General features: G+C 38.1%; 4 protein-coding genes across 14 annotated transcripts in view; 2 read left to right on the top strand and 2 right to left on the bottom strand.

Moving 5' to 3' along the window:
- Window positions 1-5,547: 5,547 nt before the first annotated feature.
- Window positions 5,548-12,235, bottom strand: JCHAIN (joining chain of multimeric IgA and IgM). Its single transcript, XM_045789222.2, has 4 exons — window positions 12,079-12,235; window positions 8,388-8,514; window positions 7,118-7,198; window positions 5,548-6,454 (listed from the first exon to the last, which is right to left on the bottom strand). The coding sequence occupies exons 1-4, from the start codon at window positions 12,140-12,142 to the stop codon at window positions 6,250-6,252; spliced, it is 477 nt and encodes a 158-aa protein (XP_045645178.1). The 5' UTR covers window positions 12,143-12,235; the 3' UTR covers window positions 5,548-6,249.
- Window positions 12,236-36,092: 23,857 nt separating this feature from the next.
- On the top strand, window positions 36,093-37,776 carry UTP3 (UTP3 small subunit processome component). The gene has a single exon (XM_045789215.2). It carries the CDS (start codon window positions 36,291-36,293, stop codon window positions 37,710-37,712), a length of 1,422 nt encoding a protein of 473 aa, XP_045645171.1. The 5' UTR covers window positions 36,093-36,290; the 3' UTR covers window positions 37,713-37,776.
- Window positions 37,777-47,539: 9,763 nt separating this feature from the next.
- RUFY3 (RUN and FYVE domain containing 3) lies at window positions 47,540-122,783 on the top strand. 11 transcript variants are annotated; one of them, XM_087864099.1, is made up of 21 exons: window positions 47,540-48,027; window positions 77,881-77,934; window positions 93,695-93,868; window positions 94,605-94,722; window positions 95,576-95,677; window positions 97,148-97,271; window positions 98,535-98,596; window positions 99,813-99,878; window positions 101,138-101,207; window positions 103,916-104,008; window positions 105,398-105,481; window positions 107,519-107,686; window positions 108,578-108,675; window positions 113,133-113,252; window positions 114,536-114,635; window positions 116,350-116,414; window positions 118,723-118,750; window positions 119,527-119,595; window positions 120,305-120,329; window positions 121,122-121,167; window positions 121,342-121,480. In XM_087864099.1, coding segments are annotated over exons 1-20 (1,971 nt in total). In that variant the 5' UTR covers window positions 47,540-47,678; the 3' UTR covers window positions 121,124-121,167; window positions 121,342-121,480. The 11 variants fall into 11 exon arrangements, 10 of the variants coding, with proteins under 10 accessions (XP_087720225.1, XP_087720224.1, XP_045645120.1 ...); XR_015725449.1 differs by having other exon boundaries at window positions 120,305-121,167; XM_087864098.1 differs by lacking the exons at window positions 120,305-120,329; window positions 121,122-121,167 and having other exon boundaries at window positions 121,342-122,783.
- Window positions 122,784-128,294: 5,511 nt separating this feature from the next.
- Window positions 128,295-144,179, bottom strand: part of GRSF1 (G-rich RNA sequence binding factor 1) — a 17,444-nt gene continuing 1,559 nt past the window's right edge. The window contains exons 2-10 of the mRNA XM_045789235.2: window positions 142,674-142,830; window positions 141,083-141,238; window positions 140,538-140,681; window positions 139,737-139,872; window positions 137,276-137,460; window positions 136,149-136,270; window positions 134,895-135,030; window positions 134,470-134,545; window positions 128,295-133,123 (exon numbers count right to left, since the gene is read on the bottom strand). Of these exons, the coding sequence (XP_045645191.1) occupies window positions 134,496-134,545; window positions 134,895-135,030; window positions 136,149-136,270; window positions 137,276-137,460; window positions 139,737-139,872; window positions 140,538-140,681; window positions 141,083-141,238; window positions 142,674-142,830 (1,086 nt within the window). The 3' untranslated portion in view covers window positions 128,295-133,123; window positions 134,470-134,495. The remainder of the gene's footprint in view (window positions 133,124-134,469; window positions 134,546-134,894; window positions 135,031-136,148; window positions 136,271-137,275; window positions 137,461-139,736; window positions 139,873-140,537; window positions 140,682-141,082; window positions 141,239-142,673; window positions 142,831-144,179) is intronic.

The raw sequence follows: 144,179 nt of genomic DNA, 5'->3' as shown, positions 1-144,179 counted from the left end.
TGCCTGGGCAGAAAGAAGAGCCAAAAAACAATTAACACACAAAAACCACTGCAGTTTACAGGTTAGTGAATGCTACCCCAGCTGACCTAAGTGATATACATACATTATGTATATTGGGGTTTCGTATTAAAAAAGCTGTAAGATGGATATTTTTACTCCCATTTTTCAATCTTAGCTTCAACAAACTTGCCATTAGTGACCTGTCATTCAGTCACTAAGTATAGCCTGCATTTCAACCCGGGCCATGGATTTACCTACTATACTACACTGCCACCCCAAAGCCAAGACCTGGGAAATATATCAAAGGTTAATTCTCCTATCCCACTGCTTCTAGGTTAGGGAGTCCATGCACGTCTGACTATGAATGTGTATACATTGGTGTATGTATGATGCAGTACTGTAATTATGATTCATTTTGAATATCAAGTTATATAAAACAATTAGAAATGACAATAGCCTTAAAGTGAAAACTGAACACTTGGCTTGGGTCTACTGGTTTCTAAGGGCTTGGTACAAAAAGGCATTACTCTCACTGTTAATTAACATAATTTTTCTCTACTGGTGCTGAGTGTGCTCACTTAGGTAAATGGCCAACTTGTCAAGAACTCTACAGAAAGAAAACATTCTCACCAACAATACCCACTTATGCCTGTCTTGTAAAAATATCCATTTAATTCAAACTAAAAAGAAAGGACAAAGAGTACAAACATAATTGACTTTTTTGACAGGTCGACGAATTGGTCACATTAACCTCAAAATGCTTCATGAGTTGTGAGAAATGTTATAGAAGGAATAAATGATCACCAAAGAGCTTCTATTAATATTTGTTAGGACTATAGCAGTGATTCAGTTTTCATTGCCATTTACTAGACTAATGAACTGATCAAATTGTTAATTACCCACGGCGTTGGTTTTCTCATTTACAATATAAAAGTAACACCCACAGTGTTATTGTGAGGATTAAATGAGATGGCATAGATGAACTGCCTGGCGTGTGAAGAATGCTCAATATCACCATCGTTAAATCAGATACCTCATAATTGGCTTTATTAATTTAATTTAGGCCCTGCAGAAGCAGAATCCAAGAAGAGATTAAAGGTGCAAGAGATTTATTAGGGAAAACACCTGTAAGAGGATATGGGTGGGAGCCCAAGTAGACTGGGAGAACTATCAGACCCTGATGCAGGCGTGACCTATGTGGAGGAAAGAGGACAGGAAGGAAGGTTGGGTAGGTAATGGCTAATGGTGGTGCAGTACCAAGAAATCTTTAGTGAAGCTGACTGGGGAGCCAAGTCAGTCACCCAACAGGGGAGTCCTGTGTCTCCCAGAAATGAGCCTGTCTTGGTATTCTTGCCACACTCGATCACTATTGGCTGGGAGCAGGAGCTCCTGGACCTCTCACACAAACACAGCGATTCATACTAGGGCCATCAGTCAAATGAGCTTCCCACAAAGAGCCAAGAGTCTTCTTTTCCGAGCGGCCTCTCCTACGCCGATTCCTTAGTGTTCCCCTGCTAAATTGTCCACTGATACAAGCAAACGTATGAAAGGATTTCAATCTTTCTTCAACAACTCTCATTTAAGAGCCAGCAGCTGCTCTGGATTTATATTGAATGAGTTAATGCTCAATAAAGCAATTAGATTGGTGTCTTAGCACATGGTAAGTGGCCAAAATGTTATTAATACGCTGGGTCTTACAGCTACATACAAAAGAATGAAACTTCACCACTCTCTCACACCATACACAAAGATAAACTCCAAATGGATGAAAGACCTCGATGTGAGACAGGAATCCATCAAAATCCTAGAGGAGAACATAGGCAGCAACCTCTACGACATTGGCCAAAGCAACATTTTTCATGACACATCTCCAAAGGCAAGAGAAGCAAAAGATAAAATGAACTTCTGGGACTTCATCAAGATTAAAAGCTTCTGTACAACCAAGAAAACAGTCAAAAAAACTAAGTGGCAGCCCACGGAATGGGAGAATATATTTGCAAATGATACTACAGATAAAAGACTGGTATCCAAGATCTACAAAGAACTTCTCAAACTCAATACATGAGAAACAAATAAACAAATCATAAAATGGGCAGAAGATATGAACAGACACTTTTCCAATGATGACATACAAATGGCTAACAGACACATGAAAAAATGTTCAAAATCATTAGCCATCAGAGAAATTCAAATCAAAACCACACTAAGATACCACCTTACACCAGTTAGAATGGCAAAAATTGACAAGGCAAGAAACAACAATTGCTGGAGAGGATGTGGAGAAAGGGGATCCCTCCTACATTGTTGGTGGGAATGCAAGTTGGTACAGCCACTCTGGAAAACAGTGTGGAGGTCCCTTAAAAAGTTAAAAATTGAGCTACCCTATGATCCAGCCATTGCACTACTGGGTATTTACCCCAAAGATACAGATGTAGTGAAGAGAAGGGCCAAATGCACCCCAATGTTCATAGCAGCATTGTCCACAATAGCTAAATCGTGGAAGGAGCTGAGATGCCCTTCAACAGATGACTGGATTAAGAAGTTGTGGTCCATATATACAATGGAATATTACTCAGCTATCAGAAAGAACGAGTTCTCGACATTTGCTGCAACATGGACGGCACTGGAGGAGATAATGCTAAGTGAAATAAGTCAAGCAGAGAAAGACAACTATCATATGATTTCTCTCATCTATGGAACATAAGAACTAGGAAGATCGGTAGGGGAAGAAAGGAATAAAGAAAGGGGGGTAATCAGAAGGGGGAATGAAGCATGAGAGACTATGGACTCTGAGAAACAAACTGAGGGCTTCAGAGGGGAGGAGGGTGAGGGAATGGGATAGACTGGTGATGGGTAGTAAGGAGGGCACGTATTACATGGTGCACTGGGTGTTATATGCAACTAATGAATCATCGAACTACATCAAAAACCAGGGATGTACTGTATGGTGACTAACATAGTATAATAAAAAAACATTTAAAAAAATATGCTGGGTCTTAGAGTTTAACTGAACTGCTGGAAGAATGAAAACCTACAGAACTGTAAGTTTGCAGTTCTCTTTCAGCTGTCATTTAATGAGGCTAACACTGGAATAAGGGTCTTAAAAGAATCTGCAACATAACAAAAATGTTTTCTTTTTACTTAAATTCAATTAATTAACATATAGACATATAGTCTATCATTAGTTTCAGAGGTAGAGTTCAGCCATTCATCAGTCTTACATAACACCCAGTACTTATTACATCATGTGCCCTTCTTAACACCCATCACCCAGTTTCCCCATCCCCCACCTCCCCTCCCCTCCAGCAACCCTCAGTTTGTTTCCTTTGGTTAAGAGTCTCTTATGGCAGCAATGTCCACAATAGCCAAAAATGCTTGCTTTTTTTTTTTAAGATTGTATATGTTTATTTGTCAGAAAGAAAGAGAGAGAGCACAAGCAGGGGGAGCGGCAGGCAGAGGGAGAAGCAGGCTCCCCGCTGAGGAAGGAGCCCATTGCAGGACTCGATCCCAAGACCCTGGGATCATGACCTGAGCATAAGACAGACGCTTAACTGACTGAGCCACCCCGGTGTCCCCCAAAAATGTTCTCTATTGGGTATGCAGAAAAACTAAAGCAAGGATGCGGAAAGAGCAGAGGACCCTCTACAGAGTCTTCCCTAAAAATCCTCATCACAGAGGAAAAAAAATTTCTGTGACTGCATGAGGTGACGGATGTTAACTAAACTTATCGTAGTAATCTTTTCACAATAGATACGTATACAAAGTCATTACACTGTACATCTTAACTTATACAGTGTTATATGTCAATTATATCTCGATAGAACTGGGGGCGGGGGAGGGCAGAAATGTAGTTTCACAGGCCTCTTAGGAACTTCCCTGGTATAATCTGAAACTAGCCCCTTGACACAGAGGTCAGGGAGAGACCAAAAAAGCAGGCCACTCCATGGTGGTAGGTGGCAATTTTTATAATAACGAAGGGAACTTACATACGAGGCTTGTCTTGGGCGGCAACAGGATGAATGGATCCCCACACCTGCCTACCAAATCTTAAAATCTTATAAAGAGGCCTTAACTGGGCTCAGGCATGTATACCATGCAGGTGTTTTCAACACCACATCACTATCTCAAGGAGATGTCCTTACAGCAGCCTCCAGGAGCGAGAAAGGCTAGCAGAACCCACATTCCAAAGACAGGGGAGGGGGAGAGAAACCTCTAAGTGCCTGAGTCCAGCTCATGGGTCAATCAGTGGTCACATCTTTTTTGATCACGTTCCCCAACAGGAAGTCCCCCATAAATTCTCGTAACACTTTGGACCCTATTTGTTTGCTTTTATGAGATTCTGTCAAATGATTGTCATTATTTATGCATATGTCTTGTCTCCTCAAGTAAGCTGGATTCATGTTCATGCATTCAACAAATATGTATTGAGCACCTCAATGTGCCAGGGACTGTTCTGGGTGCTGGGGATACATCACTGGGCAAAATAAAAATGCCTGCCCTTGTAGACTTTATACTCTAGTGGGGGAGAGAAACCATAGAATGATAAATAAGTAAATTATATAGTCCACTAGAGGGTGATAAGTACACGGGGAGAAATGAACCAGGATAAGGAAATACAGTTTGCAGGGTTTTTTTTAATTTTAATTTATTTATTTGCAAAGAGAGAGAGCACAAGCAGGGGGAGTGACAGAGGCAGAGGGAGAAGAAGGCTCCCCACTGAGCAAGGAGCCTGACATGGGGCTTGATCCAGCATGACCTGAGCCAAAGGCAGACACTTAACCAACTGAGCCACCCAGGCGTCCCTAGAGTTTGCAATTTTTAAAAACAGGGTGAGCTTCATGAGAAGATGACAACTGACCAGATGTCTAGGGAGTGAGTGGTGTTGACTGTTTAGAGGGCACTTATCACAGCTGAATCACCAACAAATGTAGCACAGTTCCTCGCATGTGATAAATATTTAATAAATGTTTACTGATTAGATAAAATTCAAAAACTTGGCTAAAACCACTCACTAGATTAGTCAAGAATAATGTGTCTTTAGTGCATCAAAATTGATTCTTACTGAAGCATGAGCATGTCCCAGCTTTATCCCCCTGCCAAAAAACAACAACAAACCAACACTGAATAATCAGTTATATGGAAGTTATGAAAAATTACTGTTACCATTAAAAAAAACAACAACAACAGAAAAATGCCTCTTCAGGAAACTGACTTTTACTAATCAGCCTCCCGTTGTTTTAAATCCAGAGTCAGCATGTACTTTCCACAGAACCCTTGGATATGTATGTCAGTTGGCCTTGGCTTTCCGCCATAAGAAGTTTTATGCGCCATGATAAACATTATGTTTGTCAAGAGGGACCTTGCCTCTTAATTTAATTTTAGCTTTAAATGACAAAGCTACTTCAAATATGTACATGTATGAATTCAGCGATTAATGCATAATTATACCATACTTATAAACTACTCATCAGTAATAAATTATATTTTACCTTACATGCAGCAAAGTTAACACGGGTAAACTTTTCAATAAATTATCTCACACGGGTATATGCTTATGAATCTATTTAATTGTACAAGCTGTGCTAGAGAATACATATTTTGGATACATATTTCATTAGATTCAGTTACAACACAGATGATTTCCAATGGGAATTTCTTACACTATCTTGATTATCAAAAAAAAAGTCTGTATCATCTGCCACCAAATCTGTACTATGTCAAAATATATTTTTCAATTATGCATTTAATTATGTCACTTTCGGCTCATTGGTCTCATAAATGGAGGTCCCATTTTAAATTATTTTTGCAAATATTTCCAAAACATGTTTTCCAATTTTCTAGTGAAGACATGTAACTGACCTATGTTTACATATAAATTTTCTCTGCACAGTAATACTTTTTAAAAAGAGAATAGTGCAGAAGGTGCAAAAGCTCTGGCTCTTCAAGGCAAGACCAAAAAAAAAAAAAAAGTGAAATTTTCTCCTCTTGTCTATTTTTAAATGCTAGGAATTGTATTCTTAAGGTAGTATACCCCTTCGGGCAAGGATTAGGAGAGATTTCAATACTTTGAGAACATAGAGTTGAAAAATAATTTCAATAAAAATAATGTTACTATTTCTATTTGTGGGTAGTTTTATATTAACAAAAAAAATCACTATTTCAAATTCATTGGTAGTAAATATATTAACTTTCTGGATCAAAATGAAGAGCCTTTCAAGAAAAGGAGCTGTGCAGTCAGCAATGACTTAACTAATCAGGGTAGCAGGAATCCGGGGTCAAGGCTGTTTCCACCATTCTGGTCTGACCGCCATATGTAAATGGCACCCGATTTGTATAGCACTTGTTTCTGTCGTAAGTGTAGCAGGTCTCACTGTCTTCATCACAGAGATTGCTCTGGGAGGCAATAACTATTTGATTACCCAGCTCCACTTCTACAGGATCACATTTTTTACAGCTGAAAAATAAATATATTCATTAGACAATCCCCATCAAATGTTGTCTCAGAATCTGAGTAACTATTAGTTTCTGTCCAAAATTAGCTAGCTCTTGCTTGTAACTCCTTTCAGACCTCAGCTACTCTACAATACGGAATAGTTAATGGGATTTTTCAACCTTTAATATATAAAAATTAGTTGAAAGTGAACAATACAATTAACGATATGATAATATGATTGTTTCGTCTATACCATACAGCAACTTCTACTCTCTTAGGTTTGTTCCCACCTCTATACTGGGATTAAACAAGTTCTTTATAGTGACAAGGAAGGCAGAATATTTTTAAGAAAAAGAAATTGTTTGATGTTGGATTCCATAGCTTCCAAAGAAACACCTCCATGTTAGTATGTCTGAAATCCAATTATTTAACCATTAAGACAAATTGGCCCTTCTGTACTAATGGCAGTAATTTCTTATTTAAAATGAATTCATAGCTAACTTTTACCTGTGATAAAGTTTTATAAATTTATGATATCCAATAACTAACATAGAAATTAATGTATTCAAAAGCTCAAATTATATTGGTAAATGTTTATACCCCATATTTTCAGAAACATTCCTACTAACAAGTTTAAAGTTATTAACTTCCATATCTATATTAGCATGAAAGAAAATCTCTTACAGGTCAGACAAATGGTACACAAATTTGGTTCTCACTGGTGAGGTGGGATCAGAGATATTCTCCCGGTTGTTCAGAGGAACACTAAAAAAAAAAAAAGAAAATAAATCAAAATAATGACACTAGCAGATATTGCTATTTTTGGTAATAGGTATTTTGCTGGGATGGTACTTACTATTTCATCAGGAATTTAGTACATTTAGCACTCTATAACACTCTAAAATCACTCTACAGTAATACTCTTTACTCAGATTTCACAGTAATTTGCTATATTTTAAACATTTCCCATCTTGGGGTGCCTGGGTGGCTCAGTCGTTAAGCGTCTGCCTTCGGAAGCTCAGGGCATGATCCCAGGGTTCTGGGATCGAGCCCCACATCAGGCTCCTCCGCTGGGAGCCTGCTTCTTCCTCTCCCACTCCCCCTGCTTGTGTTCCCTCTCTCGCTGGCTGTCTCTCTCTGTCAAATAAATAAATAAAAATTGTAAAAAAAAACAAAAAAAACAAAAAACCATTTCCCATCTTGTGCTTATTCCTGTCATAGCATTTACAATACTGTATTGTAATTGCTTTTTAAATAGTTTAAAGTTCCCTACTAGACTGTAAATTATTTGACAGCATGGACTGTGTTTTATATAAATTGTTGTATCACCAGCTCCAATCCTCAATGGCATTCAGTAGCCCTCAATAAATGTTTGCCAAATGAATGAATCTATTCTTTATTAGATTGTGAAGGCTCTAGTAATATCAGAAAAAGCTTTAAATAATGAGAAAGATAAGATAATAAACATGTATGAGTATCTACTGTGGGTTTTCAAACACTATCTTAGATGCTTTTGTCCATTAGCATACTTAATTTTGTCCACTTAGCATATTTAATCCTCACATAAAGTCTATGTGTATATATACATACATACATACATAATTATCTATGGAAACAGATTCATGTAAGTGCTACACATCGAAAAGAGGGGTTGGGGGGCGCCTGTGTGGCTCCATTGGTTAAGTGACCAACTCTTGATTTCCGCTCAGGTCATGATTTTAGGTTTGTGAGATAGAACCCTGCATCAGGCTCCATGCCCAGCATGGAGATTCTCTCTCTCCCTCTCCCTCTGCCCTTCTCTGCGCCCTGCTCTCTCTCTCTCTTAAAAAAAAAAAAAAAAAAAAAGGGAGTAGAGACATAGGTACTACAGTCAATACATTCAAACAATGGCTAATATCAGAAAGTATCTTTGCTTACAACACACAAAAAAAAAGAAATTGAAAGTGCCACATACATAATTCTGATGTTTCTCTCCACAATGTCTTCATTAGGATCTTCGGGAGAAGGGATGATCCTGGAAGTAATCCGGGCACACTGACATTTGTTGTCAACAAGAACAGTCCTTCCATCTTCATCTTGGGCTTGAAAGATAAAACATATTAAGAAGAAAAAGGGGAAAGTTCTGTTTCTATACTTTTATGGAGTTAATTTATCTTTTCTCCAGTAGAAAAACTAAGTTTTACGGTTGATCAGTTTCAGCTTTCTCCATTTTTGTCCTCTTTCCTAGTCTAAAATGCTAAGCGGAATCTCACAGCATTGTGAAGGAAATCCAAAATCCAAATGCACTCCAAACAAACTGTTTTCTTTTCCCTTTGGCCCAGTCTGTGGGAGCCTGGGCTAAAGAATTCTAGTTTTCATTGAAAACGAATAGAGGCACAGCTCTCTGAATAATGTAGCCTCGTAAAAATCAGTGCCAAATGACTACATGATACAGAAATCAAAAATCTAGACTAGATTTCTCTCAGACCAAAGTCATTATTCAAAAGTGAACAAAAAATAACATTGGCCTTTATAAGTCCTGGTTTGAAGTGTCACATCCTTCCTGAACACCTATTTATATATATATTTTTTTTCTCCTTTAGATTGGATTAGAGTTAAGAACAGGCACATTTTCCCCAAGATAACCCTACTTTGTGAGACTTTTGAATATTCTCTACTATAATTTTCAAAAACTTAATTATATTCTTCTTTTTATAGCAATCAGGTTATCATGGCATATGATTCAATCAAATAAAATGTTATATTTATTAAAATTTCTTATAAGAATTATTTTAAAAGATATGGCATATATAGATGTAAAGTGCTATGAATTTGCAAAAACAATTTAGAAAATATTGTGAGATGTAAGTTGTATTTAATATAATATGCCGTTTATAGAAAAAATAGTAAGTGAATGGATACACAGATGACCATTAAAGCCTTAACTCTGAGTATCAACATTTATTGTCTAATCTGAATATTGGACAAAGAGGTCTGGTAACTGTTGCAAGAAATAAACAAAGAAAATTTCTTATTATCTGGACTTAGATCAGTTAACAGGCATTTGAAGAATCAATAACAACTTAATTTAATAGTGCTAATTAAATAATAATGATGTTTGATATGTTTTTGTTTTGTCTTGTTTTTAAATTAAATATTTTTAGATCATTATAAATTCACATACAGTCATAATAAATACTAGAGATAGAATCCATGTACATTTTACCCAGTTTGTCCCAGTGGTAACATCCTGCAAAACTATAGTACAATTTCCCTACCAGAACACCGAATTTGATAGAATTTACCGGTGTTAGCTTTTACTCAATGTAGGGTACTTAAAACAAACAAACTTATAACCCACTACCATAAAATTAACCCATTAAATATGGTTTTTATTTCTATAATTTTAACTAAATGACCTTTAAAATTTCCTCCCAGCAAGCCTCAACTTGAAAAAAATATTTAGCACATTAATTCAAGTTACAAAGGTTAAATGATTAGGATAGATATAATTGTAACTGGAAGCCTAATTATTTCAGAGGTGTCCCAAAGCACAGAGGACATAATTGTATTTTAGTCTTGATGATAACAGTCATTACAAAAACATTTAAGACCATTGTTTTGTACTTCTAATTGTTAGAAGTACTTTACAATGCATTATTATGGCATTACTCATAACTTCTTAATACATCTTCTGATAAAAGTCTGTAGAGCATTGGAGAAGAAACATTATGAATTCAAGATAATAACTCTTTTTAACATTTTGAAAAGAATAAGATGACTTAAATGTGTCCTCTCCCCTGCTCCTATATTCATGACTTTTAAATCTTTCCTTTTTCTTTTTTAATTTAAATTCGATTAATTAACATATAGTGAATTATTAGTTTCAGAGATAGAATTTAGTGATTCATCAGTTGCGTATAACACCCAGCGTTCATTACTTCAAGTGCCCTCCTTAATGCCCATCACTCAGTTACCCCATCCTCCTACCCACCACCCCTTCAGCAACCTTCAGTTTGTTTCCTATAGTAAGAGTCTCTTATGGTTTGTTTCCCTCTCTGATTTTGTCTTATTTTATTAAATGTTTTTCTCAATAAAATGCAAATGAATGTGTAATGCTTGATCAAAAATACAGATTGAGTTGAGTGATTTGACTATTAAAGTCTTAAATAGAAAATTTCTATATTTTATTTATAGTATATAATTTATTTTCTTACCAGAAACCTAGGAAAAAACTATTAATTTTTATTACCCTTTACTGTTATTATATAAAAATATTAGGCAGTCTAATATATCTACCAGGAAATGTACAAACACAGGCAATTCACCAAGACTTAAAAGCTTCTAACATTCTCACTTACAGGTAATATTTTTCCAAATAAACCTGTGTTATAGATTGTGCCTTGCTTTATTCCAAGAATACCTGAGACATAGCAGGTGCTTAATAAATATTTGTTAAATTTAATTCAGTTCAAACAAATAAGAAAATATACTTAACAACACATACAAGATATGAACATAGTGAGTATACTAAAAGGTGATTCTCTAATACTGGCAGAATACGAGAGAAGTGAGGAGTGTGGGCTATAGGGTCAGATGGCCTGGGTTCTACAGGTTTGCTGTGTGACTGTAGGTAAGTTATTTCGCCTCTCTAAATCTCAGTGGACTCAACTATATGTTAGAAGTATTAATAGTATCTATCCTCAAGTGGTTACTGTGAGAATTAAATGGAATAGTATGTGTAAAGCAGTCAGCATAATGCCTGGAAAATAGTATGTACTCAGTGATAGATCTTTTATACATGTTTTCATATATGTTTACAGGTATATAAACATGTTCATAAATATCTATTTATATATAGAGAGATACATAAACTGTACATGTTTTAATATTACTATCTTTGTGTTTAAATATTATTAGAAATGCATTATTTCTAATGCTAAATTAGTATAAAAGTATATGTAAAATGACTACTCTTAATTACAACATACCCTGTTCTGAAATAAGAAGCTCAGTAAGTGTTAGAAACAATCAGGCCAAATTCTATCACTTCTAACTCATTACCCTTCCAGATGAAAATTATTACATCTATATTCAGAGCGTATTCCATTTTCTACAGTAGTTTGAAAGGTTAGTAAACAAAATAACCAAAGTTACGCCATCAAGTCATAGGCAACCTGTATAACATCAAACATCGTTAAAGTGTCATACTAAATCTGTAGGCTCAGATCCAGGAACGTTGTTAGAACTAACATCAGTCTCTCTGGGGAAGTAAAATCCCAATGCATCCCATATTGTAGTTAGAGTAATTATTACTTCATTTCTCCAGATTATTCATTTAAGATACTCAAGGAGAGGATTACTGATTTTCAAGATTCAAAATGAGTGTTTATATAAGTATAGCTATCAATACTTATCCAGAAATTATATTTTCTTATTCTCTAAGTTATAGAATGCAAACAACTGAGAGGAAAAAAAAGAATAAAAAGAATTACAATGAGTTTTCTCTGCATAAAGATCACTGCCCATATAAAGACTAAGGCATGTTAGAAAATGTGGCCAGCTAGCTAGCTAACCAAAGCACAAACATAAACGTATACATCTGAAGAGCAGATCTGTATTACATTTTTCCTTCTACGTGGGTTAATTTTCAGAATACCACATACCTGTCACAAGAACAGCTTTAACAAAAATGGCTAGGACTCCCCAGAAAAGCAAATGGTTCTTCATCTTGACTTCACGTCTTTTGAGAAACTGAAGCTAAAAAGTCAGGGTTAAGGTGTGTGATCTGTAAGGAGTGTGCAAATGATGGTGCTTCTGCTTTCTTAAAATAACACTCCAGGCAGCTAACAAACTAAAAACAATCACAACTGCGGTTGGAGTCAGAAATTTAAATGCTGCACTGGACAGAGATGTATGTCTCCGATTTCTGTATTTTCCTCCAAAGTATCCCCCCAAAAGCCATGCTTTGATGCAGTAACTCTTTATTTTACATTTACTCTATAAAATTAAACATGAAGATTAATAATAACTTCAAGTCAGGAGTACGTTAAGAATGTTTAAATAGGGGTTCTCAACTTCATTTCCTAGATAATAAAGTTTTCAAATCAAATACGTGACATTTGTTGTACCTAGAACAGTAAATGAAGGGAAGAGAAGGAAGAGAAATTAATTTAAGCCTTTTAAGGTCCCAACTGTACCTTAAGTCAATTTTTTCTCCTAGTCCTTAATTAACCAAGTTACCAGATTTAAATATACATATTATACATGACATACATAAAATATACATAATCCAATTGCTTTCAGTTATTTTATAAACTCAAACATAAAATTGGAATTTGAAACAGAGACTAGATGTATAAGTTACCATGGTTTAATTTGATAGCATTAAGGCAGACCTTGTGTTTGATAATCTAGTAACAGCTTTCGGAATTATAAACCCATGAAATGATTTTCATTTGAGATGCCTCAACAGAAAACTGGATCACTGCAGTATTTCTGTAAGTTTTTGTCATTAATTAGTGTCAAAAAGCAAGCAAGCAAACAAACAAACAAGTAAACAAAGCCCTGAGCTTTTGGACAGGGCATCCCCCTACCCTCTGCCACAACATGTTAGAATTTCCTGTCTCTTAGGCAGGGTTGGTTCCAAGAACATATATATATATACATATACATATATATATATATATACATATATATATATATATATAACATCAAATATGTTACTTTTGGTTCTCAGTTCTCTAATTTTTTAAGGGTCTCCTAGAATTTTGAGAGGTACTAAAGAAATGCTTCAGGATCATAAGTAGGCAAGCAGATTTCATAGCTAACAGCAAAAGGGGGCAGAATGAAAACTAATTATTAAAGGCTGGCACATAACTGAATGTCTAACATGAACAAAGTGCCAGACACTAGAACATATAATATTACTGTACTATCAAATTTTACTCTCATTTTAATTTCTACTATCATAGGACTTAGAAACTACTTGGGGTTAAGAAAAACATTCTAGATGGGGTGACTGGGTGGCTCAGTCGTTAAGCGTCTGCCTTGGGCTCAGGGCGTGATCCCGGGGTCCTGGGATAGAGCCTGGCATCGGGCTCCATGCTCCGCTGGGAGCCTGCTTCTTCCTCTCCCACTCCCCCTGCTGTGTTCCCTCTCTCGCTGGCTGTCTCTCTCTCTGTGTCAAATAAATAAATAAAATCTAAAAAAAAAGAAAAAGAAAAACATACTAGATTCACATGAACAATTGTATCTATTGGGGGAAAGAAAACAAATCTGAAAACACATTATTTTAGTGTATGGGCAGGATGTCAAAACAAGTATCAACACTTAAGAGCTCCTCACCTCTAACTGTAGTTTCTAAATAACTGATTTATTCATTCACTCCAAAACAGTAATTAGAAGTTAGCTGGATACTTTTTTTTTTTTAAGATTTTATTTATTTATTTGACAGACAGAAAGACAGCCAGCGAGGAGGGAACACAGCAGGGGGAGTGGGAGAGGAAGAGGCAGGCTCCCAGCGAAGGAGCCCCATGTGGGGCTCAATCCCAGGACTGGGGGATCACGCCCTGAGCCCCAGGCGGACGCTTAACAACTGAGCCACCCAGGCACCTCTGGATACTTTTTTTAAAAGTCATTATTTCCTTGAAAATAAACTCAAGTCTAGATTTCCTCCCCAAAGCAAGTTGGATAAATCCTTGGGGACAAGAAGTTTCCCCCAAAGCTTAATTTTTATAAAAGCAAATATTAAGTTGATTCGTAATTACTAAGCTAAAGAAAATCTCTATATTTGATGTTTCTATCCTTTCAATCTTACAGTTTTGTATTTCTATGATGTAAACTATGCATCTAAAAGAGAAAAAAATAAATAAAATAAAATAGATTACTCAATAAAAATAAGGGTAGAGACCCAAGTGGCACATTTGCCACCAGAAGAGAGTTACCTATACCTGCAATATAGGATCAGGACCAGTGTATTGCCCAGTGTGGTCCAGGGATTATTTTCCCTAGAACCATCTGGAGTACGACTCAAAATATGGATTTCCTGGCTACACCCAATCAGAATTTCTGCAGATGTGACCTTGGAACGTGTATTTATAGAAAGCCTTCCAGTTGAGTCTAATGTACAGTAAAGTTCGAAAATTCATAGACTAGAAGCATGGCGGGGGGAGGGTGATAACTAGCAGTATTATCTATTTACAGAAGAGCAAGAGGTTAATAAAGGTAATTTTTAAAAAATAAATAGGCTTACATTGAAAACAACTTAGCTGAAGCTTCTATTTTTATAATTCTGTGCTATAGGTGAATTGTTTCATTATCTTTTTAGCACTAATCAATTATATATAAATAACAGGTCCTGGTTTAACCTTTAAACCCATTTCATCTCGAGTTTTAGTTATGTTCTTCCCACCAAAAAATGTAAAATGTGAATAGTAGAACACTTTCTACTATGCAAGTTAGTTAAGTTACTGGGAGCTTAGCCACATTGTTCTAAATTCTTCCCCAAAATGGTTTATTTTTCTACATTCATATATAATAAGATTCTTACAGTAAAAGTTTCAGTGATAGACTCATCCGGATGAAAGAGATCCTAAGGTAATTTAGTCTCACCTTCTTTACTCCCACTCAAGTTTTGTTTCAATTTCCTATACAGCAGACAGTCTGAGTTCAGCATTTGCTTAAAAACCAACAGGTCGATGCTTCACTTCCTCTGGACACAGCTTATTATATACTTGGGATATTCAAATAATGACAAAGACTTTATTCTCTTGGGACACAAAAAATGCTCTCCTTGTTTTGCTCCTACCTCATTGGTGACTCCTTCTCAGTCTCTTGCTGAATTTTCCCGTGAATATTGAGGTTTGATCCTCAGCCTTCTCTTTTCTCTCGTCCTCACCTTAATTAACTTTATCTGATCCCATGGCTTTGACTACAGGACATGCTGTAACTTTCAAAGTCTAATTCTAGACTTTACCTTGACTGGTGAGCTCCAAATTCCTACATCCAACTTTCTATTTCATATCTCCACTTGTCTGTTTAACAGGTTTCCAAAACTTAACCAGGCAAAACAGTACTCTTGACAATCAAGCCACCCTCACACTTCCAATCTGATCTTTTCCTATTTCTAGTCTTCCTTATCTCAGTATATCCACTTAGTTGTTCAAACCAAATCCTCTTCTTTGATTCCTTTGTTTTCTTCTCCCCCATATTCAGTTTACCACCATATCCTGTTGGTTTTATTTCAAGAATATATCCCAAATTTATCTGATTTTCTCCATTTTCACTGCCACCTGGTCCAAGTCTCTATCCTCTAGCCTAGGTTACTACAATAGCCTCAGTCATAAAGTTATTTTTCTTTTGCCCCAGAACTGGCTAGTAGGGCTCACAACTAACAAACAAGAATGGCTAAGTACCCCAAATTCTAAAGAGAGTCAGACATTTCCTCCAAGGCTTATCAGGAGGAAGAACAGAACTCAACTTATGGCCATCAACCACTCCCTGCCCCCATTCCTGAGCTTTTTCCTCTAGTCTTTAGAGAACTTTGGAGGGAAAGGGGAAATGACATCCCTGGAGCTCTTGGCTTTGTGGAAATAGTAGTGTTTATGGCAAGAGACTTTCCCCCTTTACTCTTGGGGAGGGAAGGACAGGTTGCTTTTTTCTCTACAAATTCAAGTGAGGGAGAGATTCAAGAAAATAATTCGAAGAAATCAGGGACCCTGAAAAAAAGGGAAATTGAGAAGCAATAGAGCGTAATAGTTAAGAGAAAGGATTCTGAGTCTGACTGCTTGAGCTTATTTTCCAATTCATCATTTACTAGCTCTGTGAAATGGGCAAACCTTGAACACTCATTTAACCTCTGTCTGTAAAATGGGGACAATAACAATACATATTTCTTAGGATTGTTGTGGAGCTTCACATGTATTATGACATATAAAGAAGTTAGAAAAGATCTTGGCATATGGTAAGCACTCCATTAGTAGTGATTATTATCATCAGAACCATCATCATTATGTTGGTCACTCCCTGTTGAGTTGCAGAAAAGGCAACCCAACCTGGAGCTGTCTACTTTGAGGAAAGCATTCATGGGAGAACTGGACGTTTCTCCTTGGGTTTTGGGCATGTAGGAACATAGCAACTGATATGTGTTCATGCTATATGACCCTTATAAGGTATGAATGAAAACGTCTAAAAAAAAGCTATAATAACCAAAACAGTACGGTACTGGCATAAAAACAGACACATATAAAATAAAAAACAAACAAACAAACAAAAATACACAGACCAATGGAACAGAATCTAGAGCTGAGAAATAAATTCGCACACACAGGGTTAATTATTATTTGACAAGGGAGACGAGAATATTCAATGGCAAAAGGAGAGTCTTTTCAATAAATGGCTTTGAAAAAACTGAATATTCACATGCAAAAGAATGAAACTGGACCCCTACCTTCCACCATTCACAAAAATTAAACTGAAATAGATTAAGGACATAAACATAAGACCGGAAACCATAAAACTCCTAGACAAAAGCAGAGTGGAAAAAGCTCCTTGACATTAGCCTTGGCAATGAGATTTTGGATATGACGCCAAAAGCATAAACAACAAAAGCAAAAATCAACAACTAGAACTACATCAAGCTAAAATCTTCTGCACAGCAAAAGGAATAATGAACAAAATTAAAATGCAATTTACAGAATGGGAGAAAATATTTGCAAACCATATATCTGATAAGAAATTAACATTATAGAAGATACAAGGAATTCATACAACCACATAGCAAAAAACCCGAACAATCCAATTTAAAAATAGGCAGAGGACTTGAACAGACATTTCTCCAAAGAAGACATTCAAATGGTTAACATGTACATGAAAGGTGCTCAACATCACTAATCATCAGGGAAATGCAAATCAAAACCACAATAAGATATTACCTCACACCTGTTGGAATAGCTATTACCAAAAAGACAAGAGATAACAAAAGTTGGTGAGGATGTGGAGTAAAGGGAGCCCTTGTGCACTGCTGGCAGGAATGTTAATTGGTATAGCCACTATGGAAAACAGTATGAATGTTCTTCAAAAAGTTTAAAATATAACTACAATATGATCCAGCAACCCCACTTCTGGGTAATATCCAAAAGAATACCAAAGGAAATTAAACCACTATCTCAAAAAGATATCTGCACACCAAGTTCATTGCAGCATTATTCATGATAGCCAAGACAAGAAAATAACCCAAGTGCCCATAAACACAGGAATGAACAAAGAAAATGTGATATATATGATGGGATATTTTTCAGCTATAAAAAAAGAGGGAAATCCTGCCATTTATGACAACACATATGGACCTTAAGGGCATTGTGCTAAGTGAAATAAGTTAGACAGACAAAAACATTTACTGATTTCACTTATATGTGGAATTTAAAAACATTGATCTCATAGAAACAGAGAGTAGAATTACTGGTTTCCAGGGGCTGCGGGGTGGAAAAATGGGAAGATATTGGGCAAAGTGTACAAACTTCCAGTTATTTATAGATCTTGGATACCAGCCCTTTATCTGATATGTCATTTGCAAATTTCTTCTCCCATTCCATAGGTTGCCTTTTAGTTTTGTTGACTGTTTCTTTTGTTGTACAAAAGTTTTTTATTGTGATGAAGTCCCACAGAGCTACCCCTTGCACTACTAGGTATTTACCGCAAAGATATAAATGTAGTGATCCAAAGGGGCACCTGCTCCCCAATGTTTATAGCAGCAATGTCCACAATAGTCAAACTATGGAAACAGCCCAGATGTCCATCAGTGGAAGAATGGATAAAGAAGCTATGGTATACACACACACACACACACACACACACACACACAATGGACTATTACTCAGCCATCAGAAAGGATGAAATCTTACCATTTATAAATTGAACTGGATGGAACTGGAGGGTATTATGCTGATTGAAATAAGTCAATCAGAGAAAGACAATTATCATATAGTTTCACTCATGTGAGGAATATAAGAAATAGCCCGGAGGATCATGGGGAAGGGAGGGAAAAATGGAATGGGAAGAAATCAGAGGGAGACAAACCATGAGAGACTATGGGAAAGAAACTGAGGGTTGCTGGAGGGGAGATAGGTGGGGGGATGGGGTAACTGGATGATGGGCATTAAGGAGGGGACACGATGTGATGAGCACTGGGTGTTATACGCAGCTGATGAATTACTGAACTCTACATCTGAAACTAATAATGTTCTATATGTTGGCTAGTTGAATTTAAATTAAAAACAAAAACAAACTTCCAGTTATAAGATGAATAAGCTCTGGAGCTGTAAGGTATAGCATGGTGACCATAGTTAATAATACGGTATTATATACTTAAAAGCAGCTATTAGAGAACTTTAATGTTCTTACCATAACAACAACAACAACAACGATAATTATGTGAGGTGAAGGATATGTTAACTAACCTTCCTGTGGTAACCATTTCACAATATATTTGTATCAAATTATCACATTTTACACCTTAAACAGTTACATGCCAATTATTTCTTAATAAAGCTGGAAAAGAAAAATACAACCAGAGTTTTACTAACTTAGGGAAGGAAGACTAAACTTGGAAGAACTGTTAGCTTTATTTGTAATAGCCTAAAACTGGAAGCAACCTAAATATCCATACTGCATGATTCTATATATTATATATATGTATATATAGAGAGAGAGAAAGAGAGAGAGGGAGAGAGAGAGTTTGAATATAGGGACTTCATCAAGATAAAAAGCTTCTGCACAGCAAAGGAAACAATCAGCAAAACTAAAAGCCAGCCAGGGCACCTGGGTGACTCGGTTGGGCATCTGACTCTTGGTTTCCGCTCGGGTCCTGATCTCAGGGTTGTGGAATCTGTGCTCCTGCCTGAGCACAGAGCCTGCTTGTCCCTCTCCCTCTGCTCCTCCCTCTGCTCACGAGGCTCTCTAAATTAATTAATTAATTAAGTCTTTTTAAAAAATCCTAAAAAGCAGCCTACAGAATGGGAGAAGATATTTGCAAATGACATATTGGATAAAGAGTTAGTACCCAAAATCTATAAAGAACTTAGCAAACTCAACACCCAAAAAATAAAAAATCCAGTTAAGAAATGGGCAGAAAAGCATGAATAAACATTTCTCCAAAGAAGACATACAAATGGCTAACTGACACATGAAAAAATGTGCAACATCACTCGGCATCAGGGAAATACAAATCAAAACCACAATGAGATACCACCTCACACCAGTCAGAATGGCTTCAATTAACAACTCAGGAAACAATAGATGTTGGTGAGGATGCAGAGAAAGGGGAACCCTCTTAAACTGTTGGTGGGAATGCAAGCTGGTGCAGCCACTCTGGAAAACAGTACGGAGGTTCCTCAAAATTTAAAAATAGAACTACCCTATGACCCAGCAATTGCACTACTAGTTATTTATCCAAAAGATACAAAAATAGTGATTTGAGGGGGGACATGCACCCCAACGTTTATAGCAGCACTATCCACAGTAGCCAAATTATGGAAAGAGCCCAAATGTCCATTGACAGATGAATGGATAAAGAAGATGTATATATACAATAGAATATTACTCGGCCATCAAAAAGTATGAAATCTTGCCATTTGCAATGACGTGGATGGAGCGAGAGAGTATTATGACAAGCAAAATAAGTCAGTCAGAGAAAGACAAATACCATATGATTTCACTCATATGTGATATTTAAGAAGCAAAACAGATGAACATAGGGGAAGGGAAGGAAAAATAAAATAAGACAAAAAACAGAGAAGGAGGCAAACCATAAGAGACTCTTAATTATAGGGAAAAATCTGAGGATTGCTGGAGGAGAGATGGGGGAGTATGGAGTAAATAGGTGATGGGGATTAAGGCGAGCACTTGTAATAAGCAGTGGGTGTTATATGCATGTAGAGAATCACAAAATTCTACCCCTGAAACAAATACTGCACTATGTTAACTAACCTGAACTTAAATAAAATCTTGAAAGAAAAAAAGCTTGAATATATATTATAAAAATATATAGTAGCACATTTTAAATATTATTTTAAATTATATCTTAATATATTTATATTAAATTTTGTGTTATATTAAATAATATAGTACATCATTTAATTTAAATAATTATAATAAAATTATAATTTAATAAAAATGATTGTTTTAATACAAATAATTCTAGAAAATGAAAACAAACCTACAGTGACAGAAAGCAGATCAGTGATTGCCTGGGAAAGTAGGGACAGGGAGAGAGGAGAGGAAAAGAAGGATTACAAGGGTGCCTAAGGAAACTTTTGGGGAGGATATATATGTTCATTATCTTGATGGTGGTTACAAATTTCTGACTGTACATACATGTCAAAATTTATCGTACAGTTTAAATGTGTGCATTTCATTGTGTATCTATTACATCTCAATAAAGCTATTAAAAGTTCACATCTTCAGGATTCAGTTTTTAAGTATGATGTTAGGTTTTCTTTGAATGTTCTTTATCAAGTTCAGGAAGTTCCCTCCTATTCCTAGTTTGCTGAGTTTTTTTTTTTCCAGAAATGGATAATGAACTTTTTAAAATGGCTTTTCTCTGATTATTGAAATGACCACATGATTTTCATTTTGTAGTTTGTTAATACAGTGAATTATAATGATTTTAAATGTTAAATTTACCTGGCCTTTCTGGGGTAACCCCACTTACTCATGATATAATATTCTTCTTATAAATTGATGGATTCAATTTGTTAAAATTTTGCTTTGAATTTCTGCGTTTATGCTCATAAAGGATATTGGTCTGAAATTGTTCTTATAATGTCTTTGCCTGGTTTTGTTATCAGGATAATCCTGACTCAATAGAGTAAGTTTAGCAGTATCTTCTCCTCTCCAGTTTGCTGGAGGAGTTTGTGTAGATTAGTATTATTTTTTTCTTTAAATGTGTGGCAGATTTCAGCAGTGAAGCCAGGGCCTGGAAACTCTCTCAAGGCAAGAACCTGGGGAAATTGCAGAGATCTTCACATTTGTTTTCTGTTTCTCAGAGATTACACCCTTTGTTACACCTAATGTCCAATCTCTTAAAAATCATTGTTTCATAAGATTGTCAGGTTCTTTTAGTTGTTTCTGGTGGGAGGGTAAATCTGGTCTCTATTACTCCATCTTGTTTCAAATTGAATATTGGAGATTTGAAATTAAAAGTGAATTTGGGATATAAGGTTTTACACTGAACTAGACTTTTTTTTAATAGATTACTCTTTAGACCTGTTTTAGGTTCAAAAAATAAATTAGACATTTAATGATAGAAAATTTCAAAAATTATTGAATCCTCTTCAGACATTGTCAAGGAAAGGCAAAGACAAATTTAATCATGGTAATTTGGAAGCAATAATTTGGAGAAAAAATGATTTCATGTTTATAACTCATTAAACTATTCACTGCTTCAAACTCTTCTCTACATCCAGTCTTACGCCCAGTATTCATCGTCTACCCAGCAGATGGTGATCTTTTCAAAATATAAATTAGATTATATCTGATTCAAAACCTCTACTGGTTTCTCATTACACTTAGAATAAATTCAAACTCATTATCTTGCCTGATTTCCCATAACTCTCTTCCTCACTTACCACTCTCCAGCTACTTACTTAGGGCCTTTGGACTTTTTGGTCCCTCTGAATGAAACACTTTTCATATCTTTGCATGGCTGGTCCCTCATAATCATTCAAGTCTCAAGTTAAGGGTCATTGCCTCAGAGAGAATTTCCCTGGTTGCAAATCATCCTAACCAATCACCAGTCACTGTCATATTACCCTATTTTATTTTCTTCATACTATTTATCATAGTTTGAATTTCTTATTTAGTTTTAGTATCTTTGTCCTCATTAGAATAAAAGCTCCTTGAGAACGGCATTGTCTTGTTGCTCACTTCTGTTTTCCAAGATCAAAGCACAAGAATACCTAACATATATTGATTGAATAAAGGATGAATGGAGAACATTTTCATAAGGAGTTGAAAACTGTCTCTAATTTTAACTGTCCCTAGCAATGTTAGTCTCTTTTCTGAACAGGCTTTATATTGCTTTTTTAAGTGTTGTTTCCAGATAGGCATACCGTAGTCCAAGTGTTATCTGACCAGGTATAAAACAGCAGAACAGTAATATTTTTCAATAAATGCCACTTAAGATAACAGTATCTCACTTTTGGCAGCTATGTTACAGTATTGGCTTCTAACAACTTTATAGTCAACTAAATTCCCCTTTTAAAAAATAAGCGCTTCTATAAAGTAATAACTTCCCCAAATTTAATACTTAAACAGTTGGGATTTGGGTATGAGATTTAGCATTGGTCCTTAAGTTTTATCTTACTAATCTCAGACCAACATTACAACTTATTAGATTATTTTTAAGTCCAGATTCTGAAACCTAGCACATTAGTTAATTCTCTCAGCTTCACAGCATCTACAAACTTGATACACATGCCATCACAATCCTTATTTAAGTTGTTCAGAAAAACTTTAAATGGGCTAGTGCTGAAGACAGACTTCTTTTTTTTAAATAATTTTTATTTTGTTATATTAGTCACCATACAGTACATCCCCAGTTTTTGATGCAATGTTCCATGATTCATTATTTGCGTATAACTCCCAGTGCACCATGCAATATGTGCCCTCCTTAATACCCATCACCGGCCTATCCCAATCCCCCCCACCCTCTAAACAGAAGGGGGAATGAACCATGAGAGACTGTGGACTCTGGGAAACAAACTGAGGGCTTCTGAAGACAGACTTCTTTGGCATACATCAGAAGTCTCACCTCTAAGCTAACACCAGTCCATTAATAAGCACATTTTGGGTATAGCACTTCATTTCAAGCTAATTCATATAATACTATACTATCACACAGACTATAATTCTCCATGTCATCCATAAGGATAGTAAGAATACTTATCTTAAGTAATCAATCTCTCCTTAGCCTCTATCGTTAATATCATGTGATTTCTCCCCTTGAAAGTTTTTCATAATATAAAAAGATCCTTGATATCCTGGCATCTTGCCATTTAAACACTTAAAAGGGATGATGATATTTTTTAATAGCCTTCTTGGTTTTAAATCCAAGATGTAGCTGGACTCTCTTTATTTTCCTTTTAATGGATTAAATTCTACATTCAGTGTAACAAATCATTGTTCCCATTTGTCCTTGAACTTTATATATGAAAAACAAGTTTTGGTAATGAATAGTATTGTCCAATTCAGCTCCAAAAACACAGCATTTCAAGCACATCACAGGGTCATCAGGAACACAGCCTTCATACCTTATCTATATGTACCGTATCTCTACTTTCTAGACCTTTGGCACACTAGACAATACAAAAGTAACTTTTGAATCACCCAGAAACATAAAGAAGATCATATTAGCACCAGAGGAAGGGCCTTCAGCCAAGACAAGCTGACAAAAAATGATCTTCAAGAGAAGTGAAGCATGATAAAGCATTCAAAAGTAGAAAACTCTTTATGTGTATATATACACAATGTAATGAACATATAATTGCAACCAGTCTAGTTTTAAACATCCTGAAAGTCCCAAAATATCCTATATTCACTCAGAGTTCCACAAATCTGTTGTACATAAAGTTATTCACAAAGATTAAAGAGGGAGTTTTCTAAAGTGAGCTAAATAAAGCCTTTTATCTGACTAGCAATCTATTCTTGCCTACAAGATGGTCCTGGCTGGATTGCTCCTGTGGAGCACACTCTTCCCAATTCCACAAGAACAGACTGACTTATCAGGAACCATTATCAGCTCTTTTTCATGGTGCACTGGAAGTGGTAGGCGACTTTAGGTTGAAGCTGAACATCTCTTTCCCAGCCACTGGCTGTCAGAAACTTATTGAAGTGGACAGTGAACGCAAACTTTGTACCCACTATGAGGTGATATGGCCACAGAAGTTGCTGCTAACACTCTGGATGAAGAATGGAAGGATTACATGGTCTGAGTGGGTGGTGGTAATGACAAACAAGGCTTCCCCATGAAGCAGGGTGTCCTGACCCATGGCTGTATCCACCTGCAGCTGAGTTAGGGGAATTCCTGCTACAAACCAAGGACTAGAGAAAGAAAGGGCAAATCTGTTTGGGTTGCATTGTGGATGCCAGTCTCAGTGCTCTCAACTTCATCATTGTAAAAAAGGGGGAGAAGGGTATTTCTAGACTCACTGATATGACTGTGCCTCATTGCCTGGAGCCCGAAATAGCTAGAAGAACCCACAAACTTTTCAATCTCTTAAAAAGATGATGTCCGCCAGTAGGTTGTGATAAAGCCCCTAAACAAAGAAGATGAGAAACCTAGAATTAAAGTGCCCAAAATTCAGGGTCTTGTTACTACACGTGCCCTCCAACACAAACATCGGCATATTGCTCTGAAGAAACAGCGTACTAAGAAAAGTAAGGACGGGCCTGCAGAATATGCTAAACTTTTGGCCAAGACAATGAAGGAGACCAAAGAAAAACGCTAGGAACAGATTGCCAAGAGAGAGAGCCTGACTCTTATCTTGAGGTTCTGGCAGAGAATCTACTTCTAAGCTCATTCAGGTTTTTGGCAGAAATTCAGTCCCTTAAGCTTTAGAGGTGATGTCCCCATTCCCATTCCCTGGCTAGTGGCCTCCTTGATCTTTAAAGGTAGCAATAGTGGGTCAAGTCCTGCTTTGATCTCTGCTTTTACCTCATCTCTCCTGCTTCCAGCTAGGGAAAGTTCTCTGCTTTTAGGATCTCATGTGATTACATTGGGCCCATTCAGTTAATTGAGGATAAACTCCCCCACTTTAAGGCCCACACCCTTAGCCACAACTGCAAAATCTCTTTTGCTATGTAACAGTTAACATATTCACAGGTTCTAGGGATTAGGGCACGCACTTGCAGGGGTGTTTGCAGGGGACATTATTCTGCCTACCACAGAAGCAGACAAACACTGCTCCAAAAAGAAAGGAAACAGCAAGTAAAAGGCCCAAGAAGGGAAAGAGCTTGGACAGGTTAAGTAGCAGGGAGGAAATACCTAGAACTGTAGCAGAGTGAAGGGGAGGACTACAGTAGATGATACCATGCACTTCTTTATAGGAGTAACATATTTTCCCATTGAATTGTATAAATTTAGACTCTATTTTGAATCTTAGAATTAAGTCATCCTAAAGCTAAAGGTGGATTGTAGGCCTCCTAACTTCCAGTCCAACTCACCTTCCACAAAACTACAAGTCATTGATATTTTTTTCATATCCATATGGAGAAATTTCTTCTAATTGACATTTTTTAATCCTAAACATTTTTGCTTCCTGCATACAGAATTTCTTAATATTGACCTATATCTAATCACGTATATGTAAAATTTATATTTAGATATCAGGAGGCAAAAACTAAGTTTAAAAAGAACACAAAATATGAGGAAGAAACTTCATCCCAAATTCTTTTTAAAAATAAAAATTAAGACAAAAAACTGAACTGTCTTTTTTCCAACGGCTTTCCACAGAGACTTTAGGGTAATCTTTGTGGTTAAATGTTTATAAGGAGAATTGCACCTGTGTTGTGGTCTGTTTTTAAATAAACTTGCACCTGCAGTGGCTTTTCATAGAACTGCTATTTGGGATATTACATGTCAGTCGTTTTGACTATTATGCAGAGCTCTTTCCTCTTACCACACTACTTTCTGGCAGGTCCTAGTTTATAAACAGCCTATTTCCAAAAATCCATTTAAAAAAAAGCCAACAGTTTAGATTTCATGGTAATTTCCAGGAAACTCCTCAAACAATAATATGCTCCTTTCAATTCATGAGTTCCAGTGGTCTGGTCCCTTGCTGCTTTTAGGAAATTCTAATCTATTTGCAGAGGAGGCCTCTGCTCTATTCAAATATGTCTGCTTTCCTTTTCCTATATATGATTTGCTAATTCCTGTTTCAGAATCTTTTTTACTCTGTCATTTTCCTCACCATAAATTTCTTCTTCCTTTCTGCCGGTTCTTTTCAAAAATCCTAAAATCTTCAAAATTAATTCTCATAAGTCTTCCCCCATAATGTCATCCCATTCTGTTCACTCCACTACTCTCTGTACTTCATTGCTCATCTTAAATCTCTTTATATCATTTTACATGAGTTAGTACATTACTTTACATTTTTATCACTTCATTTGTGTATAATTTACCTCTTATACTAAATTAATGCTTTCTAGATGCAGGGGGGTTCATAAAGAACAGTAGCAATTGGCACCAAAGAACAGGATATGAGGAAACACCAAAAAAGAATTATAAAGAATCAGTTAGAAAAATGGATGAGAAAATAAGTTTTTACATCATATATAAGTTCCACACTACTTCTGTTTTCCTTAATAATAAGAAAGCATAAATTCATGATGGAGAATATTAAGTCAACTATTTTTAAAATACCTAATGCATTCTTTCAAGACAATCATAGTAATATTTTGTATCTCTCAGAGTTTCAAATAAGCTGCTTTGGCCCAAAAGGTATGCAATAACTGATTATTTCCCAACCAATTTTGCAATATTATAAATGTTTCAATTTTAATGATTTATATAATACCTAAAACAACATAATATTTTACACTGTAAACATATGTTTTAAGAGACACACTACTCTATCTACCGTCTTCCTACTGAACAAAGCAAAGGCTCTGGAGTCAGACTGCCTGGGTTCAAATGGGACTTCAGTAAGTTATTTAACCTCGATTTTCCTCCACTTAATCTAAAAAATGAGCATAGCTGTAGTACATACTTCATGGGATTGACAGAATCAACGGTTGTAAAACACCTAGAACATGCCTGCAACATATAAACACTCAATTATTTTAGCAACTGTTTTTATTATTCTTTTATATTGAGAAAAGACAGCATCTTCTTTCAGAATTACATAAATACTAAGGTATAATGGTTGGCAGAATAGTGGCCCATCTAAGATATGTCCATGTCTTAATTCTCAGAACCTATGAATATGTTACATTACATGGCAAGGAGGAATATAAGTTGCAGGTGGAATTTTGGCTGCTAATCAGCTAACCTTCAGATGAGGAGACTAGCCTAGATTATCCAGGTGGGTCCAATGTAATCACATGGGTCCTTATAAGGGAAAGAGGAAGGTAGGACAGTCAGAGAAAGAGTGAAAAAGGGGCTTGAAGATTCTGCACTGCTGGCTTTGAAGTTAAAGGAAAAAGCCATGTGCCAGGGAATGCAGGTAGCATCTAGAAGCTGGAAAAGGCAAGGAAAGTTTCTCCCCAGAGCCTCCAGAAGGAACACAGCCCTGCTGACACCTTGATTTTGGCCCAAGGAAACCATGTCAGAATTCTAACCTACAGAACCATAAGGATAATAAATGTGTATTGTTACAAGCCACTAAGTTTGTGGTAATTTACTATAGCACCAACCAGAAATTAATATAGGTATCACTTTGGCTCATAATATCCTAGTATAATTGAGGCAACCATGTATTTTTATTTTCAAAAAAACTTCTCTTTAGGGGCACCTGGCTGGCTCCATCAATGGAGCATGTGACTTTTGATCTTGGGGTTGTGAATTTGAGCCCCATATTGGATGGAGAGATTACTTAAAAATAAAAATCTTTTTAAAAAAATTATCTTTAAGGCACTGAAATAATGTTGCCATTATAGCGAATATGTATAGGTGGTCTATGAGGCTAATGCTGCTTCCCTAGCCCTTAATTCAAATGGTCATTCATTCATTTATTCTTTCTTTCAACAAATATCTCTTGACATCTACTCTACATGGCAGGGATACAAGGGAACAAGTAAAGTTTGACCTTTGATCAGATGGGTAAACAGTCTATTGGGTAATGATAACATATATTTACATGATGACAAAGTACAACGTGCCAAAGGAGCACAGATGTTGTGGGAGAGGGTAGGCAGTGTCAAGAAAAGCTTCCGAGAGGAAGTCATATCTAGGTGAGATTGAAAGATGACTAGAAGTCAGGCAAAAAAGGGATGAATATGGTTTAGGATAAAATATAACACCGACAATTTGAAGTTGAGAGAAAACGTGGCTATTCAAGGAAATGAACGTTCAATATGGCAACAGAAATTCAAGGAAATGAACGTTCAATATGGCAACAGAAATCCAGAGACTATGTGTTTTATATGTTTCAACATATCTTCCCTTAAGTATCTAGTACAATGTTGTATGCTGTGCAAAATTAAAATATTTTACGTGGATGTAAATTTAGCATTATCGTATGATTTGGTTATAGTGATTTTGTATAGACAATTATATTATACTTGATTATTAAATATCTTCAGTTCCTTAACAACATGAAACGAGTTTTCAAATATAATCAGAATATTATCAGTTGTTTACATTTATACAAAAGGAAATATTTATGTGAACACTAATGTGTTCACTATTATTTTAAATATTGTATAGTAGAACATTAATTGTAGTAGCTAGAAGTCACAGTGTGAAGTAAAGCTCCGATATGGCAATCAGTGTAGAGACAGAAAGAAGATGAAGGAAAATAATTTACAGCAAATAAGCAATCTTACCAAAATCACAGAAGAAAAAAAAGAATAAATCTGCCCAAAATTAATCAATGAGGAAACAGCAGACAAATCCCTGAATAACTTCTATTTATGTTGTTTGAATATTTGCCTAGACTCTGAACACATCTACTATATTTATGCCAAAACAAAACTGGAGGGATGAAATATGGATGATGCCTCCTCATTCTCATATTTTTTGCCATTTGATACTATATCTCTGAGCAATCTCAGTCTATAAATCTGAGGGACCAAGTTTTTCATTACACATTGAAGCAGAAATGCGTAGGTCTCTGGGTTCTACAAGTTTTTCATTAGTGATAAAATATAGATTAGGGACCAGTACAATAAAATTATTTTAAAAAACCAGCTTCAGTGTGAGACAAGACTTGAGTTTAACTATCAGTTATATAACCTTGGGCAAATTACTTCACATTTCTGAGCCTCATCCGTGAAAAGAGGATAATAATGGTACCCTTCTCGTTGATAAACTGTAGTAAGATAATGTACTTAAAATACCTAATGCAGTGCCTGATACATAATTAGTATCTCCCAAAATATTCAATGTTATTGATAATAGCTAGTGGAAAAAGCCCAGACCAGTATTAAAACAGTTGGACAGGATAAAAATGCAAGTTGAGCACACATGGAGGTTTATTCAGATGTATTTTCTTGGTGGTGGTGGTGGTGGTGGTGGTGGTGGTGGTGGTGGTGGTGGTATGTTTCAGAGGGTACATGTAGAGGTCTTAAACTTTAATGGGTTTAAATTATATGTTTAACTGCCTATAGCTCATTTATTAACCTAAACCTTTTAAGTTTGACACTTGATGAGAGATAGATAGACAGTCCTGTAACTGTAGTGGCAAGCAAGTAGCATATTCCTTCTGGTCTAGTTCATGCGTGCTAGCTACTTAGGTAAAAACAATCAAACCTTATTTTGCCTGTTTTCAATTAAATATCAAATATAGTTCCATGTTTCAATTGAATGTTGAAGACATCCAAATGTCTTTTCTAGTTTAAATATTTCTCCTAGGCTTCAGTCTCATATATTCTGCCGTCAATAGACATTAAACACTTGAACTTCTTCACAGACACCTCAAATGCAGCAGTTTTGAAGTCCAAAGTTTATTTTCCCCTGTTTCCTTCACCCTGCTACCTCTTTCCTCCTGAGTTTTCTATCTTAGTGGGGGGTACTATCATCTACTCATTTGCCCAAGAAAACCTGGGAGTCACTGTAACTCCTTGCCCCTGACATTTAATCATACAGTAAATCCCCTAATACCATCTCCCATATAGCTCTTAATCTGCCCACTGTTTATATCCTTATTGCCAGGGCCCTAGTTTAGACATTAAAATTCATCACTTAAATGACTAACAACCTTGGCACAGACATCCTACCTATAACCTTAACCTCTTCCCATCAATTCTGCCCTATTTAAAACCCTCCAATGGTTTCCCTTTGCTCTTCGCATAGAGTCTAAGTTACCTCTTAATACCACAAATAGATATAGATCAATGTCCCATTTGCAGAAGCTTATTAAATTCTTAGGTTGTTTTTAATAACTTCTAACACCTTACTGAAATTTAACAGAGCTCAATTTAACTCTCATTATTTGATTAGCTATTTATCAGTACTTACTATGTACAGTAACAGTAATTGTATTAGATATTGTAAGGGTTAGAGATTAACAATGATATATCTGGGAGGAAAGATGAGACAAGTACATAAATATTCTTAACACAATGGAGAAAATGTTTTAAAATCCCAACATAGGAGGAGTTAAAGGGCTATCAGATGCTAATGGAAGGAAACATATCAGAGAATACAGCCTGGAAAAAATATGATTTTAGGTAGGACTTGAAGGCCATCTAAGAATTGAGATAGAGGGCAGCATAAGCAAAGGCCAAGAGAAAGAAATCTCAAAAAGAGAAAAAGAACAATGAGTATTTTAGTTTGGCTGGACTGTAGAATTCTTCAAGAAAAATAGTAGGAAAGTAGCTGGAAAAACAAGTTTGGGCCAGATAAAGGCAAACCCTGAATATTAGGCTAAGAGCTAAGGCCTTTATTCTACAGAGAAACAGGAATGGCTTACAGAAAAATATTTTATCTGAGCCATGTTTCAGATACCTTCACCATCAAAGAAAGCTATAATTTTCATTGAATCAATAGCTAATATATAAATAATTGTATCTACAAAGATCCTCATGATAAAGAAAAATAAAAAAGGACTAAAATAATGTTTGGAAAACAATTATGCTGTATTTAGTTATATTAGAGTTCGGAAGGGGAAGTGGTGTTGCAATGTCATTAAATTCTTCATTTCATAATTGAGGCCTCCAAACCAAGTCATCGTCAGTTAAAAGCTTAGACATGTTCATATGTTTATCCCATATTTCAGTACAAGTTCTATATTTTACTTCCGGATCACTTTTAGGATTTGTGTGTCTTTAAATAGATACAGACCTTAGCTGTAAGAGGAATCTACAACCTACTGGTTTCAGGGTAAGTGGTTTCTAAGAGAAATGAAAGCAGATGGCAACTGTATTTCATCTCTTCCATTTTCTTTTTTACAGTTAAAAATAATCCTTCTTTCTTTTCTGCACCCAAAAATAGCTCAAGGAGTTTCTGTGATTATATCAAACTATCTAAAGAAGTTGGTAGCATTAACATCAAGGATGCGTTTTCCCAGTATTACTAACATATAAAAATTATTTTCACCATTACTACTTTGAGCATTAAAAACAAACAAACAAACAAACAAACAAGCTACTTCTTTTGACAACTTCAGTCATCACAACCTAGTCTGTGACACTGGCATTAAAAGTAAAAACACAGTTAACTATTAGCTGAAGTACACAAAGCCATATCATAAATATTTCATATTTCAAATGTTACTTTTAAATTAAAAAAAAAACTGATGACTAGAGAAACATGAAAGACATTGCAATTCATTGTTAAAGGCTACCATTTTGATATGCAGGCACTGAGTATAGAAACATATTTACTCAAGTACTGACCTGGATTCTGGGGAATTAAAAAATGACTACATGGATTGAGACTTAATAGGGTCATAGATTTAGTGGTGGGAAATAGAGTAGCAGAGCACGTAAGTCAGAATAAAACATTTTAGTAGGGCAGTGATCAAAGGTATGGCTGGAAATGTTACTTTTTGGCAAAACTGAGGGAGGGTCCCATATGCTATGAACTTTATCTTGATAGTAACTGAGAGTCATTGGAAGTTTTTATTTTATTTTATTTTATTTTTAAAGATTTTATTTATTCGACAGAGAGAGAGACAGCCAGCGAGAGAGGGAACACAAGCAGGGGGAGTGGGAGAGGAAGAAGCAGGCTCATAGTGGAGGAGCCTGACGTGGGGCTCGATCCCGTAACGCTGGGATCACGCCCTGAGCCGAAGGCAGACGCTTAACCGCTGTGCCCCCCAGGCGCCCCCATTGGAAGTTTTTAAACAAGGATGTAGGATGATAGAAATGATAATCTAGGAGGAAATATCTGATGATTCTGAATCAAATATATAGCAGAGACTGGAAATGAGATTTATAAAGGGAATATTTGAAAGCCAGTACTAGTTAAATAGTTAGCTATAGTACAGTGTGGATTCTGAAGCCAGACTATCTGGGTTCAAATCTAGTTCTAGTACTTGCTAGCCTTATGACCTCATTGAAGTTCTATGTATCTCAGTTTCTTCCACTAGAGATTATTATAGTACCTTCCACATATAGTTGAATGTCAAGAGCTTATAACAGTCTTCGCACATAATAACTGCTCTCAATGTTAGCTATTATTGTTGCTACTATTATTGCTATTGCTGCATAGTCCATAATTGAGATCAATTTAAGCAAATTTGGTGGTAGAATACCTTCAACACCCAGAATTCATGCTCGGAATAAAGTATCCTAATATCATCTAGTCTGTCATTCACAAACCCCTACCTTCCACATTAAGAAAATCCCCCAAAGGTCCTATAATAGGGCAAAAGGGTGTTCTAAAAAAAAACAAACAAACAAAAACCTGTTGGCCCTCATTACGTGTAGTTTGCTAATACCTAAGCCAGGCATCAAAATAATGTAATAAATATTCAAGTCGATGATAAATTATAGTTGCCACAAATATAACGGTTAAATGTCAAATGTTATTCAGTATTTGTTCATTTTCTCTGGGGGCTGTTTTTCACTTTATTTTTTTTTTAAGATTTTTAAAATTTATTTATTTGAGAGAGAGAGAGTGTGGGGGGGGAGAAGCAGAGGGAGAGGGACAAGCAGAGGGAGAGGGACAAGCAGACACCACACTGAGCACAAGCCCCACGTGAGACTCTATCTCATGACCCTGAGATCATGACCTGAGCTGAAACGGAGTCAGATGCATAAATGACTGAGCCACCCAGGAACCCTGTTTTTCACTTTAATTGGCATAGGTTCATAACAAAACTATTAAGCTGTCTTTTCAGAAATACAGATTTTTGAGAAAAAAAAATTTCCTCACCTAAAAGGTAAATAATTCTAAGATTAAGCCATGGAAGATCAGACTATGGGAGTTGCTGGAATTGAAAAACTGGCTTCCGAATGGTTATCAAAAAGACCTGAGAATGTTGGACTACAGCACTCTCTCAACACATATTGGATATTGCAACTCTTTTCTAAATACTTAGGAAATTTAATCTTTAGCATAAATAGTATTAGAGCAACGTGATCATTCCCATTAGAAATATCAAAAATATTTTTCTAACTTCTCTATAAAAATATACGCATTCTGGTCCTGAAGTATAGCCATTAATTCTCAAATAATTTTCAATAAAATTAAGCAGAAAAATTGGGATTTGTGGGCCTAAATAAAACTTAATTTTTATGTATAATGAAAATTTAATATATTTAAAGCAAGGATATAATTACAGTCCTACTTAGATGCAACATACTTGAAGCAATACTTCAGAATAACAATCTAGAGGCAATCTCTCACTCCTCTGATTTCTCACGGCATGGGTTTACATCACACACTGCTTTGTATTTTAGTAATCTGTAGGCATGTCTTCTTTTATATCCGATTATAAACTCTTTGAGGGAAGAGACTCTGGCTAATTCACCTTTGGATCTACTACAGCATGTAGTATGGTGCTACAGTTAGTAAGCAGTTAATATTTGTTTAATAATAAAATTAAAATTTACATTCAAATATTAATTCTGTGATTACCATCAGAACATAGGACTTTTACCCACACCTTTTTAATTCATTAAATTGTATTTTCTAAAGTCTTATAAAGGTTTTAAAATGCTTAAGATAACTTCTAGCATTTTAAAGATATTTAGTTCAAAATATGACTTTTCTAAAAATTTGTATGATTTTTCTAAATGACATTATTTGTTCTGCAAATAAATTGTATGTCACCCTTAATTTTAGCATCATATTGAAAGTTCAGAGTCTAACCCCCTACATTTGAAGGTGTCATTGATACTCTGAATCTATCATATGTAATGTCTGAAAACTTAAACCTTGAACTATTATTCTAAGATTATAGGGCAGTACTTTCATACTTCTAGCCTTAATAATACTTCTAAAGACAAGTTTGATGAATTCTTCCCTATTACCACTCTCTCCTTCAAATATTTTAATTTATGCTCTTGATTTCTGGCATCCATCCAGCAAAACCTACCCTCTGGAAAAGGTCTGAAACTAATTTACACTGAAGAGGCAAAGGACAGATTAACAGCTCAGTGTGAAAGCCTGGTGTGGGAGCCCTGTCCCTGGTTTCTGTGCCAGGTATGTTACTGTAATCTCCCTCCCCAAGTCTCTGTTTCCACATGTATAAAATGAAAGTAGTTAGAATTATTGATTCCTAAAATCCATTCCAGCCCAGATTATCGCCCTTAGGAATGTTTGCAGCCTTACGCATCATTCATTCAGTTTTATGAAGCATCTGAGATAGCTAATCAAATACTGTAATTTCAATACTTATTAATTAAATAAATATTGTTTGAACACTTACTCTGTGCCAGACACTGTACTGGGTGCTTCCAATATCTGTGTTTGCAGAGATCTGCTAGGTAATATAGAAGAACCGAGTAAAGAGATCAGAGAAGCAATGCTTAAGCTCTCTTCAATACAGCAAAAATTTCCCAAGTTTGGGTAGGAGTACTAAGCCCTTAAGAGGGATGGTGTGTACAAAAGCAGCGATGTAAAAGGCACGTCGAGTGTTTTCTGCAGCCGAAGGCTGGGTTACATGGGAGAAATGTTCACAGTACTTATCCCAATTAGAATTTGGCACGTTTTGTGTGATTTGATTAACGCCTGTCCCTCGCTAGACAAGTTCCTTAATTGAGGAACGGCGTGTGCTTTTGCCCACCATTGTTCTCCCAGAGTATAACGCACTGTCTCTAGCTTAATAAATGTTGAATAATTAATTTTAAAGAGGGGGGGTCCTCCCGTGAGAGTGTCATGTCCAAACATCTTGAAGATTGAACTGTCCACTAAAAAGTCGCGGTGCCTTTTGCAGCCAACTTGAGCTCCTGGAAGAGTCAACTCCTGGAGCCGGGCTCTGCTTGCACACCGACACCCCTCGGGGGTCCCCTCAGGGTCACAAACCACCGCAGAGTCACCGAGCCCTGGGGGCACAGAGCTGGAGATGGGTTAACAGCCGCCCCGAGGACCGGCCAGAATTCTCGATACCAGCGACCGCCTTGCGGGCCTCACGTTATGGTGCACAGAAATGCAGTATTTGGACGCTGCGGACAGAAAACCCGTTTAACTTCCAGACAGATGGGAAGAGAAGATATATAACAACTGCAGTAACTAGAGAGTTCCTATAGACCTACACTTGGCTCCCGGTCGGAAACGCCCGGTACAGCTCACTGGGTAGCCCTCGTGCCGTTCCTGGGCGTAGAGATACAGCCCCCTCTACCGGCCCCGGCGACCTCGCCTCGCGATTCCCTCACGATTAAGTGTCCCAGCCACGCCCAGACTCGCGAGAGAACAGAGGTCTCAAAGGGCTCTACGGAACGGAACTTCCTATATCTAGTGTTCCTACACGGAAGGATTTTAATTCACCGGAATCGATTCGCGTTAAAGGGCAAAAGCGAAGAGGGAGGTGCTCTTAACGTGACAAAGCCTACGGGACGGAGCGGAAGTCCTGGTTCACACGCCACACGGAGAGGATTCTGGGGGCCGGAAGGAGGTGGAAACTCCTGCGGCGGAACAATTCGCCTGCAAGCTTTCCTGGGAGGAGAGCGCGTGGCTGTTTAAAGACGCGTGTTGCTGGACCGCGTGGCTGGTTCGCAGTGGTCGGAGGTGGCCGAAAGCCTGACATCGGTGTAGAACTTGAGACCGTGAGTTATGGTGGGGAGATCCCGGCGGCGCGGAGCGGCCAAGTGGGCAGCTGTGCGAGCCAAGGCAGGTCCCGGCCCAGAGCACGAAAATGAAGACGACTTAGAATTGCCACCCTCGCCGGGGGACTCCAGCTACTACCAAGATAAGGTAGATGATTTCCATGAGGCCCGATCCCGTGCTGCCTTGGCTAAAGGCTGGAGCGAGGTGGAGAGTGAGGACGAGGAGGAGGATGGCGATGAGGAGGAAGAGGTTCTAGCCCTAGATATTGCTGATGAGGACGATAAAGATGGAGAGAGTGCGGAGGATGACGATGATGATGGTGGGAGCTCTGTGCAGAGTGAGGCCGAGGTATCTGTGGATCCCAGTTTGTCGTGGGGTCAGAGGAAAAAACTTTACTATGACACAGACTACGGTTCCAAGTCCCGAAGCCGGCAAAGTCAACAAGAAGTAGAGGAGGAGGAAAGGGAGGAGGAAGAGGAAGCGCAGCTAATTCAGCGACGCCTCGCCCAAGCCCTGGAAGAGGATGATTTTGGGGTGACCTGGGTAGAGGCCTTTGCAAAACCAGTACCTCAAGTAGATGAAGCTGAGACCCGGGTCGTGAAGGATCTGGCGAAAGTTTCAGTGAAAGAGAAGCTGAAGATGCTGCGGAAAGAATCACCAGAACTCTTGGAACTGATAGAAGACCTGAAAGTTAAGCTGACAGAGGTGAAGGATGAGCTGGAGCCATTGCTACAGTTGGTGGAGCAAGGGATCATTCCACCCGGAAAAGGAAGCCAATACCTGAGAACCAAGTACAACCTCTATCTGAACTACTGCTCCAATATCAGCTTTTATTTGATCCTGAAAGCCAGGAGAGCCCCTGCACATGGACATCCTGTCATAGAAAGGCTTGTTACCTACCGAAATTTGATCAACAAGCTGTCAGTTGTAGATCAGAAGCTGTCTTGTGAAATTCGTCATCTACTCACACTTAAAGATGATGCTGGAAAGAAAGAACTGAATTCAAAAGTGAAATCCACCAAGGCCAAGCCAAAATCTGTTTCAGAGACTGCTGCTGCTGCCTCTGCTGTTACAGGTATTTCTGATGATTCTGATCTTGATGAAGAAGCTGCACTGAAATACTATAAAGAGATAGAAGACAAGCAAAAGTTGAAAAGAAAGAAAGAAGAAAATAGTATTGAAGAACAGGCTCTTGAAGATCAAAATGCAAAGAGAGCCATTACCTACCAGATTGCTAAAAATAGAGGACTTACACCTAGAAGAAAGAAGATTGATCGCAATCCTAGAGTGAAACACCGGGAGAAGTTCAGAAGAGCCAAAATTCGCAGAAGAGGCCAAGTTCGTGAGGTTCGTAGAGAAGAGCAACGTTACACTGGTGAACTCTCTGGCATTCGTGCAGGAGTTAAAAAGAGCATTAAGCTTAAATAAAGTTTTCACTTAGCTTTTTTGGCAATAATATTAGATCAATAAATTTTTATTTTTAACTCTTGAAGTGATTGTATTGATATATAATACCTGACCTTAAATTTTAAAAATTCTTGTCAACAGGGAAATTTGGGTTATTGCTCAGTTTTGTTGTTGTTGTTCTTTATATTAAGGTCATACTAGGAATTTTGGGAGCAATGCAAAAGTGCTTGGTAAAAGAGATGGTGTTGAAAAAAGTTCTCCAATGTTCTGTCAGGTAGTAGCCTAGGAAAGTTTCACAGCTGGTTGTGGAGCAACTCTCAAACTTAGAACGGTTTTATAATTTTTCTTGTGAAGAGAGCACCTTTGGAATAATTTTATTTGTAAGATGGCCTATAAAATAGTTCTGACATTATTTTCATTTACCTAAGTGTTATTCTTGAGCAGGATACTTGTAATTAATTGGTTTAATGTCAACTTAAAGATTTAGTACATGGTGTGGTAAAAGGTTAGGAATGAAGAGGAATTTTGGTTAAAAGTAGAAAAAGATATGCCTTAATTACATTAATTGTGAACATTTTCTAATAGTTCTTAATGTGGTAAGTAAGGTAAAAATTCCATTTTTAGTACTGTACTGGTGACCTGCAGCAGTTGCTGTTTGTACACTCCATTTGCTGAAAATTTGGTAGGATGACTACGAGGTAAGTGACAAGTTCAAGTGGTAAAAAAAAGTTACATGTTTCTTTAGTTATTCTGGTCTTTAAAGTAGGAGAGAGATGCTTAGATGGTGAACTTGAAAATATTTGGGATGATGCCAGGGAAGAAAATGACCAGACTTCTGAAGGAAAGCACAAAAGGTGTTGTACTATGTCACTGTTCATTAGCTATTGTTCATTAAATATCTCCAGCTGCTAGATATACAGAGACGATCAGTGGTTAATATTTATTAAACAATTGCCTTGTACCAGTTGTGCATCACCTCATTTAATCTTTATAATAACTTTGTGAGGTGTGGTACTGTTCTCTGTGTATCTCTTATGAGGATGCTTAAATTCCAGGTCGTTAACTTTATAAAGGACACAGGCTTGGGATTTGGACCTACACCAGCTTGATTTGAGCCATATCTTGATCTCTGGCTTAAAGCTTTTTCCTCAGCACACATGTCAAATTATTTTATCTTTTGTTTTCTGATAAAGAGGTAGGTTGGAAATAAAAGTAATAGTAAGTGCTAAGGTTCTTTTGTAAGCACTTTATGTATACTTAACATCTTTACTCCTCACAACTTTGGTGCAGTAAATTCTATTAGCCATATTTTTTCTTTAAGATTTTATTTATTTATTTGACAGAGACAGCCAGCAAGAGAGGGAACACAAGCAGGGGGAGTGGGAGAGGAAGAAGCAGGCTCCCAGCGGAAGAGCCCTATGTGGGGCTCAATCCCAGAACTCCAGGATCACGCCCTGAGCCGAAGGCAGACACGTAACGACTGAGCCACTCAGGCGCCCCCTATTAGCCATATTTTAAAGATGAGGAAACTGACACAAAAATAACTTTCAGGGTCATGTAGCTATTAAGTAGCAGAGTCAGGATTTAATCCAGCCTTTCTGGCTTCCCTTTTCTGATACGGTAGGAAAAGTACAGGTTTGGCAGTTAACTTCCTAGGGTGCTTTTGAGTTAATTACTTGGTTTCCAACTCATTGTTTTCTTCTGTATGGTACAACTATACCTGCCTTGGAGAAGTGATGTAACAATGGTTAAGAGCTCTGAGATAATAGGAAATATGTGCTTTGGCTCTGCTCCCAATTCTTGGCACAGAACTCCTAAACCCTCGTTAATTCCTAAGTGATTAGAGCACTAGGAACATTTTTTTTTTCTAATGAGGTGACTGTGGGTGGGCTCCTGCTTTGCTCTGGGATGGGGGCTAGTCCCCAGAAAGATCAAGCCATAATTAAAAGCTTCAAATTTTCAGCCCCACCCCCCATTCAACAGAGGGGAGAGAGGCTGGAAATGGAATTAATGATTGATTACACTTATGTGAGAAAGCCTTCATAAAATCCCAATAGTATGAGGTGCAGGGATCTTCCAGATTAGTGATTGCATCCACACTGACAGGGTGATGCATTCCAACTCCATGGGGACAGTACCCTCTGTGCTTGGCACCCTCCCACACCTCACCCTATGCATCTCTTCATCTGACTGTTCATCTGTATACTCATATCCTTTAATAAGGTGATAAACGTTAAGTAAGTGTTTGCATGAGTTCTGTGAGTCACTCTAGCAAATTAATTGGACCCAGGGAGGGGGTTGTGAGGAGGTAACGGGGTCAGAAGCACAGGTAACAACCTGAACTATCCAGATAGAGGATATCAGAATTGAGTTAAATTGTGTAATACCCAACAGGTGTCACAGAATTGCTTTGGGGTGGGGGGTGCTCACATCTGGTATTAGAAGTATGGTGAGTGTAGTAGTAGTGTAAAGGGAACAGGTGTAAAACAGTTTTCCCAATTTGAGGGCAGACTAGACTACCCAGGTTTGTAACCCATTTCCATCCCTTAGTCTATGACTTTGGGTACATCTGACTGTTCCTTACTTTTTTCATCTAAACTGGGAGTATTACTAGCAGTACCTGCTTCATAGAGTTTTTACGAGGATTAATATTAAATTAATAAAGCAAAGCGCTTAGAACAATACCTATTACACAGTAATCACCTAGTAAGTGTTGGCTCTTACTACAGGGTTGTGATAATGCATCTCAGCACACAGGTGCCCCAAAATTGTAGCTAATATAGGAACATAGAGAATAAAGTGTAGTCATATGTAAAAATGATTGAGAAATCAATATCCTAAGTTTGAAAGGAGAGGGGAGCATTGGGTGAGCACAGGAAGGAATACAGAAAACCTGGCACAAGACAAAAAGCAAGGAAATGAAGTTACAGGTTAAAAATATTTGATGTTCTATGTCAAATCCCTGCCAGATGTATAAAGTCATGGTGAGGGAAAAATGTTTTAAAGGAAGAGCCTTCCGTTTAGGAAAGTGGAAAAAATTATGCCTGTTAAATAGTCCTCCAAATATACCAAATATTCCTCCAGAGACCTTACAACACATTGTAAACATAAATTCATTCTGGAATAGCTAGGATATAGATGGTGCTATCCTAATTACAAATGTAAAAATTGGCCTTGCTTGATGTGAATTGATAGTTAATGAAGTAACAAAGAAACTGGTGGATATGATAGTTACATCCTCCAAATTTTCTATATACTTAACATTTAAAGGGCACTGATAGGTGCTGGGTACCATCCTAACATGGGAATAATTACTCAATGGGATCGCTTACCGTAGTGACTCACTTTGTGAACTCGGGAGTGTCATGGGTTAACAGTTACAATAAAATAGATTACTGGTTTCCAGCATCAATACAAATCAACAACCTGTTAGTTTTATGTCAGCATGTTAAGCTATGGGTAACTATTGAAAATAAAAATATTAAAAATTAAAGTACAGGAAAATACCAAATTAGTGATCCAGTGATTTACTCTACCACTAGCCGGCTGACTAGCTTTGAGTAGTCAGGTTCTCTAAGCCACAGTTTCTTACCTATATTCTTATGAAGGAATTAAATAAATTAATGTATCCCTTTGTGTGTGTGTGTGTAGAAATAAATTTATTTGCTTATCCGAGCTCTAAAACTACCTTAATGGTCAAAGCTTTTGGCACCTGGGAAATTACTTTTTGTGGTCTTAAAAATAGCTTAGATAACTTGAATAATTCTATTCACATATCCGACACAAAAGAAATTAAATCTCTGAAGAATGCTAGAATTGCTTATTCCTTGCTTGTCTGAAGTAAAAGAATTTTAAGTTAATATGTTACAGTAATATAAGTTAACATTACCAAAATAATTCCAGAAAAGTGAAGGTCAGTATAATTTACATCTCAGATCACAATGAAGAACATGTAACACTGTCCGAATATTAAATGATCCCAAAAAAATCATGTAGGATTCAACTAGAGTTCCAAATCATTCAAACTAAATCTTACTTCAGGTAATAAATCAGAGTTTAAAAATTCTTTTAGATAGTGACTCTTTTTAACACATTTGCATTATGCCATTAAACATTTAAACACAGAAACGGGATAATAAATTTAACACCACCCAAATCAACAAATGTTAACATGTATGTTTTAAATTTTGCTTGAAGTATATTTTCTCAGTATCAAATTTTCAATTTAATGTAGTTACTTCAGCTACGCATTCCAGATGTTTTCTGGATTCCTTCAGCAATACATTTTTGAAGAAGAAAAAATGATTTTACATTTGCTTCAAAGTGAAGCTTTAAATGATAGTAAATATTAAGAATCCACATTTTTAAAACTATAAACAAAACAACAATAACAAAAAAAAAAAAACCCGGAGGAAATGAATAAAATGGTCTGCCTTATGAGAAAAATATAGGGCAGCAATTAAGTGTTTGACCTCTAGAGCCAGTTTAAATCCAGTGTCACCACTTACAGTGTGTCTTTGACCTACCTAATCTGTGTCCCAACTTCCTCACATTGAATAATGTATGATGTTATAGCCATTTAAATAGTTAAACCATATAATATCCATTTAGAACAGCACCCGGCAGGTAAGTGCTTAGTGTTAGTTAATATTAATTTTTTTATTTTTTTACTATTAATCCATTTAAAAAAAATAACTCTACTTGCAAGAGTTAAATTTCTCCTTGGTTCTCTTATAGTGCTTTACAAACCAGAGTGCCTAAGGATGAGGTGGTAAATTTAAAAAGCAGATTTCTGTGCCCTACCATCCCAGATTCAGATTTAGCTGGCCTGGTGTTAATTCAGGGACCTGTATTTTTAACAGGTACCTCAGATGATGCTGATCCAGATAATCTATAGAATACACTTTGGGAAACACTGCCCTGGGCACACTGGCTTTAGGTTTCTCTTAGCCAATAACAGAGACATGAATGAAATTAATTACAAGAATGAAATATGATGTGGTATTAACATGGGACTACAAAACCTCAAAGGTAATCCCATGAGAATCTGTTGAAAGCAATGAACCTTCCCCCCAGAACAGTAACCTAGGCTTAATCACATTTTACATACCACGAGTGAGTTTCTGGACTCTGACGCCAGGAGTCCTTGGGCCCCAGGAAACTTTACACTAGAGGACTGTTCCTTTTATTTACCCTTAAGCATTGCTTTATATGGCCTATCCTAATACATATACTAGAAGATCATCTTACGATGGGTGAGAGAGGGGATTATCCAAAATAAGATGACTAAACAGAACTTTATTAGCACTCATAATTCTTTTATACTTATTAAATGAGCTCTTTTAGACATACAGTTGACACTTGAACAATATGGGGATTAAGGACGCCAATACCCCCCCCCCGCAGGTGAAAATCCCGTATCATTTTTGACTCCCCAAAAACTTAATAGCCTACTCTTGACCAGAGGCTTTACTGATAATATAAACAAATTAACACGTATTTTTATGTTATATGCATTATATACTGTATTCTTACAATAAAGTAAGCTAGAGAAAAAATGTTATTAAGAAAATCATATGGAAAACACATTTACCAAGCTGGACTGTATTTATTGGAAAAAATCCACATAGAAGAGTACCCGCGCAGTTCAAACCCATATTGTCAAGGGTCAACTGAACTTACATTTCTAATTTACACCACATTCAAACCTACACATAAAGGGAAATTAAGGCCAAATAAATAAGTTTATTCCTTAAACTTCACCTCAGTCCAACTTTTCTCAATCACCTTTATTCAGGGTCCCAATGGCACAGATTTTTGATAGATTTTAGAAAGAGGAAAAGGATTTCTGAGAACTACTAGAGGAGTAAATCTGTTGTGTATTGTAAAAAGCAGAAACTCAAAGATGTCAACTTTGGGAGTAGACACACTGGTGAAAGAGATAGACATGTTGCAGATGGAGCGATTAACTGCTTAGTTAGGATGCTATGGGAACTCAAAAGAGGCATGTATCTCTTACATAAGGAAGGCAGAGGAGTTCTATTTGAGTAGAAACTTGGAGGAAGAGTGAGTGTGGCAATATGGGAAATGCCAAACATTTTAAAGTTTATCAAGGGACGCCTGGGTGGCTCAGTCAATTAAGTGGTTAAGGGTCTGCCTTTGGCTCTGGTCACGATTCCAGGGTCCTGGGATCCCTGCTGCGGGCTCCCTGCTCAGTGGGAAGTCTGCTTTTCCCTCTGCCTCTGCCCCTCCCCCTGCTCGTGTTCTCTCTCTCTCAAATAACTAAACAAAATCATAAAAAAAAAAAAAAGTTTATCCAAAGGCAACAAGGGTGAAACAAGGTTGGAAGATAATATTGGAAAGGTAGGGAGGGGTTAGATCATGAAAGACGTTAGATTGTATCCCAGATATGGAGAAGACAGGTAAGGTTTTTTAAGAATCTATGCAACATAATTAGATCAACCTTGAAATAAGTTAATTACTCATTCTAACTGCTGTAGAGCAATGGAATCGGAATAGATTAAAAATAGAGGCAGAAAAACCAGCTAGAAGTCATTTGCAATAATACAGGCAAGAAAAGATTTCAATTAAAGCAGAGAAAACAAATTAAGCAACAGATTTGACAGAAATTTAAAAGAGAATTTGATGAATGCATAAGAAGTGGAACAAACAGTGAATAAAGTCACAGAAGGTCAGAAAACCCAACAACCAAATAGTTTCAGCAACACTACAGAGATATGAAAATTCCAAGCTGACAAAAAACATTATAAGCTTCTCTAGCATAAGCCTGTCGAACTCAACTTCTCCACAGGAAACACAAGGAACACCACTTTACTCTTTGCTGTTAGTATAACTTCATAAAAAAGATATAATTATCAAACTACTAATCAAAATCATCCCTCAACATGTTTTATTTTCTATTATAAAGGTAATGCCTTCATCATAGACTATTTGCAAATACAGGAAAGTGGAAAAATGGAAAAGTACATCTATATTTCTTCTACCCAAAGAAAACTGCCATTGTTTGACCTCTGTTAAATATATTGCTGAAGGGGTGCCTGGGTGGCTCAGTCGTTAAGTGCCTGCCTTCGGCTCAGGTCATGATCCTGGCACCCTTATTTATTTAAGTTTTATTTGTTTAAGTAATCTCTACATTCAATATAGGGCTTGAACTCATGACCCTGAGATCATGAGTTGCCCGCTCTTCGGACTGAGCCAGTCAGGGGCATAGAAAACCATTATCTTAGAATCATAATAAGCCTATACACTACACTGAAAAAGAAAAAAAACCCAACAACCATTCCAACCATTCCCAAGCAGTATTTTTTCGCTCACCACAGCTCTAAAAGGCTTATGCTAAAAGGACATCTATGACCTTGATCTCCAAAAAGTTTTGTCATGGGTCTATTCTTGAGATCACCAAAGGATCTCAAAAAACCGAAGATGGACAACTAAAAACAAAATGAAGATAAGTTGAAAAGCATCTCTTGCTTATTTCATAAGAAAATTAATAAAGCTTGATTCTTACAGTTGCTTGGATTTTGTCACTTTAAAACAGTATGGTAAGATGTTCTGTGAATTTTCAAGAAGCAACATGTTTAGGCTTGTTTTTATAATCTTGGCTTACTTAAATGTGTGTAGCAGTTGAATCAACCCTTATTGCACTGAAGCTTATGCAGAGCTGTGATCATATTATTGATCCAAAAGCTAAAAGCATAAGCAACTAGGAACTTGGAGTACCGCCTTTAAGAAAAGGCTCATAAATAGCCTTACCTATAAATTTTAAAGAACTAATATTTCAGCTGGTTTTCTATATTCATTACACTGCCACTTAATTAATGGCATAAAACATAAGTATAACTGCTTTTAAACGCAGAAAGGCACACACACAAAAACAATTACACTGCAAGATTCCACAGCATGTTGACGTTTCTAATACCTATAGGGATCTTGGCTAACGAGAGTGGAGAAAGCTGGCAATTTGGACTAGATAACATTTTGTACTTTAATTCCGTGACTTCCTTGGCTGATTGTGATTTGTGAGAACTCTGCTCTTTTCTTCTACCTTCAGTGGAGTTTTCTTGTCAAATTCTTTACTGAAACATTGCAAAACACCTCTGTGAAGGAGCTATAATGACACCTAAAATTTTCTGCATGCAAAAAACAAGGTAAAAGATCCAGTTAAGGATGGACCTTAAAACCATTTAATACACCTGGAATCTTAGTATTTCTCTTCAAGGTATTTTACAGTTTGTATTTCCTAAAAGGGAAACATGTTTTCAGTCAAGATTCTCACCCTCACCAAGACTGAAATGAAAAGACCCAACAATCTCCCCAAATACTAAAGATAACGATGAAAAAGGTTTTTCCCCCTCAGTTTTTTATTACCGTAAGTTATATGTTTTGCCACAGTGATAAAATATAGCTAATAATAGTTTATCCTATGCCAGATCTTGTCTTAAAGGCTTCACCCGTATTTCTTATTTAATCCCCACAACATCTCTATGAGTAAGTATTATAATAATAATTTTTACAAAAGAGGAATCCTGGCTCAGAGGACAAATAACTTACTCAAGTAGGCAGCAGTGCTGGAATCAACAGGTTCCAGAAATGCCAGAAACGGAAAAGCTACTGAGAAACTGTCAGGCTCCTTGAAGTTAGCTTCTCCTAAACATTTTTAAAAAGTACTTTTTGTTTAAAAGTTTTGGTGAAAGATAGTATTCGAATTTCATGTTCATTCCTTGTAATTTCAAGAGTGATTTTCAGAGAATAATAACAATGAAAAGGTTTATTTTCCTAGAGAAGTATAACTTCCTCTACGGAAGGAGAGACGAGAGAAAGGGAAAAGCAGGTAGGCAAAAATGTTACGCAACAGTGATTTTTAATTATAAGTCAACAGGGATTCTATGCCAGCATTTTGCAAACTGAACGCAAAGCTAATCTGCTAGGAAATACGGGGACACGTTCACAGAATCCAGCGTCAGAAATAATGATAATAACTGGAAAGTGTCCTTATTAGAGAAAGCAGCGTTTATGGGAATTACTGGATCAGTAATCATTGATTCAAACATTCAAAATAAAGCAACAGCGGCCAATTACTAGCAAGACGCAAGCACAATGAAAGTGAAAACTGTCGACCTATAATAGACGCTTGCCGTAGAAATTCTAATCTGTTTAGCTTAAAATGCACTCATGCGCACCCAGAACACCAGAAAAACCAGGGGGTTGAAGTCAAAGCAAATCCAAGATTTCTATACGGCGCACATGACAGGGAACAAAAGAGGTGGTAGAAGGAAGACACCCACCTTTAGTTTCTCACATAAAAAGCTCGGGAATCAAAACCGTGAATCAATGGTTGAAGTTCTCGTGTGTGAAAGGAAAATGGTACAGTTTAATACCCCGGGAGAGGGAAGTTCCTTTTTAAAATTAGCTGTCGCCTCTTCTCCCACCCAGATCTTTGTGCCTCGGTGCTACCGCTGAAGTTAGGCGGCAACACAGAAAAACGCTAGCTATCTCGCCAGGTCTCCCACCTTCCAAGCCCTGGGGGGGGCAAGCACACCTGACGGCTTAAGAGGGCCCGGCCGGGGGCGGGTAAGGACGCGGCCCGGGCGCCGTCTCCTCCCCTAGGGTCGGGAGGGAGGTCAACGCCGGCGGGGGGAAGCGGAAGGTGGGAAGTGGGAAGAGGAGGACGCCGCCCCCTAGGGGAGCCGCGCCGCCGGCTGGGGGCCGGGGCGGGAGGAGCCGACGAGTGGAGGCGGCCGGTAGGGAGACCGCGCCGTCGGGCGGGGCCGTCGCTCCAGCTGGCTCGGACCCCGGCGGGGCGGGCTGTAGACGGCGCGGCGGAGCCCAGACGCCGGCCCGCGGCCAAGGAGAAAGGTGGCGGCGGCGTCGCGGACGCGACGAGGCGGCGGCTTGCCGCCTCGATCCTCTGCTTCCCTGCCGGGGCCCGGGAGCGAGTCGGAGGTGGCGACGAAGGAAGGAGCGAGCATGGCAGAGACCTCGCCGCCGCCCACCGCCGGCGCGGAAAGTTGCAGCGAGGAGCCGGCGAGGGGCGGGGAGCAGCTGCCGGAGGAGCCGCGCCGCACTCCAGCCGGGGGCGCGGACCGAGAGGGCGAGGCGGGGCCGCCGCTGGCCTCCCCCGCCGGGCAATCGGAGCCCGGCTCGCCGGTGGCCGCCCCCTTCTTCCTGCTCTACCCGGGCGATGGAGGCGCCGGCTTCGCAGCGCGCCCGCCGCCGCAGCAACAGCGCTCCTGGAGGACCCCGCCGTCGCCGGGCTCCCCGCTGCCCTTCCTGCTGCTGAGCTACCCGAGCGGCGGCGGCGGCGGCGGCAAGCACCGTGAGTGGCGACGGGAAGAGGGGACTCGGCCGAGAAGGGTGCGGGGGGGTGAGGGGGAACTGCCGCGGTCCGGGCGCCGGACTGTTTACCTCCGAGTCTCCCCAGGCCGCGGGCTCCCGCCCGGCCTCCCCTCCCGGGCCGGGCGCTCGTCCTCGCCAGCCTCCCACGTGCTTGCCGGGTCCCAGCCCCCGGTCCCAGGTTGGGAGCCTTCCCCGGAGGAGCCGAGGAGGGGGCGGCGCCCAGAGACCCGGCAGCCCGGTTGGCCCGCTTTCTGCGGGCTCCCGGCGCCGCGGCCGCGGAGTAGGTGTGGCTGCTGCGTCGCCGCCGCCCGCGCGGCCTCAGTTGTACCACTAAAATTTTTACGAGCGTTCACGCCACATCCGTAGATATCATAGATGCGTTCCCCGGATTGAGAGGAGAAATCAGGAACAGTGCCCGAGATGACGAGAAGGGAATGTGTGGCTTTGGAAGGGCCCCTCCCGAGATGGTAGCGTTTGGCAGGAAGAGGCCTCCACCTTTTAATAGCAGTGATGCGGGAGCCGCGTGATTGCAGCGGACCGCACTTTGTGCGGTATCAGTCAACAGATGTTTATTGCTGCTTGCCATGAGCGGGGCCCTGGAGTAGGCAGTGTGTATAAAAAGACTGGGAGAAGTGTTAAATCTGGTTTAACAAGACAGGGTCTTACAGTATGAAAATGTGGCTGAAGATACAAGGCGAGCTATAAATGGCAAATACTTTGCTGTATGAGTTCTGAAAAGGGGGAGAAACTTGCTTGAGGGGATGAGGGAATCTCTCTTTCCTAGATATAGAGCTAGAGATTTCTTTATCACCGCAGCAAACCTTTTAGCTGCTCTACACAACCAAGAAATACTGACTTTGCCTTTTCTAGCCCCGTGATCCATCCCCTGTGAGAAGATTAACATTAGTTGAATATTTTGTGTGCATGTGCTGTGATTATCAGAGTTAATCCTCACATCTCTGAGACATATGATGCCACGTTTTCAGATAAAGCTAAGGATCAGTATTATTGAATGATCTGTCCCAAGTAAGAGCCTTAGAGAAGGAATGAAGTTGACCCAGATTCCTTGCCTACCAAGCCCGTGCTCTTTAAGTAAACCCCAGACTTTGGAAACTGGTGGATGGTTCTAGCTTAGGGGCCGTTGGATTCAGGGGAAGGTAGTAGTCCAGTGTCTCCTTTTCTGTATTATCTAGAAAGAGGGCCAACACTGACCACTAACAGTCTTAGTGAATCCGTAGTTTGTGTGTTGGAGTGGTCTGTGCTAATTTCCAGATGGGAGTTTCTAATCAAGGTAGAAATTAATCCTTTAATAAGCAGAGGAGGTAGAGATAAGAATATTCACAACAGTACTTTATCCATTTTCTAAGGAACCTGCTTTCTAGTTTGTTCTTAAAACATAGCCTCTTTTTTCTCATTAAAATTTTATTTCTGTGTAATCTACCTATTAACCACATTATTATAGAGTGAAGACACTCCTATCAATTCTTTGTAACTCTTAACAGTTGTGGTACGAAGTTTGACAGAAGAAAATTTCAACTGTTGGCCAGTGTCATTTGGGGCGATTATCTGAATTTAGATTAATTTATTTGATTCTTCCTCCTATTAAGGGTTGGCTTTATGTTTTTAAAGTATTGTTAGAAAATATGGCCTCAGCATAATCAAGATCAGGAATGGAAGACTTAGGGGCGCCTGGGTGGCTCAGTCGTTAAGCGTCTGCCTTCGGCTCAGGGCGTGGTCCCAGCGTTCTGGGATCAAGCCCCACATCAGGCTCCTCTGCTGGGAACCTGCTTCTTCCTCTCCCACTCCCCCTGCTTGTCTCTCTGTCACTGGCTGTCTCTGTGTCAAATAAATAAATAAAATCTTTAAAAAAAAAAAAAAAAGGAATGGAAGACTTAAAGCTGAGGTTTCATACCTGTGATCTCTTAGTCTCTACCTTACAATAATAGTAGATGTATTAAAGTAGTTCTTGTTCTGAGTTTTTATTTTTACCTTGTTATTTTATATGTACTTCCGAATACATGCATACTTGGAAAAGGGAATACTCTGTATATTAATTACAACATTTCTTTGTGGTCAGTGCAGTATTACTCTCTGTGATGCACTTGGGTGTCAGAACTCTGGGTCTCCTGGCTGTTGACTTGAGCAAGCTTAGACAAAACAGTTTTAAAAAGATTTCTCATTTCAGTTACCAGGACAGGACTTGCATTCAGTGTCAACAGCCAGTGAATATTTTTTGCCTCCTCAACACCAAGTTTTTAACTCTTGCTAATGTATTTGCCAAAAGTACATAATACATAATAACTTTGAGGTATTGTATATTAAGTCAGTGTCATCTTTTTATTTTAGAAATCTTTATTCAGAGATTTTAAAAATTAACCTTTACATTTGAATTCAGAAGCTTTGTTTTGAATGGCACTAATAAGAGTAGCAAAGAATAGCAAAGATATGTACAGGAGAAGTAGCCTAAACTTTTCAGGGTGCATGATGTGTACTGTTGCGGTGTAAAATCCTGCTGGATATAATGGCCATAAAATATTCAGCATGCTTAAACCAATATGAAAGAAGGCTTCTGATGTGGCTTGTTGGATCATGTCCCTTTCTGAGTCTTGGAATGCTAATCTGCTAAATTTTTATGCTTCTAGCTTTTAAATCTCCATGCTTTTTAAAAAGTACTTGATTTATAAAAATTACAAGTAACACATAGATTTTCTCATTGCTTAAATGTTTGCCATACAAGAATACATTGAATAAAAAGTGCACGTTCCTCTTGGGGGGGGGCAACATGTATGTATTCATATTTTATGAGGCCATTTCTCCCTTGTGTGGGACCTTCCACACCAATTTTTCATAAACCGTATATGAAGGAGCTTCTTTCGTTGCCATGGTGCAATACTTTTAATGCCTTCCTTTTCCATCCTAAGTTTTGAAGTCTTCTTGTGGATGGACAGGATGAGTCAGAGATGGCTCCTTGGTGTTGGAGGGAAGAGGCACTCCTGCTGTGTACATAGTTATAAGCAGTTTCTATTGACAGCTACCCATTTCTTCTTCCAACTCCCAGAGCTATAGGAAACATTGATGTGACACGTGACAGTGACAGTGACATACAAATAACTTACATCTCTGCCCTTGTCTTTTTTAATTACAGCAGTGTACCCCAAAAAAAGGTCCCACTCAACAAAGAAGCAGCTTTCTTTCAATATTTGTATGTGCTGTTTTGCGATGGTGGAAGGGGCTAGGAGAAGAATAGAAAGAAGAAAAAAAAAGTGGGAAGGCCTGACAGCATTACTCTGACCACTCACTTTGAAGTTGAGTATACCTATCAGTGAATACCTTGGTTGGGCCCAGGAAAGTGCAGAGAATGCGGCTTCTGGAAACATTCACAGATGCACTTTCTCACACATGTACTTTAAGAATCCATGATTTGGGGAAGGAACTTTCTCATTTATGTGTAAATGCAGGAATGAGTAAGGGAAGAAAAATAGTTTTATGTCTGGTTTATACACATACACACAATATAAAAATACAGATGTACGTGTGCATGTATATATAATATTGTGTGTGTGTGTATATATATGTATTCATTGATCTTAATTTATCCTCCATGGACATTTCTGTTTTTTGTATCTTTCTTTTTTTTTCATCAATTAGTAGTATTCCAGAAAGCATTATGCCTGATCAGCTGTTGAGTACACATTAATCAGTTCATCTGCTGCAAGTTTTTTTTTTTAATTTAGAAAAGACAAAAATACTTGATTCTATTTTGTAAATGTAGAGGCATCTGCTCAAACTGAGGGGTAGGACCGAATCATCAGAACCCCAACATTTTGAGCATTCGTCTTTATGCTAGATTTTAGAATGATAGATTGAGTTGTGGCTTTTTTAAAGACAACTTTTTGGTATAATTAACATAGAGCAGTGTCTCAGTTTACAATGCTGTGATTCACAAACCTTCAGCTCTTTTCCAGCTGTGTTAAGAAAGCTTTAACCTGCGTTAAGAATTACTGTCTGATCCACTTAATGCTATTTTGTTAAATACTCATATAAACACCCATTAAAAAAAAATACCTTCAGAAATGTAGCATCTTTGGACAGTATTTAATTGTAGGTTAGTGACTACCAGACAACTGGAGTTTAGAACTCAGGAGTATCTAAATACCTAAATGCAGGTGGGTCCTTCCACACAGTGACCTGAGCTGAGGTGGGGAGAGCTGGGTCATGCCCCCATTTCCGCTGTCCTGTGGCTACAATAACCTGTCTGCTGCTTCCCCTTCCGAGTCTGGCTTTTATCACCACTGCTGCCTGAACTATCACAGCTTGTCTTCCCAGCCAGTTTCTCCCCTTCTCTCCTGTCTCCTTTCTTTTGTTTGCTCTTCTGGCCTGGCATTATCAAAAAGTCAGAGCACACTCTGACAAAGCAACGATATCAGAATATTAGAGGTTATCTTTGAGACTTTGTTTTGACTGTTCCCCTCTTGATAATCAGAGGTTGATTCTTTATAGACAGAATTTTCTTTTTTCTTATTTCTGACCTTAGCTTCATTCTGGATACTAGAGGATCCTAAAAGTCTCTCCATTAGATGAAAGAAGTTTTACTAAAGTTCTATAACCCAAACAATTCTAAATAAAGAGTATGTGTAGTAAGATAATAGTAGTACTTAGTGGCTGCCATTTGTGGAATCTTTTTATGTGCCATGCAGAGAGCTAAAAAGTTCACATGTATCAATAATAACCGATTTTTTTGTTTCTTAAAATTTCCAATAGCTAGAAGTGCCAATACATAAAACTAGTCTCTTAACAATGAAAACTGAAAAGAAAAAAATGGGAAGGTGGAGTAGTCCATATAGAATTCATATAAGTAGGTGGATACAATGTGTTTTTCATCAGAATATTTGATTCAGTATCTCTTAAGTAACTTACCTAATTATTGTAAAATACAAAAATTACGATAGGGTAACCTTGGATTTAGAAGTTTACATTCCGGAAACACAGATCCTGTGGTTTTAGGATAGTTCTTATCTCAAATTTTAGCACCTATCAGAATCACCTGGGTGTCTTATTAGCACAGATTTCTGGCCTTCTCTCCGGAGGTGTTTTGTTTATTTTTTGTGAGGCGTAATTGACATAAAACATTATATTAGTTCTGTATGTACTACGTAATGATTCAATATTTGTATATAATGCAGTTTTTTAAGTGAAATACAGAGAATGGATTCATATTCCTGCGTAGTGTGAAACTACAGTTCATGTTCTTAATCCCTGTATGCTCCCTCAAATCAGTTTAGGTAGAAGGCAGTAAAATTTGCTGAGAGAGCAGAGGAAAGTTGGCAAAGAAAGCAACTTTTTGGGCTAAAAGACTAGTATTGTCCTCAAAATACACTCACCTGATTTATTGTCTTGTATCTTTTTCCTTTTTGTTTGGTTTTTAACAGAAATCTGTGTTAAAGAGGTAGAAGCTTACAAAGAAGCTAAGAGAACATGTTTTTCTAGTGTAGGTTATAGATAGTAAAAAGTCTGGGAGGGTGATGATGAGGGTGTAGCAGAATTAACTGGATGAAATAATGATATTTCCTTGTTGTCTGATATTTTTGGAAATTTCTTAAATGATTAAGAAAGTTGCCTAAAAGATATACTGCCTCTTTATCATTGTAGAAAAGGTAACATGTAGCCATCAAAAATAAAAGAATCCCATTTTATTTATTTATTATTTATTTATTTATTTATTTATTTATTTTAAGTAAGCCCTACGCCCAACATGGGGCTTGAACTCACAACCCCAAGGTCAAGAATCACATGTGTTACCGACTGAGCCAGCTAGGTGCCCCAAGGAATCCCATTTTAATGAATTTTGCAGGATATCACAACTGTTCTATTTCCACCTAAACCTTATTAACATGGAAAGTTCTTCCTATAGTGTAAGGTGGCTCAACTATGAGGTTTAACTTTTATTTTGGGAAGTCAGGAGCGTATCATAAACATGGCTTAAAACTATGAGAAAGGAAATGCTTTTAGAGTTTTAAAAGCAGTCATACTTGAGAGAATATCAGTATGGTCCGTCGCCCCCCCCCCGCCCCCCCGCCGCTATAGCTACATCTGAATAATTGTGAAAGGTTCATGGTCTTCCTAAAACATCAGTTGAGGGCTGCTGGCCAAGGTGTTATCCCTGTTTGCAGGGCCTTCTTCGCGACTGACTGGTTGGGTCTATAGTTGCTCCATACCAAATAGACTTGAAGTGTCGGAGGGAGAGGCATGGAGGGTGGGGCAGAGGTGGGAAAGTTCGAAACCCTGTAAAACAGAGGAGAAGAGAGACTGTCAGACTTGACAGCAAGAGGCATGTAGAAAGCAGAAGTTGTTTGAGCATGTTAACTTTTAGAATGTGGTTCCTCTAACTTTAAATCTGTTTAGGGACTCTCCAGAGACATACACATCTGTTTCCTCTGCCTTTTCTATGAACTTAAGAGATCTGGTCATCTGATATGAATGCTTGGTAAAACTCTGACCCAGCTCTTCTTCCCTCCTCAAGGCCTGAGAGATGCCCTAGAGTACCCTTTGCTCACATTTCCTTTTTACTTTCCTCTGCGTCAGTCCCGTGAGCTTTCATCCTTCCTGACTTAAATTTCATGTGGTGATAGCGTGGGTTGTTTTCTTTTTTTTCCTCCAAGAATTCTCAGGCACTTACAGTGATGATAATGGCTGGTATTTACTGACTGCTTACCTTGTATAAAGTGCCATGCTGAGCATTTTATTTGCATAACTTCCTTTAACTCTGAAGTAGTTAATATTACATCCCTATTTGTCATTGAAGAAGCAGGCACAGAAACAAGTAATTTGCCAAGGTGACCCATCTTCTAAGTGGTGGATCTAGGATTCGCTGTGGGCGTTCTGGCTCTAGAGTCCACGTGCTCTCAGCTTCCTTCATCACCTGCACTACTGGAATCCCATCCTAAATGGAAGGCTTCTTTTCAGACAGCAGCAACCCTCTAGTTTCTCATTCTACTCCGCAAACCCTACTTGATAAATGAAGAAATGAATGTAAAATTCACAAGTTACCAGTTTGATAGAGAAAATAGTTATGGATGTAAACAACACTGATTAGCCATCTGTGTGACACATAGTAGGTGCCCTGTCCATATTAAATTAATGAATCTGTTATGTACAAATGAATAAAGCGTGTGTTAGAATAACTTGTTTGTTGGAGCATAAATACGGCTTGATTTTGTAGAAGTTGGGGGGTTTTCATGGTTAAGGTGAAATAGGGTGAAAATACACCATTGCAAGAATATAGAGTGCTTTGGAGTTACGTATCTATACCAAGTATATTGAGACTCTGATACTGGGTAGATACTATTTTAAGCAGGTGTATAAAAGTGTGCAAAACAGGCAACATTCTCAAGGAGCCCATGACCTTTGTGAAGCCAGTTATTTAGTTTTATTTTATAGCTGAGTAAATTAGGATGAGAGGAGGATAAATTTCCCAAGACCATCTAAGTTGCTGGCAGTTTTACTTCTGTAAATCATTGCCTGTGGCACTTGACCATGAAATCAGTTTTCGTTATTAAGGCAGGAGTTAGTTCCAGTCTTATTAATTTTCACAAGTGAGAAAATTATGCATTATAATACTGGCGGTGTTTGTTTCTAACAAAATAATGATAACTCAACTTCCCAGGTAGAATCATTTTATAGTACTAATTATCATCCTCAGTTAATATTTGCAAAGTAGTACTGAGTCTTTCAAATGCTATAAACCTAAAATTCTAGAAATCTCAGCATAAGAGGTGGACATATAGATTTTTGTCTGAGAGAGCGAAGGAAGTAAGAGGAAGGGAAGTGGGAGGGAGGCCTGGAGCATGTGAAAAAATCATGATCGTTCAACTGAATAATCTTATAATTTAGGGGCGCCTGTGTGGCTCAGTTGGTTAAGCCTCAGGGTCATTAGATGGAGCCCCGTGTCCTCAGGCTCACTCTGGGCGAGGAGTCTGATTAAGACTCTCTCTCTCTCTTCCCCTCTCCCCCCCCCCCCCGCCGTGCGCACTCTGTCTCAGGAAAAAAAAAATCGTATAATTTAGCAAAAACACCTGGCCCTTTCCCCAATGTCATCATGATGATAATTTATCAAAGAAACCCTTCTGTGCTAATAGCAACTAGTAAAATGTTGGGGGTGTGGGGGTGAGATTTTTCTTCTAAAATTGTAAAACTGTGATCCAGGAATCCTTGGGAAGTAGAACTTGGGAGCTTTACAAACTGATTTAGCTGCACAAGTTGATAAATTTTTAAAAACATCATTATGTGCAGAATAGAAACTAGGTAATAGCAGGAGACAACTACCTCTAAAAGAAATAAGTAAAATGGTCTCTAACCTTCAAACCTGTTAAGAATTGGCATATCTGGGGCGCCTAGATGACCCAATCGGTTAAGCGGCTGCCTTCCGCTCCGGTCATGATCTCAAGGGTCCTTGGCAGTTCACTGCTCAGTGGGGGAGCCTGCTTCTCCCTCTGCCCCTCCCCCCATTGGTGTTCTGTCTCTCTCTCTCTAAAATAATAAATAAAATCTAAAAAAAAAAAAAAGGAATTGGCATACAGACAAGAAATCCATTTCTGAAAAGTATCTAAAAAATATCATTTGAAACATAAAAAAATTAGAAATAAGCCATAAATGCTCACCAGCATGAAAATGGATCAGAAAATTCTTTACACATACAATGGAATATTACCTCATAATACAGCAGCCAAAAGGATAAACTAGCTGCCCACGACAATGTGGATGAATCTTTAAAAATGCGGTGTTGAGTAAAAGGCTTTCATACAGCATGAAACCCTTTCTATAAAGTTAAAAGAAGATGAAGCTAAATATATTGCTTAGGTATCAATATATTCATAATAATATTTTTAAAGTAAGGTAATGATTTGCACAAAATTCAGAAGTAATTGCCTCAAAAGTAGAGGCAGGAATTCAGAAGAGAGAGGGAGCACAAAATTTAAGTTGTTGGTGCATTTCATTGGTTGGGCGATGGTTTCATGGATATTGGTTATATTTTTTAAGAATTAAAATTATACTTTGAAGTTAGGTAATTGAAGAAGTTCAGGAATAAGTCATTTTAGAAAATAATTCCCCCCTTCATTTATCTTTTCTCACTACTGAATGTATCAAATGTTCTTAATATGTCCAACTAAGTTAGTGGATGAGGAGGGAAGTTGATAAGATGGTTATTTCCAGCTCTTTCCTCAGAGGGAAGGTACAGTAAATAGCTTACCATGATCTTCACCATGATCCGGAAGAATTTGGTTTTAGCACCCAGCAGGAGAGATCCATGTTGGGTTCTCAGTTTCTCAGAAAATACTTATTATAAACCTGACCAGAATGTATAAGAGTAAGTGGAATATATGGTTTGCAAAGTGTGAAAGCTAATAAAAATTTCCTCTTCCTCAAATCTTAAATTCGTTGAAATTCTTATTTGGGAAATTTTATGGGGATGTTGCCTGTGTTGTGTTGGTTTTGGTTTTGGTTTTGGTTTTATTTTCCCTAATTAAAATTTAATCCTTGGGTTGGTGTGCTGACATTTCAAGGTATGAAAGAAAGCATGGACTTTGGTTTTGGGAACATTAAGACATATCTTGGGGAGCGCCTGGGGGGCACAGTTGGGTAAGAATCTGACTCTTGATTTCAGCTGAGGTCATGATCTTGCGGTTGTGAGACTGAGCCCGACATGACGGGCTCAGCCCAGAGCATACACCCTGCTTGGGATTCTCTCCTTCCCCCTCTCTCTGCCCCCCCCCCCCCCAAAAAAAGGGCAGATCTTAAAATCCCAGATAGGCCGCTTGCTGCTTGCTAGTTGTGTGATCTTGGGCCAGTGACTTGGCTCAACTTTGGTTTCTTTGTAGGTGAAGAGGAGTTACCAATATCTGCTTTGCAGGATTCTTGTGAGGATTTGATATAGTATTTATAAAGCACCTAAAGGAAAATAGTGATTCAATAAATGAGAGCTACCTAAAGTAATAATTTTCCACATTGTATGACAGGGACACTGAGCTTGACAAATCAATCTTTGTCTTATAATAGTAGCTGAGTAAATAGTCTTTAAAAGGAATGTGACTGCTGACTTTGACATGTGAATCTCCTTTGCTTTGAATCAATTATAATGTGGAAAATTTGAGCTGTGTAAGCCGCTAGAGCATAGTATTATTCAGATCATCACCTTGGATTTCGATTTCACGTAAGCCTGTTAGTTCTGTTTTAGGGCCGCAGACTATACCTCAGTCCTCCTCACAGCTACCTTACAAATTTGTACCTTTATTTACAAGTAGAATCAAATGAGAAAAATTTCCAAGGTTTGTCTCACCGATGACTTAATGTTACCTTTACAATTCTAAGCTAATTATTTTTACCTAGTAAAGACCCAAACGTAAAAACAGTACTAAACAATGTTTGGAATTATTGTCTTTAGTTTACAAATAGTGTCTGATTTCATAGTAAATTCATTGCTTGTGAACAATGAGTAACTGTTCATGCGGAGTGGGTATGCCTTAAGAGTGGAAATACAGGTTTTCCTACTCACCCAGGTTCTTTCTGAAATGACTGCTAATACCTCCTCAAACTGGCAGATTAGGGAAACTAAAAGCTAGCTCATGCAAGAAGGTTTTTCTCTCCCTTTAGGCTTCCCTCCTAGTGTCTTCTACCTGGAGAGAAGGACCTTTGGAAGGAATATTAACCAAGTTTCTCTGCTTATTGACCTAGGTTCTTGTTATGCTGGTGTGTTGTAATCAATCCCTATCAGTTCAGGGTTAGTAAATGCTTCTTGGTTGATTGGTAAAAAGATTGTCATGGTTGTGACAGGCTCAGTTCAGGTATTGGTGGACCCAGGAAATCTCAACACATTCAGATTTCTTTTTTGTTTTCACCATTCTATATTTTAAGAATGTATCAGTGACCTACAGTCTTGGTGTCATATGTACAGATAGGTGGGGCTCTTTGGCATTGTGATGCCAGAAACTATTCAATGTAAATTTAATTTAAAGGTTTTAATGACTCCTTACGAGGTTTTGAAGTATTGTATAGCTTAAAGTAAAACTATAAACTATTCCCCTTTAAGTTTTAATGTGTAAGATGGAAATGTGTTTGGCTAGAATGGAATCAACCTGTGATTAAATGTGATGTGTTAAATGAAGGCTTGTGTTCAGTATTTGGATACATAAACTCTGCCTCTTTGAAGAGGTGATCTTGTCTTCCTGCTGCATGCCCAGTGCCTGGATTGCTGCCTGGCATGTGGAATACTCTCAGTGAATATTTACTGAATGAGTAAATGAGTGAGTAACTCTGGGTTCAGATGTAGGATAATGGTGGAAGAGATTTAAATAGAAATGAATAAACCTGGGATATTTTGTTTTCCTTAGTAACTTGCTAATTTTCTTCTTAATTGTAAATAATCATATGCATATATGCATTTTGACATTGTACCAGTTTGCTTTCCCTCTACCAGTATGGGAAATGCCTGTTTATCTACAGAGTCTGGTTCTTAGCATTTTTTCTTTGTGCTGAATCTCAAACTAGAATGAATCATTTATGAAATTTCAATATTATATTTAAATGTAATATATCATGCATATATATTGTGTATAAAATACAGTTATAATACTGTTCAAGGAGAATTTTTTTTTTTAGTTCTCAGAAATCAAGTTATCCTTCTGATAAGAAATCCCTAGAATATAATAAACCACCTTAGGATATATTTCTTGGAGATATAAGTTTCTCCTTAAAACCAGATCCTTAAATAGAACACTTGTTTTCAATTGTCCAAAACATTATCAAAGAAAATCTTTATCATGCCTTATCTCCTTGTTATTTATGTGGCTCAGAAAGCAAACACCTAGCTTTTAGCTACCAAGGGATAAATGCCTCATTGGATAATATACTAAGTAGATAGGTGTGTGGGTGGGTGAGTTGGCTGGTTGGTTTAAGAGAATACGATATTATGCCCTTAGGATAGTCCAGGATGAGAGACTTTTAAAAATATAACATATGTTTCTGTTTAGAAACATAATACATACTTTATGCAGAAAGTTGGTAAATACAGCAACATCAAAAGCGGGGGGGGGGTTTGCCATTAATTAGAAGGGATTTTGCTTTTTTTTTTTTTTAAAGATTTTATTTATTTATTCGACAGAGATAGAGACAGCCAGCGAGAGAGGGAATACAAGCAGGGGGAGTGGGAGAGGAAGAAGCAGGCTCATAGCGGAGGAGCCTGATGTGGGGCTCGATCCCATCACGCCTGGATCACGCCCTGAGCCGAAAGCAGACGCTTAACCGCTGTGCCACCCAGGCGCCCCGGGATTTTGCTTTTTTAACATCAAGTTTTTTTCTTGCACTTCTGTCCAGTCTAGAAAGTCAGGTTATTGTACCTTGGGGAAGGAAATTATAAATGCTTAAGAGTATGATTTTAACTTGAAAATCTGCTTTAGCTTTTCTTAAAACACCACCTTTAGCAGAGTAAAGAATTTTAATAGCTAGGTATATGAGAATAAAAGATTAGAGGTGAATTATGTACTTATTAAATTAATCTGCCTCTTTTATCATCTTTGCTATGGAGCATTACCCAGTGTTAATTGTCTTCCTATTATCCAGCCTTTTTATCCCCAAGTGAGGGAATTGATGAGGATATGTGCATTGTGTTATGTCTGATCACAGTTTGACTAGCACAGTCTGGAAGTGGGTTGTGCAGGATGAGAGCAGCAGCCTAATTGCTCTCCCTGCATCAGCAGCATCTATAAAGCATCCTGGGAATTGCTCGCCCTACGTTCAGAGCAGCTGGTCACATGAGCCTGGATTTTCAGTTCAGTTCATTAGTCAGCCATTTTGGTCAACACCCTGCTTACTGCGCACAACCAATCCTATTAGAACTCAGCATCCCGGCTCATCTGAGCAGATCCTGGAAGTGATTTCTGCAGTTCAGGATTTTTTTAAGCTAAATTGAAAATATTGGTTTATTTTTCGGGTTTTTTTTTTTTTTTTTTGTATTTTTTTTCTGCACAAAGGAGGATTTTTCACTTATTCATGCAGAGGCCAGTTTTTTAAAGCCAGCTAAGGTGGCATCGGCTGTGGAAGACTTAAAGCGTATAGCTGAGCTGAAAAAGGAGGGGGTAGGGAAGGGAAGATAAAAGGAGAGAAGCTAGGAGAAGACCAGACATCATCTTATTTTGCTATGTGGTAGGAACTGTCTATGAGAAAAGATAGTATAGAATTGTTTATCTTGAGCAATTGGTTCTTAAACCATAAGGCATTTTTCCTTGTGTTTTGTTTTGATCTCCCCCACCCCTTTTCTTGAGAGCTTTGTTCCAGAGCTTTGGATTTGGGGGTTTTTGGTGAGGAGGTTTTATTTATTTTTGTTGGGGTGTGTGTGTGTGTGAGTGTGTGTGTGTGTGTGTGAGAGTGTGTGTGTTGTGGTCCCAGCTGAGTCATCATGTCTGCTCTGACGCCTCCAACCGATATGCCAACCCCCACCACTGACAAGATCACACAGGCTGCCATGGAGACCATCTACCTTTGCAAATTCCGAGTGTCTATGGACGGAGAATGGCTCTGCCTGCGAGAGCTGGATGACATCTCACTTACACCTGACCCAGAGCCTACCCATGAAGGTATGGTCAGACCCTGTCCACTAGTATCTAACCAGCATCCTCATTGTTACAGTAGGCTGGGAGGGTCAGGGAAAGGTAGAAAGAACCCATACGCTAACCTGTTAACAACCATGAAAACCTTTCATCCTTAACCTACCACCCAGTTCCCCTTCTCTACTTTACGGGAGGAAAAAATATTTTTTCCCTGCCCCCTGAGGTATCCTTTCAAAAGATGCTGGTGCCTATTTAGGGCTCTTTGTCTTTACGCCTCTAAAGAGAACATTTGAGTTCACTTATCACATTTGGCCCTAATTGATAATGAAGAAGCTATTAATATTGATTATGTACTAAAATATTATGGAAATTGCAGTAATTCTTACTAAAGTAAGTTAAGACAGCATGACTGTAGGATTGTGCATGACATAGTTGAAACGCTCGGTGTTTTACCAAGGGGCATCAGGGTGTAATGTTAAACAAGCTATGATATCTAGAAAATATTTGGTCACACATTATCTTTTTTTAATAATATGGACTATAGATGAGAAAGCAGTTTTACATTAAGTACTTATTTGAATGAATGTGGACGCTTAAAAAAGATAATGCCGTGAAAAGGTTAAGCATGATTAATAAGGTAATCTCTACCCATGGAATCTATTGGCCATTCCTTTTTAAAGTTATTTGTGGTAACTGTGATGACCCATTTGAAATTTCCATGGTGAATACCTTTGAGACCTTCGTGGTCGCTTAACTTGTGACTTTCTCCCGGAGCCTTTTCTAAATTATCAGAGGTTTTCAGCTTGTACCCCATAATACTCCTAACTCAATGACGTAAGGAAGAGAATTAATTTGAGTCATAGATGCAAATATTTTTGTTTTTTATGTAGTGGCCTCTTAGCTAGTGTTTATTCTCTAGCTTTAAAATAATGAAGACAGAAATACAAATGAAGAGAAATTCTTTATCAACATCTGCCTGGTATTTAGGCATATCTGCAGAAGAGGGGGCATAAGGTGAATTACATAGCAGATTGGGTTAGGGAAAAGTGATTCCTTGCCCTTGACCTTGTATTGCAATCTTATCGTGACTCAGATCTCACCCTTTATTCTGAAAAGAATTTTATTTTCCCAGTTGGGCTTAGCCTTGAGAAAGTTTTAGAGAGGATTAATATCACAGAACACAAAGTCATTTTGTTGTGTCTGTAAGGGCAGTATTTAAGTAGTTTTTAAAGACCCTTTGCATCTTTTAACAATTGGTTTGTCAGATGGGCAGCTTCCTTTGGCTCTAAGTCTCAGAATCAGAACATGCACAAGACATCAGCTGGAATTCCATAGAATGCCAGTATTGTTCAAAACAGCCTCCAAAGTTTTAAGAATCTTTAGGGAAGAAAAACACATTTTTAGAAGGCTACCAAGAAGTCTTTCAGCAAATGCCTCAATTTGCATATTTTGTTTTCAAAAATATTCTCATCCATGTTGAAAGTAATGCAATATGAAATATTCCCTTAATTATAAAACCCAGTATATCAGTGTCTCAAAAGTAATTTTTATCAGTGTCTCAAAAATAATTTTTAACAATTTTAGTACTTTGACTATGTATTTGTTTCTTGAACAAGATTCCTGTGAGTGAGCAAAAGTGAACTGTTTGGTTCATGTGAGCATTTGAGGTGGTGCTGTATGAATCCTTCAAGGGGCAATCTGTGATGGAAAATGTACTTGGGCCGCAACCTAAGCTCTAAGTGGCACATCCTTTGATTAAGGAAAATAGACAAATAGGGAGTTCCCAACACCTTAGAACCAACTAAGGAGGGTGTGGAGGAAAATAGAGAAATGCTGTCATTGAATTTTGGAATTTTGCCTGAAATTAGGCAAGAGAAACAACAATTGCAAATGATTAGAAATGGAAATAATAAAAGAAAGTCCAGGCCCAGGAAAGCATCTGTAGGTTTAATGATCTAGGAAACAAGGCAGTGCTTTACAGGGCTTTTATTTCCTTGCTCTACTGGCTAACTCAGGATGTCTGAACACTCATTTGGACTCAGAAAGCGTCTGCTTTAATATTAATACAGTGATTATTATTAGGTATAATTTAGCTATCGCCAAGCCAGTGATAATGTGAATCTCACCTTGTTGGCAAAGTGGAGCACCTGGTGCCTGGACACACAGGCGTATTCATACTGTACTTCCTGGCTGACTCATAGAGGGAAAGATATCTGACCACACAAATCCTGCAATGAGGCATCCTGACTCCCACAAGAGAAAGTGGGCAAAAAGCATCATATATCCTCGTAAGACGATAATATAGATTGTGTATGCCCTCAGCAATAGGAGCTTTGCAGTTTCCAACTTTTGTTTTCTGAAAAGAGAGCTCCCATCTCTCACTTTGCAGACCAAAGTACAGGCCTGGACCTAGAGTTTCTGCCTAGCTTAACCCTTAAATACATGAACATAGAACCATTCATTTTGTTATTTCAGTGCTTATTGGTTCAAGGAGGTGATCTCTCTCTCTCTCAGTACACTTTTTTTTCTTATTTTTTTTTTTAAGATTTTATTATTTGTCAGAGAGAGAAAGAACACAAGCGGCAGGCAGAGGGAGAAGCAGGCTCCCCACTGAGCAGGGAGCCCCACGTGGGGCTCCAACCCAGAACCCTGGGATCGTGACCTGAGCCGAAGGCAGACGCTTCACCGACTTAGCCACCCAGGCGTCCCTCAGTACACTTTTTTTTTTTAAACCAGGAGGAAATCCACAAATCTATAATTGTAAGTAGATTTCCCCTAAAGACAGGAGCCTAGGAATGATTTCACAGGAGAGGAGAGGGCTCAGAAAAGGCTTCGTTCAATGAGTGAAACTGGGCTGGATACTGTACATAACTAGGCGATCATCAGGCAGACGTGGGATGAAGGGGGGACATTTCCTGCAGTATCTGGTGAGCTGGCTGAGCTGGAGAATAGCAAGTAGTTAGGAGCGGTAACCATCTCATTGTAGGTTAGGAGGATTAAGTGAGATAATTAATGAAAAACGCCGTATAAACGTTAGTTATGTGTGTAATAGTTATTCATGGAGCCATAGTTTGAGCTGTACCACATTCATAAATACATTACCAATTTAATGTATATTTCTGTTTTTATAACTAATTTTTTGGAGCAGTCTAAACTAGTTGTTTACCAGACAAATTAAAGTATTAGTAAGCTTAAATTCATGTTTTAGCATTGTCCTTTCTTGGACCTCCATAAACAAAAAAATAACTGGTTAAAAATATAAGTCAGTTATCAAGCAACACTTATTTTCCTATTAGCCTTTTAAAGAATGGGAATCTGACATTGAGAGATAATGCACACAGATGATCAATTTAATACAATAAAATATACCATCTGGTTACAAAGACAGCTATAGGCTTTGAAATTACTTTTTTGGCTTAGGAAACTTGATAATAAGAGACAGACTATGGAAGAAGTGACCTACTGGGCAGACACAGTGATTTCCGGGTTACAGTAGAGAACTGTGTGTGATGGCGGACTTCATACGTGCTGTTATTGCGTAACTCTACAGTGTCCCTGGTACTTGCAGTTTGCTTTAGTATTTATTACAAGAGCTGGCATTTTACTGTAATGTATAAAGAGATAGCTTATCTGGAACATCTGCAAGTATAGTAATGATGCTGCATTATATGCAAGGATGAGTTTTGGTCTGTGTGTTGGTCAGAAATATTTACTGGATGTCCCTCAATGCAAAGTCCAGTTCTAGGGACCAAGAAATTGATAGCCCTTCACATTTCCCAGAGGACAGTTTGGGTGCAGATTATGGGTGCAGATTTGTGATCAGGTTTTTCCATCCAATGGGAAATACTTTACCGATAAGACATAGGGAATACCAATAAGATAAAATAATCAAGGAAAAATCCCCTAAAGATGTAATGGAAAGTGTTACTCAGTGACTATGATAAGTGTCTAGTGCTGAGATAACCCCATTGACATTTTCTAATGTACTTTTTACTCATTAATATCACTGCACCCTGGTATAACCCTATCCCACTTGGGGAACTGCATATGTTTTCATGTAAAAAGTGCATGTCCCAATGGGCATTTTGACAGGGGAAGCCAAATTTACCAAGAAACTTCATAGCATGAATTCACTATAGTCTAATCTTCTACACCTGGGATCCTTGATCATAAAATTATACATAAAATTTTATATCTGTATTTTTTTTTCTGGAAGAAAAATCCTTTGTGTCCATTAGAACCCTCCAAAGGAAAAAAGTAATACTTAAAAAATTCAGTTTTTACCGTACAGACCCTTGGTCCTTCATTCAACAGACATTTAAGTATCCTACTTATAATTTATGCTCCACACTACCGTAGGTCCTAAGGTACAGCACAATGAACAAGTCCAGTCCTCTGTATTTCCTGGACTTATTGGCAAGTGGGGGGTGTGGTGTGGGGTACTTCAAGCCAGTAAAATGATAGTCATTGCAGTACAGTGGTACAGAGCAAAAAATCTTATTCCAGGGAGGATTCCCAATTTGAGTAATGTTTGAGGGAAGACCTAAAATATGTACTGGAGTTTTCTGGGCATAAAGTGGAGACAGCAGGTATTGGGGGTGTAGGGGTGGTAAGGAGACAGTACTTTCAGAGACCCAAATGCCAGAACTGAAGGATTATCAGTATATATTTTCAGCCCCTTTCCAAATTTCCTTTCCAGGTAATTTTCGCCTCTTTAATCAGAAATATTAATAAAGCCACATGCTCTGTTAGGAACAAAATGTTAGAGGTAGTGATGAAATAGCAGATTTTTTTTCATTTCCATAAAATCTTAAGTGTTTTAACAATGAATAAGTGTATTATATGTGTGCATTTACTCCTATACTTTAATAAAATAAGCACATATTAAATTATATAATATGTGAATTTTTTTAATAGCCCTCCTACATAAGACTTAATAATAGTCATTTCTCGAAATTAATAGAAAAACAAAACAACTATTACTCTTCTATTTTATAAAAAAGTATCAAATTTATTTTGTAGCTGGTTTCATTTTTAAATTAGAGCCATTGGGCACTTCTTGTAACAAAATTCTTTATCGGAAGTAGGGAAAACAGTAATGAGCTATTCAATCCTGACAGTGAACAAAATTGTGGGGTCATCCATTTATAAAAGCCATTCTTCATGGTAAAAAGTTTACAACAACCATTACTCTTAATATTGAATCCCAGTAACATGCAAATTTGTGATCAGACTTCTATTTTCACTTATTTGTATGTGAACATTCCCTTATCTTTTTGATGATAAGCATGAATTTACTGAGAAAATTATAAGTATGCAATGCTTGATGTTTCTTATGTGAAACTAACTGAAGTTGATGAAGAATCAAGGCTACAATTATTTTCGTAAGTGAATGTGTTAATCATACCAAAAGTCTCACTTGACAGAACTATATAAATGATCTTTTCTGCATTTAACGCAGAACCTGCATGCACACGAGGCATCTGGCTATTACAGTTTTCTGTTACGACTGAACAGGCAAACAGTGCTCCGTGTGTTAGGGCATAAAAGGAGGATATCTGTGCTGTGTTCCACAACAAAGTCTTAATTTTGTCTTTCATTTTCATCTCTAAAACTACCAGGAACTAATTATGTCACATCTAGATTCCTACACCTACTTGCAGCTTTTCTCCAAACCCACTTTTCTTCCTATACTGATTCATTCTTCATAAAACTGCCTAAGAAGTCTTTATGAAATTAAACTTTTCGTTCTTGTACGAGAGCCCTGTTTCAGGCAGCCTTCTCTATTACATGTAGGGTACTCTTGGAAAAGGGGTGATGGGGTTGTTGCAGAAGGAGATGTTATCATTTATTGAGCAGTGATTTTGTGCCAAGAACTGTTTCCTCTGAGTAACAGGTATGTAGTATCTCATTTATTCGTTACAACAACACTTTGAGCCTAGGTACTATTATTACCCCCCTTTTACTAATTAACTCTTGGGAATGTAGTAAATGGTAGAGCCAGGATTCAAATGCAGTCAGCCACCGTTCAGCCTCCTTGGGGCACTCCAATACCAAAACTCGATGAATGTAAGTCCAACGACACACCTGCATGTAACAAAGGGCATCTTCTCTGGTGACATATTTCCAGCAGTTTTGTACACAGTTGATCCCAGCATTGGCCAGCTTAAGTCCAATGAACGTCAGTGAGGCCAAAGCATGTCATTTGGGATATGCTTGATGATTGCCATCAATTAAATTGGAGATCTTAGCTTTTATCCACTTGTTTTAATTTTCTTCTTTCCACTCATTTTTATGAAGTACAGGAAAATATTTCCATGATTGTACGGACACTACCAAACAGCAGAAATGGTACATTGCTGAAGCTGACCGGGCTGGTCAGTTACGTGTGTGCAGCGAGCACCTTTACGTGCTAAATTTAAAATGTTTCTCGAGTAGATGTACAAAATGATGTGAACAGATGCTTGTGGTAAGAGACACGTTCGTGATTATGGATTGTTTGAAATAGTCACTACACTGAATCCTTAGTCTTGAAAGGCCAAGTATTTCCATGCCCTTCTTGTAATTTTACTTACCTGATGTGTTTTTTCAAACTCCCGTTCAGTACTTAACGATTTCAGCCAGCCGGTTGATTCTCACTTCACCAGGACCCTGATTATTCTTGCTGTTACACTCTTCCTTCTTGAGATTCTGCGTGCTGACATCGAATCCAGGCACGGAAGGCCCCTTGACCTCCTTCTTCCCCAAGGCCTTCTCTAGCATGCGCAGCACCCGGCATCTGCTGAATCGTTGGGACACTGTCTGTGCCACTTGATTGAATGCGCTTGGAACCATTCTCCAATGATTAATTTTAATCTGTGTGATTCCTCATTTATGAAATTATGTAGAAAGTTCTTTGAGGCAAAACTTTTCTTTGCATCCTCCCGAAGGCCTCAGAGTACCGTGTACTGTTTATGGTAGCTACCCCACACACTTTGGGTGAACTCCGTAATACCTCCCAATCCCAGCAAATAATCAGTGGTGGAAGAAAAGATTATTGAAATACCTTCCCTCCATTACACACAATTTATGTTTTTTGAGTTTTTTTAATTTAATTTTTTAGCCAGTTATTTCCTATTCCAGACTCACTGTATCTTACCTAGAAAATTGAAGTTTAGTGTAACATAATAATTTGTTATTTTTGTTTTCTAATATATCCATGAATAATATTCAGTGCTGATGAGAGTACAGGAAGACTGGGGCATGGGCTCTACTGGTAGATTTATGCATTGATGCTACTTTGTTGGAAATCGCTTTGTCACTGTGAATCAAGAGCCTCAAAAAATTAAGTTCCAGTGATTATACCAGACATCCATCTTTGGGGAAATAATCAGAGATATTGATGCAAGGCACAGTTTTTTGATTGATAGTAGCAAAACCTTAAAAAGCAACTCAAGTAAACAGGAAATTGGGCTCAATAAATTCTATGCAACAGGCACTAAAAATGGTGTCGTAGAATATTCAGTGGGGCAGGGTATTGTTTAGAATATGATTTTTAAAAAGCTCTCTCCCAAACTACATACACTGTGGTCACAATTTGTGTTAAAGAAAGGGGTACACATTCACCGTAAGTAAAACAAAATGTACCCAAAATGTAAAAAGTTATTCCCTCTGGATAGGGGAATGACAGGTGATTATTATGGTATTCTTTATGCTTCTTTATGTCTTCCACAAATATTCTACAAGAGGATATAATACTACAATCAGGAAAAAATGCTATTTTTTTAAAAGTGGAAAACTTTTTGTAAACTATAGGTGTGCAGTCATCCATCTGACTCGTATTTATTAAGTACTCTTTCCATGACAGTTTCACATATCCGTGAAAAAGAGCAATTGCCTAAAAACAGAGCTACTGCTTTGGATTCTCTCGTCAGCATAATTTTTTCATATGTCTAACAGACCATGTGAGTGTTCCCATGTCATAGGCCCATGTTTATTTACTGGCACGGTTTGTTTGCAAAGCTGTCTGAAAGCTGCCTGCAGTGCAAGGGTGTCTAGACTCGTGCTTTCGGTATAGCATTTGATTTCTTTCTTTCACAAGTGTTCAGAAAAGAAAACCTGAATTGTTAGGATTCTAGTTTTCACAGAATCCTGTTAGTGTTCTTTGCTTTTGACATGGCACACCTCCTTTTGTAATCTGCCCTTGGTGAGATTACGGGAACACTAGCTGCCCCCAGCCCGGATCGCCTCAGATCTGCATTGTCATGTTCTCCAAGTTGTGATCACGTGTGCACAAGGCAGTCTTTGTGAACTTTTCAACGTGTAGAGGTGGTAGCTTTCAATTCCATCTTAGAAGCCTACTGGGCAAAGTTCTTTGGACAAAGTTCATCCCTTCTTGTTGCCCTGCCGTGGAATAGCTTGGGCTAGTCACCCTTTCAAGGTAAGTTTTGCCCAGCTTTTATATACTCTTATCTGGGAGAGAAGTATCAGCAGAGCTCCATGATGCCTCTGAACTGACTGTAACGTGCTCTCCGTAAAATCAGAGTTCTCCTTCCTGTTCCAGTGCCTTCCCAATTCCTTAATGCCCCTGCCCTGGTGTCTGCTTCGGTGCACTGTCCTTAAGCACAGTGACTTACTGTCTTTCCTCCCTATTGGTGAACCTTTCTGGACCTTCCTTAGAACAGAGCTTTTTCTTTAACCTTTAATTTGTGCCTTTCTTAATGGAGTTTACTTTAACTCTTCTTTGGGTTATCAGCTTCCAGTTCCAGAAGGTCATTTCTCATAACCTAGTCACTGACGTTTTTAACATTTTCCAGATGAAATCTGTACCGTATTTGACAACTACTCAGTGATGGAGCTCAGATTGGAATTCAAGTTGTTGGATTCCCAGACTTGGGTACCTGTGAGACCTTGCTGGGAAGGGCAAGTGCTGTCATTTGAGAGTACCCACAGTATTCTCTGCTCTTCAGTTGTGCTGTATTTTTCGGCAGTTCCCTCTTTTTGGGGGTAGTAGAAAAGTATGAGGCAGTTTTCCATTATGGCTCCTCCAACCCCCCCACCAATCCACTATGACTGCTGTGAAGTACATTTTCCCCCCTGTGTACAGAGAGCAAGATAGAGAGCAGGAAGGCAGGGGAGAGGGAGAGGGAGCAGCAGACACCCCCGTGAGCAGGGAGCCCGAGGTAGGGCTTGATCCCAGGACTCTGAAATCATGACCTGAGCCGAGGGCAGGCACTTAACTGACTGAGCCATCCAGGCACCCCTAAAGTGCTTTTGAATACAGGGCAGTAAATATGAAAAAATTGTTCTTACAATTTTTCATATTTGAACTTTGCTGGAGAACAAGCAAAGATTTTGTTGAGCTTTGAAGCACATGTGTGGAGGGACAGAGAAATAGACTTGTTGACAAATGACCCCTAAGTAATTATTTATTTTTCATTATAATTAAATATTCCCAAATAAACTGTATATGTCAGTGTGCTGAAAATAATGGAGGTTTTTTTAAGAAAATGTATATATTATTATGTGTAAATGTATTTTATGAAAACAACTTTATTTTTCTAGTTATATAAATGATATATTCACACGGTAAGAGTTACAGAATACAGAAGAGTATAAAACACAAAATAGTGGAATTCACCTGAAGTTCTAGCGCCTATTGATAACCACAGATAAGATTTAATAATCGGGTTCTCTTTTTTATTAATACAGAGTTCACTTACAAGCTCAGACAGATTTTTACATGTAAAATCGTACCATTCCTGTGTTGTGTGACCTGCCTTTTCTCCTCTGCAGTATCTTTCCACATCAGTAAACAGAAATCTTTATCAGTTCATTTAATGTCTTCCGTTTTTTGGATATGCCATAATTTCTTTGACTTCCTTGTTACAACTTTTAGGTTGTCTCTAAATTTGGCCACCACTGACAGTTTGGGTACATCATTGCGTGTATAATTTGAATACTTTACCAATTTTCCTTTTTAGATGTAGAGTTTCTGAGTCAAATCGTAAGATATTTTCATTTTTTAGACACATTTCCAAGCTGCCATAAACATTACAAACATTTTTAACAGCATGGTACCATGAACTTTCATACTGGCTACTTCTTTGCAACTTGTATTCGCCTTTCGCTACCACAGCTGGTTGTGGTTTCTCGCAGTACTAAAATCTGAACTTTCCAAAGGAAACCGTTTTTGGTTTGTTAGGACAGTTGATTCAGCAGCTATAAACTGCATGGTTGTATTTTATGTTTTTCTTTCTTTAAGCTAATGACAACATGCGAAGCAGAAGAGAATGAGTTTTACTGTTAGAAGTACAATGAGAACTGTCATGGTTTTCTGTGATTGCTGGAGTTTGTTTTCTGGGTGAGAGGCTGCTGGGATTCCTCTTTTCTTTCTCCTAGAGCCGTAACACAGGATGTGTACTACGTGTCATCTGAGAATTCCATAACGTCTAGTCCTGTGGGCAGCAGGCTTCCCCGTTGAGGTATCAGACACCTCATGATTATTCCTTGCCGTTCAGGCAAAGGGTCTTCTGATGTGGGGAGGCCCCCTTTTCCTCATCCCCTCCGTCCCCTTCAGCCCATGCCCCCCCCCCCGCCCCAGCCTTCCAGTGTCTCGTAGCTGCTCACCTGACTTAAGAATCTATTTTATCTTCTCTTCTCTCTCCGATACCGGTCCCTTTTTACCTTCTGTCACAGTTACTTAGTTCTCCTCAAGGGCGGTGTCTATGGGCTTTTTCTGTTTGTGACTTCTGTGCAAACTGTACTAACTCCCTTAGTAAAAATCCTTTGCTCAGCACACAGGCTAAGTATTAAATGGCTCAAGTGTTGACAACTACACTAAGAAAGCCTGTACTGCTCTTAGGTTTTTCTGCTTTCACTTTACCTCTAATACTTCTGGTCACCAAATGTGTGTGTGTGTGTGTGTGTGTTGGGGGGGAGGGATTCTACCGTCCAGCAATTCTGTGACACCAGCTAGGTGTCCTGCAGTTTAACACAGTTCTGACTCTATGTACCTGGAGACAGTATCAGATCCCACAGGTTAAGGGCTCAATCCCACAAAACCGCCCCCCACTCCAGACACTGATCACAAGTAGTAGATCCCCAGGTTACCCACAACTTTTGTCTAACTTGACGACAAATCAGAGGCTCCCATAACTAACCTCTTTCTCCTTAGATTCATTGATTTGCTAGAACGGTTCACAGAACTCAGGGAACATATAAGTTTGCCTTTTACTTATTAAAGGATATGATAAAAGGATGCAGGTGAACAGCCAGATGAAGAGATACATAGGGAGAGGTCTGGGAGGGTCCCAAATGCAGGAGCCTCTTCCCGGTGGATATGGGGCATGTCCCTCTCCTGGTATGTAGATGTGTTCACCAACTGGAAAGCTTTCAAACTCCATACTACTGGGATTTCGTGAGGTTTCCTCACGTAGGCATGATCAGTAGACTCCATTTCCAGCCCCTTTCCCCTCTCTAAAGAAGTGGGAAGTGGGACTGAAAATTCCAAGCTCATAATCATGGCCTGGTTTTTCTGAGGACCAGCCAGCATCCATGAGCCCAGCCAGAGTCGCCTCATTAGAACAAAGATGCTCTTCGTGCTCTAATCACGTAGGAATTCACACGGGTTTCGGGAGCCCCGTGTCAGGGACTGGGGAGGAAGACCAAATAGAGATTTCTTATTATAAAGCACAAGATCACAGTCACTTAATGTTACTTTTTTCAGGACCATTTGTGTTTCTTTGCCAATGTTTTTGTTTTTACTCTACTGTGGGGAAAAGATAGATCTTGGCCTAAATTACTGGTTTACTGGAACAGAACCTCTTAGCATTTTAAAAAATTAGTTTGATAGTTCCTATACTAATATTTATATTACCAAGCTAATTGTATCATTAGTTAGTTTAACAGCACCTCAGCTGTTAAACTTGTCATTTGGTTTGCTTATGTTGACTTGTTTTCTCCCCCATGTTTAATATTTAAGTTTTGTTTTTTTTTTTTAAATCCTACTCTCTTCTTCTTTTTTAATTATGGCAATTATACTTAGAAGAATCCAGCTTGTTAGCCACATGAGAATACAGGACACATGTTGGTTTCTTGTAAAGGTAAAGTTGACACTGAGTACCTAAGGTATGCTAAGTACTTTAATTTAGCCAGCTTTTATTTTCACAACAGTCTTTTAAAGAGTTATTTATAATCAGTAGTTGGGGCTTCAGGAAGACCTTACCTCAAGAAACTGTAATACACTTTTTAAATCAGAGCCACCTAGCCTCAAGGAGACAGTGTAACTTGGTTATATTTCTCTCTAAACTTGACTGTAACTTGGTTGTCCTAGTAATGACACTCCTGAAAAAAGGATATATCAAGGAGAAGAGAGATCTCACAGCCCTGAACACCTAAATAATGGAGAGGTACTTTGAGCTCATTCAAGCATTTCTTAAGAGAGAAGGAGCTTCAGCTAATTCCTTCATCCGGAGAAAAAAGAGGAACTACGCAGGGCCCAAGGCCTCCTGAAAACAGTGGCCCCACCCCAAATCTGTATCACTGTCAAAGCCAGAGCCCCTTCTCCAGACCACACTGCCATCGCCACTGAGCAAATATTTTACAGTACTACCTAATGAGTCTGCTGGCTTACCTATTCTTAGACCTGAAACAGAATGATAGCCAAGAAAATAGTTAATTGAACCTCCAATAAGCCATGCTTCCTAATTCGGGGCCCTTGTACAGTTCCAGCCTTGTCCCTTATCTTTTGACTTAAAAAAAATGTCTTCGTTCATGTGCATCTCATGAGTCTGTTAGCGGCAGCATTTATAACCATTTAATCCAGGTGTCTAGAGTGGAGTGGTGGTCCTGATGTTTAGTTACTAGACACAGGGTACCACACGCAGTGACAATTCACTTGGCATTTCCAAGCTATGCAACGCCTTTCCTTGTCAGTCAGTGTTTTGGATGGGAACTGAGGTTTAGCCAGAGTAACTCTGGAAGCTCCCTTTACTATTTCACATTTACAGTGCACATCTGATACAGTTCTGTTGGTACAGCTCTGAATTATGCACTATCTATAGGAAAATTTTAATGCAGGCCTCTCTTCTGTATCAACTAGCAAACCTTTAGATTATTGCTCTCTGAAATTTGTGAATATGTATTATATGACACAAAGTTAACATAGATTTTTAGATCAGGCAAAACATGCTCAAAAGCAACAAAGTATTATCCCTAAAAAAATTAAATGTTCTGGGCAAAAGAAAAGAATTGTCCATGGTACTACCATCTTCGATTCATGTATTAGATACTTCCATTGTTGTTGTTTTAATAATTTGAACATATTCCAGAGGGCATAATTTTTTAAAATATTTCATAAATCCTTCTTTGAGAAGATTATAAAAGAACATCACAGTATCCATTCTTTATTGCAATAAAACACTGAGCATGCCACAGTCAGTGGAGAACAACTTTAGAAGGAGAAAACACACCTTTTTTATCTTTCAGGGGAGAGGGGTTAATTGATTCCATCACTCTGCCACTCATAACTTTAAATTTGTTTTAAAAGCATAACAGAAGATACATCTGATTGGAACAGACTGGGAAACTGCGGTAGATGGGACATGGCAAGGTGAAAGTCAGAGAGACCCATTGTACTCACCACCCCTTCCTGCCTAGAAATTCACTTTCCAGGGCCCTTCTGTTCTGTGTACAAGTCTCAGAGGACCTTTATATTTTGCTTTAGTAATTGGGTAGACTTTTATTTTATTAGGTGACAAATACAGTTTCTAGGTAAAGAAAATGTAGGATAAAATAGGAATTTTCACTTACTGACTTTCACAAGGTCAACATAGCAAGTCTTTAGAGTAAACTCATATGATGGTGAAGAGTACGTTCTTGTAAATCTATAATGCTATGTAATGTAAATCTGTAGCATAGTGTCAGGAAATTATATTTGAAGACGATATATGAAAATATATATATAATGTATTTTAACCCTAATTTACTATAAAATAGTAGTAACTAACACTGATACTGTGCTTTTTCTGTATGAAATACTATCTTAGTGCTTTACACATGCATATCCACAATTGGCAGAATCCAAAAACATCTCTGAAAACCAAGAGCATTTTTCATAAATTTACCTGAACTCATTTGGTGGTAAAACATGACCTGAATTTATCTGAGGCTATTTATAGTCTTTATTTATCCTATTTAACTTGAGTATTCATTTACTTCCACAGAAATATTAATGTGTTTGATTATAAAGTACTGCCCTAGATCCTGCTAGTTCTGCATGTTATTTGGCCTCCGTATTCACCATTTTACCTTTCTAAAATTAAAAAAATAATCTGAATTGCAAAATATATTTGGCCAGAAAATAACAACAGGAAAGATTTGGGCCCATTACTCTTTTATCCTCATAGCAGTGCTGTAAGATAGGTACTGTTCTTTTCCCTTTTTTATAGAACGAGGAAACTGAGGAGAAAGAGACAAGTAGGGGACAAGGTCATTTGGCTGTTGGGAGTGGAACCGGGGGGCGCCTGGGTAGCTCAGTCCTTAAGTGTCTGCCTTCGGCTCAGGGCGTGATCCCGGGGTCCTGGGATGGAGCCCTGCGTTGGGCTCCCTGCTCAGGGGGAAGCCTGCTTCTCCCTCTCCCACTCCCCCTGCTGGTGTTCCCTCTCTTGCTGTGTCTCTCTCTGTCCAATAAATAAATAAAATCTTTAAAAAAAAAAAAGAAAAAAAAAGAGTGGAGCTGGGATGTCAGCCCAGGGATCTGGCTCCTGAGTCTGTTCTCAGAACCAGCTTGACTTGCTTGGGATGTTGACACAAGTTGGGGATTTAATCCTGGATTTCTGTGCCCCACTCCTAATAATTTCTAATTATTAATTTCTAGACTTTTTAATTGGGAGACAATACAAGTGTACAAAGTTATTGATACTTGCATTCTTTTTATATTCCCTGTCCCCATGCCTGGCCTAACCAACATTCTATACATAGCTTTCAAAAAAGGTTCTACTTTAATCACATATCACGTTATTTGGTCCTCATCTGCTTCCCTGTTTTCTGAATTTAAATTTAAATTTTATTATATTTGTATCATTTTTACACATTTTTATAGCCTGCTTGAAAAATCGCTATACCACATCAGAACCAAAAATTAACCAATTAAATTACAGTGACAATTTAATAAACCAGTGAGAAAGCAGGACGAATGATAAATTCTTTTCCAAGATGATGGTTCCAAGTTATTGCTTCAGACCCTTTAGTGGTTTCTGTGGTAAATTTCTCAAGAAGGAAGGCTTATTGTGGACAAAGTATTCTTTGCCCATTTTCTCATTTTTGTTACATTTCATCCTCTGACAATTTCTCTTTATTTGCTGCATATTTATAATGAAATTCACATGATTTTGTGAGTTTGCAATGAATGTTGCAGTTGTGTACAGTAAAATAGCTTCAGAATTACTGAAGGATGAAGCTAGTGTACTTTCAAAAATTTCTATAGGTTCTCAAAATTTATTTCCAAATAGTCATCTTACAGCTTTAAGACACAGAAGTAGCTATTATATTTGTAATCTTCGAGTTCTTTCCTGTCGTTTTGCCTCACATGGAATATTCTGAGTACAAGAACATGGAATTTATAGTGAAAGGAGAGAGTGCTATACTTTTAACTGAATAAACATCTGTATTGAATTATAAGTGATTTATTTTGTCTCTTTAAAGCAGCATCTTCTTTATTTTTGGTTTAGGGAAGAACTGTGGGGGTGGAGGGCTTTGGGAAAGGTATTGAGATTTTTCTTTGGTTAATTTTAAGAAAAGTCACTAGCTTGTATCATGTTATTTGGCCTGAGTCTACAAAGCATTCCACATATTTTCCAGCTTCACTGATGTGGTCAAAATAAATGTTGCATGAAGTCAATGTTGTGTGCACTTAAAAATACAAACAGCCTAGTCTTGATTTTCAATGGAAAAAAAAAATCTTGGTTACTTTTTTATGAGATATGCATCTTTGTTCCTTTTATTAGAAACTTTGAAATTGTTTTAGGTTTGAAACAGATTTAACAGTCTTAGGTGATATCTCTGCTTAGTGTCCTATTCCTCCTTGGGTATGTTCCCAGTCCTTTTCACGGTTAATCTCTGGGTTAAGCTGAAAACATTCTAGGAAGTCTCCCTTTCAGTTACCCCTTTTTAAACCTTGTTTTTAATAGCACTTTTCTTTCTTGGCTTGCATGACATTTTATCTTTCTTTTCCTTTCTTTTTGCCGTTTGCAAAGACTCTTGGGAGGATTTGACAGATTTGGTGGAGCAAATGCGCGATGATACAGAAGGTGCGTGCCACACCAACATCTTTCAGCTTTTTTCCCTTTCTTTCTATCTTTTTTCTTTCTTTCCTTTTCCTTTCTTTTTTTAGTTTCTAACCACCTTTTGATTGTTTTCCATAAGCCAGACTGTCAGCTTTAGGTTTTATTTCCCATGGCAATAACTGGAGTAGTAAAAATTATTTGCCAGATTTTCCATACAGGTACTTCATTCATACAGGATTAGGGTTTTCAGAATCTTGCATTTAAAATCTTTTTCCTTGTGGTTCCAAGTACAATGTCATAAGTATATGTTTGTGCTGTTCCTTTAGGATATTTGTTAGATAACATGTTTTAAGGGCACTTCATTTCAAGATATATCAAATTTTTCTATGGCTGTTTTTTTTTTTTCATTTATTTGTTGGGAAGATGTAAATTTTTTTTATCATTTGTGAAAATATATATTCCTGTTACTTCCACAGTAGTCAAAAACAAGCAGATCCCAGGAATCTGAAGTATCCAGTCTGGAATGTTGTTCAGATTTGTAGATTTCCATAACATTCAGCACTTTCAGCTTGGTCCTGTAATAGCACATTTCTTTCTGGTGGAATTACTTTCAAAAAGTAGCACATATGTTCCAATCTATGAAGGTTCCCCAAACCAGGAATTGTTTCTTCTGTAATCGGCACCTAACTTTAGAAAGCTCAAGGTAATTTACACATTTTATAATAAAAATAGAAAAATTGAAGTTTGGCTCCACTTTACTGGATCGTTTTACATTCTCCCACTTTGCCTGGGCACTAAGGGTCCCCCAGTTTCAGCACACACTCTCCTAGCACACACACATCCCCACCCTGCGTGCAGACCAGCCTTTTCATTGCCTGTGCGTGAGTGCGTCAGCCTCCTCTCTAGCCGGGCTCCTGCAGTATTCCACCTGGAGCATTTACTGCCCTCCTCTCTCCCCCTGCACCCCCACCTCCACCTCCAGCCACCCCTCAGTCCACATGGGAGCACCTTGAAGGAAATGCTCCTTGACAGCTATGGCCCACATCCATTTCTCCATTTGCTCAAGTCCTTAGGACTTGGAACTTAAGGCTTTTTACTTATTCTCTACTTCTTGTGTGTTTATCTCTTAGTTGAAGTGTTAAATCCTTATATGTCTTAAACTTCTAAGTGTCCATGTGAGACCTGGGGTTGGTACTGTGCTCTGTCCATTTGGTCACACCAGACAAGACTACCAATGCCCAGTAGTTTCTTCTTCAGCATTTTACTGTGAATGAGTAAATTATTCTAAGTTTCATCTCATTTCCTTTTTTTTTTTTAAGATTTTATTTATTTATTTGACAGAGAGAACACAAGCAGGGGGTGTGGCAATCAGAGGGAGAGGGAGAAGTAGGCTCCCTGCAGAGCAGGGGGAGCCCAATGTGGGACTCGATTCCGGGACCCCAGGATCATGACCTGAGCCGAAGGCAGTTGCTTAACCAACTGAGCCACCCAGGTGTCCCTCATCTCATTTCCTATAGTCAAACTGTGTCTTTATTCCATCTTTGATTCTGCCTTTATTGTAACTAGTTATGTATAATTCAATGAAAAAAAAAGTATTACATAGTTGACTGACAGTTCATAGACAAAGGAAAACAAAGAGGAGGGTGTTGATTCATTCAGTAAGTAGCATTTACTATTATGTTAGTTGCTGATGTTATTATTTACCAGGCACCATGCAAGTGTAAGATTTTTTTTTTTAAAGATTTTATTTATTTATTCGACAGAGATAGAGACAGTCAGCGAGAGAGGGAACACAAGCAGGGGGAGTGGGAGAGGAAGAAGCAGGCTCACAGCGGAGGAGCCTGATGTGGGGCTCAATCCCGTAACGCCAGGATGACGCCCTGAGCCGAAGGCAGACGCTTAACCACTGTGCCACCCAGGCGCCCCTAAAATTCCATTTCTTTAATACAAAGTACTACTTCAAGAATCAAGCCTCCTGTGAGAGATAGGCTCCTATTTTCATTTTGTTTTTGTGGGAATTTTTGTGAATGATTATTGTAGGTGAAATCAGAAAGGGAAAGAAGACGAGTTGTTACAGTGTAACACGTAAAAACCCAGAAGATGTGAACTGTCTCAATATTTTGATGATCTTACTAGATTACCAGTCACATAGTATATGATAATGTTGGTCAAGAATCTATTTACAGAAAAATCTTTCTGGAATGTAGCTTTTTTAAAAAATCAGAATGGGGGGAGGGAAATGGCTTTACTCATTAACTTTTTTGAGTCATTTCATCCCTTTTTTGTTATCATTTTCTATTTCTCTTGCCTCATTTCAGTTATGTGAAATGCTAGTTTTACTGTATATAACTTATTACATAACTTGAGTTTTTATGAATGAGTACTTGTAACAAGAATAAATATGAGTTAAGGAGTGTTGCCCAAACATAACACACTTAGCCCCTCAGGGTCTGGGATGGATCCCGGGTTCAGACGCTGAGAAAGCAGATGATGTATGTAGGCTCAAATCTTTTCAGAAGACCTTCACTGCTGAGCTGTTTCAATTCTATTTCTAGACGTGTCCTAACAATTGTCTTTTTAGTAGATAAAGTGTTAACACTAGTTTACAGCCTCCTGAAAATTTGCTTTTTAAAATAAACTCTAGGAGGTTACAGATTAGAACTGTTAGCTTTCGGGTTTTGTTTCTTTTAAATTTTGTCAAGATTAAAGTTTTTTCTGGTGAACTGATTTCTTGCAGTGATGGTTGGTTTTACAGTCAATGTGTCTGTAACTCCTGTTTAATAGAATATGAAGTGTCTTCTTAGGGTGGAAAGGTATCATGCTTTCAACACTGATCAATTATCTGGCATCTCATCTCATTATATACTATTAATTTGTGTCTAAAAGTTTGGAAGCTCACTAGAAAATTACGAAAATTAAATGAAATAATGAAAGCACATAGTTTACTATCTTTAGTTTCTCAATAAATATTAATTCCTTGCTGTACTCAATTACTAGCCTCTTAAACAGACTCTGAATTTGCAGTTTCCCAGGTTACCACCCATCTCTCTGAGCATTGAAATGGTTGGGACGTTACTTGTATTAGGGAAATAATATACCTGTGTGAAATATTATTTGATCAAGATTGCTTACTGGTTCCTTGACTTATTTTCTTTTGGGTTAAGACTTACTGTCTACCATCTTGAAAAACGGAGGGAACGTATCTAAGAGATATTCTTAGCATCTAGCACTGTGTCACATAGTCATTCAGTAAAGGTTTGTTTTAAATAAAATTGTTACACTTATTTGTAGAGAACCATAATATTTTTAATAGCTAACAATGTTTTGTTCTTAGCGTGTCCAAGCATTTCTAAATACTTCACATATACAAATTTGTTTAATCTTCAAAACCCTATTATCATTTCATAGATGAGGAAAGTGAGGCCTGCAGAGTTAAGAAAGGTTCCCAGTGGAATACTGCTCAGCAATAAAAAGGAATAAACTATTGATTCAGCCAACAACTTGGATGAATCTCTAAGGAATATTGCTGGGGGTGGGGAAGCCAATTTGAAAAGTTACATACTGTGTGATTACATTTATATAATATTCTTGAAGCGTAAAACATATATAAAAATGGAAAATAGTAGTTGCCAAGGGTTAATAGAGGGTAAGGGGCTGGAGGGAAATGGGTTTGGCTTTAAAAGGGCAAGATGAGGGATCCTCGTGTTGATGGCAACATTGTACGTCTTGACTGTAATTCAGTATCAGTATCCTGGTTATGATAATGTACTCTGGTTTTGCATGATGTTACCTTTGGGAGGACTAGGTTAAGGGTACAGGAAATTTCTATTATTTCTTACAACTGCATGTGAATCTACAGTTATCTCAAAATTAAAAGTGCAAGGAAGAAGAAAAGAGGTAAGAAACTTTCCCAGAGTCGCACAGGGAAGAGTTCTAGTAGAGTTCAGACTCCCGCAGGCTTCCCCCAGACCTTGTGCCCTTAACCACTACACCAAAGTTCAAACTTATTTGACTCAAGACCCACTGTAAAAATATGTTTTCATCAAAACTCGGTACATACATCATTTATCTATATGTATCTAGAAGATAGTTTCGTAAAACAAGACATGACCTTACTATAGGGGACATAGTAAATGAATTTTATACTGCACGAAGGGGTGTGACCTTTAGTTTGAAAAATGCTGTAGCTACTCATATATAAGAAAAAGAGCTTTTCCTGAAATGACTCTTATTTTAGATTCTGTTTCAAGCATACAATTAGTGGCATCCTCTAAAGGCTGGGCCACTAACCCTGCATCCTTCTGTTTCTCTTTAAACCATCTCCTCTGGTGAAAGCATCTAATAATTGTCAGTATTATCCTTACGCTAGTGCTTATCCAACCTCAAACTTTAATTTGTATTTACACCTATGTGATGAAAAATATGTTGAGAATGCTTCCACATAAATGTCCTTTACTGTATTCGAAACCAAGCTGATTTTACCCCTTAAATTACTGTTTTTTCATTTTCATTTTCATTTCCAGTCTCACAGGGCAAAAATCTTGGATTATTCATGACTCTTCTGTTTCCTTAACAGGTACAGTTCTTCATGGCAGGCAGCTTTGGTCCTCTTCCCCCAAATTCACTTTGCATTATCCTCTCAGACTCATCGTCTTCGAAGTTTTGATCATACTGCTTCTCTGCTCAAATCCTACAGTGGTTCCCATTGCCTGTGCCAAGTCTAGTTTAGAGACCCTTCCTGTGCTTTCCACTTCTCCCCAGAAAGACCTCCCCGTTCCATTCCTGTTCCGTTCACCTCACTTCACACACCCATTCCCACCTTTTGGAATACGTTCTTCCATGTTTTCTGTGATTTCACACTGAGGGTGTGCCTCAGGTCCTGCAGTATATGGCGGTGTGTCATTTGGAGCACAAGTGTACAGTATTCCAAGCGTTAAACTGAGGTTCGAGATTACTGCTGTGTTTTGGTCAGGTCTGGGCTTTACCCTACTTAAAAGCTAAAAAATTAGGCTAATACTGTTTTCTTGGATACTGGCAAAAGACACAAAACTCCTAGTCAGAGACGAAGGACTTTCTTATTCAGGACACTACAAGCAACCCGAGCATTAGCACCCTTGTGTCTTGCGTAAGAGTCCCACCTGGGAGACAGCGTATGGCTCAGCAGGATGCCCCCCCTGCGGTGCATGTGTGTTGCAGCTGAGGAACCCTGAATTTGGAGAATCCATTACTTTTATAGAAAGCAGTAAGAAAGCCTCACCTCTCGTGACTATCAGCTGCGTAAACATGACCAGGTAAAAGAGTGGTCAGGGGCCTGCAGTCTTGATACAACCCAGTAAAGATGTGTAATAGCACAAGGGGTCCAAGGAGGATTTTCTTTCCTAACATTTTACAGGTGAGATATAAAGAAATGAGAAATTTCCCCATTATCACTAAGGGAATATGAGAAACAGATCTTTCTTCTAGATCAGAGCTCTAGCTGTTCTAAGTCACAGTGGTGCCCCCCAACATTAAAAAATCTTTCTGTGGAATAAGTTGAGCAAAGCAAAGTAAGAGTTCCTTACTCTTGCATTTATATTTATCTCCTAAATTTCTTATGTTGCATCAAAACAAAGACAACTGACTATTGTCCTAACTTCTAAATGTCCCCAGAATTCTAGGTATTCTGTGGTGTTGAGTTTGGGTACTTTCCAAAACAAAAATTAATTATATTGTATATGGGAACTCAATGAAGAAGAAACCAGTGTTTTTTCATAGGGAACTCTTGGAAAGGATTATAAATGGACAGCTTAATGATTAGAGAAATGGTTGCCTAAAAACAAAACAAAAACCACAAAACCAAAAACACTCTTTTTCTCTACTGTTCACAACACTTCTGACACCCATTATTGGGGGGGGGGTTCCCCACACCAACCAATTCTCCAGCATCTATTCGCTTCTGACACTGTCTGCCTGGAGTTAATGCAGGCCCTGTGTGCAGATTAAGAGCTCACTCCTACAAGGCACCCCCTCATTTCAGATGCCAGTTGCAAAGCTAGGTTGTCATCTCTGCTTCTGACCAACCAGATATAAATCAGAGGTTCTTTTGACCCCCCTCGTAAGGTTTGATAATTTGCCAGAATGACTCACAGACCTCAGGAAGAGAGTTTACTTGCTAGATTATGGTGTATTATAAAAGAGTACCATTCAGGAACAGCCAGGTGGGAGAGATGCATGGGGCTAAGGATGTGGGAAGGAGCACACAGCTTCCATGCCCTCTCTGGGGGCTTCACCCTCCTAGCACCTCAGTGTGTTCACCAACCCAGAGGCTCTTTGAACACTTTTGGTTAGGATTTTTATGGAAGTTTCATTACATAGGCATGACTAATTAAATTGTTGGTCGTTGATGATTGAACTCAATCTTCAGCCCCTCTCTTCTCCCTGGAATTGGGGGTTGGGGTATAGCTGAATGTTCCAACTCTCTGATCTCATGGCTGGTTCTCCTGGTTAACCAGCCCCCATCCTTAAGGGCTTTCCAAAAGATGCTCATTTTACCTTTTACTCTGGAGCTATTTCAGGAGCCAAGGACAAAAATCAAATATTATAACAAAATATGCTTCCACAGCTCTTATCACTGAGGAAATTACAAGAGTTCTAGGAGCGCTTTGTTAGAAATACATATATAATATGTATTTATATAATGTGATAATATATATATGTTATTATTTCACAATGCCTAAGAATGAGTGGTAGTATATAAAAGAATGGTTTGGAAACATTAAATCTCCAAACGAGCTCATTCTTGTCAGTGCTAATGCCAATCAAAAGGGGTTTTTTGGTTATGTGCAGCGATGGGAAAACAATAAGAAGGTAGCAGTTAAACTTTGATCTGAAGCAAGAAAAAAATAAAACCTCTTTTTTATTTTTAATTACGGAATTTTTCAAATATGTAAGGAGAATAATGAACCCTAAAGTTTCCATCACACAGCTTTAATAATTGTCAATATTTGTTGATCTTATTTCATCTACTTCCACATTTTTGTTTCTGGAGTACTTACATTCCCAGCTTATTTTTCAACTTGATGGTGGTGTGAAAGTGATATACCTTCAGTAGAAACCGTTCTTCAAATTTTGAATTTTCATCTTTTCCCAAACTGTACGATAGTCTCCCGTGATGCTGGGCAGCAGCAGAGAAATGTAGCTCCCAGTCAGGCCAGGCAGTCACAAGGGTAAACAGCTGCTACACGTAAAACCATCTGTGCCATACAACCATTCTGTTGTTCGCTTTCAGTACAGTATTTAATAAATTACATGGGCTATTCAACACTTCATTATAAAATAGGCTTTTGTTAGATGGTTTTGCCCAACTGTAAGCTGATGTGAGTGTTCTGAGCACGTTCAAGGTAGGCTAGGCCAGACATAATGTTTGGTAGGTTAGGGGTGTATTAAGTGCATTGTTAACATGATATTTTCAACTTACAGCGGGCTTATTGGGGTGTAACCCCATCATATCTTGAAGAAGATCTGTTAAAGGAAACTCCAAATACTGTGCCTTTCCACTTGCAAATATTTCAGTATCACACTTAACAAAATTAACAATAATTTCTCAATAGTACCTAATATTTATTCAGCCCATCTTCATAGGGTGCTTGTCTCAGATATGTCTCTTTTCAGTTGGTTTATTTGAATCAGGATCCACACAAAATATACATTATTATGTCTCTTAAGTCTTTAGGGTTTTTTTTTTTATTTTTTAGTCTTTATTAATTTTTTATGCTGCTATTATCCTCATTTTATTTCATTTCCAACTTTTTATTTAAATTCCAGTTAGTTAACATACAGTATAATATTGGTTTCAGGTGAAGAATTACTGATTCATCCCTTACATACAACACCCAGTGCTCATCATAACAAGTGCCCTCCTTAATACCGGTCACTTATTTAACCCATCCCCCAGCCTCCTCCCCTCCAGTAAGTCTCTGGTTTTTTTAAAGAACAACTTTACTGAGATATAATTCACATACTAAGAGTCACCACCCTAAACTGTACAGTTCAGAGGTTGTTAGTATGTTTATTAAGTAGTGCATGCATCACAACTACCTAATCTCAGAATATTTTCATCATTCTATAAAGAAACCCTATACCCGTTAGCATTGACTTTCTATTCCCTCTTCTCCCTAGGTTCTAGCAACTACCAGTCTACTTTCAGTTTTTATAGATTTGCCTGTTCTGGACGTTTTGTTTAAACAAAGTCATTAAATATGAGGCCTTTTGTGCCTGGCCTCTTTCACTCATCATAATGTTTTCTAGGTTCATGCATAATATGGCATGTATCGGTACTTTATTCTTTTGGATTGCTGAACAATATTTCATCGTACATGCCATATTTTATTTATCCATTCATCAGTGGATGGACATTTGGGCCATTTCCACTTTTAGGCTATGATGAGAGTTGTTATGAACATTCTTGTACAAATTTTATATGGACATGTGTTTTCACTTCTTTTGGGTATATACCTAACTGTGGAATTGCTAGGTCGTATTGGTGACTATGGTTTAACCTTTTGAGAAACTGGCAGGCTGTTTTCCAAAGCTGTTGCACCAGGTTATATTCCTGCCAACAGTGCACAAGGGATCTCCACATTCTTGTCAACACTTGTTATTTTCCTTTTCAAAAAAATTTTTTTAATTATATCCATATTTGTGGAGTGGTATCTCATTTGCATTTCCGTAATGATTATTTTTTTCATGTACTTATTAGCTAGCCATTTGTATATCTTCTCTGAAGAAATGTCTGTTCAGATCCTTTGCCCATTCTTTTTTACTGGGTTATTTTTCTTTTGTTGAATTCTAAGAATTCTTTGTGTATTCTAGATACTGAATATGATAATGTAGATTTTTTTCTTCCATTCCATGGGCTGTCTTTTCACTTTCTTAATGATGTCCTTTGAAGCACAAATGTTTTTAATTTTGATAAAATCCAGTTTAAATTTTTTCATTGTTTTTAATTTTTATAAATCTGGTTAATTTTTTTCTGTTGCTTGTGCTTGTGGTGTCATCTAAAAAATTTAGTCATGTAATATAATCCTTTTTATATGATGTTAGATTTGGTTTGCAAATACTTTATTGAGGGGTTTGCATCTGTATTCATAAGAGATATTTATTGGTCTATAGTTTTTTTATATATATATCTTTGTCTGCTTTTGGTCTCAAGGTGATATTGGTCTCATCGAATAAGTTGGGAAATGTTCCGTCTTCTATTTTTTGGAATTGTTTGGGAAGGATTGTTTTAATTCTTTTTTTTTTAAATGTTTTTTTTTAAATGTAGATTTCAGGAGTGAAGCCATCTGGGCCTGGATTCTTCTTTGTGGGATTTTTTTTTTTTAATTACAAATTCAATATCTTTACTTGTTATAGATTTTCTGTTTCTCAAGTTAGTTTTGGTAATTTGTATCTTTCTTAAAAATTGTTCATTTTATCTAGGTTGTCTTTGGGCATACAACTGCCAATTAAATAATAGTATTGCCTTATAATCCTTTTTGTTTCTGTAAGGTCAATAATTATGTTGTTTCTTCTTTCCTGATTTTAGCTATTTGAGTCTTCTCTCTTTTCTATTGGTCATTCGAGCTAAATGTTTGGCAATGTTGTTGATCTTTTCAAAGAACCAACTTTGGGTTTCATTGATTTTTTTCAGTACTTTAATATGCTATTTATTTCTGTTCTGATCTTTATTACTCCTTCCTCCTGGGGCTTTCCACTGATGTATGTATTTATTGGTTGCCCTTGAGGAACCTGTCTGTGAAATCATGGAATTATGGTATGCTGGAGCTAGAAGTGTCATCTAGGGCAGAGCTTCTCAGACTTTTAATGCACATACAAATTACCCTGGGGTCTGGTTAAAGTGCAGAACCCAATTCAGTGGTACCATTGGAGCCTGAGGTTTCCCGTTTCTAAGAGCTTCCAGGTGATGCCAGTGCTGATGGCAGGGCCACATGTTCAGTGGCAAAGGTCTAGTTCATTTGGTATCAGAGTCGTTTGTGGGGTTTTCTAAACCATGCTGTTTCACTCCATTCCAGGGATAGTAGTACGTGCACACACACCCCTTGAGAACTGGTGCTGCAGTGAGTCATTGTGATCCATACGGGTGTGTGTTGTTTCCCTCGAATAAAAGAATTATTGAAAACTGAGGGCCTCAGAGGGGAGGGGGGTGGGGGAATGGGATAGGCCGGTGATGGGTAGTAAGGAGGGCACGTATTGCATGGTGCACTGGGTGTTATACACAACTAATGAATCATCAAACTTTACACCGGAACCCGGGGATGTACTGTATGGTGACTAACATAGTATAATAAAAAATCATTAAAAAAAAAAGAATTACTGAATAAGGTTAACGTTCTCATTTGACAGATGAGGAAATTGAGGCCCCAGAGAAATAAGACTCCTTGCCTGGTGTCATATAAGCTAATTGGTGCAAATAGATGACTAATATCAAACAGATTAAGATTAGTGGGGGGATATAATCTTTCTGATGATAAAGCTTGATTTTAGCAAAGTACATCTTTGATTATGCTATCACTGAGGAAAGGTAGCAAGGAGGATAAATAATTTGTTGTTAAATTTTCTTGACTAACTTCTTTAAGATTTCAACCCAGAGAAAATGTTAAGTGAATTTCCTCTTTAGTACTCTTGAGTAGAAGTTTATATGATATTTGGAAGTCATTAAGGAGAATAGATACGGACATGGATATGTAGATAATCTAAGGGTCCTAAGACTCTATTGATTATTTTTATTTTTTTTGAAGATTTCATTTTTAAGTAATTTCTACATCCAGCATGGGGTTCGAGCTTACAACTCTGAGATCAAGAGTCACGTGCTCTACCAACTGAGCCAGTCTCCCCATCTACTGATTATTTTCAAATGAGGATTGAGTAAAAAGTTCATAATTTCCTTGTCAAATAAGTGTCATCAGACTAGTTAAATGGTGTTTTATTACAGGATATTTTCAGCACCTTAGTAATTTCTTTCACTATCAAGGACAATTCATTTTACACCTAATTTTATACTCTAAGAAATGTTACAGAAAAAATTCAGAATATATTTATTTAGGAATTACTGGTCTTCAGACAGTTCTGAACATAGAGTAAGCTTTCCCTTCTGTATCTTTCTGTTTGTCATTTTTAATCTCATATTAATGTTCTTAGGTATTTTTGGAAAAACTCTATATGACAACTTTTGTTTCTCATTTGGATAAACTTTTGATCTGTCAGGTAACCAGGAAGTTCTAAAGAATAACTGCTTGTGCATAGAAATTATTCCCACCTCACCAAAAATTGGGCACAACATAACAATATTAACATATGTTAAGTATAACTTAACTTTTCTTCAATTATTCATAAAACATTTCAAGATTTCTCTGTATGAATATTAGTCATTGCACTAAAGAGATAAAATGGGGTCTTGGTCAGATGACGGGTTTGCAGAACCGTATGATTCAGTGTCACTCTTAGCTATATGACTTGGGGTTCACATTTGTCATACTGTTAACTAAATGAGCCTCATTACTCTGTAAAGTTCATTCAGATTCCCTCATATGGAAATTAGTAGTCTTGAAGAGCTATAATGAAGATCTACATCCTCTTGGAAGAACTTTGGTTTGAAACCCAATTAATATAGCTCTTACTGTAGCTGGAGTCATTTTTGTACAGTTTCTTTAGTCCACTGCTCCTGCTGTGTTCACCCGAGGTGCTTTGTGTCACCATCTGTCTGCTCACCAAAACTAGAAACCTCGAAGTTACTCTCCATACTTCCTCCTTCTCTCACCAAGAGAGTGGTGGTCATCAAGTCCTGAAATCCAGACATTCTAGAACATCCCCCAAAGCTAATTCCCTCTTCTGCACACAGCACTGACTGCTCTAGTTCCACCCCTTCCTATTTCTGCCCCCAGCTCTTGCATTAGACCCTTATTGTTCTTAGTGGGCCAAGTTCTTTCATACTTAGGTGCCTTTGCCCTAGCTATTCCTTTCATCCCGATCCCTTCCCAGCTCTACTCCTACCCCTCCTTATCTGACTAATGTCTTTGTCCTTTAAGGCTGAACTCAAAATCCTCTGTTACTGAAAAATATGGCACCTAATGATTTCTTTATTTTTTTTAAGACTTATTTACTTATTTTAGACAGAACGCATGCAAGCTGGGGATGGGGCAGAGGGAGAATCCTCAAGCAGACTCCCTGCTGAGCGCAGTACCCCACTCGGGCTCAAAAGTCATGCATTTTTAAAAATCATTTTCTGGCCTATACAATGTAGCAAAACTTTAAAAAGAAACCTTTTATAGGGGTGCCTGGTTGGCTTAGTTGGTTAAGTGTCTACCTTCGGCTCAGGTCAGGATCCCAGAGTCCTAGAATCCAGTCTTGCGTCGGCTCCCTGCTCAGCGGGAAGCCTGCTTCTCCCTCTCCTGCTCCCCCTGCTTGTGCTCTCTCTTGCTCCCTCTATCAAATAAATAAATAAAATCTTAAAAAAAAGAAACCTTTTATAGTTAAAAGTGTAAAATATACAGGAAAGGTCACATTGTAAGTATTCAGTGCAATGAATTTTCATACAGTCAACAATTTCACATAACTAACACCATATCAAAAACCAGAACTTTACCTGCCCCTCATGCTCTCATTGTGTCACTGAAACCCTTTTTAACAGCATATATTCGTTCTGCAAAATCATTTTATACTTGAGTATGATTTAAAACAAGTAACCAATTGAGTAGAGTATCTTTTTTATTCTTAAGACAAATTAAGTTGGTGATTTAGTGATCACTACTAGTAGCCAACCTTACAAAATGGAAAAAAGAAATAATTTTATTTTTTTTTCAAGATTTTATTTATTTATTTGACAGAGAGAGACAACCAGCGAGAGAGGGAACACAAGCAGGGGGAGTGGGAGAGGAAGAAGCAGGCTCCCAGCGGAAGAGCCTGATGTGGGGCTCGATCCCAGAACGCCCTGAGCCGAAGGTAGACGCTTAACGACTGCGCCACCCAGGTGCCCCAGAAAAAAGAAATAATTTTAAATACTATTTTCAGTAGTTTGCTTTAGCACTAACTAGAAAAAGTAATTAAAATTATTTGTAATGCCCATACTCTTGTATACTATTCAACAAAAAAAATTATGATAATAAGCATTAAGTAATAATCATTTTAGCTTTTGCATTAAGTAATAATGAGCAGTAAATTCTTTTGAGCTTTTATGCGCAATTGTCAAATTGCCCTGATTTGTGTTTGATCTTCTTTTATTTGTTATAGACTAGTAGTTCTCAATGGGGAGGGAGCCTGATTTTGTCTCCCAGGGGGCAGGCATTTGGCAATATCTGGAGACAGTGTTGGTTGTCCTAACTGGAGGGTGCTACTGACACCTAGTGGGTAAAGGTCCGGGTTGCTGCTAAACTTAATTCACAGAACAGCCCCCCACAAAAAAATTACCTGGCCCAAAATGTTAGTAGTACCGAAGTTGAGAGCAATATTTTCTAAAGAATGAGTGGGTTGTGTTTGATGTAGATTAGTTCAGACAGGTTATAGCACCATACTAATAGTGGACAAGGTATGAGGACTTTAATTTCCCTAGGCATTAGCTCATTGTTCTGCGCAGTTTATTCACCAGACCCCAAACAGATGTCTTGAACATTTTGCTAGTGATTATAAGAAGAATGAGATGAGGCAATGTAGAAGTATAAATCGATCACCACTTCTGGCAAAAGTCTCAAATCCAGCTAACGACATTTTCTTGCCGTCTGTTGGGAAGCGTTAAATAGAGACTCTAGTTGCTCTCCACAAACATTCGTGCATACTCACACAGCTCTATGCCATTCCTTTCTTCCAGTGATTATGGGAGGCTAGAAACACTGGAGTGCGGGGTGCCCGGGTGGCGCAGTCAGTTAAGCACCCAATTCGTAATTTCTGCTCAGGTCATGATCTCAGGGTTGTGAGATCAAGCCCTGCCTGGAGCTCTGTGCTCAGTGCGGAGTCTGCTTAAGATTCTCTCTCCCTCTGCCCCTCCTCCTGCTCGCTTGCGCGCTCTCTCTCTCTCTAAAATAAATAAGTCTTAGAAACACTGGAGTGCACACAAATGCCAGTAACAAAGTTGGAAATCAGTATCTGATAAAGTTGTTTTTGGTGGCTGTTTTTTAGAGGGTAGATTTTTGTGAATTGCAGTGTCACCTTGTAAGCTTGTTCTGGTCTTGACAGGTTGTCCTGCCCCGAGCATAAAGTCCATTTGAGGTATGGCCTTAAAACATTTGTTGTGCAAGAAAGAATTAATGACAATCTGTATCACTTCTGACTTTATAAGAAAGTATTTCTCTAAAAGTATTCTCTCAGAGAACACAACAAACCAAGATTTATATAGTTGGAATTATAAATCTACAAGTCCATAAACTTAATAAAAAGTAGCTTAGAATTTAGCATTTGAGTCTACTTATTTAAAACTGTGAAAGCAGATACAAATGAAAACATTGCATGAAGAAAATTAGGGACAATTTGAATAAAATAATCTCTGTTTTATGTTGTAGCTTTTTTGTATTATGGGAGCATGGATTTGATTAGTATTTTTTGTCATCCTAAGAAGAGGTCAGATAGTTCATAGATGTCTAGGCCTTTTCCAGTTTTTAAAGAATATGACACCTTTGGTGTTTGAGGGGATGCATTAGCTTTCATGTCAGATCTGGGTCCCAGTTCTGCCATTTATGTGCTGTTTGACCTTGGATCTGTAAGCTATGTGGACCTGCCTTGACACTCTAATAGAAGGGACATACTTAATGATAGAGTCACAAGAATTAAATAAGAAAGCCATGTAAAAGAATGGCCAACAAGAAGGAGGGTAAATATTCTTTGGAGTCATTGGTCCGTTTGTAAGTGGATTATAGTGGTCCAGAGCATAGGTTTTGGAGGCAGAGAGCCAGGGTTTAGACTCTGGCTTTGTTGTCTCTTACTGGCTGGGCCCAGAGACCAGCTTTATGCTCTTAAGCTGCTTGTAAGTTGGTGTTCTTGGTAGCTGTCTCACAGCCCGATGTAAGGAAGGATTGAAATCATAACGGCCAGAAGCAGCCCCCAGTACCTGGCATGAGTTAGGCACCAGCAGATGAAAGTAGTGAGTGCCTGAATTGTTCCGAGGTCTGTCAGATAAAATGTGGTATGTAGTCCCTTTTCTCAAGTAGTTTATCACACTGTATGCTGAGTCATAAAAATTGGGGAGCTAATACTGTTAATTATTTTTAGTTTATTTAATAATGCTTAGTTTAAATAATGCTAATTAGAATAAATAGTAATACTAATAATGTAAATAGTATATTTGGAACAAAGTTTAAGTATTTTTTTTCTACATTGGCTGTAATTTTTAGGGCGCTTCACTGTGGAGAATGAGGGGGCAGGGCCAGGTGGAATCACAGAGACCAGTGTGAAGGCTGTGCAACAGTGGGCTATGTTGGGCACCCAGGTTAGGGTGGTGGCAGGGGTGGTAGTGAGAATATTAAGATTGTACTCAAAGCTTGAAATTTGATAAAGTAATTAATTTCACTTTTGCATCAAGAATATTCCTAAGGGAAACTGGCTTTTTTTTTTTTTTTTAACAGCGAATATTTGGCAGAGAATACAAAACCTAACAATACAGTTTGGTGCCCCGGTCTTCTTCATTCTTAGCAAGACACCAACAGCCCTACCCAGCATTGTTTGTGCACCTTCGATGCTAATGTCAACACACTGACATGCTGAATTTTTAAATATGCTGTTTCCAGTAACCATGGTCTATCCTCTCCCTCTTTGGCTGTAGATCCTAATTACCTCATGGCTAACGAACGCATGAACCTGATGAACATGGCCAAGCTGAGTATCAAGGGCTTGATTGAATCTGCTCTGAACCTGGGGAGAACTCTGGACTCAGACTACGCACCCCTCCAGCAGTTCTTCGTGGTGATGGAGCACTGCCTGAAACACGGCTTGAAGGGTAGGCCATGGCCCCAGGATGCAAATGTGCATGCAGCTGTATTCTGGCAATACATGCTCAAGAAGAAAAGCATTCTTTATGGCGCTAAGGAAGAAGAGGCTTGAATTAGTAATACTAATCTATTGGAATGCCCCCTATATGGGCACAGGGTTGCGGTTGAGTTAAAGGGCATACGGGGCTTACGAAACACTGATCACTAAATGCTGGAGCTGGAACGGACATTACTGTCCAATATGGCCCTTCTGTTTGACAGGTGGAAACAGGCCTGGAATGGGAGGTAATTTGCCCAAGGTCACACAGTGGACTCTTGCCTTTGTGCTCTTTCACTTAACCATAAGCTTTTGAGGGCAGGACCTGGTCTTGTTCTCCTTGCTTCCTGTCCTCCTCCCTCCCCAGTATCTAATAGCCTGTTTCTGGATTACATGTTCTTTTCCATTGGACTGTTTTCTTCACCAGTCCCATGCAGCTCTTAAAATGTTTTATATATCATAGGGCTAGTTGTAAGTTCTTCCTGAAAGAGGAACGACTGAGTCTTGGGAAGTGGGAGATTTTTGACTGTCACAAAATGTTACCTGTTCTGAAAGCATGAATAGTTTTAGAACTGTCTGATAATCTAGGTTTAGTTCCTTGAGAAAAAGGATTGAACAGATGAGAGATGTGTATATGTGTTTGTGTGTTGAGGACATGTTTATGTTGTAAAGAATATTAAAATACTGCTTTGTTTTTATCACCTTAGCTAAGAAAACTTTTCTTGGACAAAATAAATCCTTCTGGGGCCCTCTAGAATTGGTAGAAAAGCTTGTTCCAGAAGCTGCAGAGATAACAGCAAGTGTTAAAGATCTTCCAGGACTTAAGTAAGTTTAAGGTTGAATTCTGTTAGGAAAACATTAACTATTTCCTTAAAGACTAAAGATAATGATGACCATAATAGTTTATTTCATAACAATCCAAAAAGATTACTCTATTTATGAATTGGCACTGTTGCGAGAGACCTGCTAATATAGAATATTAAGAGAAGTATGCTTGTGAGGGATAATTATTATTAATTTTAAAGAGGGTGTATTCACGTGAAAAGACCAAACATTTTCTTATTTTTTTAAAACACTTGTGGCAATCCGTTCAAGTCTGAAGAAGTTAGCTCTAAGGAGGGAGCGTGCTAGACGTGACTAAGAAAAATAATGTGTTTAGCACAGTTTGAGAGCCAAGATTAAAACAGTTGTCAAGTGAACCTCAGCAACAGACACCAGAAACCTGCCTCAGAAATCAAAAAAGAGTAGTAGCCATCTTTCCAAATTGGACTGGTTTAACTTTAATCAGATAGATGCCTAAACGGACTGTGTCTGCAGTACTGGTATTTGGGTACTTACACGATCCACACTAAGTTTATGAGGATTTACCAATGCTAGTGTGATGGAACATTTTCACTCGGGCCTCCCAGAGGTTTTATCTTCAAATCGTAGTCTCATTTCCGTCATTAATTCTTCACAAGAGCACTTGTTCCAGACACGCACCCCACCCTGGCCCACCAGCCCCCTCATCCTACCAGCCCACACAAAATTCCTCACATAGGAATGAGGTGGAGGAACTTCTAAGGAGCACCTCAGTGTGCATGTTATCCTGGGGACTATTAGCAGAAGTGAGTGAATCTGTCCCGTGATGGCCCCCAGCTCTGCTACTTTTAGTTGTTTGGTTCCTGTGTTTCTGTAGGACACCAGTAGGCAGAGGAAGAGCCTGGCTTCGTTTGGCATTAATGCAAAAGAAACTCTCAGAATATATGAAAGCTTTGATCAATAAGAAGGAACTTCTCAGGTATGAACATCTTGTTAAACTTTGTTCTTCTCTTGCTATGTTCTACATCGTATGAGGTTGAATCATAGAAATTTGCCATTTTTGCAGATCAAAAACAGTTGATTCCTGGCAATTTCATGTAGTTCAACTAGTACCTTCTCCCACACGTCACACACACATACTGAAGAATAGATGTTTATTTGTTACGTGTTTAGTCTGTCGCTGTGGCATATATACAGGGCAGGCCAAAACGTACCAACCCCCCTCCCCCGCCAAAAACAGGAAAGGCTTTTGACACCTCAGCATGTACTCAGACTCAGTAAGACAGGAAGTTGGCATGTAACATGAAGCTTAAAAACAGCATACACAAAAAAATTTCCAGATGGATTATACATACAAATGGGAAAGACAGGACAGTAACATTTGTAGAAGAAAATACAAGGTAGACAAAAATTTCTTAAACAAGACATAAAAAGCTCTACCCCTAAAGGAAAAAATGGACACATTGATCTACATTAAAATGAAGAACTTCATTCAAGACACAAGATTAAAAGGCAACCCGTAGAGTGAAAGGAGATATTTGTAATATAGCTAATCAACAAATGATACGTATTCAAGGTATGTGAAAACTCCTTCAGTCCAGTAAGAAAAAGACAGACGAGTAAATGTAAAAATGAGTAAAGGATTTGAACAGGCATTTCACAAGAGAAAATCAAAATGGCTAGTAAACATAAAAAAGAGGGGCTTCTGGCTGGCTCAGTCAGTAGATCGTGTGACTCTTGATCTCCCAGTCCTGAGTTCAGTCCCACATTGGGTGTAGAGCTTACTTTATAAATATATATAGGGACACCTGGGTGGCTCAGTCGGTTGTCTGACTATTGGTTTCGGCTCAGGTCATGATCTCAGGGTTGTGGAATGGAGCCCCGCCTCAGGCTCCGCGCTCAGCAAGGTGCCAGCTTGAGGATTTCTTTCCCCCTCCCTCTGCCCCTCTCCTCACTCAAGAGTGCACATTCTCTCTCTCGCCCTCTCTGATAAATAAATAAATATTAGAATATATATATAAATACAGAAGTTCACTAGCTATCATGTAAATGAAATTAGAATAACAGTGTGGTACCACTACACACCCACCTATAAATCAGATGTCTGAGGCAAATTTTGAAGAACGAACCAATTTTTTAAAGACACTTTAAGATTGAAAAATTATTCCTTGCATATCAAATACAAATATGTGGGAAAAGCATAAGTAATCAGTTCAGTGAAAATACCATTCTGATCACTTTTCTTTCAGCTTAGCTATTATCTAAAGTCTATTCATGTGTCTGTTATCTCAAATAAATTATCCAAGCCATCCTTTTTTTTTTTTTTACTTTTCACTAGTATCATAGTACCCATATTCAGCTATGAGGCCAGCATTTTCTGCTTGTCTCAAGATTATATCATTGGATTCTTGAGGTTTTATCATTGGTATTCTGTGGATTTCTCTTACAGCGAATTCTATGAACCCAATGCCCTCATGATGGAAGAAGAAGGAGCCATAATTGCTGGTCTCTTGGTGGGTCTGAATGTCATTGATGCCAATTTCTGTATGAAAGGAGAAGACTTGGACTCTCAGGTATGCAAAAGATGCTTAGTTACCAAGTGTGTCGCTCTGAGTTCTGTTATCTCAGAATTTGGATGGGTCAGATTATACCAACCAAATTAAGGGAAATTAGTCATAAATAGGATTTTAAACATTTTTGATGTGAATATAAACAATTACTTTGTTTTTCCTTCTAACTTGACTCATTTATGTATTATGAATGTTTTTCAAATTCTTGTCTTGACTGTAATCCCTGTTTAAAATATTTTATACAAAAAATAAAATTACTTTAAAAATTTAAATAATAAAAATAAAATATTTTGTACAGACTGAAATACACACACACACACACAGGCTAAAATACATACACAGGCATGGTAGTTATGAATACAGACCGAAGCCAAACTGTTTACGTTCAGATTCTACTTCTTTATTTTCTAGCTGAATAAATTTTGTAGTTAGTTTCTTGATGCTTCACATTTCTTAGCTGTAATACGGGGACAAAAAAGAGTATCTGTATTGATTTCATAGTTGTAGTGTGGAATAAAGGAGTTAGTACGTGTGATGCACCTAGCACAGAGCCTGGCCTATGTTAATTGCTCAGTAAATAAAGCTATCACTTTCACTCTCTTTCTTACCCCTTCTCTCTGAAATACTACAGCAAATTTCTGTTACTTTTTACTCTGAGAAAATGGAAAAAGAAGTAGGATAGTTTGACCTGGTTTTTTAAAAAGAAATAAGCTGAATAATAAAATAGCAGTGCTGACAAATTTAGACATAGTGCATCCATGAAAGTTTGGAAGAATAAATACTAAAATGTTACAGTGGTTCTATCTGAGTCTTTGGGACTATGGGTATTTTGTATTGCTTCCTTTTACTTACTGTATTTTCTGAAACTTCTTTAAGGAAATGTGCATTCTTTTTGTAATTAGAATTTTTAAAATGTTATTCCTAAAAGTGAATAGGGGTTCAATAGCAGAATGCTTGAGAGAAACAAGAGAGAAAGAAACTTAAGCCTTAAATTTATAGTAAGCATTCTGTTAACTTTCCTACAATCTTGTGTTGACTTGCATGACCTGGTCTTCTGGTCCTATTGCCTTAATCTCAATTCTTTACTTACTTTCACCCCTCTTCAAGTTCTTGATTTTAACAAAAGTAAAACATTACATTTTCATCAAAAGTTTTAAATAATGGCCATGACTTTATTACTGCTTTGAGTACCCAGAAAGAGACATCGTATTGTGCCTTGGAAGAAGTATCTAATTTTATATTAAATTCTGAAAATTCTCTCTGTAGGTTGGAGTTATAGATTTTTCAATGTATCTCAAGGATGGGAACAGCAGTAAAGGTAGCGAAGGGTACGTACAGAGAAAATTAAGTTTCTTTTTTCTTTAATGTTCTTTGATAGCATTTAAAGTTTACAACAGTAGTGCTTTGACAGACTTGCTGAAAGAATTTCTGGTGATAGAGTTTTAATGGAGTCTTGTCAAAAAGAGCTGACTCTTGTACCTGCTAAACCCTAAGAGAGGTTTTAGTTAAGTGATTTTCCTACTCTGTGGTCCAGGGGCTAACAAAATAAAGGGGTTTATAAAGGAATTACTGCTCCATCTCTTCAGGTGGTGTTTGAGAACATGGTCTTCTGGATCAGGAGGATTGCCTTCTTGGCTTTCTTAACATGTGAACTATGACAAGTGCATGTGGATTTATGTGTAATGTTGACATGGCGGCAACAGAGTGAGGAGTATATGGAGACTCTGCATTGCTGTTTCAACTCTTGTAAATCTAAAGTCATTTCAAAAAAGCTTTTAAAATACCCATACGGCCCTCAGAAATTAGACCTCAGAAGTATACTACCTAATACCACTTATAAATTTAGCAGTTGAAAGCACAATTAATCTGAAGTTCTTGACTTGACATTGAGCCAAGATTGTATCATTTGTTCTCGAACTGTACTGGTAGAGGTATGTGGCCTTGATTTGACTTTAATTGAAAAGTCTGGCTTTTTAACTTGCCTGTTACAGATTAGTTGGTCCACAAGTGAACCTCCTGTTTCCACTTTGTTTTCTCATGCAACAATAGACACTTGATCTTTGTGAAAGCTTTTTATACCATTCACTTTGAAATAAAATTAACATTGAAAGGAAAAAATATAGCCTTTGGGAATAACTATTATTATACCAAAAATCAGTTTAATTCAATGTCTGTGATAAATGGAAAATTGTTGTTATAAGTAGTATTGGCAAAGCTAAAAAGGCTATCAATTGTGAGAAGAAAATGTTTCTTTTTTAAATGCCTCTGATAGAATGTAATGCTATACCTGTAACCTAAATTATTAAGGTATGTAAGCTATAACAAAGGCTTTTTAATGTGGGGAATTTTTTGTTTCATTTTTAAGTATCTAGTCTTTCTTGTTGGAGGCATTATACATCAGGTCTGTCTTTTGGTTCAGTGTATCTGTGCCACGGTTTTCCTTTCTGTGGTCTATGAAAAGATTGGGGAAGAGGAGATCTTGGTACTTCTAACTTTACCTATTTCATTTCTATTTTTCTCCCCAACTCTCCCCGCCCATCCCAGAGATGGCCAGATTACTGCAATTCTGGATCAGAAGAACTATGTAGAAGAACTCAACAGACATCTAAAGTAAAGAATGAATAAATACGTTTATTTTCCTGGGGATTTTATTGTGAAGGAAAGGAAGAGTAAACTGATGAGCCATGAGGATAAATTCAGGCGATACTCAACAAAAATACGTAGAATTCCTGCTTGCCAGGCACTGAGCTAGGCACTAAATTAAATGTCATTTAACTGTTTTGGTGACCGTTAGTGAAAGGCAGTATAAAATTAGTATGTAATTATAACTCTAGTAATTAAATAAGTATATTCAGTTAAGAATTCTTAAACATGTGACATACGCAGTTGAAAGTGGCAGCCCTCTTGGTTCATCAGATCCAACCACGTATTTCAAGACCGACCACATATTTCAAGACCAATCGTGAGCAAACCACTCATTGCCTTAGGACTTTTAGATTAGTTGTATCATGTTGGTCCCTTGCATTTTTCATTTATACATTAAATTGACAATATTAACTTACCTTCTCTTCACCATCAGTACCATTAATTTACCAAATACTCACTATTTTTCAGAACTGTCCAGAACATGAAATAGTCTGTTGGTATTCTCAAGTGCATTGATGTTCTTGTTATGCTAAAGACTATCAAATAATTCAGAAAAATTAATACATCCATTAACTATTATCTTTTATAATTCTCTTATAAAGATAATTTAAGTAAAACCTTTAATATGATTATTCCAGTATCAGTATAAATTTTGAGTAGTCTTGATTTCAGCTAGAAAATTCAAGAACAATTTAAGTATATTTTCTCTGGGGACCAAGAACTAATAATGACCACAGTGAATTATGGAGATGTTAGTCAAGCAAAAGTACGCTTACATTTGATAGTGAAATAGAAACATGACAGTTACTGACTCTTTTCATGCCTCAGTTTCTTTATCTGTATTTGGGGATACCTGTTGCATAGGGTTGTTGAAAGGAGTAAATGACATAATGCAAATAAAATAATTTAGAAAAGCGCTTGGTGTATGGCAAGCACTTAATTCAGGTAGCTGATTATTACGTATAAGTAAACTTTAAAGTTGACGGTGCAGTGCATCAGCTCTTTTATTTCATCCAACGAGTGCTTATTAAATACAGACTTCAGTGCCAAGGGTACAACCGGTAAGACCCACAGCCCCTGGTGAACTGTCTTAGAGCCTACAAGTCCACCATGAATTGTGGACATTAGACAATGAATGATACTTGTGATGGATATTTACATGGGTAGTACAGGATGTTGTTTTATTTTTCAAGGGAAACCTCTGTGTTTTTTCTTCTTTATAGCGCTACGGTAAACAACCTTCAGGCAAAAGTGGATGCGTTAGAAAAATCCAACACTAAACTGACAGAGGAGGTAAGTGTTTTGGAAATTCTTTGATGACATACAGTTTAATAATGTGCCTTAGTGGTTGTTTCTCTCCCTTTCAAATGAATAAATAAAATCTTAAAAAAAAAAAAAAGAAAAAAAGGGGCGCCTGGGTTGTTCAGATGCTTAAACATCTGCCTTCAGCTCAGGTCATGATCTCCAGGTCCTGGGATCGAGCCCCACGTCGGGCTCCCAGCTCAGTGGGGTGTCTGGTTCTCCCTCTCCCTCTGCCTCTACCCCTGCTTGTGCTCTCTCTGTTTCTCTACCTTTCAAATGAATAAATAAAATCTTTAAACAAAAATAATAGTAATATCTGTTAGTGGTATCATATAGCTTGCTACTCATCACCCGTTCACTCATCACCCGGCGGACACGTGGGTACTGCTTACGTGCTGGAGCTAGACAGAGGTCTCTGCGTGCATTGATTTATGTGTGCCAGATTGGCAAGCTCCCACCTCATGGGCCTTCTTTTCTCCTTGGGGTGGTAGGGTCGATAATTTAAAGGACATTTGTCGGTAGGCCAGCAATCCCTGCCTGCATGTCATGCTGCTTACAAGTCATGTGCTTCTGAGCAAGTAAGTCACTTGACCTCCAAGAGGCCCGGTTCCCTGCCTGCTGTTCTCCTTTCAGTCTTACAGTTACTCTGAAGATCACAGTAGAATGTATACATGAAAACCCTTAGGAAAGTCCCCAAAATAAGAACAAAAATTAACCTTGTGTTTTGCTTCTGTTTAGTAAAGAATTTTTTTTAATTTGTCCGTGGCTAAGCTACATATTTTTTTCTTCAATAGCATTATATGTTTCTCTGAAAAATCTTAAATAAAATTTTCCAGGTGGCAAAGACTTTGTTTATTCTACCTATATCTTAATCTATTTCTTATTATTAACTGTCTTCTTATGTACCGTGGCATACATTTGGTTTAAATAAAACCAAGTTCAAGCACTAGTCAGGAAGATGCCTTTAACAGTTTTCTTCAGAACATTTTGTTACGACTTTAAAACACCTTCCTTATTACCCAGCTCTGTAGGCTTCACTTTTGGATGTAGATTCTTAAAGGGTATTAGAACTGAATGGAAATGCTCCTTAGAACTTACCCTACAGAGCTTTTGGAATACTCTGACTAGAAATGCTGTGCTGTGAGTCGGCTGCTACTCCGTTGAGGCCGTGTGGCACCGTGATGACACGTGGCCTCTAGAGCTCGGCTGCCTGCGTTCATGTCCCGGCTGTGGCACTTGCTAACTTTCTAATCCTGGCCGATAACTTAGGCCTCTATTTCTTGGTCCTCTTCTCTGTAAAATGGGAATGATAAAATAATACTTAAGTTTTTGTGGGAATTAAATGATAATACTTAAAGACCTAGGCCAGTGCCGACACACCATAAGCAACCAATAAATATGGTCATTAATTTCATTCCCTCAGTCACAACTCTTGTCCTCCTGACCTAGATATTAATATATTCATTCATGTACTTATTTTGCCAGTAACATTTATTTTCTTAAAACTTTGAATTTTTAGAGATAGTTAAGCCTTGTGTGTAGGCCTTATAAAGAACAGATAAGACAAACCAGTTCTGTCTTTTCCCATTTCCATACATTTTGGATTTAAGAGGGCCAGGAAAAAACAAAAACCAAATTCCCTTTTTTCCTTTCCTGAATTCTGAGCCCGTGTGATAAAATGAGAAGAATTAAACAGATGAAGATACATAAACATCCACTTTATTATTGGTAAAGGTGAATTAGAAGACCCACTTGGCTGTACAGCCATAGTTTCCTAATACTTTCTCTGATGTTAAGGTCTTGGGAGAGCCTGTTTGAGGATGTCTCTGGACCTAGAAAGCAGGCCCACTTGTCCAAAGTTAACTTTTTTATGCATTGTTAGGCCCGCCGAGCAGAGAGGGATGTATGGGTTTCCAGACCGGCCTCTAGAAAGCACGCCTGAGCCCTGCCTCCTCAGTACTCACCACTAGAACAGGAGCCAGGCAGAACCTGTGCCCACTGCTAGTGAGGAGATCGTGTAAAGGGACACAAGGCTGGCCGAGAGGAGCCTGAGCGCCTTTCCTGCGCTCATTCAGGCTCTTCCACGTTCTCTGTGCAGAATCAAGGTTAGCAGGTGCGGAAGAGGAAAGCGTGTTTCCACTTTACCTTTCCCTCCTGTGGAATGTGGATACAGACGTCCCCCCTGAGCAATCTGCTGATAACACTACCTTACCTTTTCAGGCGCTGAAATGACAAATCTCTTCAATACTTACTGGCATCTTTTAGAGTGAGAACTTTGAAGTTCCATTTCTTTACTCTTAAAAATCATCTGTCAAAGGTCTAATGTAGGGTTTATGAGTGCCCAAGGCACGACGTGACCTCTTTATTAAACATTTTAGAAATAGGTATTGTAACTATAAGTTGCCCATGCGAACACGCTTGAGGTAAATAACCTTAAGTTAACATTTTGGTACTGAAAAGGAGTTTACACAAAAAGCAGCAATAGGAGATGGGTTTTGTTTTTATCTAGCCTAGTTTAAAAATACTTCTCCTAATTTCCCATACCATAAGAACATTTTTATACGTTATAGATAACCTTCTTTCCTTCTAAGAATAGTCAAGCCTGAAAAATATGTCCTAGCAGATCATGAATTATCTTATCCTGTGTTAAAAAAAAAAAAAAGATTCAAAAAAACTTAAAAAGATTTTTTTTTCAACAGCTTGCAGTTGCAAACAACAGGATTATTACCTTACAAGAAGAAATGGAACGAGTTAAAGAAGAAAGCTCCTACATATTGGAATCCAATCGGAAGGTTAACCTTTCTGGATTTATAGAATATTTCTTTTTTTTTTAATAATGATTTTTTATTATATTATGTTAGTCACCATACAGCACATCCCTAGTGTTTGATTATGACTAGAGAGCGTGTTAAGGTGTGAGCAGGGGGAGGGGCCTCTACTCTAGAGGACTGTTTGGAGGCAGCAAGCACTTGCAGATACCAAGCACACTGTTTTTACCGAGACTCCGTGCAGAATGGGTAATGACGGAGCTTACGTGGGTGTGAGGTTCCTCCTACCGATGCTCCTTGGCTTCACTGCCACCTCTATCTGTTGAGAAATTTCAAGAGCTGGTCTAATTCAGTGTCTTGTTATGTGCTCATGATTTGTACTATATTTAAGTGTTATATTTATTACATTAAATATACCATTGTTTTCAGCCGTGTTACTACTTTATAAGAAGTGTTTATTTGGGACTACTGGGAGATACCATGTAAAGGAGTTTTCTAGATAACTTAATCCCTTAAAGGATCAAACTTTTGATATATGTCTACACGGATTTTTTGCAAACTTTTTATGTACCGCACAATCCTAAGCAGTCTCAGGTGGAGTATTTAACACATTTAGTCATTTATGATGATTGAAGATGGTTATTTCTCAGCATCAGCAATTCCATGCTGACTTATCCTGACGCTGCTTTGGGGGCTGTTGGAATTGCTAGAGCTTCCAGCACCTGTACTTAAACGTTTCCAGATTGCTCTGGGTGCTTTGCTCTGCTTTTATGATCTCACTGGCGTCTCTTGCTTCTCGCTGTTGTTGGTACTAGTATCTCCCGACGCCCTTTCATCTGCATGCTTCTAGCCTTCTGTGACCTAGGAATCCAAATATCTATAGTTATTAAAACTGTTCCGAAAGAGGAAGCAACCAGGCTGTGAGTAGGGACTAGAGGAGTTCTCTGTGAGTAGTGGGTTTGACTTTAATGTGGGGACGTTGTGAAAACAACTGTGACTGCTCGGAAGAATTTTCTGATGACCTGCTTATTTTTAGCTATGATCTGTCTGGATGGTTGGAGACTCCAAATGTGAGATCTCTGGAGAAGGAATAAATTACCATTTGAACCTTTGGCCCAATTCACATTTTACAGTGAATACCACTTTGTTTTTAGAGGCTGACTTTTAAGACTTTTTGCACTTGATTTGGTAACCTATCTTAAGACTTTAAACAAGATGGCAAGAAAACCCAGTTCTGCTGAGAATTTTTTATTTACTAAACTGCTTCAATTTCTTTGTTGTCTTTATTCATTGTTATACCTGTTTAATATAAACAGGTTAATATGTTCCTTTACTAAGCAGCAGTGCTACTGTCAGCTAACTCTATTTTCTTAAATCCTTAAATATATGTACCATTTTATTTATCTTTTCAAGGGTCCCAAGCAGGACAAAACTGCAGAAGGGCAAGCACTGAGTGAAGCCAGAAAGCACTTAAAGGAGGAGACACAGTTGCGACTGGTAAACTTCACTTAAGTTCTAGTAGTTCAGGAACCGATTAAACATAAAGGCCCACTCAGAGGTTGGATCTTACAGACCAGGCCCAGGAACATTAGTAGTGGGCCAACAAATTTTTGTAGCTCCTAAAAAACTGTTTCTCACTCTTTTTTTAATTTTGACTGTATTTATTATGAATATAATTAGACATAAAGGCAGATTTTCATATGGTTGATTTTTTACCTTCACTGAACATTACTTGCATAAAAAACTGTTTTCTTTTTTTTTATTATTTAAATTCAGTTAGCCAACATATAGTACATCATTAGTTTCAGATGTAGTGTTCAACACTCTTTATCAAGGATATTACCTTCTTTTGTAGGAAAGGCTAGCTGCTTATTGATGAATACAGCGGATTTTGCATATTGGAAAACTGTAGAAAATTTTTAATTATCTGATTCAACTAAAATGGTATCGAGGAAGCCCTCCTAGCTAAGTCTTAGGGTGGATTTTTCCATATCATAGTATTTGCTAAAGAGAATGCTGTTCATGCAGAGGTCTTTTGTAACTCTTGCAGTGATACTTTAGTTCTTTCTATGACTTCTCTTTTTTTTTTTTTAATTAATTTTTTTTGAGTGTAGTTCACACACAGTGTTACATTAGTTTCAGGTGTATGTTTCTCACTCTTTTTAACCCATATTCCTTATAATGCTTTCCCAGTCCATTTTCTGAGTATTCTCAACAGCCAACAGGATTTTGCCAATCTTTTTTTTTTTTTTTTTTTTTGCTTTTGTACTTTGTTATAAGAAGATTAGATATATGGAACCTACTCTTTTAAACTTTATGATCCCCACTCCTACCTCAGTCCTCACTCCTGCAAAGATTTCGATATGTCTCCTTGGAGGATATATGTGTGTGTGTATATAAATGTATAATAATGAATACTCCCGTAATAGATTTTATCCAGGTATTAGTATATTGATACATCCCTGGTATTGGTAAATTAACTCCTTCTGCAGTTTTGATGATAGGACAAATAAAAGGATCTCCCCTCACTATAGTGTCTCTGAAAATAGGGAGAAGCCTGAAAATAAAGGTGATCTGGTTTGTACTAAAAATTACCACCACCTAACAGTGTAGAGAATAGAATTTCAAATGTTCTGAGAAAACAGCAATATAATTTTAACATCCTTGAAATAATTATCATTTTCCTTCTATGTGTTTATGGATTAGATCTCAAAATACTTTCTATAAGGAAAATCTTAGAAATAACATATGTCAGCATTTTCAGAAGCAATCTGATTTAATCACACTAACTGTGCACAGACGGCACCTCAGTTAGTGCCACATGTGACTTAAAAATCTGGCACAAAATTTTCCACATCCTTTTGTCACAGAAAGATACATGTTTGTTCAAAAAGGAAAGAAACCAAGCAAGTAGTTCTTAGATATGCCCCGGGGAACAATGAACAGCGTGGATGCAGAAGAACCTCAGGTCTTTGTAGCTTTGATCATCGAAACCATGTTTCAGTAATAATGGTTGAACCAAAAACGGGTTTCGTGTTAAGTGAATATAAAAATCCGGTTAACCATATCGATCATTCCCACTTATTGAGATGTTTACCCTGGGAACCCAAAGTATCTGTTGGGTTTCTTGGGCTCTTGACTATGTCAACAATATCCAGATGGAGGAGAATTACAAGCGCTTCATTTTATGCCGGCTACGGTAGCACTTTATAGAATTTCTGTAATGGGACATGACACCAGTTTTCTCATTATAATGAAGTGCCTCGAGTATTATAAATTTAGGCATATTAAATGGCACTATCTTTGGCCTACCAAGTTTTTTGGATTTATAAATTACTGAGTAAATGTTTTTATAATTATCCCAATTATTATTCTTGTTGTTAATATCTCTGCACTGAATGATGGGTTGTAGCTATTTTCCCAAATATTCAGACCTGAGAGTGTTGGAATTTACACCTTTTCCTGTGGGATTTCATAGTTTGTACTTCGTTGAGGAAAGAGAGAATAAGCAATTTATGTACCTGTTGGGGGCAGGATGTTGAAAAAGAACTGGAGATCCAGATCAGCATGAGACAGGAGATGGAACTGGCTATGCAGATGCTGGAGAAGGACGTCTGTGAGAAGCAGGACGCCCTGGTGTCTCTGCGACAGCAGCTGGATGATCTCAGGGCTCTCAAGCATGAACTCGCCTTTAAGCTGCAGGTAGGGCAAGTAAGAGGAGTACGCTCACTGGCTCTCTAAACTCCCAGGGTTCCCTGTGCCCCTCTCGTTCTCTAGAATCACATTTGACATAAAGAGGGAGGAGTCACATCTCATTTTGAGGCTGGCTGCCAATAAACCACTTTAGGAATCAGACCGTCATAGGATCCTGTGTTGCTGGTCTGGAAAGCCATGGCTGCTTTTCAAATTGTAGTGGGGAAAGAGGTCTTTTTTATCCTATGAGATAATTTCTACACTCCAGCTAACCTGCCACCTGAATTATGTATTCCATTAGCTTTTTTTCCCCTTCATTCCTTATTTAAATTTGATTTTTAACGTATGGTGTATTACTATTTTCAGGGGTACACTTTAGTGACTCATCAGTTGCATACAACACCCAGTGCTCATTCCATCACATGCCCTCCTTAATCCCCATCACCCAGTTACCCCATCCCCCACCTCAGTTTGTTTCCAAGAGTTAAATCTCCTATGGTTTGTCTCCCTCTCTAATTTCGCCTTATTTTATGTTTCCTTCCCTTCCCCTATGTTCATCTTTTTTTTTCCCGTAAATTCCACATACGAGTGAACTCATGTGGTACTTGTCTTTCTCTGACTGACTTGTTTTGCTGAGCAATATGCCGTTAGTTCTTACACTGAAATACGACAAATTGACGAACCCTCTGATGTTCATTTCTATGACAGAGTTGCATACAGCAATACTGATTTTAAACGTTGCTTTTTGTTTTTTTCTCCATTTGGGAATTAACTGGTATACAAATATATGAGCATTTCCATTTCTCTGTTTCCCACTTACCATTAGGTTCAAAAGCATGTGTGATTTATTTCAGGATTTTGTGTTCTGTGTGTATCTCTCATACTTCTTTTCCATAACAGAGTTCAGACTTAGGAGTAAAACAGAAAAGTGAACTAAACAGTCGTTTGGAAGAGAAGACTAATCAGATGGCTGCTACCATCAAACAGCTCGAACAAAGGTAAAAGTGGTATTTTTGAGTGAAACGTCTTGGGCTTTCAGTGCTCGACGGGAAGAGAATGTGCTATGCATTTGGCAAACAAAGTGTATGAAATTCTCCCAACTTAACACCAGACATGCTGGTAGAAAGCCAGTTAAATTTTGTGTTTCTCTAAGATGTCACTGAAAACATTTTTAAGAAACCTCAGCCTCTCGTGACTGTTTTGAACAGCAGAATGGTAATCCTTTTACATGATCCCATTTCAGTGACCTGTTGAAGGAGGGAGACCTACAAGGATGAAAGCACTTTTTAAAAACAATTTTTTAAAGGTTTTATTTATTTATTTATTTATTTATTTATTTATTTATTTTTGCAAAAGAGAGAAAGAGTGCGCCCCACGCATGCATGGCGGGGGTGGGGGGGTAGGAGGCAGGCAGAGGAGAAGCAGGCTCCCCGCAGAGCAAGGAGCCCGATGCAGGACTGGATCCCAGTACCCTGAGATCATGACCTGAGCATAAGGCAGACGCTTAATCGACCCAGCCAGGCGCCCTGAAAGCACTTTTAAATATGTCTGCAGCTGTTGTTTTATTCTTCACCACCAAAGTCTTGGAACGCACTGGTGCCTGTTACTGAGGGCACTTCTAACACTTGAACTCCGTTCTCTCCTCCCTCCCGTCTCTCTTTTCTCTCTTTCTCCTGAGCGGTTCTGTAGTGTCCACTGTCACCCCCGCCCAACATCTTAGATCTGTCTGTCTCTAGCTCTGTCCGCCTCCAACTCTGCCCCCCCCCCACACCCGTCTCTAGCTCTGTCCCCCTCTGAAAACCCAGCCTTGGGTTTTCATCCTCTGACCAGCTGTTTCCACCGAGTACCTACAATTCAGTCTGCACACATCCTCTCCCTGTGCTACTTTGGTTTCTCTTTGGCTGAAACCACCATTTTCTTCATGGTGACAGCTGCCAAGAGAAATGGCCGAGACTTCAAGATTGAAGAGCCATGGCAGCCAGTCATTCCACGTGGCCAGTCTGTGTGGCTACCTTGAACACCCACTGATCACCCTCTTACTTGAGCCAGACTGCAGATTGCAGGTCCCTGCGCATGCTCGCACTTCCCCCATCCGTTCCTTGCCTAATAGTTCCACCAGTTACGAAGGCCCTTCCGCTTCCCGCAACCTTGTCCTCAGATCCATCTCTTACGGTCAGGCTGAAATGCCACCGCCTCTCCAAAGCTTCCTCTGATGATTCTTCTCAGATAAAAATAATCTACCCATTTGTCCTTGTTGGAATTCCCCTAGCCTTACATCCCCACCTGTCCATACTGCTTACTTGTCCCCTTCTGCCTCACATTGTACCCTTTATATGTGTTGTCTTCTGATGAGACTGTAAGATCCTCCAGGTTACTTAATGAATTTTTTAAGTTCCCTCATTGGATCTATCTTAGTGCCATGAACATACAAGGCATTCATTTAGCAGATGCGTGAATGAACGGATGAATGGATGACTTCTTTTATTCAGATAATTCTTGACAAGGGAGGGTCCTGAATGGCACTGAATATTAATGGTAACTCACCGGTTAATTGCAAATTAGTAAATAAGTATGAAACTTCTGATTTGGCTGATTTTAAATTAAAAGGTATCAGTCTATCTAGAAAGTTCCCTAAGTGCTTACTCATAAGCAGTTATAGGTTTGTGATTTAACAATTTAATTTTGGTGTTCATAAATTGGATTTTTGAAATGTTGCATAGAATTATTTTTCAGTAGTTTTTTGACTTGACATTTGAAGTAGACAGAACTAAAATAATGGCTTCTTCAAGTATTAAGCTGACTTACTCTCTTGTTATTTTTGTCTTTCCCGTTTATTCATTTTCTCATTCTCTTTTCACTCCATTTTTATTTTTATTTTACTAATTTAGTGAAAAGGATTTGGTGAAACAGGCAAAGACCTTAAATAGTGCAGCAAATAAACTGATCCCAAAACATCATTAGGCATTTTGCATTTGGTCACCTCGCAAGTCTGATGTACAACTTGATTGTAAAGAAAGAAATCTGAAAGTTACCACATTTAAGCTCTGATTCTACGTAAAATGTCACCAAAAATTGACTCTGAATTTGTTGGACTTAAAAAAAAAAAACCAATTTGGTATCTAGGCCATGGGTTTTTTTCTTCTTTTTTATTTTCTCCCTAGAGTTAAAACATTTAGTATAAGTTCTTAATTAATTGCCAAATAAACTTTGAGAAATTACTTCATTGACCAATAAAACACACCATTAAAAAAAAGGTTGAGTTGACCAATAAATACACCATTAAAAAAAAAAAAAAGCCTAGGGAATGGACACTCTGTGCATATATTATTGATGCGTTTACAGCCCAGTCCCAGACAAAATCAGATTCTAGGTGTGCTGTCTGTACCAGCGAGCCTGCTCTGCCATTGCAATGTAATGAACTGGAGGTGACAGCAGTATGGACTTGGACTCTTCTAAAGTAGCTCTGTCTCCTAGGCCATGGCCCCTCTCCACTTTCCTTGTGTAGGTTTACTCCCCAAGCCACGGATAAGTACTTAGTATTTCACTACAGTTCTGTTCTCAGTAACCAAGATTGCTTGCAACTTTTTTGCCTTAGTGACTTTGGGGGGAGGAACCCGCATCCTTATGTTTCTTTAAAGTACATAGAGATAAAGTTAGTGATTAGGTAACTTATGATAACATAATAATGTGGAAGCTTGGAAAACCCTCCTAATATTTGTCATCTTCTACCTCTGCCATTTTCCTGCAATTCCACTTCCTATTTAGGTAGCTCAGAGAGAATAATTTTAATGAAAAAACTTGTCTCCCATAAAAACAAAAACAAAACAAAACAAAAAAAACACGGCACTACACCATTTTCAGATCTATCCTGCTTTTCCTTTTGGAGTAAAGACAACAAGGTATAGACATTAGTGATGGTTTCCCACCTGTCATTTCTAGAATATTGCTAGAAATATTTACATAAGAGTTTCTGTTACTTTCTGTTAAGATGGGGATTTGCTAATGGCTCTGGGAAACTAACAATCTAATTATTAGAAAACCATTTCAGCGTAGGAAATAGATACATGATAAACTCTTTATTATTATTTAGTCTAAAAATAAAAATTCCCAGTAGATATCCATACATAGTAATTAGCAGGCCTTCTTTTTCTAAGTGACCACAGATCTACCCCTTTCTAGGCTTTACATTGTAAATAACCCTATAAATACTTGGATTTTTTTTTAATGACTTCTGATTTGGGGGAACAGGCTTTACATAAGCCTTCATTCCTTCAAAAAGTCTTGACAAAAAATATTTTTTCTCATTTTGGTATGATTTGCAGCATTTCAGCTGCTTAGGTGGGAACAAAGATAACCCCCCTTTGCTTCCAGCTTTTGAAACTCTTTACCTTCTTCTTGGAAAAACCAGAATTAAGAGAGTAAGGTAGATTTCACGTGTGCTTCTATAGGTCCTTACAGACTTGAACCAAAGTCAAGTCAAAGAGCATATGACCAACCTCATGGAATTACCTGTGCTCTTGAACTTATTTTAGTTCTTATAATTTTGCACCTATTCTTATCTTCATCAACCTTTTGTGGTGATGAGTTGCCTTTTTTATGAGCATTTGGAAAGAGTGCTCAAACACTAAAATAAAACATTTTCAAGACTACAGGTAGCATGCTTTCCAATTCTATTCTATAGAGCCCCAGATGTTTCACCTCTTAGAACATGCTTCTTTATAGGTGCAAAGTTATGGGATATATAGAAGACAACATTCATTAGAATTTTCTAGAGAATATGATCAGAAATCTTACACAGGGCCGGTGCTGAGTTGTTTGTCCACTTAGTCACACACCACCTGGTAGGAATGGAAAAGGAAAGAGATGGCCAAACTCTGACAAAGGCTTTTCCTTAGAGAAGAACTCAGAGCCTAGGTAAGGGTTAATGTGTAATGTCAGTGGTTTAATATAAGTTGTGGTGTAGGGAAAGGACCAGGAAAATGTTCTGATTTCACATGTAAGAAGATAGTTGCCCATTTGCAAGTTCCAGTTATGTGTGTAAAGCAGAAATATAAGGTACCGAACCTATTAGGAAATAAACACAAACAAAAAAGTGGGTTTAACTTTAATTACTGTGTACTTGAGGTTGGCTTTGGATATGGATTTTCTAAAAAGTGACGTTTTATTGTTTATCATCTAATGGCTGTAAACTGTAGTACTAGAATAAAAAAAATGGAAAATCAACTTCTCTTCTGCCTGGTTCACCTTCATCTTGCTTTTCTTTAGAATTTGTTTCTTCTCCATCTCTTTTCCCCCCTGTATAATTCTCCTGTGTCTTGCAAAGCTTTTTTTTTTTCCCCTCCTCTGTCTCTCCACGCCTTCTTCCTTGGGTTGCTTTATTTTGTGTTGTAAACTTGGTCTTCCTCCCCACCATGGCTTTTGTTTTTTATCACAAGTCCATATGGCTCACATCCAGATTGCGCCAGGCTGAGCGAGGCCGCCAGTCTGCCGAGTTGGACAACCGGCTCTTCAAGCAGGACTTCGGAGACAAGATAAACAGTCTGCAGCTAGAAGTGGAGGAGCTCACCAGGCAGCGGTGAAGAGAGGGCACCAGGAGCTGCCAGGGTGGTCGTGGGTAATGCTAAGCCTAGCAGCAAGAGAAGGAGTTCCCATGAGCCAGCCCTCTCTGTTCTGTCTTTGCAATGTCCTTTCTCTAGAATTAGCTTTCGGGAAGCCTCGCATATATCAACATTCCCAAAGCTTGTCAACATGCTTTGCATTCAAAGAATGAGGAAATTAGAACCCAAGGTCCCAGATAAATAGAAACGAATAAGAGAATTAATAGCCAACATAACACCGATAATAATAGTATTCCCTAAATGGTTACTGTGTACCTCGAACTTCATGAAGCACTACACAGGCATTCAGTCCTAACATCTTCCCATCAGCGCTGTTAGTAGGTGATTGTATTACCCCCATCCTCAGATGAAATTAATTAAAGCTTAGATGGGTTCAGTTCGTCCAGACTGACACAGTTCAGCTAGTAAGTGGCAGCACTCTAAAAGTCTGTCTCTCTTTGACTCTAAGTCCTTAACCACTCTTCCATATTGTCTGTCAAATGAGACTCAATTCTTTGCTGAAGCCACTGACTTCAAACAAAGAGAACTTTGTTGTTGGATATAAAAGCACATGGCTCCTAAGGACACTAGTGGCTGACAGTGGAACTGGGCATTGAACATTAAAGAGAGACCAGCTAATTAAGATGAAATGGGACAACGGTGTTGGTGCTTTCTTATTGTTTCTTGCCGAAATTTTGTAAATACTGTCTTTTAATTACAGTAAATCCTACTAAATGTCATTCAGTTGACTACAACTCTTTCCTTATTAAGAGTTAATATTAAATACTGGTATTCAGAGGGGTGACCCTCAGGCACTGGGAGATCTTAAAGCACATCCCTTTTTTTTTTTTTTTAAGATTTTATTTATTTACATGAAAGAGAGTGAGCATGAGTGGGGGAGGGGCAGAGGGAGAAGCAGACTCCTTGCCGAGCAGGAAGCCCCATGTGGAGCTGGATCCCAGGACCCTGAGATCATGACCTGAGCCGAAGGCAGACATTTAACCAACTGAGCCACCCCTTAAAGTACATTGTTAATTATCCAAGAAAGATTAAACATATTGTCTGTGATTTAGTGTTACTGGTTTTACTATATTGTGTTTTAATACCTTAAAACCTGATTGTCCATATATATCTGGTAACTTTTTATTAATCAAGTATTAAAATTTAATGGCTGAGCTTTAAGAAAAGGGTTTGGCATTCTTTAGAGAATTTAAGTGTAGAAATGCAGATTTTGATCCTTTTCCTCTCCCGCCCATCCCAGGCACCAGCTTGAGTTAGAACTAAAACTGGAAAGAGAAAGAAGGTTACAAAACAACAGGAGCTTCCCAGGAAAGGGTTCTCAGAAGCCAGAACCCAAAACGGTAATATTTGTTATTCCCTTAGTCATTTACTTAATTTTAGAGGCTACCTCAGTGGGCCAGACAGTCTTCTCTCTGGAAACACAAGCTTAATGCTGTGGCCTCAAGTATGTAGGTGGCATACAAGACCCAGAGTGAACACAGGCCTTGATTCTCTATCTACTTCTAGATACTGTCTCTAACTTGATTTCCCATGGAAAAGAGGACTCATAACCATGATTTCCAGTGACCCTCTTACCCCTTTCACTTTAAGATTATTTGGGTGTCTTAACAAAAACTTGCGTTCCTTGGACTTCTGCGGGCTAGTATCTTTAATAATATGTTACAGTATTCCTTCCTAACTCTGAATTTCCCTTTAACAGAATTGTCTTAAATATGGATTTGCTTCTGTATGCCTCTTTCAGTATCATTGGGATTTCAGTTTTAGTATACTCAAGGTACTTCTCTTGGGAAAATTAAAACAAGCGGGAACTAGAGTTGCTTAGGGAAAAGAAAGTAATACAGAATGTTTAAAGAACAGCTGTAGAAGTTTCTACAGAACAGTCTTAGGAGAGAGGCCTCCAGCTCCTCTAGTGGTGAGGAAGCTAAAGTTGAATAAGACCACCTCTGGGACCCAGGAAACAGGAGCCAACCTCTTCAAACAGTAAAGTCAGAAAAGCATGAGATACCTTTTCTGTCAAAGACAAACACAGGAAAAAAGTAGCTTCTTTGTTTATATTATATATAACAAAGCAGACAACTTTCTAGCTGCTTATTTAAAATTTCTAGAGAAAGAGATGCTAATTTGCTGAAGAGTAGCAAATAATGGTAAAGAGAAATTTATTGTATAGTACTCATTACTGTGCAAAATACCATCCTTTTTGTAGCGTGCCACCTTTATTCAGTTTAGCGAACATGAAATGTACTTAGCAGGCCTTAAAGAGATTTACTTAAATTCTTGGCCTATCTTATCCTGCTTTTCCAGTGAGGCCTGAAGTTTCTCATTCTTGAATTGCCCTGCAGTAGAGGTTCCAGGCGTGTAAATATTGCATTAACCTCCTTTCCTTGACACTTGAATGGTCTAAGAATGTGCATTCTATTTTTGGAGGCTGATGGACAGCAGCTCAAGACAGACAGCAGTGTGTGTGCCGCAAAAAGAATTTGTCACTAAAACTGCCCGGGCGGAGCTTACAAGCCTTGGTAGAAATGCACTTTGGAACTTTACATTGGTCCTTCAGAGTAGAAAACTCCTCAAGTTGTATGGGCTGCGTGAGTTGTCATGGCGTCATGGCAGCTGCGCGACTGAGTGTCCAGAGGATGACGGTCTGCCTGATGTGGCGGTGCTTGGTTTTCCCAGTTTTCCAGAGCTCAGCTGGGAGTGGGGGTTGGAGACAGATAGAGATAGAAGTAACTAAGATCCCCTAAGAAGTAACTGATACCTTGAGGTCACTTCATAAATAAATAGGATATATTCTGAATTTTATTTGAATTACAAGAGTTAAGAAGGAAATATCTACTCTGAAAAATCATTTTTTGCAAACTCTATCAGAATAATTTGTTAAGAAACTACTTAGAGCAAAGAATGAGGGAAAATAGCTTGGAAATTAAATTCCGTCCCTAACAAAAAAGCTGCTTAATTTTATACCTAAGCTAAGACAGTACAGAAGAAAATGTCTGCAATGTCATCACTGTTAAGCATTCTAAATAACTAATAAATTGGGCTGTTTTCTTTTGGCAGGATGGGAAGCACAAAATTCAAGAGGAAAATGTTAAACCAAAAAAGGCCCTGGACAAAAGCCACAGGTGTTTGTTAATAAAGTACTAACAAAGATATAAAGCTATTTTGGGGTGGTGGAAAAGAGGGAGCTTTTGATATGTATTGGCAACGGCAGAGACCAGACACTGACTTGTAATAGTAATACTCCAGAAAGACATTTTGAAGGGGGAGTGAATAAATCAACCAGAGAACACATATTAAACCAAACCCACTTAGTCCATTTCAGAAGTAAGAAGGGTGATCAAGCTGTCCTCTGACTCTTCCCTGGTTAATCCCCAGACTCAAACGATCACTGCAAAGATTATTTCTCATCTTTACTGGACTGGTATCACAAAGGAGCAGTTCTTAGGTCCTTAAATGTACTCGAGTATGGCTTGTTTCCACCTACATGCTACGTGAAAGGCGGCTATGTTTCAAATCCTCTAATTTTCTTTGTGTCCTTTCTCTTAAGGGTCTCAAACAGCTTAACTGGATGCCTTTTTCTTAACTCTTCATCTGATCTGCTCACTATGAAAACCATAGGATTGTTCAAGGAAGTTGACTTTTAACAATTACTTCAGCAGGTGGAAATATAACAAAGTAGTACATAGTACCACTGCATTAAAAAACGGAGGGCCAACTGTGTAACCCTCTGGAAGAGCCAAAACCATGGAAACAGTGGTTGCCAGGGGTTTCGGGGGCTATGCATGGATGAGCACAGAGGACTTCTTAGGACAGTGAAAATACTTACTTGGTACTGTAGTGGTAGATACGTATCCTCCATTTGTCCAAGCCCTTAGAATGTACAACGCCAAGAGTGAACCCTAATGCAAACTGAGACTCTGAGTAGGTATGATGTGTTAATGTAGGTTCATCGATTGTCACATCGTTTACCCCCTGGTGTGGAATGTTGATATTGGGGGAAGGTGGGAGGGCAAGCAGAGTATATGGGAAATGTCAGTACTTTCTGCTCAGTTTTGTATGAACCCAAGACTGCTCCCCAAATCAGTCTAACAACAACAACAGCAAAGGTTAGTAACAAGAAAGATACCACAGAGGGGTTGGAGAGCGCTATACAGCATACATTTTTGGCAGCTGTCCCTGTCCAGGCTTTGATGCCTCGAGAATGGGGTAGTGTGTCACCTGAGCAAAGTCACTCCTGGGGAAGATAAATCACACTGTCCCAACAAAAGACTCCTTATGCAGGTCCTTGGCCTCTAAGACCAGAACGATTCCAAAGCCTTTAAGTTTACTCCCTAAGAGAGCATGGTCTGGTCCGGAACTAACCTTAAACTACCCTACAGACCAGCATGGGCCACTGAAAGAAACCAGAAAGGCTATAAAATTAACGAGGGCTTAAAAGAGTCTTTCAGAATCAGCCCCGTTCCAGACTAAAATCAAGTCATTTACAAGCACTCAGGAGCACCGTCCACGCCAGCCTCTGATTTCGGTCCTAGGAAGATAAGACAACACAACCTTATATCTATATTGCTCTCTGCAGCTTAAATAGTGTGTTTCACATTCATTATCTGCTTAAAAATGTAATTCTCCGGGTGAGAAAACGGAGGAGCACAGAGAGGCATGATGGCACACCCAAGTGGCCTCTACTTATCATGTCTTCTTGGTTGAAGTCCTTTGCTCTACATAATAGCTGCTTCCTGAGCCTGGCCCAGCCAGAACAATAATCCTAAAACATAGGTTTCTTGTGGTCCAAGGAACAGCTTGGAAACTTGGTCACGCTGGTGGTCACGCTGCCCCTCAGTGGAAGAGAATCAGAGCCACTGTGGATCTGTGGCTTCTTATCCCCAGAACTGCTTCTCCTCTTAAATTCTGTTCCAAATTGGGAAAATCGGGGTGAGCTCAGCTAGGTCTCAGGAAGAAATAGTTCAGCTTGAATGGGTACTGCCGTGACGATCTCATTCATTCCTCTTGCCCTGATTAATTGGCTGAAGTTCATATTTTCAGGACATTTGGAAGAGGGGACTAATACACGACATGTAATGGGTAGATTTCTTTAATACCATAACGGAAGATAGTAAAATGAATAGCATTGGCCATTGGAGTTTCACAGGCTGGGATACGAATGCTAAACTATTTTCTTGGTAGTAAAAACAAAGCATGCACTATAACTCCAAGTCTGTCTTTAAACAGGAACCATAATGTAGGTCAAGGGTCAGATTCTGCTAATAGACTTAACAACCAAAATTTCCTCTCCTTGGGGGTCAAGATTAACAATTATGCCAGTCCCAGCAACATAAAAGAACCATGGTATTGCTTTTTCTGTGCTTTTGAAATGATTCATATAGAAATATAGTAAGTGTGCTGTTTGTTCCTGTTTTTAATTTTCCATCGTAGGCTGCAGGCTCACCGTGTGGATGAACAGGTAATGGAGTCTCCTGTCCTCAGACATCCTGTACGAATTCTGTAGTTGGCTGGACCATCCCTAGCTGTACACAGGCAGCGTGGAAAGTCGCTGAACGCACACAGGCCCCTGGGGCCCATCCTTTTAACAGTATCCTTAACAAACATGCATTTGCCTGAACCTGTCACCGGAAGTAGCAGAGCTCTGAGAGTAACTAAGTAAACAGCAGGTCTCACTCCTTACTAGAAATTCTCTTTGCCATACTGTGGGACCTGACAGAGCTCACTCTACCTCTTTTTCCCTTGGTTTTCCCTTCCATAAAACAGAAAAAATACTTCCCGATCACTGGGAAATAAATATAAATGGTTGCAAGATACTTTGCAAACATAAGAGGATACGACAACCACACGAGAAAGATGATAAACGCGGCTATGACTGAGCCACCCTGTCATTTATCCAGTGAGATATAAAAAAGCCTACTGCTTTCCATTCTCGATGATACAGTAGGACAAGAGGGATGCGACTTTTTTTAACTTTCTACTTCACACTTGTATCCTTGAATTTTCTTCTTATAAATAAAATTGCTTTCCTTTTTTATAAAAATGAAGAGTTCCAAGGATATTGATGGGATTATCAGAGCTGTATTAAGGTGTTGGAACCATATGTAATTTGTTTCTTTAGTTTCCAGATAGTCTGTAGTGTGGTTCTCCTCATTTTGTAGCTAAAAAAACGAATATTCTGAAAGTCTTAATATTGCTGGGGGTAAGAGAAACTAACAGGCTCCATATGTGGTTTAGGATCAGCCGCTGCTATCTGAAAAGCCACAGACGTGTCAGCTGTGCCAGGAAGATGGCAGCCGAACGAAGGTAATAGTGCTGTGACCCAAACAGGTTCTTCACGGGGATGTCCCTTGCAGTAATAGGGATTTTGCTCTGTAGAGTACAGAGCGGGGAGAAAAGCAAAAGGAAGCAAGCGTTTATAAAATATCTCTTTAAAAAATAGGGTTTCTTTTTTTTTTAGTCATAGTCATGTCAATAAATCTCCATTAAAATAAATATAATTTTTTAAAAATAAATTTATAACTAAATGTTTGAGTGCCTATTGTGTGGAGTGTGCTATTTCACGCGCTGGAGAAAGAGTAACGAACAAGCATGGACCAAGTAAGTCCCTGTTGTAAAGCTTATCTCCTTTGTGCCATCAGTTTATAGATGGAGGACCTTGGGCTCAGAGATTTTAAGTATATTTCTCAAAGTTACCCAGGCTGCAACCTGACTTTGGCCCCAAAATCTGTACTCTTCTAATACTTCATCCTGCTTAGAACAAATCAGATAGTTTTGGGGGAGGGGGAGTCTTTGAATTATTTGGAGAATCAGCCTCTGCAAGGGAAGTGAGCTCTCCACCAAAACCACTTGCTTTCCCCCTCGGATCCTCAGGGGTCTCTGGCAGAGCACCTCCGCAGTTCCTTAGAGTGGGCAGAGTGAAGGAGTGTTCGGATACAGTAAGTGATCTGAGCCAGATCCTGACCCGCTCGCACTGGTACCCCCCTCATGTAACATGGTGCCCATTTCATTGTAGATGCTCAAGAAATGGACAAATGACTGTAAGAAACAAGTGCTTGGAAGAGATAAGGAAATGTGCCCCAGTTCTGGATTGCAACATGCATGCTGCCATTTGTGATCTTGCTGAATTTTAACAAGCAAAATTATAATATGACCTAGTCTTAAATAAGCAGAATCAGATAAAGATGATCTGCCTTTATAGAATTGGTATGGGAATTCTAGAAATATGTCCCAAAATAAAGAAACTGCTAATCCAGTTCTGGCTTTTCTAAGCCATGCAGAGTAACTGCAGTATGTCAGAGGAAAATTCCTCTTGGGCTTTCAAATAAAAGTGACCCCTTACCTCTACTGCACGCTCAGGAAGGTGAATTGTTTGGGAGACAGTGGCATCATTAACGGGGGAAATTACTCTCCACAGCCGTTATATTGGGACCCTTGGAGCTACTGTGTGCACTACCCGTCACAGCCTTACCAGTGACACTGCTGCCCTGCTGCATGATTGAAAAGGCTTCATTAACAGACTAATTTCCCTATAAAGAGAATGCAGGAAGCTGCGCTCCTGCTGCCCTGATAGCCCGAAGGGTGCTTAGAGAGCATTCTCGGAGAGCATTAAGTGTACCAGTGTATTAGGAATGTGCTGTTTCGGTTCATGCTCACCCAATTTTTAATCCTAGGCTGGCTACCCCATCCGCTGCTAGGTCACTCACTGCCTGCCTTATTTGGAGTATTCTTAGGTACTTAAAAACTAATTTTAGAATTAGCCCACATAAAAGTGGATGTAATGAATGAAAGTAGTCTAAAGATAAATTATTTGTGTATTATCTGTTCTTCAGAATTCTGTGGCGCGGCTTCTCCCTGTTTAGATCTAAGAATTAGACGGTAAGCTTCTTTGTAGACAGAGATGGTATTTGGTGAGCTTCTGTCTGGCACGTAGCAAACATGCGGTCAATACTCGATTGGGCGTTGAGCAGTTACCATATTTGGCCTTTGTAGCCCATGCATCTGTGTGCTCTGCCCTTCTGTTTCCCACCTAACCTCCTCTTCTCCTTGTAGAACGTGTGTAAGAACTGCAGAGGAACTTTCTGTAATGCCTGCTCAACAAACGAACTGCCTCTTCCTTCAAGCATCAAGCCTGAGCGAGTTTGCAATCCCTGCCACGAGCATCTCATGAAACAGTATTCCACCAGCCCGTCGTGAGACTCGAAGCCAAGACCTGGACCGGTGTTTCCCCCCGTGTTAGATGGCAGGATCTCCTAGAGCCCAGAACTTAGAATCAACTCCAGCACTGATAGGAATGATTTAAATAAACCAGGTCCAGGGAGAAAAGGCAGTGGTTGGGGGTGCTGGAAGTTTTGCTCACTTTCCCTAATGACTGTATGAATAAAAGTTACTCAGTTGAGCCTCTCTCTTCTAAATCTAAACAACCCCACCTTGAAGGCTTTATTTTATAGCATGTCTTTGGGGGAGCTATTCATTTTTATGAATAGTGATTACACTGGCGTGGATATAATAAGAGAGAGGGTCCATAGAGATAAGAAAAAAGAAAAATTATCATCACCCTCTATTACATTTGCAAATTCAAGGGGGAAAGATAAATGTTAACTGAGATCAAAATGATAGATGTTTTGTATCATCCCCAGGTGCTGCTAGACAAACGGTTTCCTCTTCACCCCCACTAACTACCTCTTTAAAGTATCTCTACCAAACTGTGAACCCAAACTCAGGGAAAAGAAATGAAAGAGTAATATAAATTTTGAATGTACTTAAAACAATGTAATTTATTATAGTTTCAGGACCAGAAAGGTCCTGGCCTCCAAGTGTTTTCAATATCAGAACAAGAGGAACATTTACATTTGCCATTTCTCCACTTAACGACTTCAAAAGTAAATATCTGCTCTTTTCAGAATGTCCTCCTGCAAAATAAAAGCCAACTCCCTTCCTAGGCCTTCCCTGCTCTCCTGAGTCATAATGAAATTGTGTTTTAAAGATAGGTTTGACTTCTACAAATAGGAGGTGGTATTGAAAGCAAAGCTTAGTCAGGTGTAAAGTAAAATTTAATATATCCATGGCTGAGATCAGTTAGCTCAGAATATTTATTAAATTTTCTTGAATAAAGGGTACCTTCTTCTGAGCCAAGAATTAGAACTGGTAGACAGGTTTCTTGGCAAGTGAGATACTTAAACATCTCTTCATAACAAACCCTTTGGGGGAAAGAGGGGGGAAGCCCATTCCACAAGGGAAGGAAACAGTGGTATGTGCTATTTTGATTATGTTACATGTGTCTAGATTGTCGATTCCAATTCAGACCTAAGAAGATATGATTCTGTAACTATTTAGGATTCTGGGGTGGAAACATCCTGGAACCATGATACTTGATAAATTCTCCTCAAAAGGGTTATAGCCTGGGAAAGAGTTGTTATTCTGGAAGTCTGGCCTGTTACATGGTAAAGCTGAGCTTTAAGAGTACTAGGAAAAAATAAAATCTAATAATTCTAGCCTAGGTTGTTGACTTTTTTTTCCCCCTTTAAATAATGTGTGTGTGTGTGATTCTTCAACTTATTTTTGGCCACCTACATGTTTTGAGCACTATTCTAGGTGCTACAGGTAATAGGGGGAATTATCCTAAATTAGCAAAAGCTATTTTATAATTAGTTTTGAATCAGATTGAAAAGAGGTAGCTCTATACCTGGAATGTGAGGAAGAATAAGTAATTAGCCACTTGAGATTTTATCGTGACTTACACATAAAGCTGCTTAGCCTCTTTTTTATTCCAACAAAACTCCAAAGATCTCTTAGTAGTGCAGCTGTCTGCAAAAGCAAGGGAACCAAGTCATGAATGCCTTGACTTCATGTTAGTTCCATCTTCCTTAAAAATTGTGCTTTCCACTACTCAGTGTAGCATCAACAAGAAAACCATTCTTAGGAATAAACAACCAAAGAGGCAAAAGACTTGCACACTTAAGACTACAGAACATTGCCTAAAGAAATTAAAGATAACAAATGGGGGGACACCCCATGTCTATGAATTGGAAGACTTAATACTGTTAAGATGTCAGTATTACCCAAAACCATCTACACATTCCATATAATCCTATCAAAAATGTCAATATTTTTTGCAGAAATAGAAGCATCCATCCTAAATTCATATGGAATCTCAGGGGACACCCAAATAACCAGAACAATCTTAAAAAAAATGTTGGAGTTCTCACTTCTGATGTCGAAACTTAGTACAAAGCTACAGTGATCAAAACAGTTTGATTAAAAAATATATATATATGGTACTGGCCCAAAGACATAGACCAACAGAATAGAAGAGAGAGTTTAGAAATAAACCTTCACATATATGGTCTGATGATTTTTGAGAAGGGTGCCAAGACCAAATGAGGCTTAAAGGACAGTCTTTTCAACAAATATGAGAAAATTGGATGTTCACATGCAGGGAATAAAAAAAGTGGGACCTCTACTACAACATATATAGATATTAACTCAAAATTGTTCAAAGATCTAAACAAATGAGCTAGAACTAGAACTCATACGAAAAGAAAACAGGAAAAGATTTGTGACATTAGATTTGGCAATAATTTATTGGATAAGACACCAAAAGCACAGGCAACAACAACAAAAGTGACCTGGGTTGGACTTCATCAAAACGGTGGAGAAAGTGGAATTCCTGTGCATTGTTGGTAACAGTGCAGCCACTGCAGAACAGCAGGACGGTTCCCGAAGAAATTACCACGTAATACAGCAATCCCCCTTCTGGGTATACTATACGCAACAGTGAAAGCAGGGACTCAGACAGATCTATACACTTGTGTTCATAGCAGCATTTATAATAGCCAAAAGGTGAAGCAACCCAAGCGTCCACCAATGAAAGAATAAACAGAATGTGATAGATACATAAAATGGAGTATCATTCAGCCTTTAAAAGGAAGGAAATTCTCATCCCTACTACTACACCAATGACTCTGAAGGACATTGTAAGTGAAACAAGCCAGTCACAGAAAGACAGCTAGGACTCGTATGAGGTCCTTAGAGCAGGCAAATTCAGACACAGTAGAATGGTCATTGCCAGGGGTTAAGGGAAGAGGGAAGTGGATACAGAATTTCGGTTGGAGAAGGTGAATACAGGTTGGTACACCGCTCTGTCTGCTGAGAGGGTTTAGAAGCCAGCTCTCGGTAGCAGTGGGCACAACCCATACCCAATCTCTTATGAGAAACTAAAGCTTGGGGTTTGTGTTTTTGTTTAAATATTTTGACAGCACAGCAAGGGGAGCAGCAGGCGGAGGTAGAGGGAGAAGCAGACTCCCCGCTGAGCAAGGAGCCCAATGTAGGGCTCCATCCCAGCACCCCAGGATCACGACCTGAGCCAAAGGCAGACACTTAATCGACTGAGCCACCCAGGGACCCCTAAAGCTTGGTTTCTAACACTATTCTCCACTAAAAGGAACCAAGGCTCTTTGAAGAAATGGCTGATGCTAGGTCTGGAATATCTTGTAATGCCAGAAAGTAAGGAAGTAACATAAAAACCAAGGGATGGGGGACATTGAAGGGATACAGAAGCCAATAAAAACTCCCAGTGGCCAAAGCCGAAACAGTGTGAGCAACGAAATAATGTAGTATAGGATTATAAACCAAAATACAAAATATGTATGAGTCCATACCGATACAAAAGCTCATAAACGAGTGAGGGGGAAGTGGCACATCTACACAGAAAAATCCCAAATGATTTATGTAGCTTCTATTCCTTCAAGGAGAGGAAGCTTAACTTCCCACCTCTTGAATGTGGGCTGTGCTTAGTAACTTGCACAATATAGAAAGTACAGTCTTTAAAAAAGTACAATATAGAAAAAGAAAAAAGGAAATTTATAGTCACGTAGCAACACTATCTTGGCCAGGTGATCAAAATTGGTGTTAGTGGTAAGTCACACGGCTAACATGAATCTTCGATAAGATGTAGTGAAAATGGCACCCCTGGGTTCTTCCTCCCCAAATCCTATAACCCCACTGTAACCAAGAGAAAAACCTCAGAAACCTCCGATTGAGGGACATTCTACAAAATACCTGACCAGTCAGTACTCCTTAAAATTGTCAAGGTTATAAGAAACAAGAAGGTCAGAGGTTAAAGAGACATGATGACTAAATGTAATGTGGTATCCTGGAACAAGACAGGTATGAGGAAAAGCCAATAACATCTAAATGAAGTGTGGAATTTAGTTCATGGCAACGTGCTAACATGAGTTGTGACAAATATACTGTAGCGATGTCAAGAGGTGAACAATAGTGAAACTAGATGAGGTACATACAGGAATCCTATTTTTGCAAGTACTTTTGTATACCTAAGACTACTCTGAAATTAAGTTTACTTAGGGGGCACCTAGCTGGCTCAGTTGGTGGGACATGCCTCCCTTGATTTCAGGGTTACGAGTTTGCGCCCCACGTTAAGTGGAGAGATTACTAAAGAAAAAAATCTAAAAAAAAAAAAAGTTACTTAAATTTAAAAAAGGGTACTTTCATACTCATAACTATAGGTCTAACCTTATGGAACTTAACTCCCTAAATGCTGTTTAAGTTATTTCCAAATAGAATTTTCCTCAGAATGAGGATTTTAAGTCAGATTTATAGCTCAGTGTAAGTCAAGTTAATAAAAAAGTATGGCGAAACTCAAGAGAATTTAACCATTCTGTGAAAGGACTCCAAGTATGGACTAGTGATTTTAAAGTAGTTCTCAGGGCCATTGTCTATTATAGCCTCATTTTAGCTTTGCTCAACAGAAAATATAGGCCCTTTTTAAAGAATTGTATTTCAGGGGCACCTGGGTGGCTCAGTCTGTTAAGCGTCCACCTTCGGCTTGGGTCATGACCCCAGAGTCCTGGGATCAAGTCCTGCATCAGGCTCCTTGCTCCGCGGGGTGTCTGCTTCTCCCTCTACCTGCCACTCCCCCTACTTGTGCTCTCTGACAAATAAAATCTTAAAAAAAAAAATTGTATTTCAGAAGTGACCATGTTTTGATTTATAGTAAAACACCTTTCAAATAACTTACCCTAATATATCCCTTTAAAGGTCCCTCAAGTCAAATCTTAAGGATTCTCAGACATTTGTTGGCTTGGGGATTTGTCAATTATCAAGATCTTTTATTCTCAACATCCCTGAGGACAACTTTGTTAACACATGAATTACTTTTGTAGAAGAGAATTTTGTCAGAATGTCAGTCTACAAGTCAGAAATCAAATATCTAACATGCACAATTTCTACACCTAGAATAAAAGGCAAATTTTATTCAAAGACAGCATATTAAAATGTAAAATTAGGTAAAAATAGAGCCAGTGACCAGTTGTAAGCATTGCTGAGGATGCCAGAGTCCTAAAAGTTAATAATTAAGCTTGGTAAAGAGCAAGCACTCAGGCCTCCAATAGGCAGATAGGGTAGAAAAGTAGAAGCCCCAGGTAGCAACAATGCCTCAGCATCTGGGGGTGCTGCTTTCTGACACAATAGCATCATTCATATCCAATTATAAGGTCTATCAAAACCAATTTAAGTTAAAGCAGGTTAAAAATCAGCCCATTATTATAACTTGTATTCCCCCATTTGCTTTCTTGAGGAGACCAAGAAATGGATATTAACAGCCAGCCTGTCGGAAATTGTGAATAACTCAGTTTGTCTTTAACTCTTGGTTTTTATTCCCAAATGTCATTGTCAAGGGACAGAAAGCACGGTTGAGAGCCTCTTTAGTTCAGTTAGAACCAGGTATGTTTTTTTTTTTTTTAAAGATTTTATTTATTTATTTGACAGAGAGAGACAGCCAGTGAGAGAGGGAACACAAGCAGAGGGAGTGGGAGAGGAAGAAGGATTCCAGCAGAAGAGCCTGATGTGGGGCTCGATCCCAGAACGCTGGGATCATGCCCTGAGCCGAAGGCAGACGCTTAACGACTGCGCCACCCAGGCGCCCCAGAACCAGGTATGTTTTGGGATCATAGGTCTTTGAATATACTTGTGAAATTTCACCTGTGGACTTCAAATTCAGTCTGGATCATTTTAAAGACTTTTTCTTAAATGTACCATGGAGTTCCTTGTGAGTTTCACTGAGTCCACTCATATTCTAGTCTACCCTGGCTTCCATGTCTTTTCACCAGGTACTTTCAAAATCATTTCACTATAATGACCTGATTCTGACACAAAACACAGCAGCCATAAAAGAGGAGATTTAAGAGTTGTACCACACAGCGGTGCGTGGATGGCTAAGCTGGTTGAGCGTCTGCCTCTTGATTTTGGCTCAGGTCATAATCTCAGAGTCGTGGGATCAAGACCAGTGTCGGCTCCATGCTCATCATGGAGTCTGCTTGGGATTCTCTCTCTCCCTCTCCCACTGCCCCTCCCCCCACTCACATGCTCTCTAAAATAATAAATTAGAATTATACCACATAAAAATAATTTCTGCCATGATAAGCAAACAAAACAACAAAGTGCTGGGGGGAAAGGTATTTAGTTAGCTCATTGCAAGAATAAAGGGCTCCTATTAAGAAAAAAAACCAAAGACAACAGAAAAGTGGTCAATAAACATCACAGAAAGGCAACTGGCAAAATTCAGTTTGTGGAAACCTCTACAGGTTAATATTATTTCTTCGAATAAGGGAAAAAGAAATGGAAAAGGAAGCATACAGATTAAAATAGCAGGCACTTCATCTTCACCAAAGAAGACATTTGTATGGCCAATAAGCTTATGAAAAAATGCTCAACATTATCAATTGTCATGAACAGCAAATTAAAACCACAAAGAGATACCACTACACACAGAATGGCTAAAATTACAAGCTGGCACCAAACAGTGAGGATGTGGACCTACTGGCACTCTCATACCGTTGGTTTTACAAAATAGAATAACCACTTTAGAAAAAAGTATGTCAATTTCTAGTAAAATTAAAAATACATCAATCTTACAACTCAGGATATTCAACTAAGTACTACCCAAAAGAAATTAAAACGTAGATCCACAAAAAGGCTTGCACAAGAATGTTCACAGCAACTTTATTCATAAGAGCCAAAAACTAGAAACAGCCCATTGTCCATCAGTTGTTCATCTAAGCGAAAGGTTAAACTGTGGTATTTTCCTACAGTGGAATACTACCCGGCAATGAAAAAGGAACAAAGAGCTGAAACATACATATGAATCTCAAAACATGCTGAATGAAAATTTACACAAGAATACATACTGTATGATTCCATTTATATGAAGTTCTAGAATAGGTCAACTAACCTATAGTAAAAACAAAATTCTAATGGGGAGAAGGGACGAGAGAGGTGCAGGACTTGAGTGGGTAAAGAAATTTTCTGATGCGATGGGAATGTTCCACAGCTTGCTAGAGGTTGGTGTTACACAGCTGTACATTAAAACTCATCACGTGGTAGGTACACTTAACATTTGTTCACCGTAAATTTTACCTCCAGGAGAAAAAAAAAGCTTAAGAGCCAAGTATGTCTACAACTTTGACATCTATAAAGAAAAAGACAGATTGATGGATGCACATATACAACATGATGAAGAAAATATGACAAAATATTACTTGTAGAATCTAGGTGCAGGTATATGTATGTTTATATCAAATAAAACTTTTCTAAAAAATTACTTTTCAGATGGATATTTGTGATAAAAAATTAGTATTTTTAGGAATGGTGGTGGTTTTTTTTAAGTTCTTTTTAAAGAAGAGATGTATACTGAAATATATCCAGATAAAATGATGCTGTGTCTTGGATTTGCTTTAAGATTAATATGAGGAGGATAAGTAGACAGGGATAATAAGAAGGGGAAAAATGGGGAAAGGATAGGAAGACAATTCACAGAAAAGGAAATCCCAGAAGTCCTGAACATGAAATGCTCCCACATAAGAGACTACCATGACGGGGTTTTTTAAACCTGTCAGATTGGCAAGTAGATTGCTAATATGCTGTGGTAGTGAGGCTATGGGAAAATGGGCACTTGTGTTGCTGGTGCAAACTAAGAAAAAACAAATTATTGATAGAAGTTTAATTTTAGATATAAATTACAAGTGCACATACTCTGACCATTTATCCTAGAGAAATTTATGTATGTACAAAATGACATAAATTTATACAAGATAATTCATTTCAGCATTACAATAGCAAAAGATTGGAAACAATTGGCCTGTTCACCAGTAAGGGACAGGTTAAATTACGTACATCCATACTGTACATCTTAAAAAATGAGAGGATTTTATATATGGATATAAAATGATCTTTGGGATGTATTAAATGGAAAAAAATGGCACAGAACAGCCTGTATATAGTATGTTATAATTTATATTTTAAAAAGAAATGAAGAAGTCTATTAAATATTTGCTTATCTATACAGTAACTATCACTGGAAGTTTACGCTGGAAACTGATGATAGGGGAACTACGTTGCTCAAGTATAGGATGGGAGGGAGACTTCACTACATACCCTTTCATATCTCTCGAATTTTATTTCGTTCAAAAAATAAAATATAAACAATTTACAAATTACCCCACCATTTATTTTCATATCATCAAGGTTTAAACACCAAACTAAACTTTCCTCTATCCCTGTCCTAAAATTCAATAAGAAAACCACCTAAGTAAATAACTGGGCAAAAGATCTAAACAGACCTCCTACCAGAGACAATATGCAGATGCAAATAAATACATAAAAAAGATGTTCACCATCTTAGGTCATTATGGAATTGCAAAATTAAACAAGATAACCAGTAAACACCTATTACAATAGCTCAAATTCAAAACACTGACAACACCCAACGCTGACAAGATGAACTCCTGCAGGAACTCTCATTCATGGCTAGTGGGAATGCAAAATGACACAGTTACCTTGGAAGAGTCTGGCAGTTTCTTACAAAACTAAACATAGTCTTACCATATGATCCAGCCATCATACTCCTTGGTATTTACCCAAATGAGCTGAAATCTTATGTACACACAAAAACCTACACATGAATGTTTATAGCAGCTTTATTCCCTTCCTACAAGCCTCAGAGATTCTTTTCTAATCTGAATTGAGGGAAAATGTATTCCTACTACATGACAGCATTTTCTCAAAGCCTCTGGAACTTAGGGCTGCTTCTACTTTACCGCTGAGGTCCAACATTCTACTCCATACTACAGGTCCTGCCAATTGAATATGAACGCTTTCACACAATTTAGGGGAAAATCTGAAAACTTTGGAATGTTTTCAATTATAAAATGCATAGGATATAACCCAGAGAAAAAACTCCAAATGAGAATCTGCTAAGGGACTGTTCATGGCAGAGGACGCCAATGGGCATGCTAATGGTAAGCAGGGCCATTGCCTCAAAATGGCATGTGGCTGTAAGTGGCCTTCTCCTGCTTCCTCCTCCCCACACGACAGAAACAGTGAGAAGGATTTAGAGCCTTCCACTCCACAGTGGATTCAGTCTCTCTTCTCACCTGGCAGAAGCCTCATTCACCCAGGCAGACGGACAAGCACTCTGGTTCTGCTTCGTTCTTGGGTATCAGTGAGGGTACCAATCAGATCACAATCTCCAGCAATGTCGTTGGTATCTATACGCTACTTATCAGAGCTCCCCCCCACAATTCAAGTCCCTAGCCACAGCAAGATGGGTAACCTGTATCTAAACCTGCTGTTTTCTTTATAGCTTTATCACCAGAGATTATAAAGACACAAAGGACCTAAACACAAGAGCAAAATTCACCATCACTACTTCTTTCGATAGCTAATGATAATACACAATCCAGGCTTGTCAAATTTTGGGATACAGATATGTCTTTTGATTGGGTGAAAAGAAAAGATTACTTTTAATCTATTCTATGCTTTTCTTCTCCTTCCAGTAGCTACATTTGCCTTCTCAGTAATCATTCATTCACTAACCTAAATTATGAGCTATAACCTACTGAAGGAGTAAAGTATATTAATTCATATGATGACCTCCCAAGAATGGCCACCTTTTGTACTGAGCACTCAACCACTAGTGGGGCAAGACACACACCCCCTTCATGCTTACCCACTACATAACATTTTAATGCTTCTGCTCTCATTCTTTTCCTAGAGAGGTACAAATGAAATTCATTAGCTTTAAAATAATTGCAAATGAACTAATGTCTCACCAACCCCAATCCCAACAGTCCGTATAGATTTTTTCCACAGCAAATTAGATACCTACTGCTAAACAGAGAAAAGATCATATTCTATTAGCTCACACAGCTACAGACACCACTTCTGATAGCTTGGTGCTCACAGCCGTATAAAAACACATTTCTACTTAAGTAGTAATACTGAAGATGTTGAGACGGGTAATGAAGTCACGTTCATATGCGATGATAAAAATACAAACACAAATTACAATTTCTTCTTATACTATACCAGGATTTGATGTAACAAAAATATATTTGGTTGATACACCCACTCCAAAATAAATACTCTTAGGTAATCTGCAGCCTGAAACAAGCCTTCATTTATTGACTACTTACAGTACAGTGATTTCGTATCTTAGCTGGTAATCAAGGATGGTTATGTATTAAGTGAGAGAAGACGTCATCTCTCTTCCAGATATCACCTCTCAAAAATCTGGGCTATTTCAATTTTGAGAACTAGAATTGTATCTCCTGGTAACTATGTGGCAGTCGTCACCCTGAGAATAGGAACAAGGCAAAGAAAGTATACAGGACTTTGATTCTCCTACACAGGTGCACATCAAGTTAGTTTATTAAGGACTACATTTTGAAGCCAGCCATTTTGATCCAATATTTAAATAACAAGCTGTTTAATATTAAAGCAGAAGGTACTGTCACAATGTGACAGAAGTACAGCTTTATCCATAAACCCTTCACACAGTTATACAGTAAATGCTATTTTTATTTAAGCAAGGCACCCCTACTTGTTCTAAAATATGGGATGTGCTATCCCACTGAGAAAGCAAATGAGGAGACAGATTTTTTTTTTTTCCCTCTCAGGAGCTGGTTTAAATTCAAGTGAAGCCATTAATGTCCTTACCAGTCAGGACTGTTTTGACATGTCACTTCACAGTTTTGAGACTAACAAACACCCTCAAGGTTTGCCCACAATCGAAAAAAGTTGGGGAGTGAGTGTTCAGAGAACTTTTAGGTTGAGACTACAATTCTCTCCTTAAGGATACAGGCACAAAAGTCAAATGCCTTTAGCACAAGGCTTAGAAAGGCAAAACATTTCTAAAGACATAGAACGGCCAAACTGTTGTCATTTACACGCACTAACCTGTGGTACTTATATTTTTTGTTTTCTTTTTTTTAATTTCTACCCCTACCTAAGAAATCTAATACACCAAAAATTAAAACCACTCTGCCAAACCTTAATGATGCAAAGGTCTGAAACCTTTCCTTGCTTTGGTGAGTATTTGGTTAAAATAAGTCAGTACTTCACTCCACAGAAGTTTTATATCAGAGCCTTAATTCATAGGCAAAAAGACAAAATCTCCAACAGATCATTTGTAAAACGGGAGAAAGATTTTCAAGGACAGTGCTGAATAAAAATATGCAGTCTTTTCATTGGGTAACACATCTCCTATGAAAACCAACTGTTTAAACATATATAATAAAAACCAGATTTTTAAATCACATCTTGAACAGATTAAACAAAAATTTAAATTTGTGGTTTATTTCATAATGCCAAACTGAATCTTTCCTTTTCCTTTCTGAACAGTCCACTGTGTAATTTGTCTTATAAGCAATTAACCCAAAACCCCCAAATTCTTTCTCTAGCAATTGCTGCTACAAAACTGGAACTTTATATTCCATGTCCAAGAAAGATGTGCAAATGAAATGCTTCTTGCTTCATCCTGAAAATAAAACGAAAAATGTTGCACATTTACTCAAAATGAAACGGTGGTGCAAAATAAATAAATAAAAGAAAAAGTGTTACCGTATCATACCCTTTCCCAGATCATTTAGAATTACAAATTTAATACTTTTTTTTAAAAATAGGCTTCATGCCCAGCATGGAGCCCAACAAGGGGCTTGAACTCACAACTGTGAGATCAAGACCAGAGCTAAGATCAAGAGTAGGACACTTACCCGAAAGAGCCACCCAAGCGCCCCAATACTTTATTTTCTGATCTAGTGCAAATCCGTTTAGTGACAAATCCATTAAGTTGCAGTAAAGAAAATTAGTTAGGCATTAGTGTTTACAGCTTGGTATGAAGACAGATTTTCAGGGTTGAGCACAAAATATATTTTACATAGATTTTAGCTAATATTTAACATCACAAGATCGTGGGACTTTATATCCAAAAATAGCCTATGAAACTACAGTAAAGAAATACCTCATGTATTTCCAAGAAATCATTACAGTTAACTATCTCAAATGCACCACTACAAATAGGAAAATGATTATAATACATTAAAAGATATTATGGGGAAATAAAAGATACCACATAACATTTTGTCAAGGGAGGGGACACCAACACATTTAGTAGATCTGTCACACGTTAAGTTAACTCTATGAAATCATGTACTTCTAGGACAGACAACTATTTTCATAACACTTTTTAAGGAAAGGAGAGTGATACATTAAGCGTAGATAATAATGATACACCCTAATTTCAAATGTATCATTTTAAACATTTTAATATCTTAGAACTAAGGAAATGTGTTTAATTTTTATAGGAAGAAAAGCTAATATAAGCACATTTTCAGTATATTATAATTTATAGATATTAAAGGTAAAAAAATTACTTTTAGACACACAGCAGGATGAATATTGGAAATGATGCCGAAAGATTGTATATGGGAAAAATACCCAAAGCCACTAGACAATCATAATGAATCCTACTTCCCAGGGGATTTTCATTCCCTGTTTTGATGCTTCAGTTATCATGATTGGCCTAATCATCATTAAGGGGCACTTGGGTGGCTCAGTCGGCTGAGCATCCGACTCTTGATTTGGGCTCAGGCCATGATCTCAGGGTCCTGGGATCAAGCTCTGCAACAGGCCGTGTGCTCAACACAGTCTGCTTCTCCCTCTCCTGCTTCTTGCCCTGCGTACATGCGCACACCTTCTCTAATAAATAAATAAAATCTTTAAAAAAAAAAAAAAAGAATGGTTTTCACCATATCACAAATTAGTGAGTTAATGCTTAATTTATCCATTGAAAATAATTCTCACAATTGTACCTCTTAAATTTACCTTATTATCTGGAGTCCCTAGAAGTCTTATTTTCCCTTTGGACACGAATTCAGGAACAATTCAATATATCTATGGTCTGAGAATGACAAAAAAAGATTCATTTTGAGAAGTTGTAAAGGGAGAAATAATACTATGGTCATTTTCTCATAGTTCAGACAGCAACTCAACCCTTTGTCCATTACATTTCCTAATTAAAAACAAAAACAAAATTAAAAAACAAGAAAAAAAAATCCTACCTCTGTATAGAAACATGCAGGACAATTAGCAAACAAATGCTTTTCATTACAATATAGTGTTTTGTCTTTTTTACATTTAATATTAACAGAGCACAGTTTTCCCAAGGAAAAAGTCTAGGCAAACTCCAAAACAGAGAAAGGCAAGGACAGACATCAAAAATGACAATGAAAACCACAGGCAGCACTTACGAACATGGGACCGGTCCTTGAGCATAGCCGCAACAGCGTCCTCATGGGTATCGAAGTGCACGTCAGCTTCTCCAGTGGCCTTCCCATTAGAACTGTATTCCATGGTGATTCTAACAGGCTTCAGCGGAGCAAAGAACTAAACAACAAACAAAAGAAGCCAAAAGGAATATAATGGTTGTAGGTCCAATTTCTAGCCGTCTAAGGCTCTGCAGTTTTCTTTCAGACTCTGATTCATACACCCAAGAAATTTTTTTTAGAAAATTTTTTTAAGCAACAAAGTAGTTACGCATCTACCATGTCTTCTGGCTTTTCTGATCCTCTGAGAACTCAAGGTTACATTTCAACTATCTGTTCACAGAAAAAAAATTCTACAATATATAATACACCTAGAGTGCTCCAACTTTCTTACGCCAACAAGGACCACGTGTATCACTGCTCCCACACACATCCTTCCCTGTTTCTAAAGGGCGTCCGTCCCTCACTTCTCAGTAAGTCCCCTTCACATCAGCTCAGCACCTGCTCGTCAGTTTCTTACCAGCACTACGTGGACACAGCTACCCCACTGAGCGGTTATCGCAAACCAGAGCAACAGAATGTAATGCTTTAATGAGACTGCGTGACCTCTGTCTGGTTAAAGACAGGATTCCTATCAGGCTTTTTGAAATAACGAAAACAACTCTGAGGACCCACTACTAACTGAAGATTCTAGATTGGATCTACCTTAAGTATATGTCTTCAGATCATGAAGTCAATACGGCTATTGTTGTTTCCCTTTGTTTTCATACATTATGTTATAAAATAAAAATATTTTAAAAATTCCTTTCTCAAAAACTAGGGAATGCTGATGAGGAAACCTACAAGCTTCTAAGCATCTAGGAGCACTGGGATTCTTGTTTAGTATATAACTGCCCTGTGACAAATTCCCTGAGTCTCGGTTTCCTAAAATCAAAAATGAGTAAGTTGAACCAACTTAGAGAAAAACGAAACTTTACTTTGAACACTAAAGCTACATCATATTATTTGTTACCTACAAAATTCTCTTATTATACATTTGACCTTAAAATGTAATACAACCCACACTTCTCAGCTGAAGAAAATAAAACAGGCTTCCACAACAATGGAAATGCCACCTTACTGTCCAAAAATCGTTCAGAAATAGGATATTTTCTTCTTTATCTTTCCCAAGTTTATATAAATTCAATTTTAGAATTTTTGTTCAAACCTATTGAGATTGGATATCTTACTGCCACACACGTTTATAATGTCTTGGGCATTAGCTTGGAAAGGCAATCCTCTCATGTGGACAAAATGTAGTGAAGATGTAGTTCCAAAATCAACAGCCTCTGGAAGCTTTTCTGACATCTCCTTAGGCAATTCTGAGAAGTGGAACACGAAGCACTGTCAGTAACATAAGGGCTTCAAGAGTTATTAACAGATCATAATTAGGTATGACTGCTATGTCAAAATCCTCAATTCTTCTTCCAGTAAGGAAGAAGGGCTTTAATTTTAAAAGCAAAAATGTTCTGAAATTTCTGCCACCTAACAAATATCACTTGAACACCCATGAGGATTTAGAGTGAAGATTTAGTCCCTAAAACCATTACCAGATTACAAAAAAACAGATCTTTCTGTAAGAACAGAGAGAAGGAAAAATGATTATGAGTGAAAAAAAGGCAACAGAAACTTCCTGGGTTATATGCACGTAAAAAAAAAAAAAAAAAAAAAGAATAAATATGGTAATGGGATAATGCCACAGCACGAGTTTAACAGTTTACTTATTAGAGAGAGAGAAAGCATGCACCCACGAGAGAGTGGGGGGATAGGGAGACAGAATCCCGAAGCAGACTCCCTGCTGAGCTCGGAGCCCAACCCAGGGCTCAATCCCAGGACCCCCAGATCACGACCTGAGCAGAAATCAAGAGTCTGCCGTTCAACTGACTGAGCCGCCCAGGCACCCCACCATGGCATGAGTTTAAAAAGGATTTATCAAACTTCAAAAATTCCACATGTCACTTTGTGTTAGGAATCAGAGGAATAATTAAATACAGAGGCAAACAGAACTCCTTACTTGGTCAACATTCCAGCTCTCTAACTACATCTTTTCTCACCTTAGTTTAAATGTTGACATTTTACGTTCTTTTATTATATTTGTGCCACCCAGCTTTTTATATAGAATCCACAAAAATGCTTCTATAAGAAATTTTATGAAATAAGCCATCTGCATATATTCAAAGTACATTCTACACTCAAATAAATCTTCCAACTCAATTTTCTGGTCCTATAATCTAATAATTCCATACAACATGGTCATAAAAAAATATTTTAAATATCAAAACATACAAAATAGATCCAATAAGTCTCAACAAGATGCAGGTCCTTACCTATTTCCTTCTCACTTTCAAAAGCTGTCATGGGTCGAATATCCTCATTTACTTCGTGTTCTTCAAAGACCATTTCTGGCTCAGTTATATACTTAGCAGTAGGAGAAGATGCCATTTTCTTTCCCTTATGAGAACCAACATGTGTTCGGACTTCATTCCTTCTGCTTGGAAATATCTCTATATACCTATATCAAAACAAAAGTGAACAGACACAACGCAAAGTAACTTTACATTGAAGTCATTTAAAATAAAACACGTATATATAATATTTCCAACAGCTTATAAAACACAAGTGTCCAAAGATAAAAGATGAGGGAAAAAGACTAGATATAGATACTAATCCATGAAAAGTACTCTCAACAGACATGTCACTGATTTACTCTCCTCCACACCCCTGCCCAAGATAACAGCTTTCTTCATATACATTTTAACAGTATTTTCTATTCTGTTTCACTTCATGAAAACAACTATGCCAAGATTAACTGTGTGTATGAAAATACCTGGTAAGAAGGGTTTTGTTTTTTATAGTTGGTTAACAATCTCTTAAAGCCTGCCAAGTCAATTCTGTGAAAATTAATGATATCTGTGTAAGATATTAAAAGTCAGAGTATATGAGGAGCTAACATCCCCCAGAACTTCAACAAGACGCCAATGAGAATTCATGACCTAAATGTCAATTCTGACTTGCTATCTGCTTGGCAGTGGGATTATCTATTAAATCATAGCTTCTGAAACCAGTTTCTTTTTTCTCAAAACTGCTTTTCCAAATTAGGTTTATAAGCCTGAATTGCAAAAATCATTTTTATTTATAGATCTATAAAGATTAGATAAATACCACTTCTTAATTTATTGAAGAGATTTATACACTGCCATAACGTTCCCACATAAAAACATAACACTGATCTGTTTGTTCTAAGACATAAGAAAATGTGAGAGTACTAAAAGAAAATGGGAGAAGAGGGTGCTTTGCATACACATTTTTATTTTTAAAAAATTTAATGAAGACCTCTGAATCAATTCTATACACAGATCCTGAAATAAATGGCTTTAAAGTGGCTTTTCATTTTTTTTAAACTTCAAAGGAGCCAAGTAAAACAGCCAGAAAGCAGCAAAACAGCAATCTAAAACTGACACTTTTAAATACTCCTCCAAATTTGACACAAATGAACCCATCCAACACTACATGCATCCAATGTGATGTGATATGCAGTACACCGCGATACCTATAGTGTATTCGTACCAAAATGTTAACCCGAATCAATTCAAGACTTCAGCTTTAACTTCCAGTTTTCAGGAAATAAGAGAAGATACAAAGGAACAAAGTGACACCATGAAGAAGCAATAAGATCAATATATAACATGAGACACTGTACAGGATGACTGACTCAATTTCCTCAAAAATTAATTGCATTTAAAAAGGGGAAGGGAATAAAAATATAAAGGAGAAGGGGACTTGCTCTAGTTTAAGAGAACTGTAGATATAACAATCAAATGGCGGGGTGCCTGGGTGGCTTAGTCATTGAGCGTCTGCCTTGGGCTCAGGTCATGATCCTGGGGTCCTGGGATTGAGCCCCGCATCAGGCTCCCTGCTCAGCGGGGAGCCTGCTTCTCCCACTCCCTCTGCGTGTTTCCTCTCCAGACTGTCTATCAACTAAATAAATACATTCTTTAAAAAAAAAAAAGGGGGGGGGCGCCTGGGTGGCACAGCGGTTAAGCGTCTGCCTTCGCCTCAGGGCATGATCCCGGCGTTATGGGATCGAGCCCCACATCAGGCTCCTCCGCTATGAGCCTGCTTCTTCCTCTCCCACTCCCCCTGCTTCTGTTCCCTCTCTCGCTGGCTGTCTCTATCTCTGTCAAGTAAATGGATGAAATCTTTAAAAAAAAAAAAATCAAATGCCACGTGTGGACCATATCTAGATTCTGGTACCAAAAGAAAAAGAAAAAAACAACAACAAAACTCTTGAGGGGTGCCTGGGTGGCTCAGTGAGTTGAGTGCCTGCCTTCGGCTCAGGTCATGGTCCCAGGAGCCTGGATCGAGCCCTGCATCAGGCTTCTTGCTCGTGGGGAGTCTGCTTCTCCCTTTCCTCCCAGCTCAGTGCTCTCTCTTGCGCGCTCTCTCTCAAATAAATTAAAACAACAACAACAGCAACAACACAACTCTGAAAAGACAATTTTGTTATAATTGGGAAAGCGTGACTATGGACTGGCATTAGATAATAAATTACTGCTAATTTTGTTAGACGTGATGATATTAGGATCACATAAGAAAATGTTTTTTAAAGATGCAGCAAATATAACAAATGTTAATAACCTGTTAATACTAAGTGATGAGCATTTGACAGATCATCATGCCATTCTCTCTGCTTTTCTATGTTTAGATAATTACAGTTCTACTACAGTGCACTCATCAAAATGACCCAACGTATGATACCTGAGCATTACTAGAATCTGCTTCACTCACCGGTTACCAATTTCTTCCCTGTGTTTCAATAGGGCTTGGTTGGCCATTTCTGGTTCTTCAAACTGCACATAGGCTTCTCCTGTTTTTCTTCTTCCTCTGTAATCCATGACAAAAGTGATGTCTACTATATTTAGTCCTAGGACACAAAAAAAATTATTACAAATTAGTGCTAACAGGAGTCTTTTTTATCCTTAGGATTAATACATTCATTCACATACTAGTAATTTTTTTTATTTTATTAGTCAAATCTTAGGCCTGTTTTGCTAGTCTCTAAGCTGGATACATACCTAAGGAAGAAAATTATTATGCAGCAAAGCTAGTAACACCTACACATCTATATTTCCAGAATATTTGACTCATGCAGTCCATCTAAAACACACAATCTTTTTTCTTTTTTTTTTTTTTGCCCTTAATTATGTAGTAGGGGAAATGGGAATTTAGACTAACATCGCTAGTCTGGTACGTTTTTTTACAGCTAAGAATTAGATGATAATGCTCTTAAATGATATAAATTGTTACTGTCTTAGACAAATATGGCCACTCTTACATGAGGTTATCTTCCTCAACAGTAAAATAAACCTGCATGAAATAATTCTGAAATGTGACATCCTCCAAAGATCAGCATAATAGGTCAAAACATTTACATAATCTATAAACATTGGTAACCCAAGTGGAGAGTTCTCCCCTAAAGAACCTAATACAACTGCATGCAGTTACCTAGGAAAAGGTTCATCTAAGATATAAAAGGAGACAATAAGGAAAAAAAAATGAGACCCCAAACATGATATAAGTGAAAAGCACCTGCAAAGAAGTCTACAATGTCTTTCTCATTGCAACTATAAGGAAGTCCTCTCAGACGAACCACGCCATCATTTACCACAGGTGAAGATTTGACCTGCAGGCTCTTCATTAAGGCATCCACATCTTCATTGTTTATCTCATACACTGCAAAGAAAAAGCACAAAAAGTATGCAAATCTACACAGCAAAAGAAGACACTAAAAAAAAAAAAAAAAAAAAAACATACTTACTGGGTTATCCAAGAATGTAAAAACTAGTATTTTAATCTTTATGTACTTCTCTGGAGAAAATAACAAATGACATTTACTGAATATCTACTATGTGCAAGCTGTGACTTACTTAAACATTCCCAACTTGTAAGGTAAACTTGGTCAACATCCTCATTTTATAGATAAGAAACTGAGCTTCTCTCTGTGTTTCATTTCATACCCTATAAAAGGGTGTATTCATAATACCGATCTCCTTCATTATTGCTGAGGACTAAATGAAACTGCCTTAGAAAGTACAGGCTAAGTTCACAAAAAGCCAGAACATGACTTCACGTACCTTCCACATATCGTTGTCCCATGTACATGCGATGCTTTTCTAAGGCTTTTTGAACATCCTGCTCTGACTCCATTTCAATTAAGGCATCACCCCTTCGTTTCCCATCTCTATTTAAGAGGAAGTGTATTCCATTCTCACCATTGCGGATTCTGCAGTCTGAAAGTATGGGAGTAAAATCAAAATCAGAAATCAAACTTTTAGCTCAATTATAAAAGTCACTAGAATGCGATCTTCCAATTCCAACAACAAAACAAAACATGAACCATAATGTCTATCATATTCCTTATAGAAAACCCCATCACTGAAGGCATCCAAATGCTAATGAGATGGTAGTCTATAAAATGTTCCACCTGAAAAAGATAGCAAACCTTAGCAGATAAGCTTATGATCTCCTGATTATTAAAATAGCAAACAGGCTCAACACAAAATATATTACGTCCTTCCCAATGCTCCTACAATCAGTTTCAAATCATAAAGAATTAAAATATGCTTAAGTTTATACATAAGTGTTTTCTTTTGTTATAATCCCAACTATAGGAACTTTAAAATAAATCCTATAAGAACAATTTTGATACCATAATTGAACTTTGCCCCCTTTTTATTACCAAGATCCCTATACTGCATTTGTTTAATGGCAGTGAGTTGAAGATGTAAGTGGCTTCATAAAATACTTGACCCATACAATGCTATGCACATCAAGGAACTCAATATATTATTACATCATTTTACAACATTTAAGATGGCATCCTCAAAAAGCCTTTTGTAGCGGGGGGACCTGGGTGGCTCAGTTAAGCATCTAACTTCGGCTCAGGTCATGATCTAAGTGTCCTGAGATAGAACCCTGGAGCAGGGCTCTGTGCTCAGTGGGAAGTCTGCTTCTCCCTCTGCCCCTCCCCGGGCTCATGCTAGCTCACTCTCGCTCTCTCTCAAATAAATGAATAAACTCTTTCTTAAAAAAATAACCCCCCTGTTTTTAAAGATTTTATTTATTTAAGAGAGAGAAAGCACCAGTTGGGGAAAGCAGAGGGAGAAAATCCTCAGGCAGACTCCCCACTGAGCATGGAGCCAGGACCCTGAGATCATGACCTGAGCTGAAATCAAGTCGGACGCATAACCGATTGAGTCACTCAGGCGCCCCCTTTCTAAAAGCTTTTTAAGAGGAAAATTAAAAATCACAGGCAGATAAGAGCTTAAAAACTAATCACAGGTATGTAAACATTCCAAAAATGTTTTTAAGGAAATTATATCACTTGACACTAAGCACTCTTGTATTCTAAATGTGTATATTACATAAAGAGCTACACTTAACTAGTTTTGCTTTTTGGTAAGTACCTACTAAAACTTCAGAGAAAACTGGCTTCTACCATGTAGTTTTAACATTACATTTTTTGGTTGCATTTAAAGTCTTTACACCTGGTATATGCCACAAATGGTACACACAAGGTGTCACTTGGTATGCAAATGTAATCAGTCGAACTAGACAATTCCTAACCAGCAAATAGGATGTCTACACTATCGCTTAACTTGGTTTTTGTGAGACTACCTTGTACTCAAACAAAATTACATTATTTCAAACATAAATAAGATATACCTGAGAAAAAGTTAACCACGTCTTCTATAGTGCATGACCACGGCAATCCTTGAGCTCGAATGAGATAAACATCATCCACTTCTTCTCCTAACTTGGACGAAGCCAATTCATACTCAGGGAGAGGTGGAAGGTCTTCCAGGTAGGTAGTTTTGGACTCCTTCCAAGAGAAGTGAAGAAATGTAAAAATACTTCTTTGACAACCTTACTTAGAAAATGTTCATTTCTGCAAACCAATGCTCTGGATGTTATTCTTAGGAGACAGTTACTATTTCAGAGGCAAGAAATAAACTTCACAAATCTAACTCATCCTTTTTTGGCTTAAATTGTACATTCTAAAGCAACAAGCAGGTATATCCCAATGGTTTGGCAGGACATAAATTTTATTCAGAGCTTGTTCTTAAATTCATCAGTCCCAAATTACACCCAATAACAGTGTTTTAGTTAAAGCAGAACAAGAAGGGTCCCTTCAATTTGACATATCTGGGTGCTTCCTACTCACCGTGTGCCATGTTAGGCTCTCATCTCAAAGAGCTTACCATCTAGACTAAGACAAGCATTACAAGACAGAATGCTTTATGTGCTACAATTAAGATACAAGATTATTATAGGACTTCAAAACAGAACACTAACAGAAGAATCAAGAGATAATAGAGATGGCCTCAAAGGAAGCATAGAATTTTGACAGCAATATATACAGGATTGGGCATTCCAGTTTGAGAGGTGAGGGGAAGAAGCGGTATGAACAAAAGCCCATTTGCAAAACAGCAATAATCCCATTTGGCTAAACTGCAGGGTACAATTAGGAGCCAAAGAAGATGAGCTGGCAAAAGGAACTCGGTTACCACACAACAGAGAGACTGGAGTGTCAAGCTCAATGTGTCCCCCTAACCCGGTAGGCAAGAGAGAGTTAATAAAAGACACTTCAGTGGGTAAAATTAAGAGAGCAGGATGCTTGGAAAGAGTAATCTGTCAACTGGTAAGTCAGACCAACTGAACAAGGGAAAGATCATAAACGGGAGCCTGAGACATACCCAAAGAACTTTATTTTACAAGACTAAGCAAAAACTGGAATTTAACAAGATTCCAGTAAGCACTACAACCATAACCAGGAATGACAACTGATGTTTTAAGACTTGCACTCTACCGGACTAAAGAAAGAGATTCTTTTGTACCATCCCCACGGTTTACAGTAAGACATAAGTCTACCTAGAAGGAGTCAATGATAAATGTAAACCTCTAGCAGATGTCATATACACACTTAATAAAAATGCAACAAGCACTACAATTATCAATGTGGAAAGACAACTCAGGCATTAAGTCGAGTGACTTGCAATCTATCCTGCTAAAGAGATACTTCACTCCTTTGTAGGTTCCCATCATTTTCATGAAGACTTACATATAATTTAAGAAGTCAATGATAAATGTAAGCACAGTGTGCAACACTAGTAGAGGCTCAACAGATATCATTAGTCAATTTCAAAGGAAAAAAAATCAAGAAGAATAGTT

The sequence above is a fragment of the Ursus americanus genome, chromosome 8 (genome assembly GCF_024610735.1).
Source record: "Ursus americanus isolate L20-20 chromosome 8, mUrsAme1.1.p, whole genome shotgun sequence".
NCBI lineage: Eukaryota > Metazoa > Chordata > Mammalia > Carnivora > Ursidae > Ursus > Ursus americanus.
Note: the sequence above shows the minus strand (reverse complement) of the source record. Positions and strands in the feature narration are given on the sequence as shown.

What these genes read in the sequence shown, in the direction of transcription:
- JCHAIN (XM_045789222.2), bottom strand. Translation starts at nt 12,142, where the DNA reads ATGAAGAACCATTTGCTTTTCTGGGGAGTCCTAGCCATTTTTGTTAAA. An exon ending in TAAAGCTGTTCTTGTGACAG is followed by an intron (nt 8,515 to 12,078) that starts GTATGTGGTATT and finishes TTATCTTTCAAG; the next exon opens with CCCAAGATGAAGATGGAAGG. An exon ending in GTGTACCATTTGTCTGACCT is followed by an intron (nt 6,455 to 7,117) that starts GTAAGAGATTTT and finishes TTTATTTTTCAG; the next exon opens with CTGTAAAAAATGTGATCCTG.
- UTP3 (XM_045789215.2), top strand. Translation starts at nt 36,291, where the DNA reads ATGGTGGGGAGATCCCGGCGGCGCGGAGCGGCCAAGTGGGCAGCTGTG.
- RUFY3 (XM_087864098.1), top strand. Translation starts at nt 47,679, where the DNA reads ATGGCAGAGACCTCGCCGCCGCCCACCGCCGGCGCGGAAAGTTGCAGC. An exon ending in ACACTAAACTGACAGAGGAG is followed by an intron (nt 101,208 to 103,915) that starts GTAAGTGTTTTG and finishes TTTTTTCAACAG; the next exon opens with CTTGCAGTTGCAAACAACAG. An exon ending in AACTCGCCTTTAAGCTGCAG is followed by an intron (nt 107,687 to 108,577) that starts GTAGGGCAAGTA and finishes TTTCCATAACAG; the next exon opens with AGTTCAGACTTAGGAGTAAA.